We start from the raw sequence: 114,877 nt of genomic DNA on the forward strand, positions 1-114,877 counted from the left end.
TATACACTTGTATACCTTTGTCCAAATTCACTTTTTTACAGCAGTCAAAGCTAAGAAAACCCATTGACAAAGGGTGATTAATGGCAAATAAAATATGGAAATACGTGGTTTCAGAAGGACAGCAGCGAAAGACAGTTTAGATCTTTTTCAGTTTACAGTAGTCCACGTTTTTTCTGTACACTTTGTCACTACTTAAAAAACATGCTTATATTCTTTTAAAAGAGTAAATAGTATGTCAAAGCAGTGTCAAGACAGAAAGAAGCATTGTATTTTCAAGTCTTTATTCCTTGAGAAAAATTAAACACCACTTATTCTTGAAAATAAAGCATTTCACAGACAAACAGACAATCTTAGTCACTTAAAGCTACTCACACACACACTCTCAACATAAGACCCCTCTAAAATTTTCCCACTATATGAAGAAAACGGATAAATGCACAGTCATATCAGACCATACAAACACACTTCCAAAAATGTTTGCACATAACAAAACGTCATGATGATGATGTCCACAAACCTTAAACTTACATACTAGAAAGACCAATTAAGACATCTATTAAACAAACCAATCTTGTCAAATCAGAGCTGCTCCCGCACACAGGTTCTCTTTCAGGGTGGATTTTACATGTACTTCATGTCTTTATAAATGTATCACTGAATGCAAACAGGCAAAAAGTAAGTACTCAAGATCTTCTCAGTATCGTCCTGCAAAACACAAAAAGAAGTTGATATTCCTTAGCACAAGTCTATAATAAAACATCCATCACATGGTACACGTGATTCTGCTTGTTACTGGTGAATAATGGAACTTCTTTCACGAGTTCATGAGTAATGTTCTCTACAAACTGTTGCCTATCAAGCAGACATGTATTTGGGCATGGGTGGAAAATTTAGGTTGATGAAGGCATTTAAATCCACACTCACGTGGGCTGTAGGAGCGAGATCTTGAGCGAGACCTGTATCGGCTGTAATAAGGTGATGGAGAGCGCCTCCTGCTGGAAAACAGAGGAACGGTTCAGAATCCATGAACTAATGCAGAAGATTCTTAGTTTTACCACAGTAAAGATTCACCTCACCTGTATCTGTAGTCGTACTCGTCGTAACGGTCATATCTATCATACCCACGATCGTAATATGAATCTCTTCTTCGTCCACCACTACTGCTGCTGCTCCCACCTCCGTTACTGTGACAGTCATATTTCAAGAGTTATAAAACCATCCATACAAGCCATGTTTATTCATCATGGTGAAGTGCTTATTAGCCTGCAAATTACTCACTGTGTCGGCCTACCCATGTAGATGCCGGGAGTGGGGGTGTGTGCACGTTTGGTGATGGAATAGTCCACTCTGATGCGCCTCCCATCCAGCTCCATGCCATTTGCTCTCTCCATAGCCTACAGTGAGAAATACACCATTTAGCACTGTGCCCCATCCAGATACTATATTTGACATTCCAAACTGGATGAAAAAAGATGCTGAGCCACACCATAAATTCACACCCAATTAGAATCTCTGATGGTTTCATGTACAGTTATGCAAAGCTGCAATTTCAGTGTATCCAATAAAGTAAATTATCTTTTGTTTTTCCTCTTTGTAGAAAATATGTATCGACATGATCAAAATCAAAGTACATTTTTTATATTCAAGTCGCTTACATCATTTTAATATACAAATACAGTTAAACTTGGTTACGCTCCACGAAAAACAATTATTTAAGAGAAGGTTGATCGAGAAATATTTTATATATATCAAGTCCCGCCACACAACACACAGGCCGTTTCTGCCCAGGACATACCTCTTTTGCATCATCGATGCGCTCATAGTAAACAAAGGCAAAACCGCGAGAGCGCCCCGTGCGCTGATCGTACACAACGTTGACGCCAGCCAAAGCTCCGTAACGTGAGAAGACCTCCCTCAGGTCTCGCTCTGTGGTGTACAGACTCAGACCAAATACACCCAGACACGTGTTTGGTTCTGGATTGGCCTGTAAGAGGGGCAGAGGGATGAAGATAAAGACAATTCAGCACTACTAGAAAACAGAACAGTGCCAAACATCAACATTAATTCTGTGGCTGGTGGTTACTGCATCTTTTTAGCACTGACCAAAATACTGCTCAATCCAGACTGAACTATGTGATATATAATATAACATTGTGACCATGACCTTTGGCTTGTTATATACTAATATATAAATATGCAAATAATTATAAAAAATATATAATTAAATTTTTCTAACCAAAAGGCTGACCAATTCCTAGACATCAACCCCTTGTCCTTTTAGGAAATACTCACATGCAATGACAATTACTGGATGGAAAGCGGTTCAAAATTCCTTTTGCACAGAGATGGATGTACATGAAATCAACACTACTGCAAACTTCTCAAAATATCTCTGGGTAACTGTGTGACAGTATTTAATAACCCCTGGTTGAGATTTTTCTTCAGACAAAAACATTCTTACAGCTTGATGCTTTCCATCCAACAAAGCACTACATCACAACAGTATATGCAGTGCATTGCATGAGCCGTCTGAAACGGCCTTCATAATTAATTTACTTTACGTTTGTAAAAGGCCTCTTTACCGCTTTAGGGCAAAATGGAGACTTATTTGGTCTAAGTGGTAACTGTTAAAAGGTTTAGAAAGGTCCACATACCCTGACATCACCATGACTGTTCGAGTCTTTTTTGGAGTCATGGCTGTATGAGCTCTGTTGATGTAATAAAAGGGAATGAAAGGGGTTATTAAAGAGAGTCATGCCTGTCCCTATGATGTTGTGATGGGGGGTTTACGTGCATTTCGTGGGGGGGAAAAAATACACATCTTAGACACAAGCAGTTATGAACACATCGCAAAAAACATGGCTCTGAACTCAAGTGAATTGCTCAACTCAGAGCGACTATGCATTATATACCTTAATGTTATGTAATCTCTGAATTAACAAAAATGGGGCCACATAAGTCAAAATAAAAATAACACTGATTTAACCGCACACATGACCCTGTGATACTCACCCTGCTGCCGGCGTGTCTGCGGCGGTTAGACATGGGTGATGTACTCTGGGATTTCTTGCGGCGATATTCAGGGCTGTAAGAGCGAGAACGAGACTTTTTCCGGTAGGAGCGAGATCGAGAACGACTGTACCGGCGGTTTGAATGGCGGCGAGAGTGAGACCTGAGGGGGTAAGAGAAAACTTAACTTTAAACATAACTTCTCCATATGCATTTTCATGTCATTTACTATGTAGTGCTCCTCATGAAGTGCTCATTTAGTTCATCATCATAATCCTGAAATTTGTCATTGTAATTTACTTCCATGTTAAATATAGGTTCCACAAGTCTGAAAATGTTTTATTTTGTGTTAAACTGACCTGGACTTGGATCGTGATCTTGATTCAGAACGCTTGGATGCTCTGGAAGGGCTGGGAGAGCCAGATCTGCTCTCCGACTTGGCCCTGGCAGGACTGCCTCGCTCCGATTTGGTTGGCGAACGGGATTCCTAATGTCACAGGAACGAGTTAGAATATTTACAAGACAAATGCGTTCAAAGCAAGCACGTGTGCATAAAGAAACCCACACATTCACTAATACTGCTGTGGAGGGAAGTATTAGAACTACTCAAATTATGTCACGGAAAACAAAGATCAGTTAATAACGCTATTTATACATTTACAATGAGGTCTTCGTTATGCTTGTGTTTTTTTACCCGATTCATCACAGTAAAACAAGTACAAACATGCAAATCATCATCATCATCAAGAGAGAGATTTGAAAGACACTTGTAACACAAATTTTTCATTTACTTAACCTACGGACTGATTCTTTCTTCTGTTTTCAGTATACGCTATTCCTTTCTCTCAGGCATTTTATTCTTCGGTCTTCATTTGTTCAGTTTTCATTTCTTCACCCCAATCTGAAATCTTTTCTTTTTTCTGCTTAGACACAATTTGCGAGCGTGCTTCTATCTGACCGATCTTCTGTTCTTTTTTCCCCTTCCCACTTAACCGTCTGCTCTGTAAACATTTTCAAAAGCCTTCTTTTATCTTGAATATTCTTCCACATTCTTGGCCTTAACTCTTCAAATCCTTCTCGACCAATAACCTTAATGAAAAAAGAACATTCAGAGCAATTAAGATCAAGGGAAATTTTGAAAAAATATGAAGTGAACTATTCAGATTTCACTACTCCTTTTGATATACAGATGTTTGCTTGGTTATATAACACAAGAGACTGGTAAAACAGGGTAAGGAAAGATCAGAAATGCTTGAATTGCAGGAAAGAGAAACCAAAAGAACTCAAGTTGCTACTGCGTGAATGTAGAGGAGGTAGAGCTTGGATTAAGTAACATTTTAAAACTATTGATAAAACATTTATATATATATCCGAATATTTGATTCACACAAAAAAACTAAATTAGGAAACTACTCAAATATTTTTCACATCGTTAAATTCGATACATGCTGGTTAGCATCCACACAAGGAAACAACGAGTGTTAATTCCTTCGTGTTTAACTTCAGATTTGAAAACAAGTGCGTTACGATAATCATACACTTTCAGAGTGTTATTTTAACTCTATAGAGATGTATCTAACAGGGCTGAATTAATATTTCTACTGCGTAAGTTAAGCGAAACTTACTTCACTAACGTATTTGCATGTTTGGTATTTATGTTAAACTGAACATTAAAATGTAACGTTATAGCTAAATTGGTAACAACGTTAGTAAGCAAATTAGTGTCATATACCTACATATAACCTGATATATCATCCATTGCAGTTACGTAACAAATAAACAAAAGAAATGAGTTGCTAGCTAAATCGTGCATTGCAGCCAAGAAAGAGAAAGAATATTTGAGGTAAACTGTTAAACAGTTAACTTAAAACAAAAACAATACTTACCCTTCCCTCAAAACGTGTGTCCTCGGCATCGCTCATTTTTTAAATATTAACGATTCGTTAAAGCGTTAAAATTAAGATATTGCTCGCCGAAAATTTCCGCTTCCGATAAACGTTAACTGCAGAAAATGGCTGACTGCTAGAAGCGCGAGGAAATGATGGGAGGGGACTCAAACAAAGACGTCACTTCCGCCTCAGCGGAAGAAGACAACCCTCAGTTTCCGAAGTGATCATCCCTGTGCCGTGTGCCCTACTCCCTTCGAAGAGTAAAGCTCTTGATGTGTAAACTCTTGAGGGGAAAAACGCAGTTGTTTCTCTTAGTGTGTCCGTACAAATTCACTCGGTAAAAGGAGTAATAAAAAAGTAATTTTCTCTTTATTTGGAGCGACGTTTCGTGTGGTGTCCCCTTCCCGAAGGCGATATTTCCCATTTGGAACGCACAGAGGAACGAATATTTGGGTTTAAAGGGATAGTTCACACAAAAATGAAAATTCTGTCATTATATACTCACTCTCTTGTTGCAAACCTGTATAAATGTATTTGTTTGGGTGAACAGAGAAAGATGTTTCGACGAATTCTTGTAATCAAACAATTCTTGGACCCGCTTTGACTACCATAGTGGGAAACATTTCATTGGTAGTCAAAAGTGCCCCAGATCTGTTTGTTGTCCTGCATTCTTCAAAATGTCTTCTTTTGCGTTCAATAGAACAAAAAATTAAGTTTTTTTTCCCTAGTATGGTGGTCAATCGGGTCCAATAACTATTTGGTTACAGGCATTCTTCCAAATATCTTTCAACTTGTTCATCAGAACAGATACATTTATACAGATTTGGAACTCAAATGGCAATTTTTTTATTTTGTGTGAACTATCCCTTTAACCCATAGACCCACACAGACAACAGAAGTTTTAAACTAGTATGTATTTTATTGTACGCAGTCATTTATGTTTTGTGTGGTACAGATAATTCTGGAAAGCTTATTCAGTTTTGCTGGGGTTCATGTCCTGAAAGCACATGAGGTATATCCTCCATCCTTAAATTCACACTCACTCTGTAATAAACACATTAATAATCTATTCACTGAGAATATAAATATTCTTTGGATTTGCTTATTTTCTCCACATTTAAATAGCTAAAGCTCAGCAATGTGTGTACTCTAATTTAAAAATGTCATAAACGTGTAAGCCTCTTCTTTAAAGTCAATCTAAGTGCATCTAACACATTGTTAGCAGTGGAGATCTACTTGTGTAGTGTTTTGCACATATATTATGAAACACTCATCCGTATATAACAAGTCCTCCAGATCTTACGATCCATATTGCACATACGTAATAAAATATTGTGTGATCCACTAATAAAACACAAAACAATCAAGCAGAAGCTCAAATGGCTAAAGAAAGTCTAAAAAGCTGCTTTGATCTAAAAAATATATATCTCTGTACATTTCAGTCTTTTCCAGTAATGACAGAAGTCCATGGCACAGATTGCTATTGTGAAGAGTGCGGCTTATGTGGTCTATCGGGCGACTGTGGCGGAAACTGTAGTGGGTTAGTACGCCGGTCTCTCCGATGGGTAGGCAAATTTAGCTTGGTAGGCCTGGAAACAGTCATTCCAGCAGCAAGGACAGTGCCGGCACCCCCGGCAGGATGAGAGATGTTGTGCACCGATGCGTTTACAGCAACGTCCACTTTCCCCTCCAACTTCACCAAACGGTTTAGAATATCGTCCAACAGCACGGCAATTGTCCTCTTCAGATCAGCTTCGGCAAAAGAAGATATTGTAAATGTTAGGATGATGTAAACTCTAAACCACATTAGCCACACCCATCCTGACCGCTATCTTATTATAATAGCGCGTACAGGGAGTAAAAGCAAGCAATTCATGCATGAATGAGTATATTTTAACAGGCATAGATGAAATCCTAAACCCAGGTAACATGACCTGGTGAATGTGACCTGGTTTATGTAATACAAAACAACTTTCATTAGGTCACTGGAATAAAGGGATATTCCATTATATCTCATGCATATGTGGTATTAAACAGTTTATAAGTACTCATTTATTTACAGGTAAAGCACTTAATGAGGAAAAATAAACAGAGTGCAACTTTCAAAGCGCTCAATTTGACTTAAGCAAATGACCACATCTTACAAGCAAAATTTTAAAAAATTGTTTAATTTGAATAATGTTCTTACCATATCCTGCCATGGAGGTGCCCTGGGGCCCTGAAGGGTTCTGATTCTCCTGGCTGAGGACTTTGACATAGCGATGACTGAGCTCAAGGATCTGCTGGCGAAGCTCAGCGCTGCTCTGGCGACGTGGTTGTGTGACGGTGTAATGAAGCAGCAGCAGACACCACACGAGACCGAAGAGAACCAGCAATATACTCAGTCTGTGCGACATGCTCCTTCGCAGCAAACAACCCAGCATTGCAATGCTGCCGAGCTGCCGGCACGGTGGCATCCGTGTTAAGGGGAAGGGGTGGAGACAGGTTTAGAAGAGGGTGGCAGGTTTAACACTGGGAAAAGTGGAAAAAGTGGAGTGGGAAAAGTGGAGTGGAAAATAAAGTTTGGAATGGAGATATGGCATAGAAAATTGATAGTTTGAGCTTATAGCTCACTGGGATTCATACAGGTCTTCTGGTGCAAGGACCTTCTGTAAAATACAATAGACAAACAATAGGTAAATGTATGCCAGATTAGTCATAAAACTCACTTGCTATAATTTGAATCACATTACATTACAAAGGCATTTACAATATTATACTGTATAAGGCCTCAGATTTAGGATGCATATAACAACATACATTTTAATCGTAAAGTAAATACGGGTCATACACTTTGTAAACCTTCAGCTTTGTGTCACTGTCATCACTTTCTTTCACTATGCTCACATTGTTCTCCACCCAATCACAAATCACTCATTCATACTGTGGTTAAGACCAATTAAAAATGCAACAGAGAGAAATAGGACCACTTCCAAGTCTGACCTAATGCTGAAAACCACTAAAACAGTCATTAGCACACCTAAACGGAAAAAAAACAGTGATGTTTCTGCATTTTGGTTATATCTCACATCTGCACTGTTGTATATTTCACTGGTTTGCACTCTATCTGCCATTACCTTATCTTATTTTTTGTTAATATCCCTGCTTGTAAAGTTGAATTTTACATATATATATAATAATCTGTATTTATCTGTATTTTTTTATTCTCTGTTAGTGTTATTTGTATGCACCATGGGTCTGAGTGTAACGCAATTTTAAATCGTCTATATGTATGTACTGTACAATGGGCAGAATTTACAATAAAGCAGACTTTGACTATATCTATCTATGACTGAGATAAACAGATGAATGTACAGACTTTTTACAGTGTGTTATCCACCCTGTCATGCTATTGTCCTCTTCTGTAGAGTTGACACATCGGTGTTACACAATAGCTGCAGTGCAATAAGATCTGCAGCCAGTTTCAACAATTCTTGTAATTCGTTTATTTCTTTGTGTGGGTATGTAACTTGCAATTAGGAAATATCATCTTCTTTGAATCATTAAAAAAAGAAGCTATTCAGTGACTAAAAATATATAACTGCTGACGTTACCACAACTTTTTTAATGAAATCATATTTGAGGAAAGAATGCAGGAACGCAAACTAAGGACAATGTGTTACATATGCTTATATACAAAGTACCCTTGAGCATTTCTAGTGAACTCAAAACATGCATGCTCATGCCTATCTTAGCTTTTTTTCACAGCATTTGGGTCTAAAGGTCTAAAACGAAACAGAGCATGGTGACCATTTCACACTTGCTGTTATCACCTTAATACAAGGCCGATTGTGAAATCACACAGCTGGCGAAACCTGCTGATAAAACCGCTAACGGCAATAGCTAATCGCACTTTATCCGTAATAATACAACTGCAAAGAAAATCACAGAAATTACCTTAAAAACTAGGTGTCAGGCTCGTTGACTCCACACTCTTGACATCTTATCACGTATGCATGGCTGTCCTAGAAAGCTAGCTCCTAAAACAATATTTAAATCATATTTAAACAGATTCATAACTGCCAGGTAGGCATCTCTCTATAAAATACATAATGTATGCTTTTACAGGTAAAAGGTCTTAAAATGGTGTAAAACAAATCAAGCGCCTTCTTGTTGCGACTAAACTAGGAACTAAAAAGGACAAATGTTCAGTAGTTCCCTGCGGTGACAACACGAGCTGTTGATGTTGCGTACGACGTTTCGTTACGACCTCACGTGCTCGCCAAAGGGCTGCATGGGAAATGTAGTCCATAAAATGAATAGCTCGAAATTGAAACGCAATACACTAGTAATTTGGATGTATTTGAGAGTCATTCGTAATTTATTTATTTTATTTTTTGCGTTTTACCAAGTTTTTACAACGGAAGGAAAACTGGTCATTGAAAGGACATGTTTGTGTACACGTTGCCTAGCAACACAGACTCTCAATAGTACTTTGTTATAAACAAGATGTGTAGAGGCGAGAGGCTGTAGTTCTTAATGACAGACGAAGGAAATAATAAAATACTAGAAATAAAATAGTGGAATGGAAAGGATACGGATTGACAAACAGGCAAGTAATGCAGTGGATGCCTTTCTAGAATACAGAAGGTGGGTTTTTTTAAGTGATATGCTAGTAGCTTAAACCTTGAGTGTTGTTAAACGTAGTTTTGCAAACAATATTTACTGTTGTGATGCTTTTCTTTCCTGTTTGTTTGATTAATTTTCTTAAGAAAACATCTTTTGTACATCCTTTGGTAGTTCACTTTTCTAGACAGTGCTGTAAAGGTGATTTCATTATCTTTTCTCATTGAAATCAATATTTGAGTGTAGGATTGTTGGGGAAGATGATGGAGGGCAGCTGTTCTCAGAGGATGAATTCAAGAAATACAAAGAGATAATGTTGCCACGAAGAATGAAGAACCGTCTTTATGTCAGTTTTGGTGTCCCAGGACAGATAGACTGCAAACTCATTGGTCCAGAGACACCTTGCTTTTGTACACACAGGTGTGCATTACCACCTACACACACATTTGCTTTTATATTATGGTAGGGACTTTCCAACATATTAAGATTTTAAGTAAGACATTAGTTCCTTTATTATTTCCTTTACAAACCATATTGTCTTGTATCATCGTGAAGCCACCTGGGCCAAACCAGACCCACACAGAAATGATGTCTGCTATGTTTCATTCTCAGATATAAGCAACACTGCACAGACTTTGAGGAGTTACCAAAGGAAAGGCCTATTCTTCTGCCTTGTAGGGCCAGAGGTTGTCAGTGCGTGTCCTATCAGTACGCACATATGAACGGATCTAGGCCAGTGCGCTGCCAATGCAAGCACACAACCACTGAGCACAGCGAGTCTCCAGGCCACCCATGCAAGAAATGTGAGTTTTGGATACAGAATTCATCATGTTGGTGTGCTGGTGTCATGGGCATTACTTTTTGAGCTGTACTTTCTGGTGGAGTTAGAGCATATCATTTAATAAAGCATAAAATGAAATGAATAAAAGTTACCTGTGTCTACCTGCAGGCTCTCACTGCAGTGGCTATCGGAGTCCATTCACCTGCGGATGTGGTCAGCCTGGATATGCCCATGTGACGTTGGTTGAAACCAAGGAAGAGCGCATGGCACGGGGTCATCCAGTGGGCAGAGATGTTCCCTATGCCGCCATGGGAGGTCTGACTGGGTTCAGCTCACTGGCAGACGGCTACCTGAGACTGGATCCCAGTGGTATAGGTAATACACATGAGAACAGCAAGCACAATAGACTGCATCACCTATTAAGGAGGCATTATTTAACAATACACCAACAAACAGGATTTTAATATTAGTATAGTACACACCTCTAGAGTCAACATTACCTTTTAATAATATACATTATGTTAATCTGTTTAGCCTGATATAGATACGTTTGTTTGCTCTTTTGTCATTTAGGGGCTGATATCTATAATGTAAAAGAAAGTAATCTTTGTCCTTTGGGGAAAGTGTGCTCTTGGCTAACAAATAATTACCTACATACTGGTTGGACAGTATTTCAAAGCATATTTTGGATATTTGTTGACACTGTGGCATTCTTCTACATAGGTCCTCTGTCATTTAGTATTCTGAAGTCTGATAGGCTGGAGTCAGATCATGTGTTTGAGAGAGCCAATACATCACTCTCTCAGACTGCTGGTAAGGACATCTATTTATATGTGTTATCCTGTTTTTTCTAGCTTTAAGAGTAACAGAAATCATTCTTAAAGCAAGCCTCAAAAATGTTTTTGTCTCACATACATTATGTACAAAACCAGTGGGTCGTAACCTAATTTAGTGTCAAATATTGTTAAAAGAAGTATAGGATAGATGACTTTTTTTTCATCTTTGTCAAATATTCAGTCAAATATATATATGTAACCCCACAGCGCATGAAATGGAAAGAAAATGTAAACAAAGAGATGGAAGAATCATCCATTTATCAGGCAAGAAAAACTGATTCAGATATATAAATCCTATAGAAATGGTTAATTTGTCAATGCTTAAACAAAAGCCTTTAACAAGCAAACATTGCACTTGAAACAGCTGCTCTACGATCTGTTCACAAAATACTTATTTGTCAAATTATGTTATGTGGATTTATTATTTGATTATGATTTAAAGGTCCATTGTGTAATTTTTAGGAGGATCTATTGACTGAAATGCAACATACATAACTAGTCTTCAGAGGTATATAAAGACCTGACATAATGAAGCGTTGTGTTTTTATTACCTAAGAATGAGCTTTTTCTATCTACATGTTGTTTCTACAGTATAGCCTTAAACAGACAAATTTCTCTACAGAGCACGTTTCGTAAATATGTTATCTCTTTCACTACAGAAGCGAAAAAGTGATGACAAAAGGGAGGGGGTAAGGGGTGGAGTGATCCGTTGATTGCAATTTGCAACCTCACCACTAGATGCCGCTAAATTTCATACACTGAACATTTAAGATATTCAAGCAAAATGTTATGTTAAAAATGCTAAGACTATATAAGAAAAGAAAAATTCACCTGGTTTCTTATCTTTTAAGTTTAACATCCAAAATGACATTAGCTTTTTTGTCAAGTACAAATATTTCATCATCTCTCACTTAATAATATGGTCATAAAAACTACAGAACATCACAATGCAGTCCCTGCTTTAAATATTTTTTGCTACTTTCCACTTTTAACCAATAGAGGTCAGTAGTGATACATATGCTGTTTCATTCAGACTAGAATTAACTGTGTGAGATTATGCATTTCATTCAATTGGCTTTAAATTGCTCTACACTACTTGGTAATGTTCAGAAGTACAATAGCAATTAAACAGCATAATTAAAAGAGTCATAGTGCTTTATCTATGAGACACAGAGGGCCGTGTGTTCTGTGAACTCTGCAAGCTCCGTGGCTTGTGTTCAATCATTTTATGTTCGAGAAGCAGAAAGAAAAAATAAACAATTTCACCCTTAATGATTGGTAGAGTTCCACTAGAATGGTTTGCTGTATTTGCAGGGCATGGCTAGTCCTCTCTTCCTCCTTGTGTGTGTGTGTGTCTCAGAATATATTTGAATGTGCTGTTCTGTATTTGTGTTTGTAAGCGTTTTATGACTCATCGTAAGCTCTTCAAGATTCCATTAGATTGGATTGGATACGACTTCCCTTTTAAATGTTTATACCGTGTTCTGATATCCTTCTTAACTCAATTGCTCTCAAGAACATCTGTCTGTCTCATGGAATGTGCAAATGTGACCTGTGAGGCTTGTCTTTGGTGACGTAGGCTGTCGAAAAGAGACCAAAAGCAGACTGTTCTCATTACCACACTTATAATAAAACTCGTGGCTCATTGGTGGATTTTTCATCTCCACCGACACTCTGAAAATACTTCACTGGTTTATTTAGAAATCTCTTTTGTACGGCTGCCTTTTGCCTGGTCCTCTTATTTATAGTAAGCCTCATTAAGATCGTATTGTGTTACACACCATGCGCATCTTTTTGCTTCTTCAATGATATCTTTAATTTATTCTCTCTTCTACATCTGAAATCCCTCTGCTCCAAATCTTTAGTTACATAGGAGATGCGTTTAAAGACATTGAGATCAGGAGCAAGGAAAACACACCATGAAGTGGGTTTAAGTTCAGTATTCATTAAGCTTCCTTTAGCTTAATGGGGAGAGCATTGGTGCTGACAAGGTTATGGGTTCAATTCTTAGGATAAACTTACTGGTCAAATTTACCTTGAATGCACTAATGCACCTGTATTTGCTTTTGATAAAGTGTCTGATAAATGCATAGATGTAAACAGTTTATATTTTATTCTTACATGCGTTTTTGTTTATTAATCTTATCATTTGGATTAAAGGTTCAAATATATCTGTTAACAAGTTGTGCCTTTATAGTAGTTTTTGGGAGAGGAAAGGATTTAAGAGGATTTGATGACATTTCTTTCTTCTCTTTGATTAGTTTCACTTTGAGGATTAAATAAAAAAATGTGTACTCTTATTACTCTCAAATGAATAGAAAAGTAAACATTAATCATTAATAATCCAGCTTGTAAAAGGGTATTTAATTAAAATAAATTGCATACGAGTAAGGCATTAAGGTTTAGATTGATTTAAAGGGATAGTTCACCCAAAAATGTAATTTCTGTCATTATTTACGCACCCTCGTGTCATTTCAAAGCACTTTCTTCCGTAGAATACGAAAGAAGATATTTTGAAGAATGTTGATAACTGAACAATGGTGGTACCCATGCACTTGCATTGGTTTTGTGACCATACAATAAAGTGAATAGTTACCGCTGTTGATCGGTTACCAATATTCTTCAAAATATCTTCTTTAGTGTTCTGCGTAAGAAAGAAAGTCATACAGAAATGCATATGAGTAAATGATGACAGAATTTTCATTTATAGGTGAACTTTCCCTTTAAAACAACAGTTTTCATTATGACAGAGCACTAACATTCTTATATAACAAATGTGCTTAAATAATTTTTTACGAAAACACACATACAAAATAATCAAAATTTCACTTTGTCCATGTCTCTCCATATACAACATAATTTGTAAAAAAAGGTATAACAGCAGCGATGAGAATGAATATGAACTTGTTAAAAATGCATCACAAGAAAAATGAGAACTAGCAGTTTATTAACATAATATAAAATTACCATCCAGGAGAGGTTTTGAATGACGACGTAGAGAGAAATCAGGACAACATTTCAAATAAAAGAGATAGAATACATGTTTAATTAATCTGATTAAATTCAGCAGGTCTGTGCCAATAAAGCGATTCACATTGAAATCAGATTAATTTCCTTCCTTCCTCTAGTACAGCACATGAATTTTAATTTTGAGCTGAAATGAGCAAGTAATCGCAGAAGTGATTAAGGCAGCCATCAAGGTGCCACAGGGGAGCAAAGATCACAAACTGCAGTGATTTAAATTGTTCAGGTGGCTTCATTTGTCTATGAAACACATTTAGTCTCTTTTTGACCCGAGCAGGTGTCCAAGGGAAGCTTTCAGTGTATCTTAAACGCAAACAATCTACAAACGCACACCTGTGTCCGAAGAGACTGAACACGGTAAATGTAAGCTAGCGGAAGTGATGATGTCTGATCTGAAAGGTGACAGATCGATTTACTGTGAGCGTTTGATGACGGTGTGTGTGTGTGTGTTGATATATCAACCCCGGTTTCACAAATCCTTTGGTGTAGCATTCTGACTTTAAGCTTCTTTTCGTCAACACTGTACAAAATATACTGTGGTCTTGTGAACATATATAAAAAACAATATAAAAAAACAATTTTTCTGTTAACAGTGTATCACATTTTTGTCATTTCCACCATTTCCATCCTTGATCATGTATTGTTTTAGCTTTCTGTGGTTGAAATGACATCTTAAGGGTTTTTGAAACACACTGAGAATCATTTATCTTGCTATGGTTATTTTCATAACTAGCCACAACTATAGAATAATTGTAATATTTGGAAAAGTAGTTTTTGAAAATTGGTTTGTGTTTTTTAACTCTTTATTTGGATTATCGTTGTATTAAACATAATAATTCATATCACCGATTTTTAAAGTTTAAGATTAAAGGGTGGGTCTGGATAATGATATAGCAAAACAAAATCTACACATAGAGGCATCTGAAAATAAGCTAAAATAAATGATGAAGATTTCACAAGACATTTAAGAAATGAATGATATAGTGAAGAGGCAATGAAATTCCCCATCATATAAACTCATTTTTAAACACAATGAACAAGAAAAAACTCAAAATTTCAAACTTCAAAAAAGAACTTTATGGCTTCCACTTGGGAGTCTAATCTCCTTGCCATGGAAACCTTTCTGAGGTCTTCAGAGCAACTGATGTGCTGTGCTCCTGAAGTCGCCATGGTGCTGTGATTGACAGGTGTTTAAGGAGGAACAGTTAAGAGTAGAAAATAGACCAGAAAAAATATTCATCGCTAGTTTATTTTCATAAACGCTTATAACTCGTCATTCCACAGTGGAGCTGTCAGTCAATCATATATTTCAAGATGTGGATTCGAACCTGCTTCATTCCAAGTCGTGACCAGACCGCTTGCTACAATAAGTCAAGAACCGCATATGTCCAACAAACTAATCACAAACCTCTTCTGTTCTGACTTCATTAATAGTCTATTTATATTACATTGAATTGCGTTGAAGCCTCGTAAAGTGTCGCCTTAAGAGTGTCTCCCATAGGACTGACAGATTGCTTCACAATTGTCATATAGACTTTTCGTGTGATGTCGAAAAGAACAACATCAATTACCACGAATCAAAGCGGTGAGACCTAAAAGTGCATCAAGACAATTGCTTTTTCAATTTCTTTGTTAAAAAGCTAGAAAATCGGATCGAAGCTGGAACTGTGCCATGCTCCTGCTCCTCTTCAATTCTTTCTTCTGCTCAATGGTGCTTTGAAGGATGGGGGAGGAGGAGGAATAGGGGGTGAAACAGAGATGACGACTGGTGTTGCTATTTATTCAAACAGAGTCCGTGAATGTGAGCGGGGACACCAATGCAAGCGTGAAATCAACGTGGCTGTGGAAAATCAATAAAGGTTCACTGTAATAAAAGACGTTTTCTGTTGTTTGTGCATCAAAACATATAGATTCTCCTTCTTATTGCATTTACAATCTCTTAAATACCCTCAGACGCACAATGATGCGGTAACAAAGTAATCTTGTGTGAAATCTGCAATTTTGTGTGTCCTGAAATTGTCCGCTTTCCGAATTTCCATACTGCCCCTCAGGTCAAAGATCCAGTTTAGTCCACCCGTGTGCAGTTACAAAACTTAGAAAGCAGAAACGGATCGGACTGATGCCTATTTATCAAGAGATCATTTGACTTAGACAATTAATGCCAGGGGTTGGGTGCAATATTGTATAGAGAATACATAAATAAATGCTGAATGAATAAATGTATATGTATGAAGAGGAGGAAACAGACTGCTTAATAGTCAAGTTTTCTGTTTTATGGATTAATGAGACATTGTAAAACCTCACAGAGAGAAAGAGAGAGATAAGAGACAGAGGTGGAAAAAGAGAGAAAGGGACAATTGGTGTATGAGTGGAGGGAAATTAGTTTGACGTTCTTATCTTGGACCACTCACTTAGCTTTTCTTAAGTCTTTTCTGTAACATAAATGCTTTCATGTAATATGTTTATGTAGATATGGACTGCAGGGACAGAAACAAGAACAGTAATTGTGCATAGTGAGTCAGACAATTGTGTGCGTAAGTGAATGGGTGCGTAACTGCTTTCTCAGACAACTAACCTCTAGGTAGTCTATTAAAAAGACTTAATATTGTAAAGTATAATACTTAAATAAACCCTCTTGATATGTGGATAGATGTCCTTAGGTATCCAACTCAGAGTTCAAGAAATATAACTCTGGTTTAACATATGGTTTAAACAATGATAAAGAAAAAAAAGGTATAGTTTGTATACAGACGATATATGTATAAATACTGTATACAGACAACAAATCTCTTGTTCTCGGTTTGCCTGGTTTCTTGACAGACATGATTGGATTGACAGCTCAAAGTCATTGCACTGGTCAGACAAAGACGCATGTTTTATTAAAGTTATATCCTTTGTCTCTCACCTTTGACCCTGAACCTCTGACTTTCCTCAAGCCTGAAGGCAAAGCACCAGAGAGGACAGCTGTCCCCACAGACTGTGCTTCCAACCTCAATGTTCTTCTCTTAAAACGATTTTAAAGAGCTTCTTAATCATTTTTTTCTATGGGCGAATAAGCCGATAAAACAATGTGTTTATGTAAGCAGATCAGTGACTGCAGATTAATTCATTTGTGATGTATTTGCTATCAAAGCTTTACACTTTACTATTCAATAACTCTGTATGGAGGAGAGAGAGAGACAAAGAAAAAGGGCAAGCGTCCAAGTGTAACAACAACTGCAAAATTGATTGTGCACATAATTGTCTTCGTTAAGCACAAAAGACGGCATTCTACCGTAGCACCACAGCATTTTCCTTATCACAATACAGCCTCATTCATCAACATCAAAAGCATATTATCACTGTTGTCATTGTCATGAATGCAGTTTGCCTTAGTAGTAAGTGAGGATTGTGTTCTTTACTATGAAAATGAATGGTAGTTTACGGTAAAATATTTTAAGACAGGTGTTGGAATGACTGGATGCAAGATATCTGACAAAACCGTTATGACTCAAGGAAGCACACACTAAACCATTTTCTATTCCTCCCAATCCTCCTTTTCAGCGTTAACCCTTTCATCTAAGTGGCTTGAACACACTGTCAACATTTTCCCACCTCTGGCAAAACTAATGCATTTCATGTCATTCCTGAATCGATCTAAAGTAGGCCTATTCCATTTCCTCTACAGTTCGATGTTTTTTGTTACATTTATTTTGTTGAACTCGGAAAAGACCCATCATTGAGTATGCATAGTGTTTTGGGGGACTGCATTTTTGTTGAAGCAATGATGTAAACTAGACATTTCTGAAGAAATTGTTGGAATATACCAGTGTACTTTGCTTCAAGTCAAAATGTCTGATTGAAGTACAGAACAGCATACAATAAGTAAAAAGATAAAGATTTGTTCATGTCTCGAGATCTGAACAGCTAGTGGACACAAAGTCCTCTCAGGTCAAAAATGACAAGCTCAAATAAAGATTGTTATAGTTTCTCATCACACAACCCTTGTGTTCAGCGCAAAATAGCGTCCCCACAACCTCCCACACATTTAAATGAGCACCAAACAAGAATTGTGTGCGTTGTAAAGCGGTGATGACAGAGGATTTAATCCATGACGCGGGCTCGCGCGCATCAAAAAGAGTCGCGCTCACTGACGCGTGGGCTCCGCTCTTCACGGCACGAGCGTGCAGGTATAAAACCAGACGGCGCACGAGTCGAAACCCAGAAAATCGAAGACGACACCCCTCGAGCAAGAAGTGCCATCAAGACCTCATTCAAGGCAATGTAGGTTTACCATTTATATCAAGCTATTATTATTTAGATCAAACTTTTGGACGTTTTGACACAGCAGTCTGGATAAAGTTTGGGATTTTTCTTATAGGAAGCTAGACAGTACTTTATTTGCTCTATACATAACTATAACATGACGTTTTAATTACTAAAAAGTGTTAAAAAAATATATATAGAAACGCAAACGTCTTTAACTCGTGTTGAGGTTTGTCATTATTTAGTTTGAAGGTACGTTTGTTTCAGATGACGTGCTATCACAAACACTTTTGGTTTGTTTTATCAGATGCATGCTAACATGAAATTGTGGATCGGATGGGCAGCGTGCGCCTTCCTCCTGTTCGTCTGCTTGGGAACACTCACGGAAGCGTATCCAGCAAAACCCGACAACCCGGGAGAGGACGCACCTGCGGAAGAGCTAGCCAAATATTACTCTGCATTAAGACACTACATCAACCTTATCACAAGGCAGAGGTGAGAGCCTTACTATTTACCATATAGAAGATGTTCATCAAAATCATCTCAAAACAACTTTTTATTTATAAAAAAGAAATTTAGCTTTAAATCTATTTCTGCAAACCTTTGGAATTGTGACGCATTTCCCCACAAAATATTATTTTTCTTTACAAAAGCAAGGTATTAATCCACAGATAACCCCGCTGATTCTCTAATGAACTGCGTCCCGCAGCGCTGTAAATGTATTTCTTTGTTGCGTTTAAACAGTGGGCAACGGTTTTGTAATTATAACATTTCTTTGGAGTATGCATTTTAGCTATTGACGTGGCAAAAATACACAATTCCTTTTAAAAGTCTAATTTCTGAGGCAAGTGTAAGCCTAAATATCTCACTAAGACTTTTTCCTAAAGAATGGTTATAAATGCAATGCAGTTTTTATTTCATAGACATACCTAAAGAAAATGCTCTGACAGGAAATTTTCTGAAAAAAATAATAATATATATATATATATATATCACAAGCGAGCTTACAATTCTTCTTCAAAATGTAATCTTGTCTTTTGTCACAGGTATGGCAAAAGGTCCAGCTCTGACACCCTAATTTCAGACCTTCTGCTTGGTGAAACAGAGTCCCACCCTCATTCAAGGTAAATTTTTAACAAATGTGTTCAGACAGCTCAGTCCCCCCATTTGTACTTCTTCTTTCACTATGATATTGTAACGATCACTCATCGCGTTCCACTCTCCTTAAAGTAAACAATATTACCAAATTTAGCAAATGATTAGGTAATGACCACCTTTCACCCATGGAAAGCCACTATATAGATCCAATTTTGTTCCACGATGAACATTTATGTCCTTTTTTATCCACAGATATGAGGACCATTTGGTGTGGTGAGCTCTAATATTGTGTTTACCTAATAACATCCATGTGTCATCCTGTAACTTTTTGATGCACGGTAACCAGATCTCATCAAATTGAAATTCTCTGCAACATCAAGATGAACAACATCCTGTGAAAGACCACAGCCACCATCAGGAGAAAACATAGAGGACCATTCAAATAACTGTTACACATCAAATCACTGAACAGGAGAAATGTCTGTACGCAAGTACCTGTCTGTGTGAAATGTTCCAACCTATGTAGTTCTGTTAAAAACAGTCTTGTTGAAATGTGTGCTCTCTCTAGACTCATCAAAGATCGATCAGCCGTCAAACAGAGTGTACAAAAACTGTGTATGCCTATTGTGTCCATTGTATGCCCGCACCACCAAATATCAAAAGAGAACATTACTGTCTGTACAGTATAACAGTGATAATAAAATTCACTATTTGAAAGAGTTCTCTTTTGTTCTCTCTATAAAGACGTGTCAGTCATATTTAAGACTATGCTAATGTAATGGAAAACAAAAGGAAAGTTGGTACAAGAGAAAAGGGAACTATGATGAAAATCTTTAATGCTTTAAAAACGCCCACTGTTTTAATGTTGCTAGATTGCTCTGTTTTAATTGCCTCATTGTTCTTGACAAATAATCATATTTGAACAGTACATATTGCTTTTTGAAATTGTTCAGTTTTGTAGTGCAAATGAGGAAATTAACCTACTGTATATACTCAAATACTGATTTTACTCGTTTGTTCAGATGGTCAAATTTGACCGAACAGTTTTAGAAATACTAGTCCATAATCACCAATTCTATTTTCAATTCCATTGGAAATGACTGAAAACTAAAAAAAAACATTTTGCACGCCAAAGCTTATTACAGCAAAACTGATCAGGAGCTATCCTTGTCAGATCCATGTTTTTGGATATTAGTACGATAGATAGACATATAAATATTACTAAACTTAAAGGCGTAAAAACTTGGCATTCATGGTACAGAATTTATGATGTCAAGATTAAAAATGTATGCTGTGATGATCCACTTCATATGCTAATTATTGTTTTTCATGGATTCAGTGGTTTATAGCCTTACTTTCCAACATGTGAAGCTTTCTAACAAGCTTAAAAATCCAATATAAGGTTTCTATAAAGAAAGCCCTAATCAACCTGTAGGGATGGTGGAAGATTAATCCTCTGCAGACCAGCTACATACTAAATAATCAGTTCTAATCATTAACAAATCAGAACATGGGAGAGAACTGTCATGCTTCTGCCTCATCATGTCATGTCTTTCTTGGTCTAGTGGCAGGATCATGACAGAGCCTCATGTTTTGTGTGGAGAGAGGCATGTTATTGTTGGTTCTGACATAACATGCGCTCTCTCTCCTGTCTCATCTTTGGCCCCGCCCCTCTCGTTTCCTACTTTAGCTTTCCATCAGTGTTTCATTCCCCACACCTGCCTAGTGTTAATTTACTCTTTGTTAGTTCCCCTATTTAATGCCCCTGCGTCTGCTGTCCTGTGCTAGTTCGTTTTGCTTTGCGTTGATATGTTTGCCTTGCCAAGTCGTATGACTATTTATCTGGTCAAGTGGATCTTACCTTGTGGATTATACTGTGTCTTGATATTTTGTTTACCCAGTCCTGTCTATATTGTGAGTTGTAGTTTTGACACTGTCCTTATGTTTTTGCCCCCTCGTGGGAAGTCTTTGTTTCTAATTTATATATTTAGTTAAGTTCCTGTTTAACTCCCCCCTCGTGGGTTTTTATTTGAGTGTTATAACAAAGCTTTAGTTTTGTTTCGCACACCGCTGCCTGCGCCTGGGTTCTCTTCCCTGAACTGACTGTGATAAGAACAATACTGTCATACTGTCATAGCATGTGAATTTTGAGTGTGCGTATAAATTCTTCATTAACTTCTATATATGCCATACATTTAAGTACTGAAATGAAAACCACACCACACAATTCAATGCACTTAACTTGACTATGTTGCTTTCTACTGAAAGACTTGAAAATACAATTTCTTGTGGTGCTATCAGCTAATAGTCAGTACTCACTTTTAAATGTTTATTTTTGCCTGTTGTGTACTGTTTCACATAACATGAAATAATAATAGTATGTATGCAGTGTGCTATTTAAAAAGGCTATGTTCAAAATACTTCAGTGGTTTTTACAGAAAAGTGTGCAAGTGGACTGCACTGTGGTAAAGTGCTCAATAATGTAGGGTAAATTAGTAAAGGCTTTCTGTGTATTTTGTATCTAAAAAACGTTATCATACTATTCACAGTATATAGTACATACTGCTGTGCAAGTTGTAGTGTTTTTTTCAGTGTCTTCTGTCTAATATTGATATAATATGTAATGTGATATTTGTCTCCAAACATTAAAAGTTAGTCTTGGCTCATTTATTTAATCATTTTCTAATAAATCCTAGACATTTCTGGTACACTTTGGTTTCACAAATTCTTCAAATGCCAGGGAACAGACGATACTATACCCTAAAAACATGTTGGTTTAAACTGTGTTCCAACAGAAGGCATGATTGCGTCCATAAGTTTACCCATAATGACAATAGTCTGTTCATTAGGGACTACATTAATAAAAGGTTCCTTACCTATAGGCTATAATTGCACATGGGTCACTATATACAGTGTAAACATTATTTTTATAGAGTAAAAAGAAATCATAGAACATTAAACTATGCATAAAATGGTTAACATTTCACTGAATTTAAAGTAAAAGTATATATAAAAATGTAGTATTAGTAGTCAAATAAACAAAGACTTAAATTAATAGTTAACTATACTACGTTACATTTATTTTAGACTACTGCAGTTATGTCCTGGCTCCAGATCATGCGCATGTCCCACTATCCCAGCAGACATGTATAAATTGCGCCCTCTTGTGTTACTACGAGAATTTTGTCTATTATCTTGCCCCACCGTGTGTTCTGGCTTCTCAGTATTACACATCGCCAGCATGTTTATATTCGTAGATCCTATACTATATAATCAAAACTAAAGAACAAACCCTATTACAACTGCAGCAAGTAAATAAAAAAGGCATAAAAAGCCACGTAACTCACAAGGCAGCACAGAACACGCCCCTTTTTCTTAAAACTGGATATATTTTAATACCGACAGATGCCACTGCTAACTTTGCCTGTTAAATAAAATGCAAATAGCGCGGGAAGGGATTCGCCAGGGCTCGGTTTTCATGTGCAAGCGAAAGGTTTTCTGTTACTGACTATTAATTGACATCATAATGTGTTAATCTCAGATGTAAACACAACGCAATAACAGAGCTTTACCTGCATTTACATTTGCTAAAACACAACGTATTCGTAACCCCTCAGGGCTAATCTCCCGCGAGGAGAAAAAGCCATGAATTCATATCGCGTTCTGATTGGCCCGCTCACCCAGTCGTCACTTGAAAGGTGGGGCTTAGTGTTTGATTGGCATTGTGTGTGTCCGAATAGTTAGCCACGGGACCCACGACAACCAAAAGCTTTTGAATATCTGACCGGGACGTTTACTGAAGACTCGGAATAACGTTTCAAATAGAAGGTGAGTGCAAAGATCCTTTTACTTGCGATGTGTCGACCAAGGAAAGTTAAACTTCATTGAAAAGTAACATTACCATGTGCGGGAAGAGACACTTCTGAAATGACTTTGCCATCGAAGTCCAGCCCCCTCGAGCTGTCCTTTTATAGCGTGTGTGAATTGTGTTTTATGTGCACGCGCAATGTGGGTGTCTGGATGGTACCAGGTTCGACTGATGAATGATCTTTCCTATGGGTCTCGGTTTTTATCTACCTTGTCCTGTTATGGTTCAGGTGAAACATGTTATCAACGCGCTTTGAATAAATAACAAAAATGGCCGCGCGTGTGAAATAATCTACAACAAAAATGTTTGTAAATATAAAGTATTTTAGCCAGTAATAGATTTAGTTCTCTTCGCCTGGGTGACGTAGATCTGTTTCATTCATTGATTAAACGTCCCGCGCCGTTTTGACGGAGCTGAGCTCCAGAAGTCGTACGTCCTTTGGGAACGAGCACAAGGTTTTAAAAGGTAATGTCATGTAACATAATGAAATAGTTGTTTAAAAAAATATGCAAGTGGCTTTTCAGCTTTGTGCATTTTTAAAATCTCTAAATTTTAAAGATTTTTTTATTTATTTAATACCTATTAATGTATTAATGTGGCACCGATCAATGTCTTCGCGCATATACACTTTTCGGCCTCCAGATGATTTGGTGTCTTATACAGCCAAAAATTGCTTATTCAACAATGAATATATTTTATGTAGCTCACGTTTACGCAGTGTCCACCCAATCGCACCCTGGACACGCCTGTGTAAACGTTTCCTGGGGCTGTGACCGGGGAATCCCTCAACGTCATTACCGAGGAGACCTCCATAAGGGCGGGGCCTCAGTTACCTGCCAATGACAGAATGCTTACAGAAAGACGTCTTGAATCTCCATATGAAACATTTGTGAACGTGATGGAACTGTAACCCCGCCCTCTGCTCAGTGGTAGTCGACATCATATAATATCATACAAGCAATAGCTATTGTATGATAGCAATGTATTGTGCGTGTCTGTTTGTCTATCTGTCTCTTTAATATAATGGACTTTAAAGCGGCCCTAACACACACGGTTTCTGCTAATCTCATATTAATCTTGAGTACCTATAGAATAGTATTGCATAGTTCGTATCTTCGAAGAGTATTTAGTTTGATCACATTTATAAAAGAGAGATACAGCTGTACGATTATTTCCGAAATCATAGGGCGGGGGGGGGGTTGGGGTGGTGTAGGGGTAGGCTGAACTAAAGCACGTGCGCATCCATTGCCAACAAAACACAGACATCAGTTTCACTCACCGCATGCGGTTCATGTCCGGCATCTTTTAGCACTGGGACGGCTCCATATATCAGTTTCAAACGATCTCCAAATCCAGCGTTATATCCACCGTTTATATAACATTCATCACCCAAATGCAGTGAACAAACAAACACCTGAACTTCGCGAACGTATGCTCTCTCTCTCTCCTGCACACAAGTGAAAGTGACGTCTGCGCATGCTCCTTCTCCTGCTCCCCTTGCTGCAGCGTGCTTTTCTGGGAGAATTGTCCAATAAGGGACTTGGGCTGTCACGATTATGAAATTTGATTGACGACTAATTGTCTAATAAATCATTGCGATTTATGACGATTAATTGTCTGTTTTAGGGCTTTGACGATTATGACGATTAATTGTCTGTTTTTGAGCTTTGACATTTAATTCTCATACATTTTTGATTCAGCGATTGAAATGACCATATTGTTCTGAATGCAAGACTATGTTTTTTTTCTTGGAAATACATCGGAAAAAATTGGGTCGTCATATATTTAAGGTTTAGGCTTTTACCTGTCAATAATACAACCGCCAAATACTTGTAAATTAAGTAAATTGATCAGGTGTGAATTGAAGCCATTAAAATGCTATCAGTCATAGAAAAGCTTCTAGTCTGTTTTTTTCTCACTTGCAAGACTACAATAAAATTTTACTTGTGTGTTAATGAAATTTTGGTAGACTGGTTTTCACACTGAGATTTGCTTAAATAATATTAAATTGTACTGCAGGTAATTTGTATATGTTTTAGTTTTTTTTTTTAAGTGATTGTGTTGTGGTGGTATATTTTACAAGTATTACCATGCTTTAGTAACAATATATACACTAAAATATGCAATATGCAGATACACTACAGCTCCCCCTAGTGTCTTCTAAAGAGATGTGGAATAATTGCGATGATCTGAAACCATCGCGATGAGGTCAAACAATCGCGATGAGACGATTATTTAATAATCGTGATAGCCCTATAAGGGACTAAGAAAAATAGTTACGAAACAGTTTTATATGTTCGAAAAAAACTTTCCGAAACCTGTACGATCGCTGGGGGAGTGTATCGAGCACAGAAATACTACGTAATACGCCCAACTCTTTTTGACAAGTTGACCATGTTAAGCACGAGAAGACATCACGTTTAACATTGTAAAGAAGTCAGAATGCATGACACACCGTTGAATCCCCCCTTTAAAATTACAGTGACGTAGAGAATGATTGTTTTGTTGCTTTTTGTTGTTGTTGCAACACTTGTTATTCCAATTGTGACCTAAATATTCTTGTTTATGTGTGGTGTAGTGTTGAAACCATACAAAGACCTATTTAAGTCCATCTTAATTCAACATGTATGTTTGGCATCTATTTTTATCTGTCATGTAATATGCATCGGGCAAACACGGCGATCTTGGATGCTGAAATGAAAGTCCCTGAAGCTTGCTTTCCTTGTGACCATGTCATATACTGTATTTGATATTTTTTTTCAATTTAACTAGTACATTAGTAAATGTGTATAGGGCTTTAGGCCCTGTTTGACAAACTCAATAGGTTTTACGCACCCTCCTCTAGACATTTCAACTTGTATGACTTGCTTTCTTCTGTAGAACACAAAATATATTTTGTAGAATGTTGGTTACCAAACAACGGCTGTATCCACTGGCTTCTATTGTGTGGACACAAAACCGATGCAGGTCAATGGGTACCCCCGTAGTACAGTTACCAACATTCTTCAAAATACCTTCTTTTGTGTTCCGCAGAAGTAAGTAAGTCATACAGGTTTGAAATGATAAGAGGGTGCGTAAATGATGACATAATTTACATTTTTGGGAGAACTATCCCTTTAAAAGTAACAGAAACACAAGGATGATTTTGCTTAACACAACAACCCGGTTCAACTACCTCCTGACCTCAGTTGACCCTTTACACAATGACCTCACTGTCTCCGGACGTGGGTAGCAGTGACAGTCTCCGTCCTGACCCAAGAAGAGAACCGACAAGTGTGTGTGCGTGATCAATATTAAAACGCCTCTCTCTCTCAACAGAGTTTGACGCTCGGCTGGTGCAGTGGATGAGAAGAGCGTAGCAGCACGGGCAGGGAACAGGAACGGCATCAGCCACGAGTGAGTCATATAGGTGCACATACATGTCTGTGTGGGTGAATTAAAATTAATTTGTGTGTCGTGTTTCTAATCATGTCCTGATGTTACATGGTCATTATCTTACATCAACAGTATTAGTGAATGTGACATTGTCTTCACAGCTGGAGTTTCATTGGCCAGCAGCCATGATCACAGGTAGTGATGGTGAAGCAGGAGAGAGAACTGAGTGCTTATCTGGCTTGTAAAGTTATGAAAGTATATTAACTATTTATCTTTGTGGGAGATTTAGTAGCACAGCACAGTAGATCTTGAGCTTTGTGGTTTTGGATTTTCATATTATATTTCATATGATCTATCTGAATTTACAAAATCACAAGATGAAAAGGTCACATGTTTTATTTTTATAGCGGTTGGATCATGAATCTCAACCCACAGCCTTTACTGTGGTAAGCCCACTGCTGTTAAGAGTTCAATGGAATTGGCGCCGATACTTAAAGTGCTGTATTGTGTACACAGCTGTGCAACTGTTGTAGACCACTTTGAACTTAAAAATACTTAAAAATGAGACCATTCTTGGTCAGATGACTTCTCACAGTCTTTCTCCTCCTTAGATATAAGCTTACTAAATTATTTATTCATTTTCTTCAGTTGGCACTGAACTAATTCTAACACTGAGCGAAAGTTTACCAATCAACTTTTGCTGGGAAATTAAAGGGATAGTGCACCCAAAAATTCTGTCATAAATTACTCACTCTCTAGTTGTTCTAAACCTGTATAAATGTATTTGTTTGGTTAGACACAGAAATAGATATTTGAATGAATGCTTGTAACCAAACAGTTCTTGGCCACCATTGACTGCCATAGTTGGAAAAATGACAATGGCAATCAAAAGTGCCCCAGAACTGTTTGCTTTCCTACATTCTTCAAAATATCTTCTTTTGTGTTCAACAGAACAAACAAAAAATAAATAAAGTAATTTTTCCTACTATGGTAGTCAATGGGGTCCAAAAACTGTTTGGTTACAAGCATATTTCCAAATATCTTTCTGTGTGCTCATCAGAACAAAGACGTTTATACAGATTTGGAACAACACGAAGGTGAGTAAATGATGACAGGATCAGAATGTATTTTTGGGTGAACTATGCCTTTAAATCCTTTATGGGTTTGATTTGGCCGGCATCTATGAATTACAATTTGTGGGAGCAAAATCATATCATAACAACCAAAGGTACATTCTCATTCTGCTGTAGACTTTGCCTATGTATATTATTTAAACTTGATGCTAGAGCCTCTGAGCGAATACATTTGCATTTGTGCATTCGCCGGACACTTTTATTCCTAAATGTCTTACTGAATTCTTACCACATATTCAAGGTATATTTTTTTAAATCGGTGTATGTGTGTTTTCTGGGAAGCGTCGTCTTAGCAAGCTCTACCAACTGAGAATTAGATGTTTTCAGCAGCAACAACATTAACGTTATGTGGCCCAATCTTAACTTTCGGTAGAATCAATAACTGTTGAATAGTTTTAATGTAATTTAATACAGTTAATATACAATAAATTACTATACATTAATATTAATCTAAATTAAATCTAAAATAAATTATTATAACCAAACACAGACTGGAAGTTAACTTTGGGCCAGGCGTGTGCGTCCAATGAAACCGTCTATAGAAACACTCAAAGCACTGATACCTAGAAAGGTGTTTTTTTCAGCAACTTCAGATTGTACCTAAAGGCAAATTACGCTTTGCAAATTAATGTCAATGTGTATACCGATTCACTTCTTTGGAATTGTTATTGTTTGGAAAACTGAATAACATGTACAGAATTAACAAAACTTCTAACAACTAAAGCTAAATCTTCAGTTTCTAAACTCACTACATCAGGCTTTCAAATATCCTGTTTATTCATTTGGAATAAATGAAACATTTAAAATGGACATACAGTAAACACCCACAGATGCTTTTTATCCGGTCTTTTTTTTTACTCGTTTTCCCACTTGCCCATCATTTACACATGTGGATGTTTGGACGTGCCATTTCAGCCATGGCCCAACAAGATCATAATGGATTGTGTAATCCACTGTGGTCGCATTGAGATTAAAACCAGGCTCAGATTTACAGAAGGCAAAGCCCCGAGGGAGGGGAGAGAGGGGCTGTGGGGGTTGGGGCAGATGGATTAGGGACAGATCCCATCCCGGTATAGTGACTGTTACTGCTGGATGCCTTTACAAACTGACCCGAGATCAGACTATGCTACTGTATTGTTCATTTAAGATGGAAATACAAATTCTGTCATTTATTTATCCTCACGTCGTTCAAAAACTGTATATGACTCTTCTTATTTCCCTAAATATTTTCTTTTGTGTTTTGAATGTTTCAGTGGTTTGTGTCCATACAATGGAAGTCAATTGGGGCCAATGTTGTTTGGTTACCAAAATATGTTCTTTTGTGTACCGCAAAAGAAAGAAAGTCATCCAGGTTTTGAAAGACATGAGGATGAGTAAATGATGAAGAATTTTCATTTATGGATCAAACAATCCCTTTCAACATAACTAAATATTTAGACTGTCTTTGCCACATTGTTTAAAGAGGAACATTGTTGTAGATGTCACTCAAGCATTTCTGGTACAGTTACACAGAAAGGATGACAGTGACGGACATGGCCATATGTGAATCGTGCAAGATGCGTTTACATTATGTTTTGCATGTAGAGACTATGAATGAGACGAAAAAATGCATCGACAGAAATATTAACGAGAGGCATTTTGAAAGGTGTTCAGTTCTAGAATCTTAGGCTGGCCCTTCAGTTCCCCTGTTGCTGAGCTTATATAAGAGTACTTATATAAGGTTCACTGGGGGGCTTAATGGGGCGAGGGGCTGTCTCTGATGTGAGGGGCGGAGTCTGAAACTGCAGGAGAGGATTGTGGGATTAGGTGCTTGGAGGAGGGGCTGTATGTGTTTTAAAATGAATAGCCTAAGAGGATCTGTGTGTGTATGTGTCCACATCTGTGTTTGGTCGACGTCTGTGAAACTCTCTCTCCTTCCTTTGTCTATCTCTCTCAGCCACTTTTCTGTCTTCTGTTTTCATTTTTTTACAGTACAAAAGTGCAGAGTAATTCTATCCACGTTTATCAGCCTCTTTGTTTTTATTGACTAAGAGCAAGTCTACATCTGTCTAGCTTTCATTCAGTTGTAGGAGACGTCAAATTTCGCAGGAATGATTTTAACTGCGACTGAATCAGCCTCAAACGGAGCAGGTTTGAACTCGGATGCCGGGGTGACTGGAGAAAAAGGGGAGGGTGAGTCCGAACTCATTGAGGGAGCAGATTCTTCTGGAGGTTAGAGACCTTTTTCAGATTTTAACATCGTCCTATAAAGTAATTTGTGATAAGTTTTAACACTGTGAGAGAAGTTCTTGCACACTTTGCCACAACCTGGCAACCCATTCATTAACTCTTGCTCTGGTTAGAAGGTTGAACAAGAAGCAAGTCTGACCATGTAAAGCAGGTAACTTGTAACACTGAATGACAAATGTGTTACATTTCTGTTATACTTGTTTAATTCAGATATATGTATCTAAGTAAAACCATTCAATGGCTAAATGCAAAACAGGAGAAGCAACAGAACAAGTTTAATGTAAACGTAAGAGACGGTTGCCAGATCACACTATTTCACTGACTGTAGATTCAACAAGAACATATGGGTAGTTGACAAATAAACTGTACCTTGTGTCCTGTGGTGTGACAGCTAAAATAAAAAAAACTGTATTTATTTATAACATTTTATTTAATTAATATCTGTCATATAAAATAGCATAAGAGTTTTTTTGTTAATTTTTTTCTACATGTTTGCTACGATACACCATAGGACACATGTGTGGTTTATTTGTCAACTACCCATATATTCATTTGATTCTTTATTTAGCTCTAAACTAATTATAGTGAAATTGTGTAAAACATATGATTGTATGATTTTAGAGTCTTACAATAACAACTACAGTACATTAGCTCAAACTGAAACACTGTAATCTACTGTTCCTGTAACTCAAGTGGTAGTCAAGGATTGCGTTCTGATGAAAAATGTTTGTCGAATGCACTGTAAGTGGCTGACAACTGCATAAATGTAAATGTTTGAGTTTTTAAACATCACATATGTGTTTATATGGGAATTATGGGCTGTTTTGTAAGTGAGACGTTGCTCTGTATATTTGCTAGGAATTAAATCAGGTGTGTAATTAAACCGTTGGGAGTGTCACAACCAGCTGTAATTTATCTGTCAAACACTTTGGCAATGTCTCTAATTAGCTCCTTAAACTAAACCAGATAAAACTGCAGGTTATTGAATCCGAGAGTATGTTGTGTGTGCTCATAGGTGGTCAGTTGGTTGTGTCGTATTTTTGAGCGTGCACGTGTGTGCAACTTCCTTTGTTTTTGTTGCACATTGGTTTGCAAAGTACTTCATCAGTTCATCCATTATGTACTCGGTTCAGCTAAATCAAGGGACGCCTCTGGGCACGTTTCTCTGTGACATATTTACAATAGAAAATAAACAGTGGTACAATGTCAGAGCTGCCTGATGCTTGTTTTTGGACTGCTGGAGCGTCTGACCTGAATGAAGTGAGAGGAATTGAACCAGGTTAAATATTGATCTGTTGGTCTTGCCTACTGTTTCCTGATGGAGTGTAAATGTACACACACACATAGTGTCAGATGGATTACACTACTGCAGGCTATGACCTGTGTGGTCACATGACACTGTGAGTGCATAGACACAAAATGTGTGTGGAGATGAGTTGGATTTGTGAATGGCGGTGTTGAACGATGTAATTGTCAATATATATCATATACATCATATACAATATATAAAATATACATAACTGTCTTCAGAGGTGTATAAAGACCTTACATAATGAAGCGTCTGTTTTTATTACCTTAGAATGAGCGATTTCTATCTACATACACCGCGGGTCCCGCGAAAACGTGACCACATCTTAGTCCTGTGTCAGCCACCGCACTGCGTCGAAAGGGAGGAGCGAGGGGTGGAGTTAGCCGTTGGTTGCATTTTGCAATCTTACCACTAGATTCCGCTAAATTTCATACACTGGTCCTTTAACTTCAAATGAAAAATCATTTACTCATCCTCATGTCAATCGAAACCTTTATGACTTTCTTATTCTGCAGAACACAAAAGAAGATATTTAGTAGAATGTTGGTAGCCAAACAACATTGGACCCCATTGACCTCCATTGTATGGACTCAAAACCAGTGAACCATTTCTCAGAATATCTTCTTTTGTGTTCTACAGAATAAAGAGTCATACACATGTTTGAACGTCATGATGATGAATAAATGTTGACAGAATTTTTATTTTTGGGTTAACTATACCTATTAACTTTGATGTAAGTTTAAGTTAACGTTTATGCAATGAGTATATTTTATTGCTATCAAGTAGCCTAAATGGTGAAGTGACACCTTCCACACCTCACACGCACACCTGTTTCACACACTGTGTTGGTTTACAAATGATCTCAGTGGAATCAAATGAACACGGAACACAAAAGAATAGATAAACATGACATAAAGAGATGAGATGAGTCATATTTCAGACATCTGTGATGTGAGATTGTGATGTGAAGTTTAATCTGCAACTCTGTTGTATCTCTAGGTTGCAAATGTGTGTTGTAACTTTTTGTATATATATGTGCAGCAATGCAGCAGGTGTTGGAAAACCTGGGTGACTTGCCCGTCACCACTGGGGCTAAAGACATCGACCTCATCTTTCTCAAAGGCGTCATGGAGAGCCCTATCGTCTGCTCACTGGCCAAGGTAAACATACAGCTGTGGTCATTGCGTCCCTGTCTTAATCTAGTTGGGAGGTGATTTCAGCACAGAGACGTCTATTATAATGAATATCTATAATATTGCGTGTCTGAATAACGCCTAACATTCCCTGACATGTAGTCATAAAGATGTTCAATCAGGGCTGTTTCACCCAAAGGAGGAGCATGATGCGGGCAGATATGTGAATTCATCGATCCAAATGACGTGTGTGTGTACAGGCTCATGAGCGTTTGGAGGATGTGAAACTGGAGGCAGTGCAGGAGAATAACATTGAGCTTGTGACTGAGATTCTTGGTGACATTAGTGGACTGAGCGTAAGAGACGACAGCGCTGCAGAACTCTCCAAAATTCTGCAGGAGCCTCATTTTCAGGTACCTGTGGACGACTTCTTGTCTCATCCCATCACATCTGTTCTCTCTTTAATTTTCTGCTTTATTTGTTCTGATTTTCTCTTTTCTTTTCAGTCTCTCCTAGAGGCCCATGACATGGTGGCGTCTAAGTGCTATGAAGCCCCGCCCCCTCCCGAAGTAACCAATGATGCGGCAATAAACAGTGCACTCATGCAGGCCGATGCGGTCAGGATGATTGGTATCCGGAAGAAAGCGGGAGAACCACTGGTGTGTGTGCATTCTTATTTAGTGATATATACAGTTACGGAAAAAAATAAGAATTAAAAATTATTTTCAGTTTTTCTGAATTTACCACTTATAGGTATGTGTTTAGGTAAAATTATCATTTTTGTTTCATTCTGTGAATCACTATCAATATTTCTCCCAAATTAAAAAGAAAATTGTTTCTATTTGCATTTATTTGCAGAAAATGAAAACTGGAGAAACATGTCAAAATAACAAAAAAGATGCTCTGTATTTTTTAAGACCTCAAATACTGCAAAGAAACTTAAGCAATTCAACAGTAATATTTGTACATGTATTTAGGAATCCTTCAAAAACATATTTTTATGTGACAACCTCGATTTTTATCGGTTTTGTCAAGCTGTCAGTCTTTCACATTGCTGTTGGATGACTTCATGTCACTCCTGAGGTTTGATTTTTTTTTTAATTCAACAGACACTGAACTGGAATGGCCACAATACATCTAGAATTGATGATTAAATTAAAATGTTAAACTTTAAAGTTTTTCCCGTGGCTGTATTTTTGTATTGATGATCTTTTTAAATCTCAGTTTCCTTCAATATCCAGTCATGGATGAACCAAAATAGCTTTACATTTGTTCATACTGTGTGTGAGCACCTGTTTGTGTTATCGTCTCGCTCAGGGTGTGACCTTCCGAATGGACAAGGGTGACCTGGTGATCGCTCGCATCCTTCACGGAGGGTTGATTGACAGGCAGGGGCTGCTGCACGTGGGCGACATCATCAAGGAGGTGAACGGGAAGGACGTTGGCAATAATCCCACTGAGCTACAGGAGATGCTAAAAGAATGTAGTGGAGGGATCACACTGAAAATACTGCCCAGCTATAGAGATGCCCCAGCACCACCACAGGTACACACACACAAACACACACTTCTACAGAGTTTTACAGGGATATTTTTGACACAAGTAAGCCTGTGCAGTTTTGTGCATACCCGCACATACACAGACATCCTCAGGGTTGCATTTGGCCATTTGTGAAATCCCTTGATGCTTTGTAGTAAAAAAGATCCCTGAGAGCCCTATTAATAACACTCTACATGTTATCTGGGGCAAGACACGGGTACTCGCAAATTCAATCTCATTACATGGCTTCTGATATTCTCTCTCTCATATATTTATGGGTTTCAGCAGGCTTTTGAAAAGCGATTCAGATGAAAACATAACAAATGGTTTGCGACATAATACTTGGAAGTCAGTGGAACTAAATGTGCGAGAAATACTGTGGAGGACCTCTTATTTTATGCTATATCATTTTAATTTTCTTTTTGCAATGAGCATGAAATTTTAATATTATGTCGCCCTTTCACTGTAAATTAATTAGGGGGAAAAAAGTGTGATTTGAGAGTCCCCTTTAAATACATTTTCATCATTGGGTTTGTATGCATTTAGTGTACTGTGAATATCGCTAAAGCTTGTGAGAAAGCTATTCATTATTATTATTATTATGGGGCAACAAGCTTGCTCAAACAACTTGATTTCCAATCGCTCTCAATAATGTTCTCAATGTGCACATCCTTGCTTTTCATTTGTTGCACCTTTGCATCTTTAATAGAAAAAAATGGCTTCTGAACTTCCCAGAAGCAAATAGATGCAAGTTAAGAGACATTTTTTATTTGTTTAAGTGACCTTAATATTCATAATATTATAATAATACAATGTTGTTCAAACTTTCATGTATTTGTCTCTAAATTGTAAAAACAATTCAGAAATCATTTGCGATCAACAACATTAGTAAACCATGAAGCTGGGTGCTTTTTGGATTAATTCTACCTATGTTGTGTCCCGCAGGTGTATGTGCAACCTCATTTCGATTACAATCCGGCCAATGACAATCTAATTCCGTGCAAAGAGGCGGGGCTCGCTTTTAATAGGGGCGATATCCTCCAGATTGTCAACCGAGAGGACCCAAACTGGTGGCAGGTGCGATATTCCTGTTTATATTAGGTCTGTTTTGATTTTCAAGTCATTTGCATTGATGTGTTGGCTTGGATGAGGACATCGTATTTCACTGGGCGTGTTGTTTTGACCGACAGGCGTGCCATTTAGTGGGAGGAGCTACTGGGCTGATTCCCAGTCAGTTTCTGGAAGAAAAAAGGAAAGCGTTCGTTCCCAGAGATCTGGATGGAACAGGTGAAACACTCAAACACGACATATATAGCCCTGCTGTAAATATTAACAAATAAATATGAAGGTGCATAAGAGACACTAATGCCTGTGTACATGGTAATGCTTTATAAATTGCAATGCTCTCTTGTGGCCAAAAACAGTATTACATCTCCACATATTGCATGTCTTTAGCTCTGCATTTTTGTTTCAGGAATTCTGTGTGGAACATTGACTAGTAAAAAGAAAAAGCGGATGATGTATCTTACAGCTAAGAATGCAGGTAAATGAAGTTTTCAATCTGGTTCGTTGTGTCAAACTTACATTTGCATGTATAAAAAAGAATTGTACATTTTATAGTATAATTCTTGAGTGAATTATTCCTTTAATACATGTATCCACCACTTGTTTGGTTGACCTTTTTATGTTTCCTCAATGGTCGTGCTGCAGAGTTCGACCGCCACGAGCTTCAGATCTACGAGGAAGTAGCATGCATGCCGCCGTTTCGGAGGAAAACTCTCGTTCTGATCGGAGCGCAAGGTGTGGGCCGCCGTAGCCTGAAAAACAGACTAGTTGTTCTACATCCCACCGGATTCGGCACAACCGTACCACGTGAGTAAAAACCGCACTTCAACTAGCAAAACATCACCAATAACAAGTATTTTTGTCTGCGTATTTATCTACTCTTTCTGTTTGTCTCTTAATACCTCAGACACGTCTCGCCGGCCCCGTGAAGATGAGCGAGATGCTCAGTCGTATAGATTCGTAACGCGCTTAGAGATGGAGATGGACATTAGGGCCGGACGTTACCTGGAACATGGAGAGTATGATGGCAACCTCTACGGTAGTAAAATCGACTCGATCCATGAAGTGGTCAACACCGGTCGCACCTGCATTTTGGACGTCAACCCTCAGGTGAGAACTCTCTAGATTTCTCTAGTTATAATTCTGAATTAACATGTGTAGTAAACCTATTAACTGGTTTATGTTTATACTATGAAATCATGTTCATTTTAATCCATCTGGTCTCTTCTCAGGCACTGAAGCTGTTAAAAACAGCAGAGTTCATGCCGTACGTCGTGTTCATTGCAGCTCCAGAGTTCGACACGCTGAAGGCCATGCACCAAGCTGTGGTTGACGCTGGCATCACAACCAAACAACTCGCAGTGAGTCTTGATCAGATGAGATTTTAGCACAAATATATTATGAATATACGGTCTATCTATGTCAACCAGTTCGCTTGTAATTGAAGGACTTCCTATTTTCTTTACAGGACGTGGACCTGAAGAAGACTGTAGATGAGAGCGCTCGCATTCTCCGGGCGTATAGACACTACTTCGACCTCATTATCGTCAATGACAACTTAGACTGTGCGTTTGAAAAATTGCAGTCGGCTGTGGACAAACTCTGCTCTGAACCGCAGTGGGTTCCCGTGAGCTGGGTCTACTGAGGGCACATTGACAAGCACGTTTGAGTGCGTATGTATGCAAGCGTGTGTGTTTTCCAGGGTATGTGTGTGATATCCAGGATGGATGCGGGCTGACGTGAAGTTGCAAGTTTGGACTGACCAACCAAACAAGCGCCCACAACATTAGCCCTAACCTCTTTTGTGCACACAATGCAACATTTTTTACTGAAGCTTAAAGGGAAGAGTACTTATTTATTTAGTATTTGTACGTTTTTAAAGAATTATCTTACTATTTGGAACATCGTGGGAGAAATAAGAAATAAGAAAAACTAGAACTGGCCTTGATGAATCCGAGGCCATATTTTTATTTTTTTTGTGTGTGCATTTTGTTTTTGTAGCACCTACAGTAACTGTGATGTTTTGATGTATACTCAAATGAAAGACTAACCTGGCAGTGTGTAGCACGCCAAGGGCTCATATTGAACATTCTAGAAAAGAACCGAACAACTGTTTACAAACACCCTTATCTCTTAACCCTTGTTCCACAGTCATTCATATAAATGTGTAGGTTGTTTTATATGTACAGTAGCTTGTTTTAAATTTTGCATTTACAGATTTGGTGTCTATGTTGTGCACATTGTGTCAATGTTTTTTTGTGTGTGTGAGACCGAACAAACTGCCCTGTTGATTTCAGTCACCTTTTCTGAGCAACCTTCTTGTTTCTTTGTTCTTGTGTCTCAAAATCACATGACCTGCCAAAGTTTCTGTTAAAGTATCTGTGTCATTGTCTCTGTGTCAACTTCTACAACACGGCAATAAACGAACAATGTTAGTCATTGTTCCTTTTTTATTTAATTATTAATCTAAAGGTTTTAAAAAAAGAATAAAGTAATACGGATTTTATTGAAAATATCTGCATACAATTTTACATATAGTGCAGAAGTAATATTGCACATATTTGCATAATATAAATCGGTGTGTTCTATAGTGCATTAATACAAATTAAGAAGTCAACCTATATGGGGTTTTCTCTGGCTGATGCCGATTTTTAGAAATCAAGCCAGCTGATGGCCGATTGTCTTTTTTCCACCTTCATCTCATTAAATCTTATTAAGCAATAAGAAGTGATACAGAATATTGCTTAAATTAAACATTTATTGAAGACATGTCTTTTCAAATCAGTGCACTTTGAGAAAGATTGAGAAGTGTTTATTGCAGGGTACAAGATAGCAGTCTAATTCATAGTAATAATACATTGCTCAAAACTTTTAAGCATCTTCTCAAACTGTTCTGAAGCATGCTTTTTGTTTATGTTTGTTGGCAGACACTGTTGTTAGTCATATGGTCATAATCTAAGTTAAAACTAAAATAAAAAAATCACTCATATTACACAGCCTGCTGCTCATAACTGCGTTTTTAGTTATATTTCGCTTTTTTCTAGCCTGACAGGAAAGTAGACGCTCTTGTGGACGAATGCGTTCATTTGTAAATTGTGTGCACTTATTTCCTCCATTTGAAAGATCGACCAAAACGCATCTTAATACCAAGTATAAACAGAGTCCTACCCGCCACAGACACATTTAAGCAGGAAAGTTAACGTGCACGTTTTAGCCAGAAGTTTAGTATTTTAACAAGGCATGTCTGCTGAGTGCGAGGTGCTCCGTCTCACACGCAGCCTCAGAGGGAGAGAAATTCTCCGGTACAGAAACGGTATTGATGACGTCGGAGTTTCTCTAGCTATACAATGCGGACAACTGTAATAATTTAGCCGCTGGGCTCGTCACCAGGTTTTGGTACCCGTGCATACATGTAGCCTAAACTATGTGGTTGAATATGGAGACAGATCAGTCTCCATAGTTGAAGGCTCGCTAACAATAGTTCCAAAAAGTTACTCGCATTCTCAAGTAGCATCATATTTAATCAATGAAATATACAAGGCTAGATTAAGATCGAAGGATAATAATAATTTAAGTTTTACTGTTTTCTTGTGAAGTTATATTAGGTAGTTAAAAAGTTAGCAGGCAGAGGGACATCACACTGTTATGCAGCTGCTCACAGATGCACCTGCCTGTTAACTGGCCTAATTTGCGGCACAATCGGCCGATGCCGATTAATGAAAAGATACCAAAAATCGGCCATCGACCTCTAAAACTAATATAAAATACATCATTTAAATTTGTGACCTTCAAATTATGTGTAATGTCACAAAGCTTTACATACATCTGGATTTAAGATAAAATATCAGAAGATACAAAGAATATAATACAAACTATCAATATTGAAAAACAAAGATCATTAAAACTTGATATNTTGATTTCAGTGATCCAAAGAGCACTGAGACACAATACCATCCATAAGTTTAATTGAACAATATAAAATTAAATGTTTACGACACTTAAATCCAATTTGCATAATAATTTGGAACGCAGTGTATATGGTCTATCTATGTCAACCAGTTCGCTTGTAATTGAAGGACTTCCTATTTTCTTTACAGGACGTGGACCTGAAGAAGACTGTAGATGAGAGCGCTCGCATTCTCCGGGCGTATAGACACTACTTCGACCTCATTATCGTCAATGACAACTTAGACTGTGCGTTTGAAAAATTGCAGTCGGCTGTGGACAAACTCTGCTCTGAACCGCAGTGGGTTCCCGTGAGCTGGGTCTACTGAGGGCACATTGACAAGCACGTTTGAGTGCGTATGTATGCAAGCGTGTGTGTTTTCCAGGGTATGTGTGTGATATCCAGGATGGATGCGGGCTGACGTGAAGTTGCAAGTTTGGACTGACCAACCAAACAAGCGCCCACAACATTAGCCCTAACCTCTTTTGTGCACACAATGCAACATTTTTTACTGAAGCTTAAAGGGAAGAGTACTTATTTATTTAGTATTTGTACGTTTTTAAAGAATTATCTTACTATTTGGAACATCGTGGGAGAAATAAGAAATAAGAAAAACTAGAACTGGCCTTGATGAATCCGAGGCCATATTTTTATTTTTTTTGTGTGTGCATTTTGTTTTTGTAGCACCTACAGTAACTGTGATGTTTTGATGTATACTCAAATGAAAGACTAACCTGGCAGTGTGTAGCACGCCAAGGGCTCATATTGAACATTCTAGAAAAGAACCGAACAACTGTTTACAAACACCCTTATCTCTTAACCCTTGTTCCACAGTCATTCATATAAATGTGTAGGTTGTTTTATATGTACAGTAGCTTGTTTTAAATTTTGCATTTACAGATTTGGTGTCTATGTTGTGCACATTGTGTCAATGTTTTTTTGTGTGTGTGAGACCGAACAAACTGCCCTGTTGATTTCAGTCACCTTTTCTGAGCAACCTTCTTGTTTCTTTGTTCTTGTGTCTCAAAATCACATGACCTGCCAAAGTTTCTGTTAAAGTATCTGTGTCATTGTCTCTGTGTCAACTTCTACAACACGGCAATAAACGAACAATGTTAGTCATTGTTCCTTTTTTATTTAATTATTAATCTAAAGGTTTTAAAAAAAGAATAAAGTAATACGGATTTTATTGAAAATATCTGCATACAATTTTACATATAGTGCAGAAGTAATATTGCACATATTTGCATAATATAAATCGGTGTGTTCTATAGTGCATTAATACAAATTAAGAAGTCAACCTATATGGGGTTTTCTCTGATGCCGATTTTTAGAAATCAAGCCAGCTGATGGCCGATTGTCTTTTTTCCACCTTCATCTCATTAAATCTTATTAAGCAATAAGAAGTGATACAGAATATTGCTTAAATTAAACATTTATTGAAGACATGTCTTTTCAAATCAGTGCACTTTGAGAAAGATTGAGAAGTGTTTATTGCAGGGTACAAGATAGCTGTCTAATTCATAGTAATAATACATTGCTCAAAACTTTTAATCATCTTCTCAAACTGTTCTGAAGCATGCTTTTTGTTTATGTTTGTTGGCAGACACTGTTGTTAGTCATATGGTCATAATCTAAGTTAAAACTAAAATAAAAAAATCACTCATATTACACAGCCTGCTGCTCATAACTGCGTTTTTAGTTATATTTCGCTTTTTTCTAGCCTGACAGGAAAGTAGACGCTCTTGTGGACGAATGCGTTCATTTGTAAATTGTGTGCACTTATTTCCTCCATTTGAAAGATCGACCAAAACGCATCTTAATACCAAGTATAAACAGAGTCCTACCCGCCACAGACACATTTAAGCAGGAAAGTTAACGTGCACGTTTTAGCCAGAAGTTTAGTATTTTAACAAGGCATGTCTGCTGAGTGCGAGGTGCTCCGTCTCACACGCAGCCTCAGAGGGAGAGAAATTCTCCGGTACAGAAACGGTATTGATGACGTCGGAGTTTCTCTAGCTATACAATGCGGACAACTGTAATAATTTAGCCGCTGGGCTCGTCACCAGGTTTTGGTACCCGTGCATACATGTAGCCTAAACTATGTGGTTGAATATGGAGACAGATCAGTCTCCATAGTTGAAGGCTCGCTAACAATAGTTCCAAAAAGTTACTCGCATTCTCAAGTAGCATCATATTTAATCAATGAAATATACAAGGCTAGATTAAGATCGAAGGATAATAATAATTTAAGTTTTACTGTTTTCTTGTGAAGTTATATTAGGTAGTTAAAAAGTTAGCAGGCAGAGGGACATCACACTGTTATGCAGCTGCTCACAGATGCACCTGCCTGTTAACTGGCCTAATTTGCGGCACAATCGGCCGATGCCGATTAATGAAAAGATACCAAAAATCGGCCATCGACCTCTAAAACTAATATAAAATACATCATTTAAATTTGTGACCTTCAAATTATGTGTAATGTCACAAAGCTTTACATACATCTGGATTTAAGATAAAATATCAGAAGATACAAAGAATATAATACAAACTATCAATATTGAAAAACAAAGATCATTAAAACTTGATATACTATTTATGTTTTCAGAGAGCACTCGGTAGAACAAAGCTTGTCTTTAAGGTAATGTAAACTTATTTTCTTGGTACACAAATTTTCTTGGTAAGTAACAAAAATCATAAAAAAACAGAATATGTAAAACGTACATTTTCTTATGTAGCATATTTTTGTATGTTTGTACATGACTATTTTGGAAAAATGTATAATATGTACATATTTGATTTGTAAAATAAAATAAATATATAATGATATGTATATGTAAATATAGATGACTGAAGGCACAACATCTAAAAACAACTTTTAAATTACCATTCTGAAATTAAAAAAGATCACATGAGTGCAAAGGGCTACATGAGCAAGAAAATGTCTATTATTAACATTTTAGTCATTCTGAGAACACACCAGTACTCTCATTGTTACTGTCAATGAGGCATGCAAGACCACTGATGGCAATACACAGAACAAACGGTAGGAAACCCTTTTCACATGTAATGTCTGCAAACATTAGATCATCTTCTCTCTTTACTAAAACATCACATGATTTAAAAAGGTCGACCACTCTGTGGAATTCGTCGTCTTTCTGTAAGAAAACAGGGATTGCGTCTTTTGAGAGTGGCTCGGAGTTTGCCATCAGAAGATTTACCTAGGTTTACAAGAAACAGAAATATAACAGTCAGATACAAAGATTATGAAAACGACTTTTCTGATTTTTATCAATCACTGGCACTAACTTACTAAGTCTTGCAGGCTTCTAAGGCCCTCAGAGGTGCAGAAACTTTCCAACAGTTGTAATCCAGCATCTGTCAACTCTGAACAGAAAAATAAAATGATGAGTTTGTACAATATGAATGAAGATAGAAAGACTCTAAAGACAAGCTGCTTTCAGCTGAACTCCTCACAGGCTCTTGATTTTGATATACTGACCCTCAACGGCACTGAGCAGCATATGCATTGCCATCAGGATTTGTTTGTTCTGCTTGCTTGATTTCGTTGAGCATCCATTCTGATGGGACACATCTGTGTGACAGCCATTCTGTTTTTCTGCTCTGGGGGAGGATCCATTCAACTCAGATGCAGAAGCGCTGTGATTGGCTGTTGATATTTGAGATCCGTTCTGATTGGGCACCGATGCTGCGGTTTTCCCACTCTGGTTGTGTGGTTCAGACTTCAGTAAGTCTAAAACTTCACTAATAAAATGGCTCTTGTTGTCCAATAACTCGTTTTGGAGTAATGGAGCTTCACCGCTGTTTAGAACCTCGAGCTGAGATAAAACAACAAATATAATGAGATTTAAAGAGAAGATGGATGTGCTGCTTTATTTATTGCAATGCTCTATCAGGTCTTATGAAATATCAATCGCACATTTAACAACTTGTGAGGCATTGTTTCTACTCACCCTATCCACCAACACTGACAGGGAGGGTCGGTCCAATAGAATTTCCCTCAAATGAAGCAGTAAGGTGGAGCGGCACTCAGAAGTCAGATCAGTCAGCACACAAAACCTAGTCTGAACATCTGAAAGTGCTACAAAAAAACACAAATACATTATTGACAGAAATTCTCAACAAAAGTACTTCATATCCTGAGCTATATGTTAAAATATGGCAATATCTCTAGAGCCAAAATAACCATTTAAGGAACTTAAAAAGGGGAAAGTAAATTGATAGACCAACTTCTGCTTTTGCACATGCCACTGCACACACACACGCATACGAGTACCTCTTTCTAGGGAACTAAGTGAGGACACTTTTTGGATCTCTTGTAGTGCCCAAGGTCCATCCACCTCGGAAGAACCTGGATTCTTGGATGTGTCATCTGCCTCAATTCCATCAGGTTCAACACGCAATTCTGATCACAATCAATCACACAAAACTTAAATAAGTACATATTTGAAATAAAACATTCAAAGCGTATTACATTTAATATGAAATAATATTACATTTAAAGAGTTTATCAATTCAATACTGAAAAGTGCAATAAATGTTCTACCACATACAGTAAGAAGAAAAATAGCACTTTTACTATATTCTATATCGTCACACAAATGTCACTGACCAAAGTAGCCATCATTGCTGATGCTCATTTCAATGACACTGTATGCCATTACAGTGCCTGGTGGGATGTTTAAGGCAACGTCTGAGTCATAACGTAATTCACCACTCTCTTTCATTAACGCCATCTGAAACACCATAGACACATTAAAAACATTTAAGAAACGAAGTACTGCTTTAATGTGTTAATGCCAGAGCAAATACACGTTTGTCACAAACCTCTGAATATTTTCCAAAAGCAGAGTAACAGCTGCCCTGCTGCAGTCCGGTGTAAGAGATGGAACACTCACAGGTAGTAAAGATTCGCTCTTTAAGGAGGGTAAAGATCCTTTTCATTTTCGATGATTGCTGAATCAAAGAGTGTGTGAGATCCACCTTCCTATGAGGATTATTAATACCATGAGGTCACAAAAAATCATAACATTGTTACTAATCCATACAATTCCATTTACTTAAAAAATTATTAGTGGAAAAAAAATGTAATTAACATATTTAATAACAACTTTCTATATAAAATGAATGAAAGTATTCTTCAGTCTGAGCTTTATTTTAAACTCCACAAACTATGCAACAGGCATACAAAATGTTCAATGTATATTTAATAATATATCTGAATAAAGATTACATATGTTATTCTTCTCCGATTGTTATTATTGTCAATTTTAGAGGGTTAATATCACACCTACATCGCACAAATTGCTTTAGTGCTTTTTTCTTACTTGTTTTTGGACTCGTTTAGAAGTTTTGGAATATTCATGTCTTCCTTTTTCAGTGTCCCGAGAGACAAGCTCAGTTTAGACCTGCCCCTTCCAGTCACATTTAGACTGACAGTTTCATTTCCCACCTCCACTGATCCACTTGCGGCACTTTTGTATGTTGCTTCATATTTCAGAAACTCTTTCTCATCCCGCACTGACCGAAACAAGGAGAGGATCAATTGAGCATCTTAAAATGACATCATTTACTCATCCTCATGTCATTTCAAACCTGTATGACTTTCCTTCTTCTGCAGAACACAAACGAAGATATTTTGAAGAATGTTGGTAATTAAACAACCCTGAACCCAATTGACTGCCACTGAGACATTTCTCAAAATATCTTCTTTTGTGTTCCACTGAAGAAAGAGTCATACACACTACATAGTTGGCCGTGAAACTATCATATCCCAAATAAAATAACAGCTAGTCAATTGAAATTTTTATGTAAATATAACATGTTTTGAGTAAGTAAAAAAGTTTTTTAATAATTCTAAAATTTTAAATAAAATATATGATTAAGTTAAAATGGGATATATAATGAATCGACCAAAGTTCGAGAGCAGGTGGACCTGTGAGTTTTTCAGTTCCTTACACAGTATATTTACCAGGATTTATTTCGCCCTTTTCCAGCAGGTCATTCAGCGTGAAGGCCGTGGGTCTGTATTTAGCTTTCTGCCAGAACCACACCTTCGGCTTCTTCAATACCACAGCAAGCAGCTTGAGTTTCTTTGAATCGTTCAGACTGGGTGCAATCAGAACACCATTAGGATCGATCTGTCGGACCAGCTGCTTTGTCGCTCTCTCAAACATCCCCTGCACACCTGCAAACATATGGCTGCATTAAATCACTTTAAAAAAATGTTGGAACACTTAATAAACACTGATTGTTTACATTTTTCAACTGGAAACACTTTTGTCCATGAATGAGCTCCCTCTCAGATGTTGTTTGCCATCACTAAACTGTTTTGGGGTATAAAAAAATTATTATTTCTAATGAGGTTTCCTATAGAGACCTACACTGTACGGCAGATGAAAGTCTCATTTTTTTCACAGTAATCCCTATGAATTCAAATAATTATATTTAAAATGTAAATGTAACTGTTAAGGATAAAGTGAGATACTGTAAGTGAAGGTGAAATATAAAAACATAAGGGTAACACTTTACAATAAGGTGCTATTAGTTAACATAAGTTAGGCAGTCGTGTTCAGTGTTGGGTGTAACTAGTTACTAAGTAATTAGTTACTGTAATTTAATTACTTTTCCCTTGAAAGTAAGTAATTTAATTACAGTTACTTTTGATGTAATTAAACTAAATACTTTGTGTAATATATGTGTGTGTAATAGTGGAATTGACATCAAAATTCAGAGTCTAACTTTAAAATCTGTGCTTTAATGTATAATTCTCACATTTGTAATACTTTGGTCAGTTAATAATACTACTTTATGTAGTTTAATATTATTTATTTGAATGAATTAAAAGAGCCCTTTCATGCCTATCCTTGAATCACTTAACTAATCAAGGTTGATATAGGATATAGAAAGTAATTAGTAATAAGTAACTAAATACTTTTTGGAGAGAGTAATTTGTACAGTAATCTAATTACACTATTGAATATGTAATTAGTAACTAGTAATTAATTACTTTTTGAGAGTAACTTACCCAACACTGGTCGTGTTAATACAGCTATTCATTTTAGCTCATGGTGAATTAACTAATGTTAACAGTGACAGCGTTTGGTTTTAATAATGTATTAGTAAATGCTTAAATTAACATTAATTGATATTAATAAATGCTGTAGAATATTGTTCATTGTTAGTTTATGTTAGCTAATGCATAAACTAATTGTTAACAAATAGCACCTTATTGTAAAGCGTTACCAACACAAGCCTTACAAGGCATCTTCAACATGTCAGTGATTGCTGTGAATGGCATTTCAAGAGCATATGCGCATTACAGAACCTGTGGGGTTTTCCAGGCATGCATGATTATTTTAATAATGCAGTATAAGACATTTATTCATTGTCTAAAATCGAGACAAATGGGGGAATTTGAACGCTCCAAATCAGTGTAAGAGGAATTCCCCTGGCATCAGAGAGGAAGATGATGGTGTTTTGCCAGGTTCGTTTTGTACTATAGAAGAAAAACAATAATTCTGAATAGTGGTTGATTAATTTTAATAACTTATGGTTTTATTTATATATATTTCTCAAATACTTGGTAACACCCTTATAAACCACCCTTGTGAGGTTGCATTTCAGAAAATAATATCTCAAAAGCTTCATTTAAGTTTCAACATGATAATTTCCCATACAGTAAAACTGCATTTCAGAACATCATATACAACAAGGCACAGCTTATCTTCTGTTATCTCATTTTTCCTCATTCTGGTTTTAATGTATGACCAAGGGAGCAGGAATATGACTTGTGATGTGTGCTTGTAATCTCATTCATAACGGTACCCATATCCACCGACCTAGACCGCATTTTGCCCATGCTTTAACACTTCCTTTTTAAAAAAGCCCCATTTAAATTATTTAACTATTTTACATTTCATTGAAATAATCAAATCAAGCATAAATCGAAGCGATCATATAATGAACCAAAGCTTTATAGATGTTTTCAAACTACGCACCTGTTTGTTCTTGTATGGCAGAAGCAGTTTGCGGTCGGTCTGTGAGCTCAAAGAGAGCTAAAGTATTGATGTCTTGTGTGATGGACAAAACCTCGCACGTAAGTTAATTCATGTATTAGAAAATGCAACGATTCAATAAGATCACAAATATTTAACGTTACAGACACCTCAACTCTTGAAAAGTCCCTACACCCACTTACGATCTTGACAAAAGGGGGATGTGCTGTCTGTCAGCGGAGACGGTATGTGAAGGCGGCGCTTATTTAACGCCTGGCGGCGTTAAGAAATCGGCGTTTTAATATTAATACGGCGATCAAAAGCACGCGAATTGTGAACCTGTTGGCTTTCGATACTATACAGCTCTGTTCTCGCGATTGTTTATGTCAAACGCGTATCGCTCCGCTCCGAGCAGCATGAAATCGAAAATTTTGCGGGTTCTGGTTCGCGTTTGAGCTCATTAATCAGAATCATATGATCTTAAATAATCGTAGGACAAGAACAAACTTGTCCTTTTAGTGATTTCTCATAATGCAATGACTTAAGGTATTTATATTTTTACAAAATCTGGATTTAGCTTTGATTTCTCTATATTTGTCTTTGCACATGTCAAGTCAATGGCGATAGGCACATGATCGTAATGCAAGTGTGAGAATCACACGTCCAGTAGTTTGTGAGTCTGAATGAATATAGTGAGGGAGGTCCTTACAGGAACTCACACACACTTTGATGCTCATAAAGGAAGTTGTGGCCAGTTTGTGTAACAGGGCAAGCCGCATGCATTTGCAAATTGTATCAACTCATAGACTGCTCATTTCTGAACAACACGCACACTAGAGTTAGAGTTTCTGTAAGACATGTGAAAGAGCTTCCATTTTTGCACAGTTAAACACATGCATATACACACACACTCATCACGAACTTCAGATATGAGAAGTCTTCTCATAGTTTCACTTTTAGATTAGACCACACAGTCACCAACTATGGCAATAGTGGGAATGCACCCCAAGTTTCACTACCCATATAGGTGTTTTATCAAACAACTCCCATTATAAATACCCTGAATGAACATCCTCTAGTCTAGCAGCTTGAGGATCTTCCCATTGTTACACCATAACATACAGGCCTTTCAGTGATGCAATAACTCGTCCTACTTAAATACAGAATTTAACTCAATAATGAGAAAATTCACGCTTTCATACCGTATGGAACCCTACAACAGCGGTAGGAGATGCAAAGGCAGCCCTCAGATATAAGGACATCGTGGGACAAGTTCAACATGGCAGAAGGGGACTTGGTTTGGCATCAACCACACCCACATGGCGAAAAGCGACACCAAAGGAACACCGTCACCTGGTAGAGCAGGAGGTTCGGCATCAAGAGGAAGCAAGTAGATGCGCCAGAGCAGTCTCTCAAGCCCAGCAAGGCCTTTGGATGAGGTGGGAAGACATTGAACGGCGCAAAATCACTTCGGAGTGAGCTGTGGAGTATGGAAACACACAGGCTAAGTTTTATCATAAGAGCTGCGATGTGCTGCCCTCACCAACAAATCTGCGTGTTTGCCACCTATGTGCCTGCCACCTATGTGCTGCTCCAGCAAACCTTAAACATATTCTTGTGGGTTGTAAGAAGAGCTTGACACTGGGGAGATACACACGGCGTCACAATCAAGTACTAAAGTGCTTGGCTGTTGCAGTAGAGACCAAGAGAGTGGCAGCAAATGCCATCCCCCAAAATGCCCAGGCTAAATTGTTAAAAAGGCAACCATTTATTCGGGAGGGGCAGAAAATGCGGGCCAAGCCCTTGACCATAGATTCAGGTCTGCTGAGTATAGCCAGGGATTGGGAAATGCGAGTTGATTTAAACCACAGACTTACTTTCCCCTTGGAAATCGCAGCGACCAACCTGCAGCTGGACATGGTTCTGTGGTCCAGCTCCAGTAGGACAGTCCTCATAGTTGAGTTGACTGTACCTTGGGAAGAGGCCATTAATGAAGCATTTGAAAGAAAGCCTTGGCAGTGGAGGCTGAAGATCGGGGATGGACAGCGAAAGTGTTCCCAGTGGAAGTGGGCTGCAGGGGCTTTGTTTCCAATTCCACTACAAGGCTGCTTAAGGAAGTGGGGATCAAAGGACAGGCCCAACGGACGGTAGTCAAAGAACTTGCCACTGTTGCTGAGAGAAGCAGCCACTGTGGTTGAAACTGAAGGACGCAATATTGGCTGCCAAATGACCATGTAATAAAATGGTGTTGTGTGTTGGAATGTTATGTCATACAGAACCAGGGGCACTGAGCATGCATTAACGGTGCCAGTGGGGCTATAACAGCCTTAGCCAACGGGTTGGCGTGCATGGTTGCGCTGATTTTGGTAATGTGTTGTAATGTTTTGCCATACGGGACCGAGGGCACTGAGCACGCATTAACTGACTTAATGGACGAGTCGAACTCGTGACTAGAAGGTTGCCTGTTCGATTCTCAATGCCGGCGGGTAACGACTGAGGTGCCCTTGAGCTGCAGTGTTAGCTGCCCATAACTCCGGGTGTATGTGTGTTCACTACTTGCAGTGCGTGAGTTCACTTCTCACTGGACGGGTTAAATGCAGAGGTCGCCATAGCTGACAAATTGGTCACTTTCAGAGTACAGGTCTAGTGGTGGATAATCAAGAACTGGCCAGTGGTGCGGAAAGAAGAAGCCAATGGCAGTGGTTGAGGCGGATGGACCCAGCATGGGCTGCCAGATGTCCTTGTAACAATGCGACACACGCCCAGGTCTGATCAACCTGTGGTGGGCCTCCCTTGGCTGAGGGTGTCTTGTGATAAAGGGCCGAAACATCCAATGAGGCTGAGGTGCACAACTTACGATGTGTCGCATTGATGGGAACCATACAAAGAGCATTATAAGCAGCACCTCACCAAAAGGCATCTTTCGCCCAGGATAATGGATGTGATGAAAGTGGGACAAACAAATCATGAGATGTCTCTCTGATAATGGCAAGGAAAGGCAAGTATGCTATGTATTTCTATAATCATTTATCCCCCAAACACAGAGGATGCCTACCCGACGAACCAGTGAAACCTCAGACCTCATTTCCTCTATTCACATTCTTGACTGCTTCCCCCCTGTCATGCATAAGGCATGGGAAATGTCCTATTGAGCAATTCAACTGTGCTGAAATAGTGGGATTATAACACCTAGTCCTATTCGGCGAATCTGTGAGTGAAGCAATATGCAAATACCCCAAGGCAAAAGGAAAAATGAAAACAAGGAAAGTTCTTTTGAGTTGTGTTCATAACCTTTATTGCGCAAACCAAACATGCGGTCAGTCATCATACTGATGCGATTCATTCCTGAACCTCTGAAAGCAACAGCCTGCTCACTATGACTAAAGAGAGAGAAAAAAAGTTGTTTATCACATCTAAAACACCAAACTCACAAACCTCACAGAAAACAGAACAACATTATCAAGTGTAACAGACACACCACATAGAGATTACCACACACTCACTTTCAAAGACATACTGTACACATGGAGGCCAGACATGTACAGAACAAACATCATTCATTTTAACAGTATTTCTTTTAAACCTATCTTTTATATTATATTTTGTTTGTTATATATTTTATTGAAGGATTACATAAATCATTACAGTATGTGACAATTTACATTATTTCTATGACTCCCTGATGTACCTGATATTGTTTGAGTCACTCAGTCAGAAGTGTTTGAAATGTCTTTTAAACTTTTCATACAGTAAAAATAAAGTAAATATCGATGAATTAACATTTATTTCTGAAGGCTGATTCTCTTTATTGTAATGCAGTATTTTTACAGTAAACAGAATGGTTGGGGTATGTTTCATTATGTATCTGTTTACACTGCATTTGAAGCCAGCTTCAATATAGAATAACTTGATTGCATAATGATTTTTTTCTTTTAGTGCTTATTGAATTTAACAAACAAAATATAACCAGGCACTTACAATATTCATTTGACAGTGTATTTACATGTAAACAGCAGCAAGGCAGTGAGCCTAGTAAGGCATAAATACGTTTCTATAGATATTTTCTATATTGTGCCACTGCATATGTGCACCTTATTTTACTGTGGATGACAGCGATCTATATATATAATCAGAGGAAAAACTATGTGAAACAAATCCATTAGGGGTCACCAAAGAACAGGGAATTCTGCTGAATCCAGCATCAGTTGCTCACCATGAGTCGTCTTCAGCACCCCTCATGTAATTTACAAAACAGAATTTTGGACAAACCTTGGTGACACACCAAACACAACTGTAGCTTTGTGTTAAAAATAGTCACTTACATGAAAAAACGTGTCATGTTGTTTTCTTGCAGGACTCTTCTCTCTCCTTGAAGCACTTCAATTCTTTCTCAGGTCTCAAACGTGTATCTGTGGGCTTTCAAAATCTCCTCCAGTTCATTCAGCTCTATTGCAAACTGTGTGAATCCATAGTACTGCTCATTATCCTCATGTATGGGATCTAAACGCATGCACAATGCACAAACACATCAGGATATGCAGCTCATGCATAAAGCTGGTGTTAAGCCATTTTTGACAGGACTTGCATTCAATTATAATCCAAAACTTCTTATTACAAAATGAACATTGGTTTTAAAAATCTAGCATTGGTAGTGGTAATGACAGCTGTATTTTATTTTGTGTTAGATACATTTAAATGTTAAAAAATACAGGATTTATATTACATAACATAGTAATTCTTTGAAAGACACCATGCATGCACATATTTATTGTTTACACATTTTTATTTAAATTGTAGAAAGTATTATTTTCATTAAGTATTTTATGTTCGGTTGGCAAATTCATTGATTGTTACTGACAGGTGATGATCAACGAATGAGTTTTTACCTTCATTGTTAAAGGATTTAAATATGAATAGAGTTTCTTTGTGAAAGATTGATGAGTGAACGAGATTTGGAGATTGGAAAGAGCACAGAATATAAAGTGTTAATGCACGAAATAACAGCAGTTTATCCTGTTTATTTATTTCCTATATTCTCATTAGCACGTGTACTTGCTTGCTTATAAATTGTTTATTATTAATAATTCTGATATAATTTATGTTTATTGATTAAACAAATATTACCTATGGACCTTACTAGACATAACTGAGGTCACAGACTTCCAATGATTTTTTATCAGGTTGATCATGACACTCACAGAAACATTTATGAGCCTTTTAGTGAGGACCAGTCTTCACAAGATATAAAATGCTTTCACAAGTTGGTTATGATATTGCTGGTGAATACGTATATGGAGTAAACAAGTGTCTTAAAAGCCCCACACAAAAAAAACAAGGCTATTTGCACAAACCCCTCCAATTTTTGCCGCGCCAGCAATCAGGACTAAATCTCCATCTCACCACCAGAGGTCACTGTCTCCTCAGTAGTAATATTTGATCTCCATGGTTTCTGTAACCGTGTCAACTCCAGGGTTTGTTTAACCTAGTTACATGTTTAGATTATGTAAATTGACGTTTTTTCAACTTGCATTGCACATATTTCGTCTGGACGCTGTACGTTTGTAAATCTTTTTGTTTGCAACCCGAGTTTTAAATGTTTTGCTGTCGTTCATATTATTCATATAATATTCCACAAATCTTCCTATACGTAAAGCAGTCTACCTGTCGCTGAAGCATTGCATGCGTTTAGTACGTTTATGAAATGCGACTCATTTTTTATGTTTTTTTAATGCCACAGAGGACAGTGTGCGTCTCATCTGTTGGAAACAGCAGAGCGAATGTGTATGTGATCACAAGATCAGATCTCTTGAAATTGTAATACATTTTACAAGACGGTAACTTAGTCATATGGACGTTATCCTGTTAAAGGATGATAATGTAATATTGCACTAACTTGACCAAATTTAGTAGGCCTATTTTTTTGAACCACTAAATAAATAAGGTAAATTATAATGTTTGACCACTTTTGGCGTTGGATGTTTTGTGCCTGCATGGTATTGTAGCCTAATTGACTGTGACTATTATTTGTCACCTTGGACGTTTTACCATAAACAAAGCAGTTTTATTTGTGCTATGACTTGTCACATCCATCACATAAGTGTGTCTGAGATAGACCAAATGTGTCTGAGATAGACCTATTTCCCTGTGGCTGCACATAATCCAATGCAGTTAAATAACCAGCAGGTGAAGGTGGTTTGGTTAGGAAGTAGTTACAGCTCTTCGTGTAAGGTTTTTCTATGGAATTGTCTCAACTTCTACACTAGAAAGCATGTATCACAGAAATGAACAGAGAAAGCACATGACACACAATATTGCACAACATCATCAAAACTTGACTATACTGTGCTGCTGACTTTTGAGATTTTCCTCAGAAGATACCTTCATTCATACCAAACAGCACCCACTACTGTTTTTAAAGTGGTGCACTTCAGTGTGTGTAAATGTGTCTATGACTCGCTTTGAATGCACACCTGAATCAGGTTCAGTGGTTTGGTGCATTCCACTCAAGGGAGGATTCCCTTTGAGGGTGTAGCCAACAAACGAAAACCTTTGTTGTTAAGGCAACACTGGGATGACATGCAAAGGAGTTGTGTAGTAGCAACACAAATGATAGCAATGCGGTTGTGGATGTATATGTGGTATGTATGTATATATCTTGAAACAGTTTATCATTTTGTGTCTTTCAGAACATGTTGGTTTTGACAAAAATATGAAATACTCTCTCTATGTAGGGAACAGAAAGCATTCCTTCTTAATGTTACACCTCTTCTTTTCGGCAAGAGTCTCTCTCCATGATATCAAAAACACACATGCTCAACCTGAGCTCAAACAAACAGCCTAGGGCTAGAGTGAACATTTGTGTGCACAAGCAAGAGATGGACGTTTGTCTATGGCACATTTGCCAATATGAAAGCATATTTCGGATGTTCAAAATTCGAGACGAAAATATACTATAAAGTCATGTTTATTTAAGGTTATAGGATACAAAATAAATGAAAAATATGAAAACAAAATACATTTCTAACAATATGTCCCTGTTGGGATTCATACATCATGCACAACAACACATAGTTTACTGTAACTGTGGGCAATATTTCTGCCCCTTTCTGGTGCATTAGGATTATAATATTATTTATGTTTTAAATAAAAACAAAGCATTGGCTTTCTTGTGGATGGTGAGTTTGCATTCACAGACATCAACTCTGTAGTCTATCAAAAAAGTGGAAGAATAAAATAATGCACAAAAGAGTGAGACTGTAGCCCCTCCCTCTGTGATGTCATATAGTACCAACAAAACATCTGTCAGGTTTATTATTTCAGGTCATGCAGCATTTTTTTAAATGCCTGAATATGCAGTCAAAGCAAATGATTCAGCAAATGAATAAAACATGCTCGTGCATACACCCACAATTCACACAATAGCAGCTTAATATTGCACATGGAGTTTTAAGCAATGCAAATGGTACATACTGTATGGAGGCATGCAGATGAAGAAGCAATGGTTTTGGGTAGACGTCTCTAGCCGTTTACTGCATTTACACAAAATTAAGTTACAAAGTATCTTTCCTTATCCTAAAGTCAACAAATCGGGACATACTTTCTGCAAAGGATAGGGCCTATTTTGCATGGTATCTAGGGTTGGGAATCGAAGATCAATTCCAATTCGGAATCAGAATCGAAAGGTTAGGAATCTGATCGGAACTGAAAAGAATAATATAAATTTCAATTCCTCTTATCAAATCCTGTGCATATTTTCAGAAATGTGCATGTGTTGACTGGTGATCTGCTGATATCTTAAATAAAAACCCTTATGAACCATATTTTTACTATAGTAAGCATAGTTTAACTATAGCATTTGCAGTAAAGCGCAGGAACCATATATTTTGGTAATACAAATTGTAATAAATCAGACAAAACATGGTTAAACGGTGCTCATATACATATATAACCAGTCAATAAGCAGGCTAAGTTATCATATAGGTTGATATCTAAATGTTTAATTTTAACTGTGCAATCGAAACTGGGAATTGATAAAATGCGGAATCGGAATGGGATCGGAATCAATAAAATTCAAGATAGCCAACCCTAATTCTTTCTATCGTGCCGTTTTAATCTGTGGCCTGTGGGGAAATACATAGTTAACGGATGTCTCAGTCAATGCTGTTACATCTACGGATTCTTTAAAAATCGCGTACCTTGATTTACCTGAATTACGTAACGTTGTGTGGCGATCTCTCCGTTGATCTCGTCGTCACGCCTCGTTGAACCCTCATTGGCTTTTCTAAACGTCAATCATCGCGAATCCCCGCCCTTCCCCTACTCACCTCACCGCGGAACTCAAAACACAAGAGGATACAACCTGAGCTAGTGGCCGTAAACTTAAAACCCGTCGCCACTTCCACCTTCCGCTTTGCTCTCGGATTACAACGGCACGTCACGAACGTTTCGTTCTAGATAACCTTCCTCGAAGAGAAGTTACCTAACATCTGACCGCGGCAGGTAGAGGAAGAGGGATGGCGGCGGTGAGCCGGGTGACTGTCACCAGGTTCAAAGTATGAACGTGCTGATACGGCGTTTTTAAAAGTGGACCATCGTTGACACAACGACAGACCAGACCGCGGTGCCACGCTGTCACTCTGAACTTGGCAACTGTGGTAGGCATTGAGTTTTAAATGTTACTCGCGGAAAATACGTAAATATACGCTTTAACTACGAACAAATGTGATTCTACGGGAAGTGGTGATTGGATTTTGTAACTGTAGACGATTGTGTTGTTGTAACTGTGTTTTATAGTCACTTGTAAAAGGACTAATGTGCCCCATTAACGTGGACGTCTTTCTATGGTTTAACACCCGATGAATAACATTGGATAAAAAGCAGAAGTGTGTGTGTACATCTATATTTGTGAGGACCGGTTTGAGTTGTAGACCAGCGGTGTGAGGACAAGGAGAGTAAAGTGAGGACATTTTGGCCTGTCCTCACTTCCAGAGACCCCTTTAAAGGGCTGTTTGAGGGTGAAGACTTGGTTTTAGGGTTTAGGTTTTAATTAGGTTTAGGGTAAGAGTTAGGGTCAGGCATGTAGTTCTGATGGTTAGGGTTAGGGTAACGGGCTAGAGATTGCATTGCGTCAATGTATGTCCTCATAAAGATAGCTAAGCAAACATGCGTGTGTTTGTGTGTGTGGCCTTGTTTGTATATCCCGGTGGGTACCTAAACCTGAATGCACACCAACAGGTCCCAATGGGCAAAAGAGCTTATAAATCGTACAGAACAATATATATAAAAAAATCTATTTAAAAATGCCAAAAGTTTTCAATGATCTTTAAGTTTAGGGGTAGGGTAAGGGGATAAAATATAAAGCTTGTACAGTATAAAAATCATTACTCCTATGGACTGTCCCCACGGAGATAATAAACCAGACAAGTGTGTGTGGGTCACTTTGTTTTGACTGAACAGGTATGAATGCACTAAGGACGTACTGTTCTTTTGCTATTAACCCTTCTTCTTTCAGTGAACCATGCCAAGTGCTCAAAACCCCAGACACTCTTTTTCTTTTCACCATCATTATTTTAGATATTAAGAGCTATGTTTGTGTATTGCACTTAATTGACACTTACATATTATAAAGAATATAAAAGTAGCTGGACTTCTTGGTTTTAAAGTCAACAATGAGTAAACATCACTAGATGTGACTAGGCCAGCAGTGTCTCACAGCCGAATTATTCATGAAATTTGTGATCTTATCCTATGAGACCACGTGGTTTCATAACTATTCATGACGCAGTGTGACCTTTTCACGTGACACTTCAAAGCCAGTTGAAATCATTCTAAAAACGTGGGTTGCAAGGTTTGTTTGCAAAGTGCAACAATATGTAGGCGTTGTGTCGCTGTAGATCAACCCTGTTAACCCTGAGTGTTTTAACAGAAGAGACATTAGAGAAGTTACATTTGTAAAGCAATGTCACAAGATAACAGCCTCAAAATGTATAACATGTGCAAACTCATTAATGTATATTCACATACATTTCCGATGCGAACTATGAATTCGGCTTGCCTTTTTTGGGTTAAACTAGATTGTTATTTTTACAAAACAGTGTATAATGCGTTGTACATGGTTTTGCATGCAAAATGGAACTGCAAAGTCTATTTGTGAGAATATTTGTTTGACACTGTTACTTATCATCATTCAAACAGATAAAATTACCTATGCTGTTGAAATAAGCTCTTTCATAAAATGTCAAATTGACATCAAAATCCACAACAGTAAAGCTAATGTCTAAATCTAAAAAGAACATGGCGACAATCTATCTTAATCTGACTTTGCCTTTTACCTTACAGTACAAATCAAGGGCAAACTGTCCATTCCCAAATCTACAGAACACTTATCAAACTCAAACAAAACCTCCCACACAAACACACCATTTGAACTATTTTAAAATCTGATGCACAACAAGTATACAATAATTACATACACTGTTAAAATTTCACTTTTAAATATCTCTAAATTGGGCGAGTAAGAGAGAGGGCGAGAACCTCTAGGCCACTAATGTTTAGGTCATTCTCAACATAAGAGTCACCAGAGCACTACGGTGAATAGAAAGTCCACACAAACAAAAGCTCTGCTTTTATGCGAGCTGCTCTAGCTTTGGGGTAAACATGTTGTTATTCCGCACATATACGCATCCTACTTTTCCAAGTATTCAAGAGGGTCACCTTCTCTGTTCTCTTGAATTTATGTGTGTTTGAATACATGTGGATGTGTGTCTAATACCAGTAACTACCAGCTAATGGTTTCCAAAACGCAGTCAGTTTTTTGTTTAATGTGCAGAGCCAGACATGCCTAACGCTGCTGAAATGTGGGCGTGAACGTGTTTAGAGAAATACAAATTCCTGTGGTTTAGTGCCCCCCAGTTTGTGCACACAATAAAGGTTTCAGCAGGAACTGCCCGTATACCAAGTTATGATTTACAAGTTTTTGCACATTTCTGCTAATCAAATTGCTAAAGTTATAAAAATTGTTCTTTTTCAAAAGGGGACACTTCCGAAATAAGTGAAAGCTTGAGATATGACACGCTGCAAAGGTTTCTTTCTGCAAGGCATTTTTTGAAATGAAAGGCAGGAAGGTATGCAAATAGAGCAAGGAAGGGGTTTCCTTTAACCCTTTTCTTTCCTGTTAGAATGCTGGAAACATGCCTGAAAAACAGAGAGAGTCACTCGAATTGCAGCGATTTTACACCAGTAAGTGTTGTTATGGCGAGAATAAAAATTCAGGCCTGTTTACAATAATTATAACCTGACTTCCAGAAGAAAATCAAATAAGTCGATCTGGCCTTGAACATGCCTCGTGGAATATTTTGAATATGGTTGTTTGATGGAGAACAACTCAAAATCAAAAGAGAAATCAGGAGGCCAACACAGTATATTGTGTATCAGAGATGATTTTGCTGCCAAAAATAGGAACCTGCTCACTTTAATGGAAACTGACATTTTCAATACTGACTTTTGTGGTTATACATAACGTGTGGGTGTATGTACTAATGTACAGACACACACAAAATATCTAGCCCGGCCCTACATTATACCTGTCAGTCATTAATGCCACCTAACTTTAGTCATTGTTGTAAATGAGCTGTAGGATAAGGGCTGTACAGAGGGACCAAGGGCAATAAAGCATATAGAAGCTACTGTAATACCAAACAAAGACTCATTGGAGGACAGAGTGAAATGTGTAAAAGCTTGATTTGTCCTTGATGGATAATGTATTGTTTATCGTGGGTGAGGGCCCAATAGGCATGGCCAGATCACCGGCCTCAAAGTATACTGCGATTTTAGCAAATCCGTGGTGTCAAAACCACTAAACTTTCCCGTTTATACCGTCCCTGCGGTATTCTCAGTTTTTTACTCTGCCTCAAAGATGGAAAATGCAGGAATCCCTCAGGTTGTGTGCAGCGAAGAGCAGTGTTGCCAACTCTTTTCAATGGAAAGTAGCTAAAGCCTGCCCGAAAAGTCGCTAAATGTCGCCAGATGATGTCACGCGCTAATTTGAACAGCTAAAATCCGTCTGTGTTCATGTTTATGTGTCCATACAGTCTTCGCGTTTTAAATCATAAATGCTCAAACAAGGTCAATAAGTGATTAGTTCTTGGAACACTGTTTGTCCATGCGTATGCATCTCATTCACGCATCAGTGCGGTCTGAACTGAATGTGCTGCTTCGCCCTGCCGCTCACTGAACAGAGTGGACAGAGATAGGCGGTGCTGCGCTGGGAAGGCAAAAACTCGCTTTCGCGGGGCAGTAGAAGTAAAGCAGAATGTTTCGCTAAGTCGCCAAGGCTTATTCAGAAAGTAGCTAGATTTGTCGCTATTCGCTTTTTGAAAAATAAGTCGCTAAAGGGGTCTGAAAAGTCATTAAATTTAGCGACAAAGTCGCCAAGTTGGCAACACTGAGAGCGTAACGAGTGACGTGGCCCCTCCCCCTCCGGTTGATGCAAACAGTCGATAGGCTTGTTCGACTTGATGCGGCGCCGCAAGATCCGACAGGCGGATGACATCAAAGTACCGCGAGACCGATTCGAAGCAAACTATTTATCGTTTTTCGAATCGCTCTCGCGGTACTTTGATGTCGTCCGCCTGTCGGATCTTGCGGCGCCGCATCAAGTCTAACAAGCCTAGTGAGTGAGTGAGTCACCTGTGTGCAGGATGGCCGAAGGAGATGAATCCTTGGAACTTTTTTCCCCGTCGAAAAAGACGCATTTTAAAAAAACGCTGGCATCGTTTGGTTACAAATAGCAGCCGAACGCCATGACTTCGTTATTTGCAATAACTCATTACATATTTAAAAACTACAATACAAATTTCTCGCTAGAAATGCATTCAAAAGTTGTTGAAAGTGAAAATTAAACTTATTTATAGAAAACTATGCTCCAACGGGCGTTTCGGCCGCCATTTTACTTTTTCGAGCTTGGGCCTTCTCGACCAATCACGTTCCTCGCATGTTGTTATGGAAACGACAGGTCTCTGTCATTGGTTAGCTGTGAAAAAGGGCGTTTATTTTCAGAAAAGTTTAACTTTTTTCAACCTCAACAGACGCTCTGAACTGCAGAAAAAGATGCCGGCGCTGACGTTTAAAAAAGCGCTCAGGACGTTTTATGAAAACACGGTTTACTCCATAGGATTATAATGTAAAACAGACGCTAGCAGCTTCAAAAAAGAAGTCAAGTCAGAATAAATTCTATTTGGCTTTCTACAGACTCCGAGGCAAATAACATGGCTAATCAACTGGCCCAACATGAACTAGGTGAACATGCTTACATTCCTGCATTATAACTTAATGCATGTCTCCAAAAACATTGTTCAGCTGCAGGTTCGATGACTGCTTTTTTACAGAAATTGTTTTAATTGTTGAGCTGCAGGTTAAGGCTCACTTAAGTGACTGTATGTTTTTCATAAAAAAATTTTTTTTACAGAAAATTATTTATGTTCTGAACTTCTGATTATTGTTGAGTTACAGGTAAAGACTCACTTAACTGATTGCATTTTGTGTACAGTGGAAAAAACTTTGTTTTTATTTAAAAATAACACATTGTAGAGATGTAATGGTAATACCGTGAAACCATGGTAGTTTTGCTCAAGGTTATCATACTGTCAGAATCTCACACCGGCCCATGCATAGGGTCCAACAAGGTGCAGTTGACATAAGTGACTTAAGAATCATTCTAAGGAACGTTAATCACATACTTTGATTTAGCAAACATGATCTCACCTACTTTGATTTAGCAAACATGATCTCACCTGGGCAATAAAAGCTCACAAAGTCAAGTGTATTGGTTAGTGAGGGGACTGCACATCCTTGTATATCATTTAAACCAGAATGGAAGGAGGCCCCAAAATAAATTACTTTAGATGGATGATCTTTTCTATTTCAAATTACCTTTACTGTAACTTTAAACTCTTTTAAAAGAACTTAAAAAACCACATTAGTTTTAGGAAAATTATACACACACACACACACACACACACACACACACACAAACAGGTTGTTTTTAAGAAATTCAGATCCTACGATCTATCAATACAAATCAATTTGTTCAAAAGTCCAAAAGTTAGAAGAGCTCAAGCCTTTTTAAAGGAATAGGATGGTTTACCAAACATTCTGTCATCATTTATTTATCCTCATGTCATTCAAAACCTGACTTTTTCTTGTGAAACACAAAAGAAGATATTTTGAGAAATGTCTCAGTGGTTTAGTGCCCATACAATGGAAGTCAATGTGGTTTGTTATTTGGTCTTTTTTGTGTTCGGCAGAAGAAGGGGAGTCATACAGCTTTGAAATGACATGAGGGTGAGTATGATTAAATAATTTCATTTTTGGTGTGAACTATCCCTTTAAATAAAAAACACCTAAATCTTTAGCACAACATCATAAAAGTCCCACTAAACCACAACCATCATGACGACTCTCCATGACAACGTTTGATGAAAAATGTTATGGAAAATGAAACAAATAAACAAACAAGTGCAAAAAGAATAAGTCATTAAATTAAAAAACATATTATATACAACACGATTTACATTTGTGGTGCGATCTGGAAGTTGGTAAGCGAGGAGCCTAAGCGTTTCCGTTGCCATAGCAACATGATACGCCAGTGATCTCATAATTAAAACTTTACCATATACCACACAATATACATCATGTCAAAACAGACAAACAACACAGATAAATTTAGTAAAAACAAAATGAGTCCTATCGTTTGTCTAACTATAACGTTACTTTGTGACACATCGATGAGTCAGTCTATCCAAACTAAATACCAAAGAGGAAACAAGATTATTAAGGATTTCTAAGGTAAAACGGTACTCAAACGAGTTGACACGATGACTGATCATCATGGGTTACACACACGCACGCACGCACGCACGCACACACACACTGTAAATCGTATTATATTGTATTGTCATTGTGTTGAATGTCTGTACTAGAAGCTTCCAACACCAAAGAAAATTCCTTGTGTGTGCAAGCACACTTGGCAATAAAGCTCTTCTGATTCTGATTCTGATTCTGACACACACGCACACACACAGACTCCGTCTTGGAAACTAAAACAAAAACATTCCATTTCCTGTAGAGAATGAGGTACAGAGATAATGAAATACATTTTCCCATCACATATATTACAGAAATGACAAGAGCTTAGACATATTTACGCATGTTATATTTTAACAATTTTTCCTCGTTGCTTCGATTTTCTCTTCCGCACTTTCACAGATTGTTTTGCCAGTGTTGTCAGTGGCTCAGGTGCGCTTGTGTATGTCGCCCCCTGCTGGCCATGAGGTGTAGCGCTATTGTAAAGTTACCTTTTTTGTCTCCACAGTGACTGAATTGCAAGATGAGTTCAGAAGAGCACAATGTGACGCTGTCCTCAAAGGTGATCTCCCCCATGCCCACCTCACCAATCACAGCATCATTTCCTCAAAGGAAAGAGAGTACTACTTCTACTGAAGATAAAAGGGCAAGAAAAATGGCTTTAAATCTTCAAATAATGAATGAAGATTGTGTAGAGGGATTGTTTTCAGTTGCTAAATTATGAAAAATGTTTCATAAAATCCCAATGATCAATGTCAGATAAATTGTATTCCCTTATTTCAATCCTTAATTTTTGTTACATTTTCGTTCAACTATAGGACAGCTGGGAGGTGGTTGAGGACCTGCAGAGTTTGACAGCAAATGTTCAGAAGCCTAAGAAGCAGGAGGGACTGATGCTGAAAAAGAGAAAGTGGCCCATGAAAGGATGGCATAAGGTCACATGATACTTTTTCTGTATGTGCTTTTGACTTTTATCCTAGAATATGAGTGGTCATTGAATGCTGACTTGTCGTTCTTTATGTGTTTAACAGAGATATTTCCTGCTTGAGAAGGGCATCCTGACATATGCCAAGACAGGGACTGATGTGAGTGTATAAACACAGTCACATACTGTACGTATTGTATTAGTGGTCTGGGTGTCGATATTTATGGATAATTTGTTAACAGTGATATTTTTGCAATATTTTCCAACATTTCGCATCCTTTGTCCAGTTGAAGAAGGGGAGGTTACGAGGTCGCATTGATGTTGGTCTCTCTGTTATGGCTATGAAAAAGAAGTCATTGTGCATCGATCTGGATACAGAGGACAGTATTTACCATCTTAAGGTATTTACAACACATGCACAGACACACAAAGTACACAACATGCTCACTCATGTGCAACGCATATGCCTGTACACATTAGCACACGTTTAATGGCTGTATTTGCTATGATATTCTCAGGTAAAGTCTCGGGATCTGTTTGAACAATGGGTGACGCAGCTACGGCATCATCGAACGTTCCGTCAGAACGAGATCGCCATGGAGCCACAAGAGCGACAATCTGACTCCATGTCCATTAGAAGAGTATTTACTCTCCTTATTCAATAACCAATTGCTTCATATTCAAGGGCCTTCAAGACAACCACTGCAACTGCATCCTCTTACTTAAAATGAGTTGTTTTTGTGTCTGTTTTTAGCTTTCCTTTCTCACAAAGCAGCCTTCAGCCTTGTTAAAGAACAACTGGCGGCAAAACTCGCAAGACATGGAAAAGTGTTGTAAAGGTATAGCCGGAAATTATTCCTGGGTTAGAGGATTATTTCTGCGATTGATTCTGCATGACTCTACATGTTAATCAATTGCTTTATGTTTCTTTCTTTTGTTAGATCTGACAGAGTGCGAGTCTTCCTTGCTCGAATTAAACCTTCTGCTGAAAAATATGGAAGTTCTGCATAGAACTTTCTCAGCACCTGCCATCAACACACTGCAGGTAATATTCACCTGTAGAGAAATCTGATGGACCACATATCAGATTTCTTTATGGGCATGTTTTGTGTTTACACGTTTGATTTATTATATGTGAGAATTTATATTCCTCATCAGCATGTTTGGTGATGTGTGTGTCCAAAGATCGAAGGCTCCAAAAAAGAGAAGCGTGGACGAAGATGGCGATCTAAGAATTACAGCAAGGATAATAAAAACACTGCACAGGTTAAATGAGTTTATTACACAGGCACTTCAAGTCTCTTATGCAGAATTCAAATTCTCACACACGTTTTCGCTCATCTTTCAGACTCCTGATATATCTCATCTGCACGTGTCTCATCCAAACCTCCAGTATTCAGAGCCTGTTTCTCCAGACTCGTGTCTAGACAGTCCCGACTCGCCCACAGAAGCCTCTCGAATGCAGGAGGAGTTCTGTCGGCTTGCTGGTATTGGTGAGTACCAAACAGCTGTCTGTATTCATCCTCCCTCATTTCTAACGCTATGAAACTACTTCAACAAAAATACACCATTGAATGATGCTAACTTGAGTAGATCAAGAATTTCTTTTTAGGTTTGTGTTGTCATACTTTTTCCTTATTCTTTCTCACTCTGTATTTTTTCATATTTCTCTCCGTCAAGTTCATTCCACTCTCCGCTCAGCATATTCCTCCCTGTCTTCAGAGAAAGACCGAGTCAGAAACACTTTGGAGACTATCAGTGAAAAGGTATTTGTGTGTATCTATGAACCACTGTAGATGCTTGTGTGTTTATACAGTCTTTTGTTATTGGTTGAAATCAACAATGTCATTTCCTCCAATCAGGATGTTCTTGAAGGGCCACGCCCTTTGATGCAGCAGGTGTCAAGTGAGAGTCGAGGGTCAATCCCAGAGTCTCTGTCAGAGTTCTTTGATGCCAAGGAATATCTGCTGTCCGGTAGCTCATCTGAGAATGAGGTCAGATCATAGAAGTCTAGGGGCCAAATTACTCTTAAAGTGTAGATTTGCATGTAATAATTTGTCTGATTTGTTTGTGTGCGACCAGTTGTCAGACGATGACTCGTATGTCAGTGATGTCAGTGACAGCACGTCGGTGGAATTTTGCAGGAATGACAATAGCCGCGTGAGAGAGATCTTGGGTGAGACATGTTAAACACACTTTTAACTTCATAACAGTTACCTTTGAGAGCTAGGGATGTAACGATTCACTCAGCTCACGATGCGATATAATTCACTATACTTAAGGTTTCACTTTTTTTTGTTTACGAAATGAGTTGAGACTAATTAGAACTTAAAAAGTGCTCTTTTATTATTTCTCAAATGCTGCACATTTCTTTGTAAATATAAAAATATTTTTTATGTCAAATGACAAAGCTAAATTGCAATTTAAAAACAAATTCAGATTGTCGTCTCTTTAATATAAACAAACTAAGACTTTGTGCTTTTCCTAACTTGGATTTTTTTACATGTATTTTTAAGAAATATCAGCATACAGGTGCTGGTCATATAATTAGAATATCATCAAAAAGTTGATTTATTTCACTATTTACATTCAAAAAGTGAAACTTGTATATTATATTCATTCATTACACACAGACTGATATATTTCAAATGTTGACCAGCACCTGGTCAACCTGGTCAAAAATATGACCAGCACCTGCATACATGTTTTCCAAGTTTACAGTTAACACAGCGGCCCCTGCTGTTAAAAACATGTATCGCGATTCATTCAACATCTCAACCGACTTGAATCATCACATATTATCGATCGATTTCAACCGGCTCACGGTAAATCGTTACATACCTATTTGTGACTCTATTTGCATGTTTTTTGTGTCGTTCAGAGAACGGCAACGAGTGCACGGTCACACGGCGGCAGCGTTTACCAAGTGCACGTATGAACGAGAGTGTAAATCTGTGGAGTATGTTGCGCAGTAACATCGGCAAGGACCTGTCGAAAGTTGCAATGCCCGTTCAGCTCAACGAGCCAATCAACACGCTGCAGAGACTGTGTGAGGAAATTGAGTACCACCACCTGCTGGACACCGCGGCAGACACGAACGACCCACACATGCGTATGGTGAGATCACACACTTAAGTTTTGCTTGAAAAGTGAATGTGCGCTTTATTCATTTATAAAATGCAACCATTTTTTTTGTGCATTACATGTTCAAATTCTTTTCAGGGTTACTGTACACATCACTTGTGTGTTTCTGTAGGTGTATGTAGCAGCATTCGCTGTGTCTGCATATGCATGTTCGTTCACTAGAGCAGGAGGAAAACCCTTTAATCCTGTGCTGGGAGAGACATATGAGTGTTTGCGACCCGATAAGGGCTTCCGTTTCATTTCTGAACAGGTAACACATTTTTGCCTTTTATTTTGAACTATAGCAAAACCATTGATTTTACGTTCGCCTTACACACACCTTCACTTTGCAATACGACCCACAGGTCAGTCACCATCCACCTGTGTCTGCCTGTCACTGCGAGTCCAAGAACTTCACACTGTGGCAAGGTGATTAAAACACAATTGGCTAGTGTCAAGCAAAGGTACCTGACACCATTTTGTATGATTTTGATCTTCTAATCTGTGTCCATTTTCTGTTTTTGTTCATCAGATGTCCGGTGGAAGAATAAGTTTTGGGGGAAATCTATGGAGATCGTTCCCATGGGAGTCAGTCACTTAGAATTGCCGGGGTATGTTAAATGATTCTACATCCCATTCCACTTGCATTATTCTGAAATCATCATTCCATTCCATGTTTTCCAACACACCACTGTTATTTCTCTTCATCTCTCTTTTCCTCGCTCACGTGCTTATTCAGTTTCGGGGATCATTATGAGTGGAGTAAAGTCACTTCCTGCATTCATAACATTCTGAGTGGCCAGCGCTGGATAGAACATTATGGGGAAATGTCCATCAAGCACACAACCACAACGGGAGATGTCAGTCATTGCAAAGTCACTTTCCTTAAGGTGCGATCAAGACATCCAACATTTGTGTTTGTCTCGCCCACATCTTCATGTGGAATAAAAGTGTAATTTATTTTAATATTAATAGTACCTCAGTAAATCATGACTATTTCTCATGGCCAGTCGAGATCTGGAGGTTTGAATGCTAATGAGGTAGAGGGTGTGGTTACTGACTCAGAGGGTCGTGTGATTCACTGTCTGTTCGGCAAATGGAACGAGGCTTTGTACTTGGGGAAACCGCCCTCGGCAACCTGCATCTGGAGAGCAAGTGAGTTACAGAAAATTCAGAACAATAACAGCATGACAATATTAAATTGTTTGTTTGTTGCTTTTATTTGCATAGTAAAGTGATATTTCTCATAATTTGACCTCTGAAGGTATTGTTGAAAGTGACCTAAAGAGGCGCTAACACCAGCTGTATGCATGCTGCTTACAAAGTATGTGTTTGTTTTTATGTGTACGTGTTTAGATCCCATGCCTGATGACAATGAGCAGTACTATGGATTCACACTGTTTGCAATAGAGCTGAATGAATTGGAGGAGAGTTTAAAACCCCTCTTACCCTCAACGGATACACGTTTTAGACCTGACCAAAGGTAAATGCATACTCAGGTTTTTCATTGCTACGTGTAGTATACCCTTGGGTACTTAAAGGGCTCATCGTATGAGCACTTTCAACAAGTTGGTATGATTTATTAGGGTCTTCATGAAATGTCTGTAACATATTTTGCTTAAAAACAGTTAATGGCTGTGTAAACAAAACCCTTTTTGCTTTGTCAAAAACAGCTATGCTCACAGCAACCCGTTTTGGTGTATGTCTCTTTAAATGATAATGAGTTACTGCGCACCCAACCCCCTTTCCGTCCGGCGAGTCAACACAACACACGTGTAGTACTGCCATGACAATCGTTTAGCTAAACGATATTTCCTGAACTCCTCCGTGGTTAGTTTAGTTTTAAACATCTCAAATCATTCGTCCTGAGACTAAAAAATCCTTCACAGCAAACAGCTCATCCTAGTAATGCGCTCACGTTGTGCGTGTGTTTGCTTGCCTAAAATCCACGGAATGCGCACCTGCAGATCTCAGCGGAATTACTTGGATTTAAACGCTTGTCATTGACAAGTTATACAAACACAATGTGAGAGCATAACTAGTATGCTCTGTTTGCTGTGACAGATTTTTTTAGCCTAAGGACAAATGACTTGAGACGTTTAAAGCTAATCTAACCACAGTGTTCGCCCTTGTTCATTAGCAAAACAATAGTGACAGCTTACCGCAGCTAAACAAATTCACACTCATAATGTATTAACATACATACAGCTAAACACCAAGCGCCCATTTTTTCAAATAACATATAAATATAGAGTAAGATTAACACTGGCTTTGGATGTTCTATTTAGCCCGTGACTGACTTGGCTCCCTTCGCTATCATATGCTAACGTTATCCTCCTATATAGAGGGAAAGCACGTGTCATCACTTTCCCACGTTAGCACGCCGGAACGCGCCTGCTTGAGTGGTAAAATACTGGGCAAAATGAATGGTTACAATATCATTAAACGCAATTCCGCGCAGCATTTCAGTGTCTAAGAACACCTGATTCCTTTGTAATTCATAAGGTAGTCGTAAGGATCATCTTCGAATCCAGCTGCTTGTAGTTTCAGCAAATATTTGCGTGTTTTAGTCCCTGTTTTTGTTCCTCCTGTTGAATGCAGCCATTTTGCCCCATTAGTTTTACCTCTCAAGGGAGCGTGTCCCGGCGTGTTCACGTGGGAAAGTGACGTCAATGCATTTCCTCTATATACGGTACATTTACGTCAATTCAGACTGTTGATAAATATTACTTACATTGGCAGCTTTGTCTCGTTCAGTTGATCTCGAATCTTTGAAGCTAATCCTACTTGTACTGTCCCAGGTTGATAAAGCTCTCCGGCTTGAAGTGATTTGTGCAAACAAGCAGGTTTTTACTTATGGTTTCTGAGGGATTTCCACAAAAAATAAAATAAATACACTCCTGTCTCGTCTCTTCCGAGGCTGGGACTCTAAACAAAGACTTGTGTTCGTCTGTGCAGCCAACTACATTACATTTTGCATGTTGTCCACGAACTTTAGCCATGGCGTCACGTACACCGCTGTCGCTTGTGAAAACAACAATGGCGGCAGCGCCGTCTGTGGAATTGTGTAGATTAAGGGGCGGTAACATTATAATAAGAGCCTCCCTCTACGTCACAACAGGAGCGAAATCTGATCGGCTCGATTTCTCACATGCTTGCAGGGAAAGGCACACCAAAACAAACTTACTGGGTTCTTGTTTTTCACGTTTTCTGAGTTGGTAGATTCACTGAGGACCCGATTATAGCATTTAAAAAGTCAGATTTTCAACCGATGAGCCCTTTAATATCTTCTCATTGCAGACTCTTAGAAGAAGGTGATATTACTGGAGCAGAAGAGCATAAAGAAAGAATTGAAGTGCTCCAGAGAGAGAGAAGAAGAGTCCTGCAAGAAAACAACATGACACACTCGCCCCGATATTTCAAGTAAGTGTCTATTCTTAACACAAAGCTGCAGTTGTGTTTGATGTGTCAAGAGGTCGAATCCATAATGCTTTTTGTAAATTCAACCAGGCGTGCTGAAGACGACTCGTGGGTGAGCAACGGCACATACTGGGACCTCAGGAAAGACCCTGGATTCAGCAAACTAGAATTCCCTGCGCTTTGGTGACCCCTAATGGATTTCTTTCATTGACTATACAGTTTCTACTCTGAATGTATATAGATACCTGTCATCCACAATAAAATCAGGTGCACATATGCAGTAGCACAATATAGAAAGTATCTATAGAAACGTATTTATGCCTTACTTGGCACACTGCCTTGCTGCTGTTTACGTAAATGTATGAAAAAATTAACATTGTAAGTGCCTGGTTATATTTTGTTTATTTACATTCAATAAGCACAATAAGAAAAAATCATATTAAGCGATCAAGTTATTCTATATTAAAGCTGGCTTCAAATGCAGTGTAAACAGATACAGTCATACATAATGAAACAAAGCCCCAACCATTCAAAAATACTGTATTACAGTAAAGAGGAAAGGCCTTTCGACAAAATGTTAATTCATGGATATTTACTTTATTTTTACTCTATGAAAAGATTGAAAGTCACAAGTCAAACACTGCCGACTGAGGGACTCAAACATTATCAGGTACATCAGGGAGTAAATTGGATATAATGTAAATTGTCACATACTGTAATGATTTATGTAATCCTTCAATAAAATATGTAATAAAATATAATATAAAAGATAGGTTTAAAATAAATACTGTTTAAATGAATGATGTTTGTTCTGTACATGTCTGGCCTCCATGTGTACAGTTTGTCTTTGAAAGTGAGTGTGTGGTAATCTCTATGTGGTGTGTCTGTTACACTTGATAATGTTGTTCTGTTTTCTGTGAGGTTTGTGGGTTTGGTGTTTTAGATGTGATAAACAACTTTTTTTCTCTCTTTAGTCTGTGTCATAGTGAACAGATCAGGGACTGTTTCTTTCAGAGGTTCAGGAACGATTCGCATCAGTGTATGATGACTGACTACATCTTTGGATAGCGCAATAAATGTTATGAGCACAACTCAAAATAGCTTTCCTTGTTTTCATTTGAACAGAGATTCTTTCCGGTATACGCCTGTTGCTTGTATGACTGCGAGTTTTTCTATCTTTGTTACACATTATTTAGCTACTGTATGTTGTGCACCCCTGCCAGATTATGCACCCCCCCAGGATTAGGTGTGGGGAGGGGTTAGAATTAGCCAATCGGACAGCGTGTTATGGAAGGAGGTGCATAATCTGACGGGTGCATTTCTCTGCATAACACCAGTGTCCTGATATTTCATCCTACCCCTCAGATTGTCCTACCAGGCCTGCGCACGTCAATATTACGTCATTTTTTTGCGCTGTAAAATCATCCTATCTGTTAATTTTATACTGCTACGACAATCTGATGGGTATACGCTGTAAACCTTTTTGTATGTTTATTTTAAACTGGTAGGACTATTTGACAGGGTATTTTGCATTGTAAATTCATCCTGTTTATTTTGTTGATGTAGTTTAGATTATATTAAATTTTGCCCTGCAGTAGGAAAATCTGACAGGGTAGGACAATTCGACAGAACACCGGATTAACAATATAAAATCTTTATTAACATAAATTATAGAAAGTTCATAAGAATTTTAAGAATTTCCTGTAAGAATGTTCAGAATTTCCTTTAACAATGTTAAGAATGTTAAACGCTATTCTTAAAAATTTCCTAAGAAGTTCTTAAATATTTTTAATAACATCCTCATTTTTTTCGTAAGAATAAAATGGCAGGCATGGTCAATGAATATACTCGCTTAAGAGGTAACCGTTAATGGCAAATTAACCTTTCTATAAACGTTGTTTGTGTAACTGTGTGAGGTGTAAGTAAAACGATCGTACGTTTTCGCTAGTGTTAGAATATGTTATAAATATTATTATAAAACTGTCAGTTCTGGTCCTTGATTCTGATTGGCTGAGCGGAGTTCTAAGCCGTTATAAAATACCCCAATATATATAACGGCTGACCACACCACATAGCCTAAATATCATTTTATTTTATTTATTTTATGAAACCTTGCTAAGCATATGGAATAACCGTTTTATAAAAGCAATAAGCTCCGCGAAGCAGTGGGTTACAGTGCATTTTATAACAGCTACGGGGTTTTAGGCACTCCGCTTCGTGTCGTGCCACAACGCCCTTAGCTGTTATAAAATGCACTGTAACCCACTGCTTCTTGGGGCTTATTGCTTTATAATACTTTTTTTGTAAATTACGACGTCCTTTGTGACCCTCCCCAGAAGGTACGTCTGTAAAATGTCTGTTAAAGATCTGTCGTACATCGTACAGCCATCTTCTCAATGTCTGCATGACATCTGACAAGCAGACGTCTCAGAGACGTATTGCAGATGAGCAAACAATAAAAACATCTTGCAGATGTAAAGGCAGATGTCAAATAGACGCATAGGTGTATGTGTGCTATCAGGGTCTACTGTTTCGAGTCCCTGTAAAATCGAGCAGTTTTCTATAAAGGCTAAATATTGGCAAATCAATTTGAACATCAATTTATCAATATGAAATTCATCAACTGCAAGGAAACAGTGAAAACTATATGATTTCTGACTCTGCACGATGTGCTCTTGAAATGCAGTTTTCAATCCTTCATCGTAGTCACTGGCATCTTGACAGACTTGATTTATATTTCACCTTGTAGGTTTGGTGTTTTAGATGTGATAAACATCTTATTTTCTCTCTCTTTAGTCTGTGTCATAGTGAACAGATCAGGGACTGTTTCTCTCAGAGGTTTTAACAGAGATGCTTTCCGGTATACTCCTGTTGCTTGTATGACTGAGTTTTTCTATCTTTGTTACACATTATTTAGCTACTGTATTTAAGGAAAAGTTATTGCATTAATGAAAGGCCTGTGCGATTGTGTCAATGGTAAGATCCTTAAGTTGATCAAGGATTTTCATTCAGTCGTTTTTTGTACAGTTACTCTCAGGGGGCTTCCTAGACGTTCACACATTGCTGTACTTGATGTGTGACTGTGCCATCTCAACTATGAAACGTTAGCATAACACTTAGGCCTATAGGAAAATGGCAAATATTAGACCCTGTGACATCTGTGTTTTTTTATTCTGGTGTTGCTGTTTGACAAGTTCATCCACTTCCCATGGATGCTTTTGAAGTGGTATTCTTTAAAAGGTGTGTAGTTTAGTGTGTGTTGTACTGATGGGTGTATTCTGTGTGCGTGTGCGAGCATGTTTTACAAAAATAGAAATTTGATGCCGTTTCCTGAGAAGCTCTTAAAATTTTTCCAAAGAACATCCTCATTTTTTCATAAGAATAAAATGACAGGCTATAAGACTCACACATGCACCACAAACACCAAGCTAAAATTCAAGTTCTGAATACCCTTCTGAAGACTTTTCATTTGCTAATCAACGAAACTTCACTGCATTATAACTCTTTTGATTGGTAACTAGTTGATCAAGTAGAAATCACTGGAAGAACTAGTCTGTTTTTGCTTATTTTTAGTTTATATGATTTCGACACGTAAGTGAAAAACCTGCAGCGTTTTAAAAGGCGCATTCGACTTCACGCTGCGCTGCCTGCGCAGACCGATAGGCGTATGACATCAAAGAATCGCGAGAGCTCATGTGAAGAACAAGCGCGCTGTCGGTACACGATCCGGGATGCCTGCACGATCCGTTCTGCGCATGCGCATAATGACGTAGTAAACAACGTCACGGTTTCCCTACACTATTGGTATCAAGCATGCGATGAAACGCTTGACGGCCAGACGGCACAACTGGCGGCATATTTTTGTAGGCTACATTGTGTTTTTCATTTAACAGTTCATGGCGGATGTTTTAAAATGTAGCTTACGCTATGCATTACGATGTGTTTACGTGGTTGCCAATCCAAAATAATAAAGGAGTTGTTACATGAACATACACGATTTTGGTTACATGTGGAATAAAGTCTGAGTCTTGAGAGTCTGTCACTGCAAACCTTCAGTTTCCTCCATACTCCCCTTTGCGATTCATTGCTGCATGGCATTAGGCCTACTTAACTTGCTGTGTTTCGATCTGAGGTCAGTAGTATTGTCAAAGACGGTTTTTATTAAAAGCTGCTAATATTAGTTAACTTTAAATCGACTCATTTTGTATTAGTACGGGTCTATATATATAGGCTAATATATCTATCTATATAATCTAAATGAGGAATAATCCCTTCAATGGTGTTTACAGAACACAATAAGGAACATAATATGCATTTCCGCCTAGACTATCTGCACTTACATGAAGAAAGAACTACAAACAAGTCTGGGGAAACGTTACAGAGTATTTCAACGCATAGTGTGCACACAGAAGTGACATGAGACCAGAGGTGGACAGTAGTGAAAGTCGCGGTACAAAGGTGCTCAAGCGTGGAACAGATCGTGCAGTGTCGTCGCTAAACAGAATTATCTACTACGTCATTATGCGCATGCGCGGACGGATCGTGCAGGCATCCTGGATCGTGTACCGACACGCGCCACACCGAGGTCTGCTCACAGTACATAATCTCTACGCAGTCGAACGCAGATCTCAACAGTGACACCAAACCGCTCCTTCTACCACAACTGCTTCAGTAGGTTTACAAGAACAAACAGGTGTGTAGTTAATCTTTAAAAGTTTTTTTACGCTTGTTTACTTACTTATGCTTGATCGGATGATTTTATTGAAATGTAATATAGTGAAATAATATTATGAGGCTTTAAAGGATACAGGAATGAAAGCAAAAACAGTCTGTATGTTGGTGAATATAATGGGGACGCCCACGAAATCTTGATGTTTATGCCGTGTGGGAAAGAAACGTAGATGTGTGGCGTTCTGCTATGGAGCTCTAATAAATTTACTGGCAATAAACAGATGAAGCTGGGCACATCCCTTAAAAAACCGGATATGTGACATAACGTTACTCAAGTTTATGGGCAAGTTAAACAGATATCCTAAACTTTCGTTTCCGAAACAGAAGTAACTTTCAGGGTATGAAAGTAACCAATTTATTCTATGAAGATAACCTTGGGCCGGATTAACATTATAAGATCTTTATTCATTTAATTTATAGGAAGTTCGTAAGAATGTTCAGAATTTCCTGTAACAATGTTAAGAATGTTAAGCGCTATTCTTAAAAATTTCCTAAGAAGTTCTTAAATATTTTTAATAACATACTAATTTCTTTCGTAAGAATAAAATGGCAGGCGTGGTCAATGAATATACTCGCTTAAGAGGTAACCGTAACAGTAAATTAACCTATTTTATAAACGTTATTTGTGTAACAATGTGTGAGGTAAAACAATCATACGTGTTCGCCAAAATGTTAGCTAGCATTACAATATGTTATAAATATTATAATACTTATTTGTGAATTACGACGTCCTTTGTGACCCTCTCCACATGGGCGTAAATCAAATTTAACAGTGGGGGGGACAATAAACATAAAATTTCTCTAGAGCGCTTTTTGAAGGGCACACAATAATACAGTCAACATTGTACTTACTACGACACAAAGCGAGAATATGCGTTATAGGTTCATAGGTTTATCATGCAGACTTATATATAGAACTCCATTAACATATTAGAACTGAACTGTCACATACTGTAATACAAGTGAACAGCTGTTTCCATTTACATATCTTTTTGTCTCTGTTGTCAAGACAGGAAACAAATATACAAACTTCCCATGATACTACATGTTAACAATGAGTCAATTTTTAAACACTTTTAAAATGTTATCCTGATTTATACTGCAACATCTTCTGACAAAGTCACCATACATCTACATTAAAGAGTGGTGGTTATTTTCCCACAAACCTGTCTACTTTTGAAGTGCTCTCGTCCAAGAAGAAGACGAAGAAGAGAATGACTTATATACAAAAATATGTTATTGACAAACATGTGAGAGGAAGTTCATTCATAGACCAAGCTGTTTTTAATAAATGTAAAAACTGGTGTTTACACATTTTCCAAAGTGATTTAATGCAGCTGTGTGTTTGTGTTTCTGTGCAGGAGATGTTTGATAAAGTGACAAAGCAGCTGGTCCGACAGATTGATCCTAATGGTGTTCTGATTCCAGCCAGTTTTAACGATTCAAAGAAACTCAAGCTGCTTGCTGTGGTGTGGAAGAAGCCGAAAATGTGGTTCTTTGGGAAAGCTAAATACAGTCCTACGCACTTTACACTTAATGACCTTCTGGAGAAGGGTGAAATAATTCCTGGTAAATATACTGTGTAATGGCCTGTCCACACCGGGACGATAATCGCGTGCGTTTATTGACGACATTTAATGCCTCGTGACTAAACAAAGGGCGCCAATGTGAGTGTGCACACCGACGCGCAAAACACTAGGCGTAAAAGCGGGGGGGAAATGCATCGCCCCGGGTTCGTTTTTTTTTGGGTTATATATCGCGATTCCGGCTAATTATACATGTCTAAATCGATTCTGAAATTGATTTGATGTTTTATGCACAGCTCTTCCGTGAACTACGGCTGTTTGATCAGTAGGAAGTACTGCCCGTCTGCTCGATCTATAACGTTTATAACGTGTATTTGAAAAAGCAACACTCGTCTATCATCATTACTATAAATCAACTTTATTATCATGAAAATACCTGAAAAGGTTTGAAGAACAGCGATAGAATATGACCACAGGCATTTCCTGGAACTAATTGCTCTTCTTCAGTTTCCTTTTCTGCACAAGAGCGCCCTCTGGCTTTTGTATGTGGCGGCATTTAACCGTAAGTCATTGAGAAACTAAGAGCATAAGAATCGTACAATATATCGCCCAGCCCATTCGACTCATCGCCAATGAAAATCGCTTGGGTATGAACGTGTACGAGCTCTAAGGAACTGAAAAACTGCCCCTGCTCTCGAACTTCAAAACGTTTCAATTTATAGGTAGTGGTTGACTCATTGCAATTTAGGCTTAAAGGGATAGTTCGACCCAAAAATGGAAATTCTGTCATAATTTACTCACCGAGCAGATCTCATCCCCTATTGACTCCCATAGGATTTATTTTCCCTAAATAGGGGACTAGATCTGCTCAGTTACCTACATTCCTCCAAATATCTAACTTTGTGTTTAGCAAAACAAAGAAATCTATACAGGTTTGGAACAATCTGAGGGTGAGTAAATGATGACATAATTTGTATTTTTGGGTGAATTATCACTTTAATACAATTTAATAATTTATTTATTAATCCTTAAAATGTATTAATAATAGATTTTCAGAAATTTTAGATTTGTTAAAAATCAATTGGTCAATGTTAATTGGTTACCAACATTCTCGATTGCTCCTGTCCTTGTTTTGATTAGAGCGGGATGAGAGAGACTTCTTGAAATGTAATGCAACATACAAAAGCTCCGGAAGTGGATCAGTGGATCTGGGAAATGAAGCTGTCGGACTAAATGTGACTGGACAGGGTAGCTCTGAACTGCACTTGTCTCTCGACACACTCAGAAAGGAAGATATGGATATTCCAAAACTTCTGAAGGACTCCCAAGGCAGGTAAGAAAACACACTTTTAAGATGTATTGTGTGTCTTTATTTAAATATATTAATGAAGATGTCTTGACATTTTTGTATGCATGTTGCATAGTTGTGCCCGGAGAGTATCTATAAATATTAATAATTGTGTGAATAAATCGATAAAATTGCTTTAATTCCTCTGAGATTTTTGTTTGTAAAAGAATGCCATTCCTTGTTATGTAGGTTTCCCTTTTTATGATTTGCCTTTTTGTCTAAATTATAATCCTCATAGGAAGGTGAATCTCGGACATGGTTTAATTCAGCAATTTTTAAAAGGGAAAATAATGTTAACCCTCCTTAAAGAGCGAATCTTTACTACCTGTGAGAGTGCCATCTCTTATACTGGACAGGAGCAAGGCAGCTGTTCTTCTACTTTGAAAGGACATCCAATGGTTTGTAAGAAACTTGTTTTTGCTTTGGGATTAAGACATTAAAGCAGCACTTTGTTTCTTAAATGTTTTCAATGTGTTTCAGAAGATGGCAATGAAAGCGAAGGGTGAACTAAAATGTAACTCTGACCTAAAAATGAACATCCCAGCAGGCACTGTGTTTGCATACAGTGTCATTAAAATGAGCATCAGCAGTGATGGCTACATTGGTCAGTGACATTTTCAAATTTTTTTTGAGTAATATAAAATATAAAATAATTGCAGACTTTCTGATTCCCACTTATAATTTATTAAGCAGACTAAGGGTGATTAAATCTTAAATCTAGATTAAATCAAGGTTTATTTAATAATTCTGTTGCACCAAACTTTAAACCCAATTGTTTAAACTATCATTTGATCCTGGTTTTAAGGATCCATTAGGGATTAATTTTAAATTAGCTACTGAGGAGGTTTAAAAAAACACACATATCTATTATAAAATGTACGGGAAAAGGATCAGAAAAAGACACATGAGCGTCATGCTTCAGAGAAGCGTTATAAAAATAATAATTTTAAAAATAATAATAAAACACACCTCAGCACACGGTTGCCCGATAAACTGGCTTGTCGGCTTTGAACTTCAAGTTCAAAAAGCCCTCCTTTCTTATCCAATACATATAGGACAACGTCTGTGATTAAACAAGAAAAAGACGGATTTATTGAGAAGAGGAAAGTTGTTTTACAGGGACCAGGGGTGCCGGTATCTATTCTAAATTATAGTCTGGTCCATTGTATGAGAATCATGAATGGGCGTATCTCTGCCTTCGTGAAGAGTTCTCAAATGACGATTTAAAAACAGGTTAAATTTTAATCCACAATTTGTTAACCTGTGTTTAAAATTAAGTGGCCACAACTCAATTTAAAATAAAACTAGGATCAACAAACCCAGATTTGCTCTAAACTCTGTTCACTTTAATCCTTGTTGGTGCAACCCACTCACAGTGATTAAAATGTAGGATAAAATATAGTCATTTAGCTGTCACAAAATCTCAACTATAGGGGTGTTAAAATATATGGGTATTACAATAACCGTTATGTTATGTTAAGTACTGTGTATAATGTAAATAATTGGGAGCCACAAGAGAACAGTTTCCCCCCCATTTCTTCCTCCCTACCTTGTATTTTGAGTGTGATTCATTGGCCAAAATAAATACAAAATTAAGGTGAATTTGAATTATAGCCTTATTTATGTATTTAAAAAATAAATAGACATCACCGTAATAGCCACAATAGTTGCGTAATTGAAATCGTGACAGCCCTATTTTCAAAATACCTTCAAGATATCTATTAGGTGACTGCTGTTATTGGGCTTTTATGAGTGTATATTATTTCAAACATTTTTTCAAAAGTGCTATTTTTTCTTTTAAGATAAAACATTTTTATTGAGAAAAATTAAACTCTTTGAATGCATTATTATGTGTGATTGTTTGTGATCAGAGTTGTGTTTTGAACCGGATGGAATTGAGTCGGATGACATATCCGAGGATCCAGATTATTCAGAGGTGGATGGTCCTTGGGCACTACAAGAGATTGAAGAAGGGTACTCACTTAATTCCCTAAAAACAGGTACTTGTATGTGTGTGTGCACAGTGGTGTGTGTAGAAGCAAAATTTAGTTTATCAATTTACTTTTCATTTTCCTTTAATGGTTCTTTTGGCCTTTCAGAATTGCCATATTTTTATATAGGATATTAAGCAATTGAGAATTTCTGTTAAGAATGTTTATTTCTATAGATATATGAGTTGTTAGAATAGGACAATATCTGGCTGAGATACAACCGTTTAAAACTCTGGAATTTGAGAGAGCAAAAAAATCTAAATATTGAGAGAATTGCCTTTGAAGTTGTTAATCAGGGGCACTGTGGCAGACCATCCACTCACAAAAATAAAGTTTTCATATATTTAAGGTAGGAAATTTACAAAATATCTTCATGGAACATGATCTTTACTTAATATCCTAATGATTTTTGGCATAAAAGAAAAATCGATAATTTTGACCCATACAATGTATTTTTGTCTTTTACTAAAAATGTTCCCGTGCTACTTAAGACTGGTTTTGTGATCCGGGGTCACAATATGGTCTTTCGTAGCACTTTCAGATGTTCAGACTAGGTTTTGTGTGCTGACTGATCTGACTTCTGAGTGCCGCTCCACCTTACTGCTTCATTTGAGGGAAATTCTATTGGACCGACCCTCCCTGTCAGTGTTGGTGGATAGGGTGAGTAGAAACAATGCCTCACAAGTTGTTAAATGTGCGATTGATATTTCATAAGACCTGATAGAGCATTGCAATAAATAAAGCAGCACATCCATCTTCTCTTTAAATCTCATTATATTTGTTGTTTTATCTCAGCTCGAGGTTCTAAGCAGCGGTGAAGCTCCATTACTCCAAAACGAGTTATTGGACAACAAGAGCCATTTTATTAGTGAAGTTTTAGACTTACTGAAGTCTGAACCACACAACAGCGAGCAAATTCTGGTGGCAATGCATATGCTGCTCAGTGCCGTTGAGGGTCAGTATATCAAAATCAAGAGCCTGTGAGGAGTTCAGCTGAAAGCAGCTTGTCTTTAGAATCTTTCTATCTTCATTCATATTGTACAAACTCATCATTTTATTTTTCTGTCCAGAGTTGACAGATGCTGGATTACAACTGTTGGAAAGTTTCTGCACTTCTGAGGGCCTTAGAAGCCTGCAAGACTTAGTAAGTTAGTGCCAGTGATTGATAAAAATCAGAAAAGTCGTTTTCATAATCTTTGTATCTGACTGTTATATTTCTGTTTCTTGTAAACCTAGGTAAATCTTCTGATGGCTAACTCCGAGCCACTCTCAAAAGACGCAATCCCTGTTTTCTTACAGAAAGACGACGAATTCCACAGAGTGGTCGACCTTTTTAAATCATGTGATGTTTTAGTAAAGAGAGAAGATGATCTAATGTTTGCAGACGTTACATGTGAAAAGGGTTTCCTACCGTTTGTTCTGTGTATTGCCATCAGTGGTCTTGCATGCCTCATTGACAGTAACAATGAGAGTACTGGTGTGTGTTCTCAGAATGACTAAAATGTTAATAATAGACATTTTCTTGCTCATGTAGCCCTTTGCACTCATTTTATCTTTCTTAATTTTAGAATGGTAATCCGCAAGATATTTTTAGATGTTGTGCCTTTAATCAGTTATATTTACATATACATATTATATTATAAACAAAATTGTAATATAAAGTTTTCCTAGACAGACATGTACAAACTTACAAAAATATCCTATACAAGAATATGTACTTTTACCTGTTGTGTTTTTGAAAGATTTTTGTTATTTACAACTTTTTTTTCAAAACCTTAAAAACAAGCTTTGTTCTACTAAGTGTTCTCTGAAATGATTATAATTGTATAAAAAGGTTTGAATGGGCTTTTTATAATATAATAAAATCTGTTATTCTGTGAAACTAAAAATAGTAAATGATGTATGTCATTTATGTATGTGAAGTAAAAAGCTTTGTGACACTACACACAGTGGCACAAAAATGGGGTATGCAGTATATGCGGTGCATAGGGTCGCCCGTTTCAAGTATGAACTCTGATATTTTTACGATTAATACACTGAGATAAATGAGATCGTTGCTGGTATTTAGAGTATAGAGCTATAATTTAATCTGGATAACAAAATTTAGATCATTTTATCTTTGATGAATTTGATTCAGAATGTTTCTTTTGATGACAAATTAAATCTTGTTAGACTCGTGAGGAGACACGTGTGAGAGTACAGCGTTCCTTTTAACACATAGGAGATATTAAAGAATCTCATATGATATCTATGCTGATGTTCTTCTCTCTCCTGCTGTAGATTCACTCAGAGAAGTTGCCAAAGATGAGTATGAAGAGTCATGTGAGTGTGGAGAAGATGGTGAGATCTCTGACTCAAATGCAGGAGTCTCGACACGATACACTGATGACAACTGTCCTAAAAGTGTTCACCCTACCCAAGGCAAAGGAACACACACACAGCAGTTGAGTAGGCAGTATGCAGGTACAGTGCGTCATCTGCTCTCTTCACTCATACACGGCAATACTTTACATACTGACAGATTAATGTTGTGTTACAGTTTGATTAACACCGTATTTAATATCACAAACGTCATAATTAAGTGTGTTTGTATTGTGAAGTTGTAAATTATATTCTCTGATCTCTCTCAGTGGTTGTGACTCTGGATCTGAACTAAACCTGTCTGATGATGAATGCCATGTGTCTCACACAAAACACGTGGGGACTGTCATGACCCTGCCACAAGGCTAGGAAAGCATGACAATGGCTGAATCCTAAATTGCATACTCAATTGGTACTTAAAGGGGTCATATGGCGGAAGTACGTGTTTTTCTGTGTCTTTGGTGTGTTATAAGTTGCCCATGCATGTATTAGACACGTAAAATTGCACAAATGAAAGTGTGGGAACAAAAGATGCATTCTATCTAAAAGAGAATGCTCAACCAGACTTGCCTGAAACGCCTCGTGTAACCACACCCCAGCGAATCTACGTAACTTCGTAACATGATTTGACTAAGACCGCCCAAACCTACGTAGTTAAGGTGGGCGTAATTGTAAATCTCATTGTATCGTCTGTCAGTACAATTGCTTTGGAACCTGATGTTCCGAATATGGTAAGAGGCGTTCCATTTCCGTGAAACGCTTGCAGTATTCGACCAATCACTACGCACTGGTGAACTGGCCAATCATAGCACACCTCGCTTTTCAGAGCAGTGCGTTTCAGAGAGGCGGGGCAAAGAGGAGATACAAACATGCACGGTATGTGGAAAATAAGTTTTTTAAACTTTAAATGGTGTATACACATTGCGTTACATCTAAAACAAACAATAATATTCGTTTTAGCCGTGTCATATGACTCCTTTAATTTCAGTAGGTACAGTGCATCCGGAAAGTATTCACAGCGCTTCACTTTTTCCACATTTTGTTATGTTACAGCCTTATTCCAAAATGGATTAAATTCATTATTTTCCTCAAAATTCTACAAACAATACCCCATAATGACAACGTGAAAGAAGTTTGTTTGAAATCTTTGCAAATTTATTAAAAATAAAAAAGCACATGTACATAAGTACATAAAAGTACTTAAAACATGTACATAAGTACATAAAATTTATTAAAAATAAAAAAGCACATGTACATAAGTATTCACAGCCTTTGCTCAATACTTTGTTGAAGCACCTTTGGCACCAATTACAGCCTCAAGTCTTTTTGAGTATGATGCTACAAGCTTGTCACGCCTATTTTTGGGCAGTTTCTCCCATTCTTCTTTGCAGGTCCTCTCAAGCTCCATCAGGTTGGATGGGGAGCGTCGGTGCACAGCCATTTTCAGATCTCTCCAGAGATGTTCAATCGGGTTCAAGTCTGGGCTCTGGCTGGGCCACTCAAGGACATTCACAGAGTTGTCCTGTAGCCACTCCTTTGTTATCTTGGCTGTGTGCTTAGGGTCATTGTCATGTTGGAAGATGAACCTTCGCCCCAGTCTGAGGTCCAGAGCGCTCTGTAGCAGGTTTTCATCGAGGATGTCTCTGTACATTGCTGCATTCATCTTTCCCTCGATCCTGACTAGTCTCCCAGTTCCTGCCGCTGAAAAACATCCCCACAGCATGATGCTGCCACCACCATGCTTCACTGTAGGGATGGTATTGGCCAGGTGATGAGCGGTGCCTGGTTTCCTCCAGACATGAGTTCAATCTTTGTTTCATCAGACCAGAGAATCTTGTTTCTCATGGTCTGAGAGTCCTTCAGGTGCCTTTTGGCAAACTCCAGGCGGGCTGTCATGTGCCTTTTACTGAGGAGTGGCTTCCGTCTGGCCACTCTGCCATACAGGCCTGATTGGTGGAGTGCTGCAGAGATGGTTGTTCTTCTGGAAGGTTCTCCTCTCTCCACAGAGACATGCTGGAGCTCTGTCAGAGTGACCATCGGGTTCTTGGTCACCTCCCTGACTAAGGCCCTTCTCCCCCGATCGCTCTAGGAAGAGTCCTGGTGGTTCCAAACTAATTCCATTTACGGATGATGGAGGCCACTGTGCTCATTGGGACCTTCAATGCTGCAGAAATTTTTCAGTTTTTTTTATTAAAATTTTACCTTCCATGAGTTTTCCCAGCATTTGCAACATGTTTGTAATGCCTTCACAAAGGAGACGTCGGGCATCTGCTCGACGATCTCGCCTTGGGAGAGCACTGTTGATTTTTATTGTCAAGGAATATAAGTATTGCTTATAAATTAAGTGTACCCTAGAAATGCATTGCTAGCCCACACCTACACTTGTGCACAATATTATTGATAAGTGCTGACCAATACTTATTAAATTTTTGCCTGAAAATGATATATTGTATTAAAATAGTCAATTACAATGTAATTGTATTGCCATATGCCATCTATGCATTGATACAGACTACAAAAATGTGAATGCATACGTTTTCAGTGAAGCAATGACATAATGCATGACGTAATGTAATGTTATTTACAGAAAACTATAGAATAAATATGAATAAAAAATATGTAAATTTGATGCAAGAAAATAAATGAATTTAGCAATTATAAATAGATATACACGTAAACATCACATAAATCAAAGCTTTATTTCAATTTATTGTTGTAACAAATTGTCCTCTATCTACAGGCGTTGAATCCCACATCCTATTGCCATCTCGCAGCTTGACCACCGTCGCCCCCTTCCTGATTTTAATGAGTGTGCAACAGTCAACAAGATTCAAGTGACCTCTGTGATTTGTGCTCAATACTGCATTTAAATGTGGAGGTAGTTGCACATGTGTTAACTCGCTGTTTATTCAACTCAAATTTTCCTGAATTCATCAACATTACTAATGGACAAATAAAATATATACATAATGTTTAGTTACTTAAGTAAATATGTTTATTTACATTACTTATATGTATCTGTGCAAGCAGTGAACAATGCTTTGTACCACATATAAACAGACGTAACGTAAGCAACATTACTGTGATGTGCTCATTTGCAATACTTATCGACAAAATGACAGGTCACATGTTACACAGACATTAAAAAGCGTCTTAAACATTCGTATCGTTTTAATATATATAATACAGGTTAACTTTAAACTACAGCACTTCAACAAATGCAACTGCAACGCAGCTCCCATAGACATATTAAAACACTGTATTTTCACAGCAAAATCACAAATGTACTTTACTATCTAGCATCTTACATGTTAACTTTACCAACAGAACTTTAACAAATTCGACTGCAACGCAAAGAAAAGCGTTGTTGGCTAGTAATACTCACATTTGAAAATACCTGAAGTTCTCCGCTATGCTCCTGTATGAACTTATCCTGTCCCGAGGGCTCATGAGATAGAGAAGTAACCCAAGTATCTGTCGCTGGGTGCTTCAGAATGTGGGCGTAACCAGTAAGCCAACCGGGAATTTCTCACCTACTCTTTTATGAATACTGAGGATTCGGACATACTAGTGTTTTCTCTTACTATATAGTAGGTAAGTAGGCGTATTCGGACGCAACATTAGTATACACACGTCCAAATCTCGCGAGAAACAGTGCACCAGCCGGGAATTTCTCGCCTACTGTTTTATGAAGACCGAGGTTTCGGACATACTATTCGTTCGCCTCCTGCTTTTTGCCTACTATATAGTATGACAGTATGCGATTTCGGATTCAGCCAATGAGAGGCAGGATCATGACAATAAAGGGGATTTAAGCCGTTTTTGTTTATGAATAAACTTAAAGAGTGAATAAATCTTAAAGAGTGAAATTATTGGTTACATTTATAGGGCTGAACACACATATGCTTAAGTCACTCAAGAATTGTTTGGTTAAATCACAATCATAAAATTAATGTGTGTCTGTTTCTTCCATAAGACCACAAAAAGAGCCATTTTCATCGAATATGTCAGAATATATGGAAATTGAAAAGTTGACAGATATATTTTATGAAGTAATTCGAAATGTACCTCCTTAACATTGTTTAGGCTGGAATACACTGCAAGACTTTTAAAATCTGAACAGATTGTTTAAAAACTAGACATCATACACTTTTTGAACGTTTGCATTGAAAACTATACATGATCAAATCTGCATACTGGCGCAGACTTTCTGTAACAACTCCAGACTGAAAAGCTGGGCAAAAATATGAGCAAAGGTCTTGCAGTGTATTCCAGCCATTAGATCGTATCAAACAATACGCCCGTGCCTCATTGTGACGTGATCGTAAAACGCGTCCTCGCGCGGCAGCAGAAATTTGCTGTTTGTGTTGCATAGCGATTAGTAGCAAAGGCGCAGCTCGAGCACTCAATTCTTCATAACTCGATATCAAGAGCTAATTTCAACGATATAAGGTAAAACATTTATTTGTTAATAGTATCAACCTGTTTTGATATTAAATATGAGTCGCGCTAACACGATTTTACTTTATATTTGGAGGAGCAGTTCGTGAGTAAACAAGCCTCGGTTAATAACGGCTACATTTACTATTCACTGCTTAAATGTCCCACCAAATTTCTGTTTTTTGACAGTTTATTTGACATGTTTAACACTTTTATGCACTCCGAGCAATATATTGAAATATGCCATCACGCGGTAAACATACAAGAACACATAGCTAAATGTTAATGCGTGTTTTTAATGCATTAAAACAGCACGTTGTTCTAATTTGAAACTGAAATATTAAATCTGGCCCGAACTTAATTTTTTAAGAGTCCTGGCCTGAACACACTGTCATTCGCTTGTAGTTATAGCGACGCCAGCTGGCAACAGGAAATTTGACCTATGTCAATGACTGTCAAAGTCCCCTTACATTTATTTACCTGGTTAAGGACATATTTCTTTCACAAATGGGATGTAATGATGAGTTTTTACTCAACATGTTGTAAAATATGCTCTGGATATTGGTTGTATGGATGTCTGCAGTTTGTAAACAATTGTTGTATCCCTTTTTATATGTATGTTGTGTTTGATTTATGATTTCTTGTTTGGAATGTTTTGTGCACCCTCACAGCCTCAAAAGACTATATAAAACATCCTTAATTCAATATTTTACCTTTTACAGGCAGCAGTTCACAGTTGCAGCATGATGAATCTCACCTTTAAAATCAACGACATTAAGATAGAGGTGAGCAGCGAACTGGGTGTCAACAGTGGGCTAGATGTTCATCTAGCTTTACAAAATGACCCCACACCGTCCGCTGCGAAACGCGAAAAAGTCATATTTGAAATCTCCAGAGTCCAGACAAACCCATCTATGAGGAAAGATGTTGAGGAAGAGATTTTCTATGAGGTAAGGAAAAATACCATGTATCTTAAGTTCATTATCATCATATGTACAAGTAGTGTACAAGTACAATGAAAAACTTGAATGCTTCTTCACAAACTATGGATACAATACAATACAATAGGATATTGTATAAATGTATAAATATAAATATATACAGAATGTACAAGAATTAAAAATAATATACTGTATTTCTTGAATTTCTGTTTTTTGCTTTTACAGGCATCAGACCAGCTTCATCTGGTCACCCCCAAATCTAAATGTGCTGGATATTACGATGTAAGTAAAGACATTATTAAAACATCACACAGAGCCATCTACAAACTATGATCAATACTATACAATCATTTATAAATGTATAAATGGAAGGCTTCATTGTTTCTTAACTTTTTTATGCACATGTTTGTAGATGAACTCCTCTGATGAACCCTTGTCTTTTATTTAATAGCATATTCTCTCAAATTTTTGTTTTTAACTTTTACAGGCTTTTGATCAGCTTCCAGTGATCAGTAAATCTGAGCATCCTGAATCCAAGGAAGGGATTTTTTACGATGTAAGTAAAGAAATTATTAAAACAAATCACACAGAGCCATCTACAAACTATGATCAATACTGTACGTCAAAAAAGCGTACTTGAATGCTTCTTCACAGACTTGGACACAGTACAATACAATAGGCATTTACTGCTATATATACACAATTTACACATCTACAGACATATCCAAGAAATGTAAAAAATAAGAATAATATAATAATATTAAAGTTATTCTTTAAATGTCTGTTTTTATCTTTTACAGGCTTTAGATCAGCTTCCAGTGATCAGTAAATCTGAGCATCCTGAATCCGAGGAAGAGATTTTTTACGATGTAAGTAAAGACATTATTAAAACATCACACAGAGCCATCTACAAACTATGATCAATACTGTACAATCATTTACAAATGTATGGATGGCTTCATTGTGTTTTAACTTTTCTACGCACATGTTTGTAGATGAACTCCTCTGATGAACCCATGTCTATATATAAAACAATAATCTATATTTTACAATAATAACAGCCATGTATCTTCATAGCATTCTCCTAAATTCTGTGTTATATGTTACAGGCATCAGATCAGCTTCTTCCGACCAATGAATCTGAGCATCTTGAATCCGAGGAAGAGATTTTTTATGATGTAAGTAAAGAAATTATTGGCACAAATCGCACAGAGCCATCTACAAACTAAGATCAATACACATGTCTTTTATTTAACACAATAATTAACATTTTGCAGTAATACCATGTATCTTAAGTCAACGTTCTTTATTGTCATATATGTACAAGTACTGCGTATATGTACAGTGAAAAAACGTACTTGAATGCTTCTTCACAGACTTGGACACAGTACAATACAATAGGCATTTACTGCTATATATACACAATTTACACATCTACAGACATATCCAAGAAATGTAAAAAATAAGAATAATATAATAATATTAAAGTTATTCTTTAAATGTCTGTTTTTATCTTTTACAGGCTTTAGATCAGCTTCCAGTGATCAGTAAATCTGAGCATCCTGAATCCGAGGAAGAGATTTTTTACGATGTAAGTAAAGACATTATTAAAACATCACACAGAGCCATCTACAAACTATGATCAATACTGTACAATCATTTACAAATGTATGGATGGCTTCATTGTGTTTTAACTTTTCTACGCACATGTTTGTAGATGAACTCCTCTGATGAACCCATGTCTATATATAAAACAATAATCTATATTTTACAATAATAACAACCATGTGTCTTTATAGCATTCTCCTATATTCTGTTTTTTTTTTTATAGGCGTCAGATCAGCTTCCTCGGAATGCTGAATCTCACCATCACAGAGTTTGTTGTGAAGAACACAGACTGTTCCAGGTAGCTTACACGAGGCAGAAAGACGGTGTAGCTCTATTTCAAGAGCTCATGTCAATATCTCCCGGCATGCAGAGGTTCACTAACTTACATCGTGTACCCTGGCAAGAAACCTTGAATGAGGTAATGAAGAAATCTATTACAACACATGACAGTGTCGCCTACAGATTATGACATTTCTGCTTGCATGTTTGCAACTTCATTCTCCGCTGCTTCAATGATGCAAATTTTGTTTTTCACAGATTGTTAAATCTCAAATTCCAGAAGACATCATAAATAATTTGAGGAGTGTTTTGGGAGAAACGTGCAAAGTTGCCGTGATGCTTGACAGGTTGCCTACAACATATCAAGCTGAAATGTACACATACCTCTCCCACAAATTGCAAAACCTCTTCCTGCGGCTGGGGAAACTTGTCTTGAGACAAAATCATCCTAAGGTTTTGAAAGAGGTAAGAGACAATATTTTAAGAATCCACACTACTCTCAGATACTCTTATCTCTTTTTACACATGGTTGCTCGGATTATAAGTAGAACTACAAATAGCACCTAAAAAGTGAGCAACCTCTCAGGAAGGACCCGAATGTTTATAGCGACATGGAAAGTTCTCTAGCTTCATCCCATAAGGTGTTCTAGCTTGTTACTTGAATATTTTGGCTGGTAGCTAGGCGTTGTTAAGGTGATCCGTCTGGTTGCTAGGCGTTGTTAGGGTCTATAGATGGTTTCGGCGGCAATAACATAAGCAAACATTATGTGGCCCGAACTTAACTTCTGGTAGAACTCCCCAAATAATCTATAACCGTTGAGTAGTTTTAATTTAATTTAATAAAATTAATATACAATAAAATATCAATATAAAAGTCTTAAAATAAAATATTAAAATTTGATAATTTTATCACTTAAACTCATCTTTAAGCATTATAATAGCATATGTAAAATCTTTTTTATGTGATAATTATTTCATTCGTGGCTTAAAAAGACTTGAATGTAACTCTACACCCTTGATTCATTTAGTATACAGATTCATGCAAATATGTAATTAGTCCCCGCCTCCACTTAATTGCGTGAGCTTCAATTCACTCCTGATCAATTTGCTTAATTTACAAGTATTTGGTGGTTGTATTATTGACAGGTAAAAGCCTAAACCTTAAGTATGATGACCCAATTTTTTCCTACGTATTTCCAAGAAAAAGAACATTTTATATTTATATAGTCTTTATATTCAGAACAATATGGTCGTTTCAAAGCTGAATAAAAAATGTATGAGAATTAAGTCAAAGCTCTAAAACAAACAATTAATCGTCATAATCGCAATGATTTATTAGACAATTAATCGTCAGCCAAATTTCCTAATCGTGACAGCCCTATTGGTTACAGGGTTATAATGTCATAAACAGAGGAGGTTTCAAACTACATTTTTTGTACTGTCCACAGTAATACTCCGCAATGGTTTAAAATGATGAATTTGCACATGCTTTATCTTAAAACATATTAAAAACACCACACAGATTCCGATTTACAAGCTCTCGATTCAATTCGATTCTCGATTCGAGTCACTAGCTGCGTTTACATGGACACAGCTAATACTGAACTTTAAAAGTGATAATATGCGGATTCATATATCAGCATTAACGGTAAACAGAGACGGGCGCAGTGGATGCGGGTATCATTATAATATTCACAAAACGGCTACTCAAACAATGTTGTAAGCACAGATGTATTTATTTTATGTCACAGACACCAGCATAATAATGTACAATTCGTAAACGCAAAATAATGTCTACACATCAATGAAGCAAGGTCGTTACATCGATTTACCATGGTAAAAACAGTTAATCCTTCCAAAGCACATGTAAGTAAACGATAAATAAAATAAATGTTCGGTAGCCTACTACGAATATAAATGAAATTTTATAATAAGATATTTTAGCCTACTGTATGTTTGTACATCTGCAAATGTTTCGTGTTTTTAAAAGGAACTGAGAAATTGCGGTTAAAAACTCACTTCAGGGAAACAGTTAAGACATTTTAAATACATAGAAACATTAATATGTTCATTTAGAGATGACAAGCATATGGAAATTTGTAACGCTTTGTCAGATTTATGGTTTTTGGTTTCTTTAGCAACAGCTGCTCCGTTCCGTGCTTCATACGCCCTTACGTCTGTACGAGCCAGCATCGTCTTTGCACATGCGCACAACTTCCTACTTCGGTTTTTAATTTGATCAAGTGTTTACATGTCCTATCAAGCGGATTACAAACGGCATAAACCACCCCTTACAATCCGACTGAAATTTCAATTGGCTTGGGCATTTCTAATCTGATTGACGTGTTAATATGGAGCGTTTTCATTCGGATTGAATTTTTAGTCGGATTACATTGGTCCATGTAAATGCAGTTTAATAGATTTAATACAAATCCTATAGATATTTCTAAAAAAGATCAGTAAATATCAGATTACAATGGTGAATTAAAAAATTAAATGAGGAGCCACAAACCTGTATATTAATGCATGCTGCACGGCGATGGCACATAGAAATCAACCCGTACACATTCTGCCTGTAGACCTATTAGCCACAATCTCAAATAAAGAAATAACTTTTTTACATTACTGATGGCCTGCATGCAAAACTCCGAAAGTGGCCTTTCTTTCTGGGTTGACGCTGCTGAAGTCCTACATGAGGACATTAATGTTTAGTAAAAAAAATCTGAAATTAGTTTTTGCGCCATTTGGACAAGACGCTCGTGACGTCATGAGACACTTGTGTTGTCATTGTACCAGTAACGTTATTAAAACAAAAACAGTAATGTTATTAATGTTTTCAATGGATATTAGTCAATAGACACATTACTAAAATGTATTATTTAATTTTGATAAAACATTTTCAATTACGGCGTGTCTATTTACACTGAGTACAAATAGTCCGTCCAAGGCAGCAATGCTTTTTACACTAAGTGAAAATAGCGACAGATGCTATTTACACTAAGTTTGAAGTAGAAATAGTAGTTAGATGCTATTGGTACTTATAAATAGTGGCAGATAACGTTACTATTTGCACTTCATATTAAAAGTGACCAATCAAAGGATCGGAGAAGTCTGCCATTGTCCCGCCTCCAAAGTCTCAGAAGTCAACTCGATGAGCGAGCAAGTGTTGAGCAGTTGCGAGAGCATGGAGAGAATTGCGCGTGCGCTCTTCAAAGCCTCTGCTCGCGGACTGCGTTTTTGCACGCGGAGCAGAAATGCGCTCTCGCAAGGATTCTTTTCCGGTTTTCTTACGCGCGAGTTTTGGGTCTGAATAAACGCCATACTAGATCTTAACCAAAGTTACTGTCTGTGTGACCAGAATCTCAAAACCTGAATACTCAAGATGAAATGATAAACCAGGATAAAATATATACAGTGTTAACCACAGAAAAGATAGCACAGGATTGCATTACATATAATATGCAATATACAACGTTTCTGCTGGCGCCAATAGGCTAGTGCGTCAACATATAGCACCGGTGCGCTCACAGTGACCTGAGTTCGATTTTTGTCTTGGGGGTCCTTTGCCGATCCCGCTCCCCTATTGCCACCCAAAGCTTTCCTGTCAACTCTATTGTCCTGTCTTAATAAAGGCATAAAAATCCCATAAATATAATTATTTAACATACAATGCTTAACATTAATGCAGTGAGCAAGCACATAAAGGAGTGAACTGTACCTTAAAATTTCAAGCACAGACCACACAGATACTCATGTACAAAGGTTGCAGACACTTGGGAGATCTTGTGAAAAAGAGTAAATTAAAGAAGAAACAGACAAATAAAGAAAAATTGTTTCTCTATTAGAATTTATTGCTAAATGCATTTTACTATTTGCAAATAAGATTTTTATTTTAATAGGCTAACCACAACCTATAAACACACAGTTTACCGTTTTAGTGAAAGTCTGAGGGTGATTTAATGTTTTATTCCGAATCGTATTCCTAATAAAATACTGAAAATGGCTCCATTACAGTTTCTTGTTTCGTCACACTGATAATTATGAATATTTTACATGGATCATGTAAATGACATATTTTTCATTTAAAACTTTTGTAGTTTGCATCAGAGGATAACTGTGAGTCTTCTGTTTCAAACATGTAGTCATTGACTTGAGACCTGCGAAAGAAATAAAGACAATAAATAGCCTGCAAAATATATCCATATGCAGAAGTAGGGTACTGTTTTCAGAAATATTTAAACAGATGCACATACATGTTAATAATAAATAAATGAATTAAAAAAACGTATACTTTTTATACTTCTGGAGTTATTTTAAACAGGAATAACAGAAATTGTAAACCCATAACCTGTCTTTTGGAAATGGTAATTCAGGTGAACGTGTAAACAGACTCAAGGTGCGAAAAGGTTCCACAGTAAATATGTTCCGTCTCCCGAACCTTTGCGGGAGGGTGGCTGAAGGTCCAGTCCCTGAGCTCACACACATAGTGCAGGACCGGCCGAACCGTTGCGGGAGGTTGATGGTAGACTTGGGCGCGCGGTCACCTGCATTCGCCTGCGAGTCTCGCCCGAAGCGCAGCGGCAGGTTAGCGTGCATGTGAGATGGTTTGGCTGTTATTGGGTGAAGCCGAAGGATGGTAGGAGAGCTCACGCGACCACTGGTTGGGGCTACGTTAAGACTGAAGTCTTCTATCTCCAAACTCCGTGGAAAATCTTGAACATTCTTTGAATAAATGGATAAACAAATCAAACAATAAATGTGCACGTTTCATTCATTTATACTTAAATATTCATATAAATAAGAAATATACTTATACAGCCGCAAAAAAAGAGACTATTTCATTTAATCAGCATTTCTAGATGCATTGTGGCCATTACAGTCCAGTGTCTGTTGAATTTCAACAAAATCAAACCTCAGGAGTGACATAAGGTCACCCAACAGCAATGTGAAAGACTGACAGCATGACAAGACACTTAAAAATTGTGATAAAAATCACATAAAAAAATAATTTTTGAACTTTTCCTAAATACACAACAGTCATACAAATATGACTGTTGTATTGCTTAAAAGTGAATATGAACTTGTTTTCTTTGCCGTATTTGAGGTCTATACTGTACATACAGAGCATCTTTTCTGTTATTTTGACCTGTTTTTCCAGTTTTCGTTTTTTTTTTTGCAAATAAAGGCAAATAGAAACAATATTAGAAATATTGTTAGTAGTTCACAGAAGCAAACAAAAATGATCATTTTACCTAAACACGTACCCATAAATAGTACATTTTAAAGTCAGAAAAACGGTCTTTTGTTTTTTTTGCAGCTATTTGCATATATTTATCTTTTTTTACATTAAAAGATAACTGATCTGACCTTAAAAAATGATTTTGTTGGTGTAATCTTGGTTGATTAATATACTTTGACATGACAAAACATTATTTAGACTGTATGATTGTCTTATCTTTAATTAGTAGATTTCCACCCAACGTTTTCTAACCGTTCGATTCCTAAAGGAAGCTTCTGTAAAGATAGAGTTTAAAGATAAACGTAAAATGCTTACCACTGGAAATTTGCTCCATGTAAATCTATGAGGATCACTGTCACCTGGACGTGGCCATCTAAGAGTGGTGACCTCCCTCAGCATTAGGCTGCTAAGGATGCCAAAGGTTAAAGAAAAGAGAGTGCAGTATGACATCTTACAAATCTTTCACTGAAGTCCATGCACATCACAGGGTTTTTATACATCCGGATACAGCTTCTTAATATCTTAACACACACAGCAGCCACCTTTATTCATTCACTAATGACCTTCTTTAGTGTTACATAGCAACAGTAGGACACATTCACCTGAAAGGGAATTCAAAGTGCTTACCAATGATGTCTTTTCAGTTTCCTGGTCCAAGATGAAAATATTTTTAAGTTGATATTCGTTCCAAATAATTGTGAATTGACAATTGTATCCTAAAGGCTAGCAGTAGTGGTTGTTCAGTAGTCTAACTTTATAAAATGTTGTAATATTGGCGTTTGAAGTCTTAAATAGAAATACAAATTATTACATGAATGTCCTAACAGGACAACCGATAAAATGTAAAATACTCTGAATTATTAGAAATCATCACTTGGGAATATTAACAAATTAATAAACATAAACAATTCTGAGCTATTCTACTACCTATGACTATAGTCTATAATGTGCATTCACATGCCAAACTAAATCTAGGACTCACTTCAAATGAGCTGAATAGCATTCCATTTTACAATAGTTTCAAATCAATCTATTGTGAAGCATACTAAGACCCCAATTACCTCAGATATTCAGGGTGACGTTAATGAGTATGGTATGTCATTTGTTTCTTGAAATATGTATGACACATGAGCTTAAATAAGACATTGACATCTCATCAATGGTCTGGTATTTGTTTTTATCCTGGACTGTTTTTAATTGCTGAGTGAGCAGTGGTATATTTGATATTTAATAAGAAACAAATGAATGGTCATCACATTTATAGAATAGAAGGCCAAACAGGGGGGTCATGCACGCATCTTTTAAGGGGGCACAGTGTGCACAACACACAGAAACATGTCCTTTACGTACAAATACATGCATTTAAAGTAATATTATAGAGAATATCTCTTAAGAGTAATGAAATCACACAAATCATTGCAAGAATTAAAATGACAACAGATCTGATTGATGAATCTTCCATCCAGTAAGAAAAATGAGGTACATTTTAAAGTTTAAGGCTTCAGTCTGGTGTATTTTGAGAACAAATATCTTGTATACAATGTTGTGCTATAGTAGTAAAAGAGTCACGGTTTGCATACAAATGAAAAAAGAGCACAAAAGTAAAAGGAAATAAAAATGAAGCAAAGTGGTTACCCTTTGTTAAACTGCCTTTAATACAGATTTATTATAGATTATAAAATTCCTTCTATTATGAAAAAATATATAATGCAATATATTACATAATATAATAATTTAAGTGCATCTATTTCTTAAAGGCGCAGTTTTTGATTTACAGCGGCCACTAGCGTTGTATTATAGATTTGCAACTAACCGCTCAGTCCAAACACGACGGTGGCCACCACAGTACAAAAAGATGTCGTTCTCATGTTGACGCAGGGATGAGATCATGCGGGCATTAGAAAGATTGTAGAAAGAGCGATGTCTTATTTATTACATCAAATAAAAGGTCTGTGCATTTTAAGTATAAAAAGAAGGCTAAAAGTCAGGCAGGAGAATATTATAAAGACTTTCCAGCAGAGTTAGGACACGCGGTACTAAGGCTTTTAGCAGAGATACTCACAGATATCTATGGAGATACTTTCCAGCAGAGATCGTCTTAAAATCACCCCCGAGGAGGTTGCTTTGATTTGGATAAGTATGTGAGTAACATTGTTTTTTCTGTTTATTGGAACCAAGATATGCTGTTGTTGTTGTTCTAATATTAGCTGTGTGATGGAGCAGTTTTGAGCGTCATTGTTTATCTGGAACCGCTTTAATATTGTACTCATCCAGATACTGGAGAGAGAGAGAGCGAGAGCACGTTGGCGCTAAAACTGTAGAGAAGAGCGCGTTTTACTCTCTTACTCAATGATGAATAAACTTACATTTAATCTGCGGGTCACATGCGTTCCGAACCGTAGAGCACGATCCTTACGGACCATGGATCATCCCGCGATCCGTTCACCACGATACCACAGCGGAGAGGAAGAGGAAACGTGCGCTGTAGAGTTGTTTGTCCGTTTAGGGCTGCTGTACAAAACATGGCGGCGAATTCGATGTATGTAGGCCTGCTCTGTATGTAGATATAAACAGTTCTAAGGTATTAGAAACATAACGGTTCATTACGTAAGGTCTTTATACACCTCTACAAATAGTTTTGTATATTATTGCATTACTGTCAATAGATCCTCCTAAAAACCCTGTATTGTTCCTTTAATATATGAAAAGTGACTTATTCTTTATGCATTATTCAATATATTGTATATATTATTTTAACTAATATAACACTCTATGTATTTCCTTTGCACCCTGAAATTGAAGTGTTGATACTGTAACATAAAAGTTACTCACTTTAAACGATGCTATGCCAACTAGTGGCGTGCACAGACCTCTGCTGGGGCAGGGTCTGAGGGACCAAAAAAGGGCACTTAAAAATAAAGTACTATTACTGCAACGTATACATTAACAAGTGTACTTTTACAGTGTCTGAACAGATGCAGTAATGATTTATTCAATATAAAATCAAACCAAAATAGGAAGATAAAAATACTAAATAATTGAAAATAAATTACTAATATTTTACTGAACAAAACCGTAAGAATCAAAATGGTAATCATGTTGAATTTGTGTAAAATTTTGTTAATATTTTTTGGCTGTATTATATAGATGGAAGTGCTAACTGTCATGAAATCAAATATATTTCTATAATGCTATGTACGGTAGAGAATTGACTTGGACGTTTAACTTGGATGCATTTCCCAAGACGTGCAATTTAACTGTCAGAAATTAACCTTTCATTAAAGGCCGATATTTTCCCCTAGTATTAATTTGCCAACTTGCCAAAATAACGACATCCTGAAAAAACTATAGAATCCTGACCAAAACACAATAGAAAATGTACTGGTTTTAATGGAAACTATACTGGTGTCTGTGATATATTCTATTGGCGGGGTGTTATCCGGCAGATTAATCCTATTGGAATAATGCCCAAAACACACTACAGAAAGGAATTTTGTAATGGTCTCAATGGAAAAAGCTCATGGTTTGTAGTGATATTTTAATGGAAACCACTAAAATGTCCATGGTGGTTTTTATTGGGTTTCTATTGTTTTGTTTCAGCAGGGATGTTAACATTAACAAATAACATTGTTACACTACAGAAGCTGCATGGCATTTGTTTATTTTGCATTAAACTGTTTACAGAAATGGTACAAAGAATGTTCCCTATCATTAAAACGGTGAATGACTTTTGAATGACATTCATCTCGTTGCAGTTATAGAAAGCTATTGTGGGGGCACGTGTTGCTTTTTTAGGGTATGTGTATAAAAGTTACGGCGCACGTGTGCTCTTGTGGCCCCAATTTAACTTCCGGTACACATCCAGAAAGAATAGTCCCTGTAGATTATTTCTGAAAACAAGCAAAAGAAATAACAGGAAAATTACATTAACTAGCAAGTTAAAAGTATGTCTAGTCAGTATTATTTTGGGTGACCAGTAGAAGAACCGTTACTTGGCTAAACTTTAATGCGACAGTTACATGACCCATTCAACAAAGTGTTTATTTAATAAAATGAGTAGACAATACAATTTTTATATAAATTAACATGAATATAAATAAAATAAAATATAAATAGTAATATTATTAGCCACTAGCCAGACCGATCAACAAACACAGACCAGAAGTTAACTTCAGGCCAGGCGCGTACAGTATGTCCGATGAAACCGTCTGAATCACAAACATTATTAAGTGTCTTGACAGAATTTAAGAACACAAATGACTGAAAAAATAAAGTGTGAAATGTATCACCATAAAGGCAAGCATATAGGAATATGAAAATGGACAATATTGTGTTGACCTTTTTGATAGTTGTAAGATTTTGTCTGGGAAGGTAACTACATATCAAACCCACCAGGGGGCAGCATTATAACACCAGAGATGTACACACAACCGTCTCATTCCAGAGAGCTCTCCTTTCAAAGATTATTTTGGTAAAACGTTAACTGTATTTTTTTGTCTATCTCTGGTATTTCCACCTTTTAATGTATAAAAAATTGAGAAAAAACTGTGATTGACTTTACATTGTCAGTTTTAGTCATAGGTGTCTTATCTAAAATTCTGTTGTCGTAGACAAACGTCTGGCTGCATGGGCCTGATGGGGAAAAAAGCTTTATTTATTTATACCTCTAGTAATGGTGAAATAGCATAAAGTTATTTTATCATCACAGATTGTGCCCTTTGTTTTGAGTTGCATGTGTGTTTAACATATTGTTGTATGTTTATGTATCTTATTTAGATGGTCCATGAATGCAGACTAAAATACATATTTACAGTTCATTCAAGCCTGTATTCCAACCCATAGCTATATACCCCATTGTATTGTTTTAGTCTTCATTCTTTCAGCTTCTGATCAAAGACATGAAAACATCCAGACAGGGGGTGTAGACCTTACTCTATAGTCATCCAATCAGATGTCTGCTGAGGTCCGCTTGTTTTTGCCAATCAGGAGTACAGCGGAAAGCCCTAGTAAAGGGTCAGGAAGCTTTAAAAAATCCCTTCATGACAGGGAATACATCCCACACACTGTGTTTTAGCCTCCTACTATTTATGTACATGATATACGTGATTGCTTTATCAACCAATTGCATCTGTAGCTTTGAAGTATATTTAGACCACAGCAATCATAGAGAAGTACAATGGACACTAGGAAGATAAAAATAGAAATGATGAAATTTAAGAGGGAGAGAGAGAGAGTATGGGAAATAGCTAGGAAGAGGTGGAGTAAAAGCACAGAAGGATACTCCGCCCCACACAGGGTCTTGAACTTTGATCTGTGGTCTCCTTTCTTTGCAGATTCCTAAGACGTGGTTGACGATGACGGGGTCAAAACTGGGCATGATGGTCTCTCTGAAAATGTGCAGTTAGTGTGGGATGGGTGAGTCACCTTTAACCTCTCTTCGAAACTGAACTGTGACCCCTACACTTAGCCTGAGGGGAACGGCCTGAGGAACGCCCACTGTTAAAACCGGACCTCCATTTAATCTTGTCAGCATTTCCTCCGGTCTCTCTTAGCTCTTCAATCACATTTAAGTCTGCATGAGCAGCTATTTAATGATATTATCAAAGTAAAACACACGCAAAATGACGAACTCTGATAGACGTGAAATCGACATGCACATGTTCTCCATATAGACCACTTCAGATGACGTAAACAATGCTGGTCCAACGCTGGTCCAGATTCAGTTTTTTAAAACTACACAAATGTAGGAACTAATACAGCCAATAGAACATTTTTAACCGAATCTAAATGTTATTTTAAGATTTAATTATGTAAGATTTAAAAATGAAATAAATCAAAATGATATCTGTGTGCCTCTGGACCAGTGTTAACATTTTGCGAAGAGGTCTATATCAGTACTTAATCTTGATGCGTTCAACTTCAATAATACATTAAAATTCAATAATATTATTTACGCACAAACAGGCCATTTCAGGCAAGTTCTTGCAGGGCTGCATACCTAAATGTCATGAAAATATGATATTTCTTTATGGTTGTGCCAACAAATACAGACGAATTTGGAAAAAAGATTTATGAACTGTATAGATCCTCTTTCTTATCTCAGCAACACACAAACTTGTTCCCCTCCTGAATGCTAAGCCCTCACTGTTATTATTTCATTTGATTTCTGACAGCCAGATTTTCCATCATCATCTCTGTATACACACCGTACACCCGCACACAGACATCCACAGGTTACAGTACCAAAGCTGACCTCTAACGAATCCCATGGATCCCTGTAGAGGAATGTGTTTGCTTGGGCTGTGCAGTCGACTGACGACGGCATTTTCCCTCTGTGTGTAGTGATAACATCAATGTGTTGAAAGGCACAATTTCAACTGTTGACACCTGCCAAATGCTCCAGTGGAAACTGTTCTGCTGCTGTGTTGAAGTTGATTGGGATTGATTGAAGACAAGGAACCAATTAAAAACACAACCGGGACAAAAACTCTAATGCTGATTGGCATTTCATAGCAGCTCAAACGAAACACTCTCTTGATTTGAATTATGTGGATGCATTGAATATTTCAAGCAACACCTAAAACAGCCAGAACAAATAGATAAGAGAGGTGACACTTAAGGTTGGGTAAATCTAGTGCATAACTGTGTTTACACTTGGAGATTTTAAAATTCAATGTTTGTTCATTGTCAGTGAGTTGGTGTTCACCTGAATGCTGAGAACATTGCTATGAACATTTCACTAAAGACACTAAAGATGATCGATGGCGTTTGAATCTGGCTCTTTCTTTTTTATCACACCTTGAGCTGACAAACAGATAAGAGTTTAGATGTAGATCTCTTTAAAAGTTCATCCGTAGGAACGCCGAAGGCCCAATTATCGCCTTTCATTGAAAGGATTCATTTAAAGCATATAGTATAGTCCAGTGGTTCTCAAACTTTTTCGTTGTAAGGCCCCCTTTGTGTAGAGTGCATCGCTTTGCGGCCCCCCAAATAAAGACTTATAATCTTAAATTTAACATTTTTATTTAAACAAAAACATATTCGGTTATACAATACTGAAACATCAATTCTTTTGTCTGGTGGTGTTATTTTTCTGATGTTTGATTGCATAAAATCTATGATCAATTTCTATATTTCATAAAATGCCACAAAATCTGTGGCCCCCCTGGATCCATCTCGGGGCCCCCCAGTTTGAGAACTACTGGACAGTCACCCTTTATGTTTGTCACTGGGTTTTGTAAATATCCAGCCAATAAAAAGTATGAAAAAGTGCTTGTCTACTTGGACAACACAGTATGCAATCATTAAATCAAGTACAGTGTTTGTTTCTGTTTTCTGAAAAACAGCTAATTTGGACATAGGAGGTTTCAGAAGGACAGTGATGATATATATTATATTTCTCCTGAAGAATCTCAGATGTGCCTCATGAATTATTGAGAAGATATCAACTATGTCTCAAACTGTGCTCGGATTTACTTTTAAGATCTTCCGAGATTTATCTAGGCTACGGTATGCCCTTCTGTATGTAAACAACAGTCTCGGTTACGTCTCTTTTTCTATTTTTTGCACTCTTCCTCAACAAATGCAAACAGACAGAAATAAAAATCAGAGGTACATATTATATACAGCACCATTACCGTGCAAGCAGTTCACATAATAACACGCTAGGGAGTGTGAAGTCGCGTCTGTGTGAACAAAATAAGCGAGAGACAGACAGAGAGATTGAGAGTACGGGAGGGATTTAGTGGCTGACAGGTATGACTGATGATATGTTGGGTCTACAGGCTGAAACAGTAGACGGTATCAAGGAAACTCGACATTAAACCAGTTAGAATACACACTTACACACACACATTTTCCATTTACCGCCTTTGACCGCTTCGCTTTAATGTTGACTGTATCTCATAACAAATCTGACACGCCAGACACCAAAGATTTACTCGCAAGCACTCTATAGCAGCTTTAGCAAGCTTTCATTAACGTGCCGTTTCTTTCCCTACATGCCTCACAAGCACACACATACAATTTTCCCAGCAGACTCGTTACAATTCTCACCCGTTCTACTAATTGGTCATTTTCAACACTGATGTCATTGTGCAGAGAATGAGGTCGCAATGATTGGTCTCTGAGAGAGGGCAAGAGAGACAGAGAAAGACAGACAAAATGAGACTGAGATAGGAGTGGGAGTTGTTCATGTCATTCTGGGTTATCTTGTTCCATTTTTTAGTTTGTACTTTTCTCTAGGTTAGTAAATAGTCTGATTTTGAGATTGTGCATGTATCTTTTTAAACCTGTCTGATTTGCTGAGAATATCAAACCACTAACTTTAAAAAACTCTAAAGTTCTACTCTATGTACACATCTCCTTTAGCTTTACTTTTATTCTTTACATTTTGCAAATATTGTTGTTTTTCGTGTTATAAATTGCTTGAGATGTTTCTCACTTGTCACGTTCAGTACACTTTCAATCTAAAGCATCTGTTGGCATATTTAAAGCGTCAATACTATGATTTGCTTAAAGGGTTCATCAACGAATGACCTCTAGTCATTTTAAACCTGTTTGACTTTCTTCTGCACAACACAAAAGAAGATATTTTGAAGAATGTCGGTAACCTAAAACCAATGGTCCCCATTGACTTCCATTGCATGGACGCAAAACCAATCCTAGTCAATGGGTTTTCTTTTACCAACATTTTTCAAAATATCTTTGTGTTCTGCAGAAGAAAGAGAGTCATATTGGTTTGGAATTTCGAGAGGGTGAGTCATTGATGACTGAATAATCATAATTTTGTGTGAGCTATCACTTTAAAAGAGATCTTAGGAAATAACAAAGTTTTTTGTCATTTTCTCTTTGGCTTTCTTTATGACAAACAGTGTGACGTGTGCATAATTTTTTCCTGAAGTTCTTATTTCCCGAATGTCTGTGGTTGGTCTTTAAGATTGACCACCTGAAGGCACACACAGAGACGCACATACACATTATCTAACCACATCAGTTTCTTTCCTTCATCGTGCCCGCGTCTTTCTTCTCCTCTCTCTGTTCTCTTTCTTTCTCTTGCCCGCGATGAAAGACAGACTGACACGTTTTCCTGCTTTCAACAAATCTACTGTTTAAGCTGTCAGCTATGGAAACACACACTTTGCTAACACATACGCACACACTAGTTTACACATTTTTTGTATTCTGGTTTTCAGTATTGGTATTTATTATAAGTGTTGTTTACACTTTTATCCCTTATCATAAATCATCAGAATTAGTTCAATGTGCAATGACATGCAATGGCATTTCCATTTTATTTTTAAGGGGTCCTATTACACGGCTAAAACTAATATTATCGTATGTTTTAGATGTAATGCAATGTGTATACACGATTTAAGGTTCAAAAACGCTGTATTTTCCACATACCGTGCATGTTTGTATCTCCTCTTTGCCCCGCCTCTCTGAAACACGCAGATTTTTTACAAAGCTTATCGCTCTGAAAAGCGAGGTGTGCTATGATTGGCCAGTTAACCAGTGCGTAGTGATTGGTCGAATACTGCAAGCGTGTGATGGAAATGTAACGCCTCTTACCATATTAGGAACATCAGGTTCCAAAGCAATTGTACTGACAGGTACGCCCATCTTACTTGCGTATACATTAGGGCGGTCTTAGTCAAGTCATACCACGAACTGACGTAGATTTGTGGGGGTGTGGTTACACGAGGCGTTTCAGGCTGGTCTGGGTGAGCATTCGCTTTTAGATAGAATGCATCTTTTGTTCATACACTTTCATTTTTGCAATTTTACGTGTCTAATACATGCATGGGCAACTTATAACTTATTGTTTCATTCTATTTTTCATCTGTTTCTTTGTTTTTACATGTCTTATTTTGGCTTCACAGGCATTGTGGGCAGTCATTTACAAAGGTGGAGACTTCTGGGTAAATGCAGACAAACCACAACAAGCTATCGTTATTTCTCAATGTCACTCTTACAATGACAGTGTGTGTGCGAAGGTGGTCGGGAGTGGATGTGTTTTTGTGCCTGCGTACCAGAGGGAACTTGCTGTCAGAATCCCAAAACCCCACGGTCTCATTTTAACTAAGACCAGCTGACACGTACCAGCTTAAGTGTGACTTCTCATTTCCCGTCCTGCTTTGAACGCATGTGTATGTATAGCGAATGAAAACGGCAGCTCGCGCTCTTAAACATGGCAGCTAACGGCAGGAGGGTTACGAGCGAAATCAATTGTACTTGTTACTAATTGAGTCCACCAACGAAACGCACACAAACCCATCTGCACAAAATGAAACCTTCACCTGGGAACAATCAAACCCAAGCGGAGGGGTTTACTACCTAATGGCTTCCAGACTCACAGTGTATGTGAGGAATAATTGAAACCGCCACATTCTGTCAGGCACTTCTTTGGCAGCCGCTCTGAAGGACCCCTGTTGCCATATAGCCCCCTTTGCCAATAAAAACCTCCAAACGTTCTGAACAAATCCTTCCTTTTCATTTCAAAAGAAAGAAATTAAAAGTCAAATGACATGATGCAAAACTAAAGAGGACGAGATATGAAAGAGCGCAGTGAGTGATGTCATGGCTCATTTTGTCGTCGCTGGAGCCCCGAAGCCACGGTTTGATCTTCATCATCTCCATTTTTTATTTCCATATTGATGACAAAACCGCTTAGTGTGAAATTGAAGTGCAAGAACGTACGATCGGCGCGCAAATGTCCACCCTCGAATCGCGCGTGTCTGGGTGTGCGTACCTGCACGGGTGGCAGAGAATGTTGGATGGAGATTGCGTGAGCCAGCGGGGAGCCTTCTGGGTAATTTAAACATTCTACAACTCTAAAATGGTCTGTCAGAAAATGAAAGGAGGGGGTGGTTTGGAGAAAGTTACAAGAAGCTATAAGAAAAAGAGTTCTGCTTCTTAACAACCGTTTACATTGGGGGCATATCAAATAAAAAGGATTTCATATAGCGTGTATTATTTGAGATTTGAAATGAATCCATGTTCTCTCGCCACTCTTTATTTTGCATTACAGAGAGAAAACTGTATTTGACTCTTCAATGACGAGTGAAAGGAGTATTTAGTAAGACATGGATGCTGTCAGTCAGTATACAGTATATGAATCAGTGCTCATCTGAGGCTGTGAATCCCTCTATGCGTGTTTTGTTTTTATATTTCCCCTGCCAAATAAATTAGGCTCTTGAAATGGGAGAAATGAAGCTTGGCATTGCCGTCATGGTAACCGAGGCCTACAGTTGTTGCCGGGGTAATGTGTCGTGCTGCACCAGATGGATGATGTTGATAAATGCAGAGGATCGGGAATGGCAAAAGCATGGGAAATTTTGGAATCAAAGAGATTTGCGCTTTCTCAAGGCCTCCGGAGGAAGACTGCCAATGTGTGTTTTTTGTGTTTTCGCAAACAGAGATTCTGAGTAAATCTAGGTCTCATTGCTTAACCCTGTAATGTTACAACTGAATGTATTGATGGTGGATAAAGTCGATCCATATCAGGGTTTCAAACGTTGTTTCTTCTGTATGTTTATGTGTGTACGCGATTATTTCTGCGCTCTGTAAGTGTAGCCCAGCCCACGTAGTTTAGGCTTGATCGGATCATTTCTGTGAGTTCCTGTGCTTGATTTGGGGTGTATTGTACACGTGTGTGTGCGTGTGTGCGTGCGTGCGTGCGTGCGTGCGTGTGTGTGTGTGTGTGTGTGTGTTGCCCTCTCTGATTGCTGTTTGTTTTATTTGCTTTGCTCCTTTAATCAGCGCGGAGGCCCCTGCACCCAACGGAAGGAAACCCCATCAGACAAGCCCAGTCTGCCGAGAAATAACAAAGCCACTCAAGTGAATCTGTGCATGTGAGTTATGAAGACATCATATTTTACTCAACTTAACTTATGTTACATTTGTTACAGCTTGCATTTAATGTTATCATTAGAAGTTAAGTCAAATTAAAGTACAAGCTAAGTCAAATTATTGTTAGGAGGGAAAATACTTCAACATCACAATCAATTTTCCTAAACAGCATTGATATTGAAAAGAGTTCAAATTGAGACTTTTGCTTCCAACTCTCAGATATGAGAAACAGCTCAATATACCCTGTAAATATTAACATTTATTTTCACCATATCTAAACCTCTAAAATATCTAAAATCCTTGATCAACATGCTGGGTTATTTTCAACCCAGCGTTGGGTCAAAAAGGGACAAACCCAACTCAATAGGTTGTAAATGAACCTGGGTTGTGTTTTTATTTTTTGGGGGGCCTTTATAGCTTTTTATACTGATAGCACAGGAGCCGGTATTCAAACTGGGGTCGCCCAAAATGCTGCACAAAACGTCGGCACACACTTCACTGGAACTCCAGCGTTGTTTTAACCTATTGTGAGTCAAATATAAACCTTTTTCTAGGTTAATTTAACTCGGTTGGGTTCGTCCCTTTTTGACCCAGCACTTGGTTGAAACCCAACATTCTTTAGAGTTTGTGCTGCTTGTTGCTTTTTTAACTATGTAAAAATATACTTCTACTAAAACTAAATAACTATCCATATGTTTTTGTTTAACGATGACTAAAAGTTCAATTGTCTTACAGATAAGTGTGTGCACCATATAACCCATTTTTTTAATCATGCTTAATTGTTTCCACCTGCGAGATCAAGATGGTCTGAGGGCACTAAAGGTGAGCGGACGAAATCACTCTTGTCACATCAAATGAATTTGCTCATGACTCCCACTTTCTCCAGCTGCACAGTGAGGATCAGGAAGACTTTCTGTGCGGCTTAACATGGTCAGAGCTTCAGTGAGTGCATCGGGAGGTCAGATCATTAGTCAACTCACTATAGCTGCTCTGTGCTTCATGTACAGTGAGTATCTGTATTTGATAAGATAGATGTCCATGTTTCAGTGCACTGGTGTATCTTTTAACCTCTGAACTGCCTTATCAAACTCTGCAGTATCTCTTATCTCATGAGTGTTTGTGGGGTGGCAAAAATTGACATACTATTAAATGTAAAATGATTTTGAATAATGAATAGTTCAACTATATTTTCTATGTAATTTTAATAAAAAAACTATGCATTTGTTCTTGTTGAGTGTGTTCTCTGGGCCAAGGACAGGATGTGGGACTATTTTGCCACAAGAGTTCTGTGGTTTCTTATCTTATCTGTTGTTTTGAAGATTATCACATGGACACAAATGTACCATAATTAAACCAATTAACCTTATTTAAAGTCCATTATGGCGCAGTTACATATGTAGAAGATAGTAAGTCATTACACTGCCACTGAAAGACAAATTTGTCTTAGTCTTTTTTCCAACATGTATTGGATAAAATATACACAGCCGTGGTAAAAAATTAAGAGATCATTCTAAATTTTCATTTAATCAGCATTTTGTGGCCATTCCAGTCTAGTGTCTGTTGAATTTCAACAAAATCAAACCTCAGGAGTGACACAGTCACCCAACAGCAATGTGAAAGACCGACAGAATGACACTTAACATAAAAACTGTGATAATTCGAGGTTGTCACATACATTTTTTTTTTACTTTTCCTAAATACATGTAGAAATATTACTGTTGTATTGCTTAAAAGGGAATATGAACTTGTTTTCTTCGCTAAATTTGAGGTCTGAAAAAATACAGAGCATATTTTCTGTTATTTTCACCTTTTTCTCCAGTTTTCATTTTCTGACTAGAAACAATATTTGTATTTGAAATTTGGGAGAAATAATTTTAGTAGTTTACAGAATGAAACAAAAATGCTCATTTTACCAAAACAGATACCTATACACAGAAAATTCAGAAAAACTGAAAATAATTTTGAAATGGTTTCTTAAATTTATTTCTGCGGATGTATGTACACTAGGTGCTGCAAAAGGTTTTTCATAGCAATGCCATAGAATAATCATTTTTCTGTTTCCCAAAGAACCTTTTCATATTTTTAAGAACCTTTTTTGCACTACTATGCATGGTTCTTTGGATGTTAAAGGTTCTTTATGGAACCATACATCCAAAAATAGTTTGTTTACTGCATTGTGTACCGCCTATAATTCAGGTGTATATATAAATGTTGTCTGCATCTTCACAGAAGAAAATCCTAACATGTACAGCATTCAATCACAGTCATCTTTGGAGACACTATAGAAGGTTATATGTTAAATGATGAAGAAGTATTTCCGTCCATACACACACATGCAGACATACATGTACACACATGAACATCTCTAAGCTATTCTAATGTGAACAGGCGTTGTGTGCTACACGTTATGTGAGTTTTGGACTGACTGATGTTATTCTAAAAACCATAGAGCTGTCCATCAAGCTCTCACCCAGCCGGGCGGTCAACCGTCTCGTCCTAATCTTTCACTGTTGCTCTGATATTTGCATCAAAGTGACTATTATATTTTCTTGCATATCTCTGTCATCAGCTGGTATTAGCCGTGTTTTTGCTTGAGTAATGAGCAATTGGGTCTTATTTGAATCTTTTATCTGAGTGTTATCACAGCGCGAGTCGTATTTATGTTTCCATGCGTATTTCTGCCAAAGTAAAGACGGTAGTAAGGCTTTTCTTTTGATTTTTATTATTGCATTTCTGCAAGAAAGCCAGAAAGAAAATAAGGCAATGGTCCAGATGTGTAGCTTTCCCTAAAAACAAGAAATACCATTATAAACGCCCAATTTTATTTGTATTTTCTCAGACCAATGCAGTACTTTGATGTAAATCAACGTTTTTGAGGTTTTGCATCTGTTCTAAATCAATCTGAGGGTTTTCAACAATGGTACGAGAGTATAAACCATACAAATAGTCACGCAAGAGGTCAGTGCCTCGTTTTTTAAAATAGGAATAAAGTAAATAAAAGAGGAGCCAGTCACTGATGAGTGGTTTAGATGAAATCGTTCAATTGTGTTTGCTTGTGCATAGAAATAGGAGTAGCCTGTTCAGTTCTGTTTCTCTTAGTTCTTAGTTTTAACTCCTAGACATCAATGGCATATACTTTAGATATGATTTTAGAATAGATGTTTTTCCTGAGAAGTAGACCTCTGTCTCTTAATGTTTGTCTTACAGATTGAAATTTCAATAAGCAGAGATTTTGGTATGAATTTTGTTCTATTTCAAAATCATCCAACTTAAGCTATGTTAATTTTATATCTTAGCTTTTATAGTATTTGTGTCTGTTTTATTCCAGAACGTCAGAAACATATTACAGAACTTCATAGGTCTGAGCAATGAAGAAATTCTTTATTTGACTATGTTTCTCTTGTTTCCTTTTCTCTCAAGTGATCTTTTGAAGCTGTCAGTTGTCAGTCACCATGGTTACCAGAAGATACTCTTGGTCAAAATAGCCTCTGTTTTGATAGCAAGGTAAGGAACGAAAAGAGAGAGATAAGTGGTGTCAGGTGACTGGACTGGTGAATAAATGTGAGCGCCCAAACCTTTTAGCACCAGAAACTCTAAACCACTCAAATCATCCATACACAAACACACATTACTGCACACAAACGCATAACCACTGAATTTGTTTTCTTTTTATTATCAAAGTCAAAGGGAGCATTATGTCTTCGAGTCATGTGTATCAAAGTTTGAATCAACAAAATAGACAATAAATATGTATTTTCTGATTGTACCACAATCTCTACTTCTATTTCTTCTACTCCAATCATGCATTCTAAAAAATACCTAAAATGCAATTGAAATGCTTATTATGGTGCTTTGTACTCTTAATATTACAAGCTCATCTCATTAGTAAACGGCTATTTTACTAGGTGGCGATTTCCGATATCATTGCTGTTTTCCAAAACCTTGCATCTCCAAATTTTTCAGGAAATGGAGAAAACACTGTACATTTTAAATGATTAAATACTGTGTTGTCAAAGTTTTTATACTTTTTATTGAATATTTGCAAAACCCAGTGACAAACGAAGCGTGTCTAATAATGATGATTTATGACAAAAAGTAAAAATCACAAAATATGGAGATGCAAGGTTTCAGAGGGACAGCAGCGATATGACTATTAGAAAAAAGCATGAAGACACCTAACCATTACTGTGCAGAAAGAAAATCGTACAAAAATGAGAATGAGAAAATGAGATCACACAAAGTCATCGACCTCATGAAATAGTTATTTGATTGTTTTCAATTTTCTTTGAATAACTACGTGCGCTTATTGTAGATCTGTTTTTAATCGTTATGAAATTGAATTTTAAAAAGCACAATCACAACACAATTTTGAACATTTTCATCTTGTGGCTGGTTAATGCACAGACAAAAACATGCAAAATGGACAGAAAGCAGTTCACTCTGGAAAGACATTTGAATCATCAAGAAAGGGCGGGTGAAGCATCAAGAGGTTCAGGGACAGCAAGATTAAACTATGTGATGAGAGGTTAGTTTCTCGGTCAATCAGCAAAGCTCAAACGGGAGAGGGATGGAGAACCCCCATTGGTGTCACTCAGTCGTCAATCTAAGTGGCAGGCGAACCACAGGGGCCGTGTCGCCGGGCGGAACTTGTCTTTCAACCATTCAGCAGCTGCTTGGATATCACGACCAGAACTGGAACACAGCCCAGCTGCCTCCACCCTTTCTTTGCCTTGGCTTTCACACAAGCTCGCGCACACACACACACACACATCCACCCCAACAATCGAAAAATAAACACGCTCATACAGACACACCCAGAATCTTTTGTAAGCACAGATTTGCAGAACGATTTGTGAACTTTCTTCGCTTTCACACACATACGCAATAGGGCACGTGAAACACAAATATTGCCATTAAATTCTACTTTACAAGATCTACTTTTGTCTATTTCGTACCCCATTGAACATATTTTACTTTAGTGTTTCAGATATAATGCACATTCCACTGTTAATGTCTTTTGTACTCCATTGTGCCCACAAATTCACACACCGTTTCAAAAGAAACTGCAAGAAATGGGACCCACTGATCCATATCACAATTCCAACAGAGACATGACACATGGGTGTATCGTCTAAAAACAAAACAGACCCTTTTTTAATAAACTGTGGGTGATTTGCATTGCTTCTAGAATAAAGAAATCAAATTGTGTTGTTTGTAAAAATAACCAAAAAGCGACCTAAATCGAAATTGAGCCAGAATGAAGCCATATGGGTCTTTTATAGATTCGTTTTGGAGTCCGGGTGTCTGGTCTGTGTGTGTGTGGGAACCAGAGGGCCCCTTTCCAGCTGCTGTCCTCACTTCTCTTTTCTTCCTTTATTTGCCTCTCTTTTGTGGTTCTTCCTTTTCTTTTTTATCCTTCTCATGGGTTCTGATGCAGACCGCTCTGAAAGGCTGCTCTCAATGAACCTCAGAGTGAGAAGGAGGCTGTGTGGATTGAGATGTCAATTCAGTGTGTGCGCGTGCGTGCGTGTGTGTGTGTGTGTGTGTGTGTGTGTGTGTGTGTGTGTGTGTGTGTGTGTGTGTGTGTGTGTGTGTGCGTGTGCATATTGACTACACTTGCTTCTACTGTCTATTAAATCCAAATGAGATTTAGTCCCTTTGAAGATGAATATTAAAAAAAACATTCAGCTCTAACAAATCCATGTTATATTTTTGACATCTTTATTCGAACGATGAACATTAACATTGACTCTTGTTTAAAGCAAGAATGTACACCTTAATCATGAGTTACAGAATGATGGTGTATCTGGTTATTTCACAGGATCTGGTTATTCTCATGTGTGGACAGGACTCTTGTCATCTGATGATGGCTTAAGTACATACTTTCCATGAACTGAACGAAAAGTCATTTTATTAAAACTTAAATTTGAGGTAAAGGAAGTGTGAAGGTTGTCAACAGGGTGCATACTGTATGTGTAGCCTCCAAGGATCGACATGGCAGTCATTCGAGCTAAGCCAAAAACACACATTTGCTTGTCAGGGCATTTAAAAAATAACAGAATCGACACGATTGGTGCAGGTCTGGCTGACATTTGAGACTGCTGGGATCCTGCATGTCTGACCGAGCTGGTCTATGTTTCAGTGTTTTAATGAAAAACATTAACACATCACAAATCCCACCCCTACCCATAAAACATCTGTCAGTCATTACTGCCCCATCCCCCAGCCCCTGGGCAAGAGGAACAACTTTTGACCTCTGACCCACAGCATAGTGATCCACTTAACAGCGTCCCCTTATTTCCACACACCCTCTTTGTCTTCCTCTCCTTGTTGAATGCCGAATTTCCTATTCAGTTCAGTAAAAACAATGTACATGTTTAAAAAAAACATAAGTGAGTTATAATTGAGTTTCTTTTCACTTGTTTAAAGGTTTCTGTCTTTAATCCTCCTCTTCCATTTAACGCTGTGTAGTTTTTGATCTCACTCCTCTTTTATTCAACCCTCCACCCTTCCGCTTCATGACCTACTGTGAGTATGTATCATTTGTCCTCAGTGTCTTCAAGTGTATATTTATGACTCTGTCTGGTCTCCCTCAAATCAATAACAGACACATTAGGGTTTTGAGAGGGAGAAGAATACAGGTAATCTTTTATGGATCAGGAGTCAAAGACACACTTAGAAATGCTTACACTCTTTCAAACATGCACACTCTCTAGTACGTTTACGCGATAAAAAACAGAAAACTTTTTCCTTTGCGTTTCTGAAAAGTTTAACGTACACACGACAGCGTTATCAAAACGATCTGCATTTACATGATGCATCCGGGACAACTAATAAAAACGATGTATTATGCATGCCAGGCCATTAGATGGCGCTGTTGCGCTATAAAGAAACCCTACGTGCTTGCACACATCCGCATAAACTGTTTTAATCTAAAAAGCGCTTTTAATACACTTTGTCGGCGTGTATGTGTGTTTATTGTAGTGTAATAGCATATAAATACTATCCCTGCGTTCCAATCAGCATACTATCCGTCCTAATAGTATTCGAAAGTAGAATTAGTAAGTCCCAAATCGGTAGTATGTTGAGAATAGTATTCCAAAGATTCCCGGGTGGTCTACTACTTCCGTGCAGAAGGATGCACACTCTAACGGCTGACATTGAACAGAAATATGTTTAATTGATTCCTTTCTACCCCCTTACTCTGCTAAAAAAAAGTACTTTTTTATCATTTTCATTATTATTATTTTTCATTTAAATGTATGATTTACGTTTTTTTCCCCTGTGTATTATGTTTACAAATGTTTTGTTATACATAATATTGAAATGCATCCCTTGTAATATTCTCAATATAAATGTTTATAATAAAAAATGGTAAAAATGTCTGATATTACCCACAACTCACCGCGAGTAGGCGGAGTTTAGTGACGCTCCACCGCATTAATAAATTATTTAACTAATGCGTCACTAAATTAACAAATGTAAGTATACAGTAAACATTACATACGAAATAATGAATGAATAAATACCTTAATGGAAAGAAGAGCTGTATTTTGATGTGTGTGACACTTATTGGCCACAATGTTGTCTAAGCAACAACGACCACTTCCGCTTCCTGTTAGTATGTCCCAGTGTGCGCAATCTCTTTGCCATGCAGCAACAGCTTCTATACTGTTTAGTGTCAAGACATATGGACCAGTATGTGACCCTGGTTGGTGGCGACACCTTGTGGCAATTAAAATGCATATTACATTTGGGTAGTTTACAAATAAATGTGTCCTATGGTGGGACAGCGAAAATATAGAAAAAAAGAACAATGAAGATAAATCTCTCTTATGCTATTTTATATTATAAATATAAATAATATAAAATAATATATTATGAACTGCTTGATTTCTATATTTTGCTGTCACACCATGGGACACATGTGCGGTTTGTTTGTCAATACCCATTTACCAGGCATAAACATGTAAAATAAGAGAAAACAAATGAAAAAAAAAAATTATGTATATGTTTGACATATTCTGCAAAGACAGCCCATTTTCTTAAAAAAAATGCGCTTTAAGTACTACTCATTACAAGGGACGTCAGGAAATTGTTTCAAATGTGACCACAGCGCGGAGCTAAAGAGTAGGTCATGGTCTCAATTTTCTTTATATCTGAATAGTTTTAGGATTTTTGCCATTGGCTCTTTTGAGTGCTACGTAGCCAACAACAGACAAATGAAATTCCAGGCATTAACAGCGCAGCTGTGATTGGGTCTGCTTGAAGTGTCAATCAAGGTGCGCACTAGGCAAAGAAACATTTGTGGGTCAGTTGAGCATGAGCAACCTTACAGAAAACAACTCAGCGCTCCCTCAGACTGAGGCGATTCTACATTTGCAGGCACATTAGAAAAATATTCACAAAATAATTCACAAAAATAATAGCAATTATTATTATTATTATTATAGCAATAATAATAACAACAACAACAACATAATACGTTGTTTTTGTTGTTTATTATGTGTATTGTTGTTTATATTATTAGCATTTAGCACAATTTATTTACACAAATAAAAATCCATAATTAAATTATAAACACATAGGCTATATATATGTGTGTTAGATATAATGTTTATCAGTATTACTGCTGATGCTATATTGTCAGTATTATTGCTACACTTGTTTGTTTGAAAAATTACATCAATTAATTCTTATATTATTACTTATAATATATATGTATATATAATGAATTACTAATTCTAAATTACTACAAATTCCAACTGTTCAAATAAAATTTGTTTTACCCCCAGTTACCGACCAAAGCTCCTTTATTTTATATTTGTAAATCTTTATTCTTTAATATAGATTTAATCTTTAAATTTAATATGCTATATAAATATCTATATTAATATGTAAAATGTTTAAACATTTAATTTTACATAACTTTCCTACAAATATAGGCCTACATTATTATTTTTAATATTAAAAGATTATTAGATTACTTTTATATGTCACTTATTCACATAAGTCAATCATCAATACATGATGGTGTAGTTTTTTCAGTATTGCAAATAAAATATTTTTTACACTGTTAATGCTATATTTGGGTGCTTTCTTCGAGCACATGGTATCGTTTAGCCAGCGGA

The 114,877-nt window shown here is 37.5% G+C and overlaps 10 protein-coding genes across 22 annotated transcripts; 6 read left to right on the plus strand and 4 right to left on the minus strand.

The window, feature by feature from the left end:
- Positions 1 to 247: 247 nt before the first annotated feature.
- tra2a (transformer 2 alpha homolog) lies at positions 248 to 5,051 on the minus strand. 2 transcript variants are annotated; one of them, XM_057355518.1, is made up of 9 exons: positions 4,896 to 5,051; positions 3,369 to 3,496; positions 3,013 to 3,172; positions 2,655 to 2,708; positions 1,796 to 1,984; positions 1,279 to 1,394; positions 1,077 to 1,184; positions 925 to 992; positions 248 to 705 (listed from the first exon to the last, which is right to left on the minus strand). In XM_057355518.1, exons 1-9 carry the CDS (start codon positions 4,929 to 4,931, stop codon positions 695 to 697), a joined length of 870 nt encoding a protein of 289 aa, XP_057211501.1. In that variant the 5' UTR covers positions 4,932 to 5,051; the 3' UTR covers positions 248 to 694. The 2 variants fall into 2 exon arrangements, with proteins under 2 accessions (XP_057211501.1, XP_057211500.1); XM_057355517.1 differs by having other exon boundaries at positions 249 to 705; positions 925 to 995; positions 4,896 to 5,049.
- Positions 5,052 to 5,809: 758 nt separating this feature from the next.
- On the minus strand, positions 5,810 to 9,105 carry ccdc126 (coiled-coil domain containing 126). The gene is made up of 3 exons (XM_057354970.1): positions 8,835 to 9,105; positions 7,087 to 7,546; positions 5,810 to 6,650 (listed from the first exon to the last, which is right to left on the minus strand). Exons 2-3 carry the CDS (start codon positions 7,352 to 7,354, stop codon positions 6,379 to 6,381), a joined length of 540 nt encoding a protein of 179 aa, XP_057210953.1. The 5' UTR covers positions 7,355 to 7,546; positions 8,835 to 9,105; the 3' UTR covers positions 5,810 to 6,378.
- A 280-nt stretch (positions 9,106 to 9,385) lies between these two features.
- Positions 9,386 to 13,237, plus strand: fam221a (family with sequence similarity 221 member A). Of its 2 annotated transcripts, XM_057355181.1 has the most exons (5): positions 9,386 to 9,527; positions 9,750 to 9,923; positions 10,116 to 10,306; positions 10,453 to 10,659; positions 11,008 to 13,237. In XM_057355181.1, exons 1-5 carry the CDS (start codon positions 9,463 to 9,465, stop codon positions 11,136 to 11,138), a joined length of 768 nt encoding a protein of 255 aa, XP_057211164.1. In that variant the 5' UTR covers positions 9,386 to 9,462; the 3' UTR covers positions 11,139 to 13,237. The 2 variants fall into 2 exon arrangements, with proteins under 2 accessions (XP_057211164.1, XP_057211165.1); XM_057355182.1 differs by having other exon boundaries at positions 10,453 to 11,108.
- A 4,963-nt stretch (positions 13,238 to 18,200) lies between these two features.
- npy (neuropeptide Y) lies at positions 18,201 to 20,235 on the plus strand. Its single transcript, XM_057355728.1, has 4 exons — positions 18,201 to 18,407; positions 18,697 to 18,884; positions 19,436 to 19,513; positions 19,740 to 20,235. Exons 1-4 carry the CDS (start codon positions 18,216 to 18,218, stop codon positions 19,762 to 19,764), a joined length of 483 nt encoding a protein of 160 aa, XP_057211711.1. The 5' UTR covers positions 18,201 to 18,215; the 3' UTR covers positions 19,765 to 20,235.
- Positions 20,236 to 23,204: 2,969 nt separating this feature from the next.
- Positions 23,205 to 39,010, plus strand: pals2b (protein associated with LIN7 2, MAGUK p55 family member b). Of its 7 annotated transcripts, none has more exons than XM_057355070.1 (15): positions 23,205 to 23,315; positions 26,674 to 26,751; positions 26,892 to 26,925; positions 29,916 to 30,074; positions 32,443 to 32,561; positions 32,795 to 32,947; positions 33,041 to 33,193; positions 33,852 to 34,079; positions 35,019 to 35,150; positions 35,264 to 35,360; positions 35,548 to 35,616; positions 35,784 to 35,945; positions 36,046 to 36,248; positions 36,371 to 36,499; positions 36,607 to 39,010. In XM_057355070.1, the coding sequence occupies exons 4-15, from the start codon at positions 29,954 to 29,956 to the stop codon at positions 36,781 to 36,783; spliced, it is 1,743 nt and encodes a 580-aa protein (XP_057211053.1). In that variant the 5' UTR covers positions 23,205 to 23,315; positions 26,674 to 26,751; positions 26,892 to 26,925; positions 29,916 to 29,953; the 3' UTR covers positions 36,784 to 39,010. The 7 variants fall into 7 exon arrangements, with proteins under 7 accessions (XP_057211053.1, XP_057211054.1, XP_057211056.1 ...); XM_057355071.1 differs by having other exon boundaries at positions 29,927 to 30,074; XM_057355073.1 differs by lacking the exon at positions 29,916 to 30,074 and having other exon boundaries at positions 36,607 to 39,009.
- A 231-nt stretch (positions 39,011 to 39,241) lies between these two features.
- LOC130566933 (gasdermin-E-like) lies at positions 39,242 to 47,427 on the minus strand. Its single transcript, XM_057354758.1, has 10 exons — positions 47,106 to 47,427; positions 45,077 to 45,292; positions 44,433 to 44,625; positions 43,933 to 44,092; positions 43,718 to 43,841; positions 43,382 to 43,510; positions 43,059 to 43,186; positions 42,587 to 42,923; positions 42,398 to 42,471; positions 39,242 to 42,305 (listed from the first exon to the last, which is right to left on the minus strand). The coding sequence occupies exons 2-10, from the start codon at positions 45,279 to 45,281 to the stop codon at positions 42,048 to 42,050; spliced, it is 1,608 nt and encodes a 535-aa protein (XP_057210741.1). The 5' UTR covers positions 45,282 to 45,292; positions 47,106 to 47,427; the 3' UTR covers positions 39,242 to 42,047.
- A 7,998-nt stretch (positions 47,428 to 55,425) lies between these two features.
- Positions 55,426 to 70,523, plus strand: osbpl3a (oxysterol binding protein-like 3a). Its single transcript, XM_057355239.1, has 22 exons — positions 55,426 to 55,756; positions 62,473 to 62,610; positions 62,783 to 62,899; positions 62,996 to 63,049; positions 63,177 to 63,290; positions 63,408 to 63,530; positions 63,644 to 63,728; positions 63,831 to 63,934; positions 64,075 to 64,155; positions 64,238 to 64,382; positions 64,570 to 64,655; positions 64,752 to 64,883; positions 64,972 to 65,065; positions 65,771 to 66,006; positions 66,146 to 66,283; positions 66,378 to 66,441; positions 66,545 to 66,623; positions 66,752 to 66,902; positions 67,023 to 67,167; positions 67,369 to 67,495; positions 69,313 to 69,435; positions 69,523 to 70,523. The coding sequence occupies exons 2-22, from the start codon at positions 62,488 to 62,490 to the stop codon at positions 69,617 to 69,619; spliced, it is 2,418 nt and encodes an 805-aa protein (XP_057211222.1). The 5' UTR covers positions 55,426 to 55,756; positions 62,473 to 62,487; the 3' UTR covers positions 69,620 to 70,523.
- Positions 70,524 to 73,702: 3,179 nt separating this feature from the next.
- LOC130566879 (gasdermin-E-like) lies at positions 73,703 to 80,743 on the plus strand. 3 transcript variants are annotated; one of them, XM_057354696.1, is made up of 10 exons: positions 73,703 to 74,125; positions 75,525 to 75,732; positions 76,830 to 77,022; positions 77,276 to 77,435; positions 77,521 to 77,641; positions 78,909 to 79,037; positions 79,561 to 79,688; positions 79,824 to 79,983; positions 80,099 to 80,172; positions 80,265 to 80,742. In XM_057354696.1, the coding sequence occupies exons 2-10, from the start codon at positions 75,528 to 75,530 to the stop codon at positions 80,526 to 80,528; spliced, it is 1,434 nt and encodes a 477-aa protein (XP_057210679.1). In that variant the 5' UTR covers positions 73,703 to 74,125; positions 75,525 to 75,527; the 3' UTR covers positions 80,529 to 80,742. The 3 variants fall into 3 exon arrangements, with proteins under 3 accessions (XP_057210679.1, XP_057210677.1, XP_057210678.1); XM_057354694.1 differs by having other exon boundaries at positions 73,705 to 74,125; positions 77,518 to 77,641; positions 80,265 to 80,740; XM_057354695.1 differs by having other exon boundaries at positions 74,009 to 74,125; positions 75,501 to 75,732; positions 77,518 to 77,641; positions 80,265 to 80,743.
- A 284-nt stretch (positions 80,744 to 81,027) lies between these two features.
- Positions 81,028 to 109,155, plus strand: LOC130566880 (uncharacterized). 2 transcript variants are annotated; one of them, XM_057354697.1, is made up of 11 exons: positions 81,028 to 81,491; positions 86,552 to 86,779; positions 86,996 to 87,052; positions 87,258 to 87,326; positions 87,571 to 87,639; positions 87,880 to 87,948; positions 88,293 to 88,361; positions 88,602 to 88,796; positions 88,916 to 89,122; positions 99,230 to 99,311; positions 105,657 to 109,155. In XM_057354697.1, the coding sequence occupies exons 1-10, from the start codon at positions 81,486 to 81,488 to the stop codon at positions 99,299 to 99,301; spliced, it is 1,041 nt and encodes a 346-aa protein (XP_057210680.1). In that variant the 5' UTR covers positions 81,028 to 81,485; the 3' UTR covers positions 99,302 to 99,311; positions 105,657 to 109,155. The 2 variants fall into 2 exon arrangements, with proteins under 2 accessions (XP_057210680.1, XP_057210681.1); XM_057354698.1 differs by lacking the exon at positions 81,028 to 81,491 and adding an exon at positions 85,747 to 85,841.
- Positions 92,500 to 94,369, minus strand: npvf (neuropeptide VF precursor). Of its 2 annotated transcripts, none has more exons than XM_057354700.1 (3): positions 94,212 to 94,369; positions 93,096 to 93,379; positions 92,500 to 92,814 (listed from the first exon to the last, which is right to left on the minus strand). In XM_057354700.1, exons 1-3 carry the CDS (start codon positions 94,344 to 94,346, stop codon positions 92,736 to 92,738), a joined length of 498 nt encoding a protein of 165 aa, XP_057210683.1. In that variant the 5' UTR covers positions 94,347 to 94,369; the 3' UTR covers positions 92,500 to 92,735. The 2 variants fall into 2 exon arrangements, with proteins under 2 accessions (XP_057210683.1, XP_057210682.1); XM_057354699.1 differs by having other exon boundaries at positions 93,006 to 93,379.
- Positions 109,156 to 114,877: the final 5,722 nt, after the last annotated feature.

Source organism: Triplophysa rosa, linkage group LG16 (genome assembly GCF_024868665.1).
Source record: "Triplophysa rosa linkage group LG16, Trosa_1v2, whole genome shotgun sequence".
Lineage (NCBI taxonomy): Eukaryota > Metazoa > Chordata > Actinopteri > Cypriniformes > Nemacheilidae > Triplophysa > Triplophysa rosa.

What these genes read in the sequence shown, in the direction of transcription:
- LOC130566879 (XM_057354694.1), top strand. Translation starts at nt 75,528, where the DNA reads ATGTTTGATAAAGTGACAAAGCAGCTGGTCCGACAGATTGATCCTAAT. An exon ending in CTGAAGGACTCCCAAGGCAG is followed by an intron (nt 77,023 to 77,275) that starts GTAAGAAAACAC and finishes TAATCCTCATAG; the next exon opens with GAAGGTGAATCTCGGACATG. An exon ending in CAGCAGTGATGGCTACATTG is followed by an intron (nt 77,642 to 78,908) that starts GTCAGTGACATT and finishes GTTTGTGATCAG; the next exon opens with AGTTGTGTTTTGAACCGGAT.
- npvf (XM_057354699.1), bottom strand. Translation starts at nt 94,346, where the DNA reads ATGTCATACTGCACTCTCTTTTCTTTAACCTTTGGCATCCTTAGCAGC. An exon ending in CATGGAGCAAATTTCCAGTG is followed by an intron (nt 93,380 to 94,211) that starts GTAAGCATTTTA and finishes ATTTATTCAAAG; the next exon opens with AATGTTCAAGATTTTCCACG. An exon ending in TTACCATTTCCAAAAGACAG is followed by an intron (nt 92,815 to 93,005) that starts GTTATGGGTTTA and finishes TTTCTTTCGCAG; the next exon opens with GTCTCAAGTCAATGACTACA.
- tra2a (XM_057355517.1), bottom strand. Translation starts at nt 4,931, where the DNA reads ATGAGCGATGCCGAGGACACACGTTTTGAGGGAAGG. An exon ending in GCAGACACGCCGGCAGCAGG is followed by an intron (nt 2,709 to 3,012) that starts GTGAGTATCACA and finishes TTACATCAACAG; the next exon opens with AGCTCATACAGCCATGACTC. An exon ending in ACAGTCATGGTGATGTCAGG is followed by an intron (nt 1,985 to 2,654) that starts GTATGTGGACCT and finishes CCCCTCTTACAG; the next exon opens with GCCAATCCAGAACCAAACAC.
- pals2b (XM_057355070.1), top strand. Translation starts at nt 29,954, where the DNA reads ATGATTTTAACTGCGACTGAATCAGCCTCAAACGGAGCAGGTTTGAAC. An exon ending in TGCAGGAGCCTCATTTTCAG is followed by an intron (nt 32,948 to 33,040) that starts GTACCTGTGGAC and finishes TTTTCTTTTCAG; the next exon opens with TCTCTCCTAGAGGCCCATGA. An exon ending in TTTTGGACGTCAACCCTCAG is followed by an intron (nt 36,249 to 36,370) that starts GTGAGAACTCTC and finishes GTCTCTTCTCAG; the next exon opens with GCACTGAAGCTGTTAAAAAC.
- LOC130566880 (XM_057354697.1), top strand. An exon ending in AGGAAGGGATTTTTTACGAT is followed by an intron (nt 87,327 to 87,570) that starts GTAAGTAAAGAA and finishes TATCTTTTACAG; the next exon opens with GCTTTAGATCAGCTTCCAGT. An exon ending in AGGAAGAGATTTTTTACGAT is followed by an intron (nt 87,640 to 87,879) that starts GTAAGTAAAGAC and finishes TATATGTTACAG; the next exon opens with GCATCAGATCAGCTTCTTCC.
- osbpl3a (XM_057355239.1), top strand. Translation starts at nt 62,488, where the DNA reads ATGAGTTCAGAAGAGCACAATGTGACGCTGTCCTCAAAGGTGATCTCC. An exon ending in GAACTTCACACTGTGGCAAG is followed by an intron (nt 66,442 to 66,544) that starts GTGATTAAAACA and finishes TTTGTTCATCAG; the next exon opens with ATGTCCGGTGGAAGAATAAG. An exon ending in GCAAAGTCACTTTCCTTAAG is followed by an intron (nt 66,903 to 67,022) that starts GTGCGATCAAGA and finishes TCTCATGGCCAG; the next exon opens with TCGAGATCTGGAGGTTTGAA.
- LOC130566933 (XM_057354758.1), bottom strand. Translation starts at nt 45,281, where the DNA reads ATGTTTGAGAGAGCGACAAAGCAGCTGGTCCGACAGATCGATCCTAAT. An exon ending in ACTTAGTTCCCTAGAAAGAG is followed by an intron (nt 43,187 to 43,381) that starts GTACTCGTATGC and finishes GTTTTTTTGTAG; the next exon opens with CACTTTCAGATGTTCAGACT. An exon ending in GCTGCTCAGTGCCGTTGAGG is followed by an intron (nt 42,472 to 42,586) that starts GTCAGTATATCA and finishes TTTTCTGTTCAG; the next exon opens with AGTTGACAGATGCTGGATTA.
- fam221a (XM_057355181.1), top strand. Translation starts at nt 9,463, where the DNA reads ATGGAAAGGATACGGATTGACAAACAGGCAAGTAATGCAGTGGATGCC. An exon ending in GCCTTTCTAGAATACAGAAG is followed by an intron (nt 9,528 to 9,749) that starts GTGGGTTTTTTT and finishes ATTTGAGTGTAG; the next exon opens with GATTGTTGGGGAAGATGATG. An exon ending in AGGCCACCCATGCAAGAAAT is followed by an intron (nt 10,307 to 10,452) that starts GTGAGTTTTGGA and finishes GTCTACCTGCAG; the next exon opens with GCTCTCACTGCAGTGGCTAT.
- ccdc126 (XM_057354970.1), bottom strand. Translation starts at nt 7,354, where the DNA reads ATGCCACCGTGCCGGCAGCTCGGCAGCATTGCAATGCTGGGTTGTTTG. An exon ending in CACCTCCATGGCAGGATATG is followed by an intron (nt 6,651 to 7,086) that starts GTAAGAACATTA and finishes CTTTTGCCGAAG; the next exon opens with CTGATCTGAAGAGGACAATT.
- npy (XM_057355728.1), top strand. Translation starts at nt 18,216, where the DNA reads ATGACAGAGGATTTAATCCATGACGCGGGCTCGCGCGCATCAAAAAGA. An exon ending in AAGACCTCATTCAAGGCAAT is followed by an intron (nt 18,408 to 18,696) that starts GTAGGTTTACCA and finishes TTGTTTTATCAG; the next exon opens with ATGCATGCTAACATGAAATT. An exon ending in GAGTCCCACCCTCATTCAAG is followed by an intron (nt 19,514 to 19,739) that starts GTAAATTTTTAA and finishes TTTTATCCACAG; the next exon opens with ATATGAGGACCATTTGGTGT.